This window comes from Gorilla gorilla, chromosome 1 (assembly GCF_029281585.2).
Source record: "Gorilla gorilla gorilla isolate KB3781 chromosome 1, NHGRI_mGorGor1-v2.1_pri, whole genome shotgun sequence".
Classification (NCBI taxonomy): domain Eukaryota; kingdom Metazoa; phylum Chordata; class Mammalia; order Primates; family Hominidae; genus Gorilla; species Gorilla gorilla.
In genome coordinates, this window is record NC_073224.2 from 191,775,846 (window position 1) to 191,920,024 (window position 144,179).

The 144,179-nt window shown below is 41.7% G+C and overlaps 1 protein-coding gene across 1 annotated transcript; it reads left to right on the top strand.

Moving 5' to 3' along the window:
- The first annotated feature begins 9,982 nt into the window (after positions 1–9,982).
- Positions 9,983–84,480, top strand: LOC101145121 (selection and upkeep of intraepithelial T-cells protein 1-like). The gene is given in 9 exon segments (XM_063709000.1): positions 9,983–10,075; positions 22,267–22,614; positions 24,185–24,466; positions 27,171–27,281; positions 29,422–29,529; positions 67,257–67,338; positions 67,478–67,599; positions 81,618–81,738; positions 84,291–84,480. Coding segments are annotated over 9 exon segments (1,440 nt in total). The 5' UTR covers positions 9,983–9,999.
- The last annotated feature ends 59,699 nt before the right edge of the window (positions 84,481–144,179 follow it).

Genomic DNA, 144,179 nt, shown 5'->3' on the forward strand with positions numbered 1-144,179 from the left:
AGGGAAAATGCAAGAACAAGAGGCAGGCTCAACTATTGGCTGCTCTACAAGCCCTGCAGCCTCCCCCCAGGTTGTCGTCAGAATATACTCCCAGGTTCCTGCCATCAGTGTGGGAAGCCAGGGGCACTGGAAGGCAAACTGTCCCAACAGGATAAATGGGAAAAAGCCCTGCACAGCTTGCTTCCTCTGTCACAAGCTTGGCCACTGGTAGTGGGACTTCCCTGGGTTCCAAAGGGCCCCTGGGACAGAATCCCAACCCATCATGGTGGTCTTGAGCTGAAGAGGCTCACTACTCTGATTGGCTTACAACTGAGACATCATCATCAACAAGATGAAGCCAAGGGCAACTCTGGAGTTGAAAGGTAAAATTATAAATTTCCCTCTTAGGTCCAAGAGCTGCCTACTTCACTAATCTCCTTCTCTGAACAACGCTCCCACAAATCCTGTTGGGTAATGGGGGCAAATGACACCTCCTGTCTCCAAAAGAAAAGATCCACACCCCTTTATATAACTTAAGGGACCAATTACAATTCTTCCACCAGTCCCTGGTAATGTCTAAATACTCAATACCTCTTTGGGGCAAAAATATACTTTCCAAAATGAGTGCCTGCTTAATATTTACTCAACCTCTAAATTCACCTTTCTTTCTAATAGCCCTATTTCTCCTAGGGTAAGCTACAAAAATATTTAACCAATAAGTTCAACCTGGACAGTCTTACCTTTGTGGTTTAGAATAGTCCATACTTATTTGGAGAAGCCCTAGGAAAATCTAACCAAGCAATCTCTTGAGGGAGGATAACTTATACAGTACATAGATAACCTCTTTATCTACTCCCCTGTCACAAGACTCACACAGCAACACATAGTACAAACATAACTTCCCAATAAAGGGAAAATGACTTTTGTCTAATTCAGAAGTTATAAAGAGGTATTTTTCTTGGTAAGGAAGGTTATAAAGAAAATATTTTGTCTAAAAAAGGATATTGTATGGTAAATTCTTGTCCTTAAGTAAAATGACTAGTCATTTAAAAAGAGGGATGTTTAGGATACGTCAGAAAGCTTAAGCATGTTGTAGATGGTCTATGTAAGTCATGAAAAGAATTGTGAAAAGAAATTTATAAAAATGCACAATTTTACAGGCTATTAGGCCTAATAAATCCTTCATAAACTGCTACTGTGACTCTTAACTGTACAATTTGCCTCTTTTAAAGCCATTAAATTATATGTAAGGACTGGGGACAAAAGGAGTTAGCCATGCCCCTTACCTATGCTGGAACAAGTCAAACTTCTATTCTGTTTTGACATTTCTACTTGGTTTAAAACCCAAGGAGCCTTCTCTATTTTTGGCCAATCCTTTCACCAATGCCTCCTCACTAACTGGTCTAGGACTTGTATCACAGGCTATCTATCCCCTGACATCTACATAGCCCCTGGCAATCTCTCTCTTCCAGTACCAGTCTATGGCCATTCCATCTTTCCTGGGGTGAGGAGCATTATTCAATTAATCCCCCTTCTTGTGGGACTTGGCATGATAGCTGGTACAGAAAGTGGAATTGCTGGAATCACAAAAGCCTCCTTAATCTATAGCCAACTCTCAAAGGAAATAGCCAACAATATTGATGCTGTGGCTAAAACCTTAATTATGCAAGGATAAATAGGTTCTTTAGCAGCTATAGTCTTCTAGAATTATCAAGGACTAGATATGTTAATGGTGGCACAGGAAGGAATTTTGTTTAGCCTTAGATGAAAAAATGTTGCTTTTGGGTAAATCAATTTAGAAAAGTATAAGGCAACATCAGACAACTCCTAAAACGAGCCTCCAATTTATAGGAACAAACCTCTTTGGGTTGGTTAAATTGGGAAGGAAACTTGAAATGGTTCTTCTGTGTTCTTTCTTTTATAGGCTCACTTGTTAGTCTCCTACATTTGATCCTTTGTGGTCCATGTCTTCTAAATCTAATAACTGATTTGTCTCCTCTTGCCTTCAGCCCATCAAGCTCCAGATGATTCTCAGTGAGGGATACCATCATGTCAATATTCAAAAGTCACCCTTCCACCAAGGACTCTTTGACCAGCCATCAGAGGGACACAGCAGAAGTGAAATCCCACCCCTGTCTCCCTTGGCCCTGACTGGATACCACTTTCACTAACTCACAGAGCCACACTGTTCTGAGAGCTAGCAAGAAGCCAAGGCCCACAGAACAAGCACCACCACCTCCTCATCAGTAGGAAACAGTTTCAGAAGACTGACCTTTGTCCATTTTCCCAAAGAATTGGGTCTTGAATTCTTGAGGCGGAAAATGTTAGAGTAGGTAGTTAGGCAGGTGTGAGCAAGGAAAGAGAGGTCCCCCTCCCCAGGAATGTCAGGCAACCATCAGGTGATGGTCATGTGGTTGTTCAACTGTCTCTCTAAGATAATAATTGATCATGGCTGGTGACATGAAAAGAGAGTCTCCCAATAAATAGGAAACACCTAAAGCTGGTGATGAGCAGCTTCCTGATAAGATTTAAGGAGTTTGGCATGTGCTTAAGCATGTGCACTGAGGCAAAATGATGGAGTTCAATTGGTGTATGACCACCCTCTAAAAATACTAGAAGAATGCTAGAGGGAAAAATGCCTCAAATGAGCATGCACATAACTTCAGTAAACACACAGTGCATGCAACCCCTCCCAATTGCTGGCAAGCCACTGCACATATAGACAGTCCCTCCTGCCAGGGGAAGAATTGGGGAGAAGATTAAAAAATGCCAGAAGCATGCCAACATATAAAATTCCAAGTCAAAGGTCAAACAGTGCACTTGCATCTTTCACATCACCCACTTGGCCCTCTTCCAAATGTACTTTACTTCCTTTTGTTCCTGCTCTAATAATTTTTAGTAAACTTTCACTACTGCTCTAAAACTTGCCTTGGCCTTTCATTCTGCTTTATGCCCCTCAGACATACAGTTTTTCACCATTAAGAATAATGTTATATGTAGATTTTTGTAGATGCACTTTCTCAGCTTGAAGTTCTCCTTAACTCTAAGCTTCCTAGGAGATTTTTTAAACCATCAATTTATTTTTAATTTTGAAAAATACTTTTTCCTACATCTCTTGATATTATCATAGTTTTTCATCTTTCATTCAATAGTGGAGTACATATTGATTGGCTTGTAATGTTGAACCAACCTTGGGCTCCTAGGATTCACCTCACTTGGTTGCGATGTATTATCCTTTCTACACGTTGTTAGATTCACTAATATTTTGTTGATAAGTTTCGCATCTATGTTCATAAGGTACCTTGATCTGTAGTGTTTCTTTTGGTAACGAATTTGTCTGATATTTTAATATCAGAACAATTCTGGTCTCATAAAAATTATTAAGTATTCATTTTTATATTATGGAAGAGATTGTATAAAATTGATGTAATTTCTTTCTTAAATGCTTGAAAGGATTTGCCAGTGAAGCCATTTGGACCGTGGCCTATTTTTATTTCCTGGAAAGTTTTTAGCTACAGATTATTTTGTTTAGTAGATATATATGACTATTCACATTATCTCTTTTCTTTTAAGTGAGCCTTGTTAGTTTGTGTCTTGGAAAGAATTGTTCTATGCCATATAAGCTGTTAAAGCTATGGGCATAGAGTTGTTTGTAATATTCCCTTATCTTCCTGTGAAAAGTCTGTGGGGGTCTCTCATAATGTTCCATCTTTTCTTTCTAATATTTGTAATTTGTGTTTTTACTCCATTTTTCTTCATCAGTCTCGGTAGAGATCTATTAATTTTATTGATCTTTTACAAGAGACTTGTTTTAGTTTCTTTTTAATATGGTTTTTCACTTTCATTGAATTCTGCTCCTATCTTTGTCGTGTACTTTAGATTTCTATTGGATAGAACTGCACTGGAATGTGCCTTGCATACAATAACACTCCATAGATAAGTGCTTCATGAATGAATATTTGAGTTAAGATATGAAAGGTACCTTTTTTTAGACCTTAAGTCTTGAGATCAGTCCCAACTCCTTAACCATCTAATATTTCCAGGCTTCCCTCATCAAAGGTACTGCATTTCTGTGGTGCACTATTCTAAGCCTTACAAACTTACAGTCTTACCTGCTATGTTTTACTGTTGCTTCTGGCCAATATCCAAAACTAAAACACTCTAATGTTTCCCTTAGAAAAATATTTTACTATTTATCCTTTGTGTCTTTCTCACTCACACCTTGGGATTTGGCTTTGGCAATTGTTAAGGAAATTATCAAGTAGTATAGAGACATGTAAACATTTCCAAGGAAAAATAATAGAGTGCGAGATGGAAAATTCTCCATTCTGGTTATCAACTAATTTCTCATTTTGCTTTTTCTATTTACCCACATTTAAAACAATGAGGTAACCAGTGGAATCTTTTTTTGTTTATAATCAAGGTATAATTTAATACAGTGAAATAAATTAAGTGTACAGTGCAATGAATTGTATATACCTGTGTAACCCATGTACCTAACTACACTTCAATTATTCCAGAGAGTTCTCTCTTGCCCCTTACTAATCAATCCCCGCTCCTTCAGTGATAGCCCTTCTGAGGTTTTCCAACTTATTTTGTCTTTGCCTGTTTCAGATGCTCATATACATGAAATCATATAGTACATATTTTGTCTTGCTTCTTTTATTTAGTATAATATTTTGAGATTCATCCATGCTGTTGCATGTTTCATTAGTTTTTTTTTAATTGCTGAGTAGTATTTTTATGGTTAAAATACAATTTAGTTTATCCATTTTCTTGTTGATGGGCATCTGGGCTATTTCTACTTTTGGGCTAGTATGAATAAGATTGCTATGAACATTCTTATACAAGGAGTTTTGCAGATATGCTTTCATTTCTCTTGGATACATGTCAGAGTGGAATTGTTAGGTCATGGAGCAGATGCATGCTTAACTGTATAAGAAACTGCCAGTCTTAGGCACAACTTTAAATGTATGAGAGTTCCAGTTATCCACATCCTTGCCAACATTTAGTGTTGTCAGTTTTTAAATTTCAGCTATTTTAGTGGTTCTGAAGTGAAATCTCATTATAGTTTTACCTTGTATTTCTCTAATAGTGAGTGTGTTGAGCACTTGTATTTATTGGCTCTATCTTCTTTCTTAAAGTGTCTAAGTCTTTTGCCCTTTTAAAATTGGGTTGTTTTCAAAATCAATATTGAGGTGTAGGAGTTCTTTATATATTCTGGATATAAGCCCTTTGTTGGATGTCTAAGATGCCCACATATTTCCATGGTCTGTCTTGCCTTATTATATTCTTAATGGTGCTTTTAATAAGACGTCTTTAATTTTGATGAAATTTGAATCTTTTTTTATTGTTACTGCTTTTTGTATCTTGCCCCAATTTTTGCCTACCCCATGTTTTCATAATATTCTTCTATGGTTTATACATTATATTTTAATTTTTACATTTAAATTTCCATCTCATATTAAATTTTGTTTAAGATGTGAGGTTAAGGTTGAGATACATCATGACATGCAGTTTATGTATATAACAAACCTGCACATATATCGCTGAACCTGAAATAAAACTTAAAGAAATACAAAAAAATAAAAACAATACAACAAAAATAATACAAATAAAAAATAATAAAGCATAGCAAGTATTTACATAGTATTTTATATCAATTTAGCTATTACAAGTAATCTAGAGATGATTTAACATACATAGGAGGATGTGTGCAGGTTCTGTGCAAACATTAAGTTGAGTGTCCTCGAATTTTGTTATCCTCATGGATCCTGGAACGAATCACTTGAGCATACCAAAGGATGACTGTACATACATACATGGATCACCATTTACACATGTGCTGTATGAATATATATACTTGTGTACATATAAACTCATGCATATTAACATATATGTAAACATGCATAAATATGCGTAATCATTTATAATATGTACATGTACATGTGTACATTGTATACATATTTTACACATGTATACCTGTACATGTTATACATGTACTTATATATGTACCTATATGTTATATGTACTTATGCATTTATATAACCTATATTATCTATAAATAGTTACTTTCATATATGAGACTTAAGAAATAACATATATATCATATATTTATTGAAATTACACTCTTCATAATTTTACTTTTGTTTCTCTCTTCAGCTCACCTCTCATCCTTCCCTCCCATCCGAACTCCCATTCCAGCCACAGTAAACTGCTTGAAAATTTCTGAGTTGCCCATCTTCTCCTGTGTCTTTCAAAGTATTGCTTCCTTAGCCTGGAAAGACTACTCAGTTAAGACTTTCTTAACTGGGCTTAGCGGGTAATTTTATTTCAAGACTCCTCTCAGCCATTATCAGCTTCCTAAACCTTCCTTGAATGCTTAGTCTGAATTTAGTGCCTTTTATTTGTGCTTCCACAGCTTCCCTCCTTTCCTTTCTAGGTACAGGTTCAGCATTCAAAATAAACTCATCGCAGCCATTTTGTTCAGCACCAATTACATGAAATATGTACATCAGGTTACATCTTGCTTTCCTTCAGAGTGAGGTGTGTCATGTTAGTACTTTCATACTGCCAGCTGTGATCACTGAAGCTGAACAAAGAGTTCTACCCACAGGTTGAAGCAGCCAGTCCCCTGGGAATTTCCCTTGGACTGGAACATAAGAATCAGGCTGGCAGAATCAGATTCCCTGAGTTTGACAGCAGAGGAAAGGGCTTTGCTAGGCAGTTTGCCTGATCCCCGTTTCACTCTGGCACATCCTGCCTTAGCTACGAGAAAACTGCTGAAGCACTGTCGAAATTCATGTGACTCAATTGAGACTCATTCTGTAGGGACAACAGAGAACTGATTTGGATCACCTGGCTCAAGTAGGTGAGTAGATTTAGTAAGATTTACGGACATAGTCCTTGCTTCATTGATGGTCTTCATTTTTATTCCTCTCTCTTCTTTGTGCCTTCTAGGGGGAACTCCATTCCACATTTCCACGGACTTGACAGTCCTGTAGTTAGCCACTAGTTTAAGGCATGTCCCACATGTCCTACCTGAGCCTATTACAGGCTTTATGAAGTCAGCTGTATCTGAGTTGTGGGAATGTGGTGAGACTAGAGAATGTCATGGTGTTAAGCCCATTGCTGTGCTTCATTTGCTGTAAAATGATTCTGTTTGTGAGAGACAATGTTGTATAGCAGGGGTCCCCACCCCTGGGCCACAGACTGTTGCTGCTCCATGGCCTGTTGTTAGAAATCAGGCCAACAGCAGGAAGTGAGTGCAGGGCCAGCAAGCGAAGCTCCATCTGTATTTATAGGTCATCCCCAGTGCTCACATTACCTCCTGAGCTCCGTCTCCTGTCAGATCAGCAGCGGCATTAGATTAATATAGGAGTGCGAAACCTATTGTAAACTGTGCATGTGAGGGATCTAAATTGCATGCTCCTTATGCCTGATGATCTGTCACTGTCTCCCACTGTCACGCCCAGGTGGGACCATCTAGTTGCAGGAAAACCAGGTCAGGCCTCCCACTGATTCTACATCATGGTGAGTTGCATAATTATTTCATTACATATTACAATGTTATAATAGTAGAAATAAACTGCCCAATAGATTTAAGGCACTTGATACATCACCAAACTAATCCTCCCTTCCCCCAGTCCATGGAAAAACTGTTTTCCATGAAATCTGTCCTTGGTATCAAAAAGGTTGGGGACTGCTGTTGTATGGGATATCATGGAATGAAAGGGCATTCTGTATGTATATGAGTTGTGCATTAAGAAGTGCTGCTGGCAGGGACATCAGATCCAATAACAGAGTATCTGTCCCTTCAAAGTGAATGAGTGTCCCTTTAATTATAGATGTGCCCATCTAACCTATTAGGTTCCTGAAAACTAAAAGTCCTCTACTGCATGTCTTTTGGCTAGGGAGAAGATGAGGGACTCCTTCAGAGCTGAAATGGAGACCTCTGGGTTTTTCGAACATGTTCTCAGTTGTCTATTTAGAACTTTAAATTGCCCCTTTTCCTTAAGTCCGTCTTCCAGGGTAGTCTGAAGAAGGTAGAGGACTGCACAGTCTTTACAATTACTATTTTTTGCCATAGCAAACAAGTCATTTTGTTTTCTTCTCTGTACCTTACTCCTCACTTGCAGTTAATCTTTGTACCTCAAATATTGGCAAATTGCATCCATACATTAGCTGTGCCCTCCTCGAATACATAAGCAAACCAATTTCAGAATCATATTTGGAGGATTTCTTTCTGGGAGACACTTTAAGTACCAGTTCCTCATCAGTCATGGTTCTTATAAAAAAAAAAAGTTGAAACGCTCAAATTTTGGGGCATTCAAATAAAAGATCATTTACAAATGTGTGAACAAGGTGTAGGGAAATCCTAGTGCAATATCCTGGAGCTAAAATAAAAGGATTGTGACCAGGCCTGGGCTTGAGGGAGCAGGAGCAGGAGCAGGAAGCAGTAACTAAAACTTGAGGACAATGAGGACTTTTTTGTTTTAATGAAAATTATGAGTTGAGATTTGAATCTGGTTCCAAAGCCCCTGCTTTTTATCCCTCTTAAACAATAAAATTCAATATACTAAAAATGATGAGTGAACAAATACTTTATCATTCTTAATTTTCTTGTAGTACTTATACTTTATAATATAGTACCTATTAGGCACCATTATGACCACTTTATATATAATAATTCAATCAATTCCAACAATAAATGTAATGGGGAAAAATTATTATTCCTTACTTACAGCTGAATAAACAGAGTCACAGAGTGTTTTTATAGTAACTTGCCTAAATTCATACAACTAAATAGTAAAAACAGGATTTCTACTTAGCAGTACCATTTTAGGACCTCGCTTTTAATCACTATGCATACTACCTCTTAGCCTCTTAGTAGTTCCTATCCTAGAGGATAAAGCTTAAATTCATTACCCTAGCATATGAAGCCCTTCACAGTGTGCTCTCTGCCTCATTCCTTAATCTTGATAGACAAATATATTCCTCAATTTCCCTTGCTCAGTAGGGTTTCTGCATATTGAATCTGGTGTATGTCCCCATCCCCTTTATACTCTATGAGATAACCACCTCATTCTTCAAAATGTTGACAGCACCTCACTAGTAAAGTCTTCACTTTGCGGATCTTCTCCCTGCCATGATGCTGCAGAGTGAGTTGCTCTCCAAGGTTGCAAGAACTGCCCATGTACATAAGATGGCAGTTTTACATTATTGTTACTATCCAAGTGTCTGTTCACTTGTCTATGACCCTAGAATCAACATTTTTTTGTTGAGGGATAAATAGATAACCATCACATTTGTCTGCTGAATCAAAAGCCAAAACATTATAGAACTGATGAAAAACCTTCACATTAGACTAAAATATGCAATTGTATTTCACCCTTTGTTCTCCATGGCCATATAGGCTCATTCATCTGTCTCTATTTGTGAGTTCTTCAGAAGCAGGAAATTCTGAGGGATTGCCACAACTAAAGAAAAGAAAGTCATATTCTCTTATAAAGTGGTTACTTATTCATTCCATAAGAATAATAGATCTAAAGATGTCTTTAAATTTTTCTTTGAACCTAAATGTAACTAAATGTGGCAGATGCTTAGGCTACTAAGGTTTTGGAGAACAAGACCTACTCCCTAGATCTGCTGCCACTTTCTCTGGAAAAGCAGGTTCACCTGATGAAATTTACAACACCAGAAGACAAATGACATCTAGCCTGGGAGGAAGAAATCCTTTAATGAGAAAGAAGCCTCTGGCTGGACTTGGTCATTATATTGAACATCTTAAAAGTAGAGTTACCAGATTTAGAAAATAAAAATTATATGATGCACAAGAAATATTTATACCAAAAAACTTGCACTGCCGATCTGAAATTCAAATCTAACTGGGGGTTCTACGTTTCATCTGGTAACTCTATTTGAGAGTTAATTACTGCAGGAAGATGTGGAGATATGTGATTTCTGTGACATATTAATCCTGTTCTCACTGAACCTGCCTAATTTCTTATCACAGGTATAATGGAAAGTACAGGGCTATCTTTCTCCAGATACTTTGTTGTTATGAATCTCCTCCAGATGACAATATCAAGTTCAGGTGTGACTCTCTCTCTTACCCTTACGGGCCTTGGCAATATGAAGTGTGCCAGAAAAAGCAAGGACCAAACAAAAGGGACAAACTCTTGAGCATTGTTCCTTAGGTTTAATACATAGTTATGTAATGAGGATATGTACTATAAGAACTGTCTTATGGTTAGGAAAAATTACTTCTAATCAGCAAGTCTTTATCATGTATTAGGTTCCAGGGAGAAAAAAAAAAACATATGAAGAAGACCTAATATTTGCCCTCAAGAACTCAATATTTGTATTGAGGTGACATGATTTACTTATATCTTATACAATGAAGAAGCTGTCCAAATTGTGGTCCATATTGGAATCCATGTGAGTTATCTGTACAGTAAGATAAGCAAAGACACAATAGGCTGGTGGGACCTTGATAGGTGATGAAAATTTGCAGTGGAAGGGGATCAGTGCAAAGCAGACATAAATATAGTTTATTTAGAGCCATAAACATTAAAATCCTGAACCAATAAGTGGCATACAAGATTTAAAATTTCTGGCAAAAGCTACTTGTTACATGGTACAAATCTTACCAATGTGTAGTTGGGTAGTGTCCAGTCTTTGGCTAATAAAACGAAAGCTGCCACAAACACCCTTGTACATATGTTTTGAGCATATCTGTGAGTAAGAATGTAGGAAATATTTCTATGAATAGAACTATTTTGTCAAACGCTATGTGCTGTTTTTATTATGATATTAAAAATATTCTGAAATAGTTACCAGTGTACATGTCCACCAACGGCATATATGAGTTTGTCAGGTGGGTGTTACAGGTTTCAGGGTTTTTTATATTTTCCAAATTTACAGATGAAAAATAGAAACTCACAGTGATAATATTTTACTTGTTTATTGAGTTAGAGTGGCCTTCTTTCCTCTCAAAAAATTGTATTCATTTTCTCTAAACTGCCTACTTAATGCCTTACTCCACATTTCCTTTGCATTAAACTTGCACAAATCTCTTTTTGATCTGTTATAACTGTTGCATGTCTTTCTGACCAGTTTATAATTCAATGGACTTGTTAATTATATTTTCGATGTGAAGAATTGTTTGGTTTTGACTTTTGATTTTATTTTGTGAATTACAAAATTTCCCCCAAGTTTCCATTTATTTCGCTCTCCTTTTTCTCCTCATTGACTTTTAACATTTTTGTAGACTTTATTTTCTATAGAAGTTTTAGGTTCACAGAAAAATTGTGCAGAAGGTATATAAAGTTCCCACATAGCCCCACTCCCTCTTCCCTACCTGCCCCCCTCCCACAGAGTTTCCCCTTTTGTTAACCTCTTGCATTTGTGTAGTACATTTATTGAAATTAATGAACCAATATTGATAGATTATTATTAACTAAAGTCCAAGTTTACATTAGACACTCTGTGTTGTACCATTCTCTAGGATTTAACAAATTGTTATATAAATGAGCCAGAGATGGCCTTTGCATATTGGCCCTTTGTTGCTTACTTCTTAAATCAGGCTGAGACTCATTAGCTCAAAAGCCCACAAGTGCGAAACTGAAATGTTTTCACATCCAGTTGTTGTAAATATATCTCCAACAGGCAGATTTTTTTTGCCATTTTATGTCTTCCTGCTTTGTACACCTTGTGAAACTGCACCCAACATCTGCTGGCCATAGATAAGAAAAATCTTGTAGTTACATAAACTGCAGGCTGCTGCCCTTCAGAGCCCTCTGACCCAGCAGCTTCCTACCATGCTGTGAAGTGATGTTATCTAGACATGCAGCATCTCCCTTCCCATCCTTGGGAGCTCCTTTGTCCTCCTGCATTCTGGATGGTGGTCCCCTGTGCTTCTATAAGGCCTTATGCTGTGAGGACTGTTCTTTTTGCAACCCTGTCCAAGTAGCGTCCAAGTAGAAGCTTTGTGTGCTACTGCCACCTGTGGTCTTATCTTTTTCCTTGATAAGCCTCTGAAATTCTCAAATTCATTATATAAATGTACTATGCTATGTATCCACTGTTATAGTATCATAGGATATAATTTCACCATCATAAAAATGTCCTGTGCTTCACCTGTTCATCCCTCCCTTCCCCTGAAGCCTGGCCAATTACTGCTCTTTTTACTGTCTCTATAGGTCTGACTCAGAATTTCATACGGTTGGATTCATACAGTCTGTGCCCTTTTCAAACTGACTTATTTCACTTAGTAATATGTATTTAATCTTCCTACATGTCTTTTAATGGCTTCATAACTCATTTCTTTCTATCACTGAGTAATAGTTCCTTGTATGGACTTATCATAGTTTGTTTATTCATTCACTTACTGAAGCACATCTTGACTGCTTCCAATTTTAACAAGTATTAGAAAAGACTCTTTAAGCATTTGTATCAAGTTTTCAACTAATTTGGGTTATACTTAGAAGCACAATTTCTAGATTATATAGTAAGCTTATATTCAGCTTTGCAAGAATGTCAAACTGTCTTCCAAAGTTCCTATACCATTTTGCACTCCCACCAGCAATGAATGAGAGTTCCTGTTCTTCACGTCCTTGTTTGTATTTTTGATTTCAGCCATGCTTATAATAGGTTTAGGGTAGTATCTTGTTGTTTGAATTTGCAATTCCTAAATGATATATGATTTTGAGCATTTTAACATCTTTATTTGTCATCTATCTTCTTTAATAGAGTATCTGTTCAGATATTTTGTCTATTTTTAATTGTGCGGTTTGTTTTTACACTGTTAATTTGTATATTCTGCATAGAATCCTTCATCAGCTATCTTTTGCAATTTTTTTTAGTCTGTGGCTTGTCTTTTTTTCTCTTAACAAAAGCTTTTGCAGAGCAGACATTTTTAATTTTAATGAACCAAAATTTGAACATAATGAATTAGTGTTTGATCTGTTATACCTTTTCTATACATTCTTGACCAGTTTGAAATTCAATTTAGTGACTTATTTTTATGTTGTGCAATTCAACAGTTTCTTCTTTTCACAGTGTCCAAGTCCTACGTTTTCTTAGTAAGAGTTTTCCAGACCACATTTCAAGATTATAACAATGACTCTTTCATTTATTTTAAATTTTGAAACTAACCCATGCAAAATGATTTCTTATATAATAATTGAGATTAAAATCTGACATTATTTTTTCAAAAAATACCTAGTTGATTTTTTATTTATTAAGTAATCCATCTTTCTTCAGATATCCGAGATGTTATTTTTGTCATAAACCAAATTCCCCTAAGGATTTGCATTTCCAAACTCTGTCCCATTGAACTCTCTTCTCATGGGCCAATTACAGAACTTTTTAAAAAATGTAGTATTTATATAATTAATTTAATATCTTGTAGAAATATTCTCTGCTCAGTGTTTTTTATAATATAGTTTTTCTATTTAAAGTTTATTAGCATATTTTCTTTTTTGAAGTACTTTAAAGATATTTTTATTTTCAGGATCTCAAATGGTTCCATCAAGTTATGTGTGCTGTATTGTTGATTTTAACATAAAATATTCTGATATTTTCCATTAAGCCTTTCAAATTTTTTTCTTTCTCTTTATTTTCTCTAAGATTGTTGTAAACTGGAAAACATGATAAAATATGTATTATACAACCTTAAGAATATATCAAATTATATATCTAGTTAGATATAAAAACTAGTATAGAATAACAATGAAATGATTTTACCTTGCATTATTATTATTATTTTAGAATAGACATAAAGGTAAATATGACAACTAGCTTGTAATCACTCTATATGTGATATTTTGCTGTTACATAAGCATTTAAAACACATTCAAAATAATCAATATTTTAAATATATAATTGGAGTTTAATTGATTAAGGCACTAAAATTTGCAGAGTCTGCAAAATATCTCAAGCACTGATCTTAGGAGCAGTTTAGGGAGGGTAAGAATCTTGTAGCCTCAAGCTGCAATGCCCTTTAGCCATGATTTCTAATCTTGTAGCTAATGTTAGTCCTACAGAGGCAATCTAGTCCCCAGGCAAGAAGGAGGCCTGCTTTGGGAAAGGGCTGTTATCATCTTAGTTTTTTTTTTGTTTTTTTTTTTTAATTTTTTTAGTATTTATTGATCATTCTTGGGTGTTTCTCAGAGAGAGGGATTTGGCAGGGTCATAGGACAATAGTGGAGGGAAGGTCAGCAGATAAACAAGTGAACAAAGGTCTCTGGTTTTCCTAGGCAGAGGGCCCTGCCGCCTTCGGCAGTGTTTGCATCCCTGGGTACTTGAGATTAGGGAGTGGTGATGACTCTTAACGAGTATGCTGCCTTCAAGCATCTGTTTAACAAAGCATATCTTGCACTGCCCTTAATCCATTTAACCCTTAGTGGACACAGCACATGTTTCAGAGGGCACGGGGTTGGGGGTAAGGTTATAGATTAACAGCATCCCAAGGCAGAAGAATTTTTCTTAGTACAGAACAAAATGGAGTCTCCCATTTCCACCTCTTTCCACACAGACACAGCAACAATCCGATCTCTCTGTCTTCTCCCCACATTTCCCCCCTTTCTACTCGACAAAACCACCATTGTCATCATGGCCCATTCTCAATGAGCTGCTGGGTACACCTCCCAGACGGGGTGGCGGCCGGGCAGAGGGGCTCCCCACTTCCCAGATGGGGTGGCCTGGCAGAGGCACCCCCCACCTCCGGGACGGGGCGGCGGCCGGGCGGGGGCTGCCCCCCACCTCATCATCTTAGTTTTAAACTATAAACTATAAATAAGTTTCTCCCAAAGTTAGTTCAGCCTATGCCCAGGAATGAACAAGGACAGTTTGGGTTTTAGAAGCAAGATGGAGGCAGTTACGTTAGATCTCTTTCACTGACTCAGCCTTAATTTTGCAAAATCGATTTCACTTTCCTCAATGAGTGGGGCAAGGGACCAACATGGAGAGTTTGAAATGTCCCCTCTTCCCACATCTTATTATAGTCAGGGACTAAATATCAACTTTGAGAGTTTCTGAGCCTCAACACTGAAAGAACATCTGTTACAGCCAAGCTGTATCACAAGCAGAAAACGATAAATGAAACATCCTAACCTGTGTACATTTGTAGGGGCAGGTGGTGATAGTTTAAGACATCTTGTTGGTAACATCGAAGAAAACAGAGAGACGCAATGTGTTAAGCATAGTACTTCCATAATAACAGACTGTGAAGAATAAGGAGGTCAAACTAAACATAGAATGTGTGAGAATTTTCCAGAATTTAAAAAAGACAAGAATCATCCAATTCAAGAAGCACTATGAAAGAGCCAGAAAAAGACAAATGCATTCATACATGGATTCATTATAGTTAAAATGGAGTAAATTTTAAGAACTGCCTGAAAGTATGTTTAGAGTAAATGAAATAATGGAATGAAGATGGGCATGTGTGGCTGGCAAGATGACTGAATAGGAACAGCTCGTCTGCACCTTCCATCAAAATCATTGCAGAGGGTGGGTGATTTCTGCATTTCCAACTGAGGTACCCAGCTCATGTCATTGAGACTGGTTAGACAGAGGGTGCACAGAGGGCAAGCTGAAGCAGGGTGGGGCATCACCTCACCCAGGAAGTGCAAGGGGTTGGGGAACTCCCTCCCCTAGCCAAGGGAAGCCATGAGGGACTGTGCCATGAGCAGCGGTGCTTTCCAGCCGAGATACTACGTTTTTACCATGGTCTTCACAACCCATAGACCAGGAGATTCCCTCAGGTGCCTACGCCACCAGGGCCCTGGGTTTCAAGCACAAAACTGGGTGGCTGTTTGGGCAGACACCAAGCTAGCTGCAGGAGTTTTTGTTCATAACCCAGTGGCGCCTGGAATGCCAGGGAGAGAGAACCATTCACTTGCCTGGAAATGGGGCTGATGCCAGGGAGCCAAGTGGTCTAGCTCAGTGGATCCCATCTCCATGGAGCCCAGCAAGCTAAGATCCACTGGCTTGAAATTCTCGCTGCCAGCACAGCAGTCGGAAGTCATCCTGGGATGCTCGAGCTTGGTGCAGAGAAGGGCATCCACCATTACTGAGGCTTGAGTAGACGGTTTTCCCCTCACGGTGTAAAGAAAGCGGCCTGAAATTTCAAACTGGGCAGAGCCCACTGCAGCTCCACAAAGCCGCTGTAGCCAGACTGCCTCTCTAGATTCTTCTTCTCTGGGCAGGACATCTCTGAAAGAAAGGCAGCAGCCCCTGTCAGGGGCTTATAGATAAAACTCTCATCTCCCTGGAACAGAGCACCTGGGGGAAGGTTGGCTGTGGGCACAGCTTCAGCAGACTTAAACATTCCTGACTCCTGGCTCTGAGGAGAGAAGTGGATCTCCAAGCACAGCACTTGAGCTCTGCTAAGGGACAGACTGCCTCCTCAAGTGGGTACCTGACCCCTGTGCCTCCTGATGGGGAGACACCTCCCAGAAGGGGTTGACAGACACCTCATATGGGAGAGCTCTGGCTGGCATCTGGTGGGTGCCCATCTGAGACAAAACTTCCAGAGGAAGGAAAGGGCAGCAATCTTGGCTGTTCTGTAGCTTCCGCTGGTGATATCCAAGCAAACAGGGTCTGAAGTGGACCGACAGCAAACTCCAGCAGACCTGCAGCAGAGGGGCCTGAGTGTTAGAAGGGAAACTAATAAACAGAAAGGAATAGCATCAGCATCAACAAAAAGGACTTCCTCACCAAAACCCCAACTGAAGGTCAGCAATATCAAAACCAAAGGTAGATAAATCCATGAAGATAAGGAAAAAACAGGGCGAAAAGGCTGAAAATTCCGAAAACCAGAAAACTTCTTAATAACAAACTCCTCCGAGCTAATGGAGCATGTTCCAACCCAATGCAAGGAAGCTCACAACCTTTAAAAAAAGTTAAAGGAATTGCTAAATAGAATAGCCAGTGTAGAGAAGAACAGAAATAACCTAATGGAGCTGAAAAACACAGCACGAGAATTTTGTGAAGCATACACAAGTATCAATAGCTGAATTGATCAAGAGGAAGAAATTATATCAGAGACTGAAGATCAACTTAATGAAATAAAGCATGAAGACAAGATTAGAGACAAAAGAATGAAAAGGAATGAACAAAGCTGCCAAGAAATATGGGACTATGTGAAAAGAACAAACCTATGTTTGATTGGTGTACCTGAAAGTGAAGGGGAAAATGGAACCAAGTTGGAAAACACTCTTCAGGATATTATCCCAACCTAGCAAGACAGGCCGACATTCAAATTCAGGAAATACAGAGAACACCACAAAGATACTTCTCGAGAAGAACAACCCAAGACACGTAATTGTCAGATTCACCAAGGTTGAAATGAAGGAAAAAATGTTAAGTGCAGCCAGAGAGAAAGGTCAGGTTACCCACAAAGGGAAGCCCATCAGACCAATAGTGGATGTCCGTGCAGAAACCCTACAAGCTAGAAGAGAGTGTGGGCCAATATTCAACATTCTTAAAGAAAAGAATCTTCAACCCAGAATTTCATATCCAGTTTCATATCCAGCCAAACTAAGCTTCGTAAGTGAATGAGAAATAAAATCCTTTACAGGCAAGCAAATGCTGAGAGATTTTGTCACCACCAGGCCTGCCTTACAAGAACTCCTGAAGGAAGCACTAAATATGGAAAGGAAAAACTGGTACCAGCCACTGCAAAAACATACCAAATTGTAAAGACCATCAACACTATGAAGAAACTGCATCAACTAATGGGCAAAATAACCAGTTAGAATCATAATGGCAGGATCAAATTCACACGTAACAATATTAACCTTAAATGTAAATGCGCTAAATGCCCCAGTTAAAAGACACAGACTGGCAAATTGGATAAAGAGTCAAGACCCTCATTGTGCTGTATTCAGGAGACCCATCTCATGTGCAAAGACATACATAGACTCAAAATAAAGGGATGGAGGAATATTTACCAAGCAAATGGAAAGCAAAAAAAGCAGGGGTTGCAATCTTAGTCTCTGATAAAACAGACTTTAAACCAACAAAGATCAAAAAAGAAAAAGAAGGGCATTACATAATGGTAAAGGGATCAATGCAACAAGAAAAGCCAAATATCCTAAATATATATGCACCCAAAACAGGAGCACCCAGATTCATAAAGCAAGTTCTTAGAGAACTACAAAGAGATGTAGACTTTGACTTAATGATAATGGGAGACTTTAACACCCCACTGTCAATATTAGACATATCAACAAGACATAAAATTAACAAGATATTCAGTTCTTGAACTCAGCTCTGGACAAAATGGACCTAACAGACATCTACAGAACTCTCTACCCCAAATTAACAGAATATACATTCTTCTCAGCACCACATCACATTTATTCTAAAATCGACCACATAATTGGAGGTAAAGCACTCCTCAGCAAAAGCAAAAGAATGGAAATGATAACAAACAATCTGTCAGACCACAGTGCAATCAAATTAGAACTCAGGATAAAGAAACTCACTGAAAACTGCACAACTACATGGAAACTGAACAATCTGCTCCTGAATGACTACTGGATAAATAACAAAATTAAGGCAGAAATAAGTAAGTTCTTTGAAACCGATGAGTACAAAGACATAATGTACCAGAATCTCTGGGGCACAGCTAAAGCAGTGTTTAGAGGGAAATTTATAGCACTAAATGCCCACAGGAGAAAGTGGGAAAGATACCCTAACATCACAATTAAAAGAACTAGAGAAGCAAGAGCAAACAAATTCAAAAGCAAGCAGAAGAAAATAAATAACTAAGATCAGGGCAGAAGTGAAGAAGACACAAAAAGCCCTTCCAAAAATCAATGAATCCAGAAGCTAGTTTTTTGAAAAAAATTAACAAAAGAGATAAATGGCTAGCCAGACTAATGAAGAAAAAAGAGAAGAATCAAATTGACACAACAAAAAATGTTAAAGTGGCTATCACCACTAATCCCACAGAAATACAAACTACCGTCAGAATACTACAAACACCTCTATGCAAATAAACCAGAAAATCTAGAAGAAATGGATAAATTTCTGGACACATACACCCTCCTTAGACTAAACCAGGAAGAAGTCGAATCCCTGAATAGACCAATAACAAGTTCTGAAATTGAGGCAGTAATTCATAGCCTACCAACCAACAAAAGCCCAGGACCAGATGGATTCACAGCCAAATTCTACCAGAAGTACAAAGAGGAGCTGGTAGCATTCCTTCTGAAATTATTTCAAACAATAGAAAAAGAGGGAGTCTTCCCTGACTAATGTTATGAGGGCAGCGTCATCCTGATTCCAAAACCTGGCAAAGACACAACAACAACAAAAAAGAAAATTTCAGGCCAATATCCCTGATGAACATCAATGTGAAAATTCTCAATAAAATACTGGCAAAATGAATCCAGCAGCACATCAAAAAGCTTATCCACCATGATCAAGTTGGCTCCATCCCTGAGAAGCAAGGCTGGTTCAACCTATACAAATCAATAAACCTAATCCATCACATAAACAGAACCAATGATAAAAACCACATGATTATCTCAATAGATGCAGAAAAGGCCTTCAATAAAATTCAACATTCCTTCATGCTAAAAACTCTCAATAAACTAGGTATTGATGGAATGTATCTCAAAATAATAAGAGCTATTTATGACAAACCCACAGCCAACATCATACTGAATGGGCAAAAGCTGGAAGCATTCCCATAGAAAATCGGCACAAGACAAGGATGCCCTCTCTCACCACTCCTATTCAACATAGTATTGAAAGTTCTGGCCAGGGCAATCAGGCAACAGAAAGAAATAAAGGGTGTTCACATAGGAAGAGAGGAATTCAAATTGTCTCTGTTTGCCAATGACACGATTGTACATTTAGAAAACCCCATGGTCTCAGCCCAAAAACTCCTTAAGCTGATAAGCAAATTCAGCAATGTCTCAGGATGCAAAATCAGTGTGCAAAAATTACAAGCATTCCCATACACCAATAATAGACAAACAGAGAGCCAAATAATGAGTGAACTCCCATTGACAATTGCTACAAAGAGAATCAAATACCTAGAAATACAACTTACAAGGGATGTGAAGGGCCTCTTCAAGGAGAACTACAAACCACTGCTCAAGGAATTAAGAGAGGACAAAAACAAATGGAAAAACATTCCATGCTAATGGATACGAAGAATCAACATCGTGAAAATGGCCATACTGCTTAAAGTAATTTATAGATTCAATGCTATCCCCATCAAGCTACCATTGACTTTCTTCACAGAATTAGAAAAAACTACTTTAAATTTCATATGGAACCAAAAAAGAGCCTATATAGCGAAGGCAATCCTAAGCAAAAAGAACAAACCTGGAGGCATCATTCAACCTGACTTCAAACTACACTACAAGGCTACAGTAACCCAAACAGCATGGTACTGATAACCAAACAGATATATTGACCAATGGAACAGAACACAGGCCTCAGAAATAACTCCACACATCTACAACCATCTGATCTTTGGCAAACCTGACAAAAACATGCAATAGGGAAAGGATTCCCTATTTAATAAATGGTGTTGGGAAAACTGGCTAGCCATATACAGAACACTGAAACTGGACCCCTTCCTTATACCTTACACAAAAATTAACTCAAGATGGATTGAAAACTTAAATGTAAGACCTAAAACCATGAAAACCCCAGAAGAAAACCTAGGCAATACCATTCAGGACATAGGCACGGGCAAAGACTTCATGACTAAAACACCGAAAGCAATGGCAACAAATCCAAAACTGACAAATGGGATCTAATTAAACTAAAGAGCTTCTGCACACCAAAAGAAACTATCATCCAAGTGAACAGGCAACCTACAGAATGGGAGAACATTTTTGCAATGTGTGCATCTGACAAAGGGCTAATATCCAGAATCTACAAAGAACTTAAACAAATTTACAAGAACAAACAACCCCATCAAAAAGTGGGGAAAAGATATGAACAGACATTTCTCAAAAGAAGACATTTATGTGGCCAACACACATATGAAAAAAAGCTCATTATCACTGGTCACTAGAGAAATGCAAATCAAAACCACAATGAGATACCATCTTATGCCAGCTAGAATGGTGATCATTAAAAAATCAGAAAACAACAGATGCTGGTGAGGTTGTGGAGAAATAGGAATGCGTTTACTGGGTATATACCAAAAGGATTATAAATCATTCTACTACAAAGACACATGCACACGTGTGTTTATTGCAGCACTGTTCACATTAGCAAAGACTTTGAACCAAGTCAAATGCTCATCAATGATAGACTGGTTAAAGAAAATGTGGCTCATAAACACCATGGAATACTATGCAGCCATAAAAAAAGATGTGTTCATGTCCTTTGCAGGGACATGGATGAAGCTGGAAACCACCATTCTCAGCAAACTAACACAGGAACAGAAACCAAACACTGCATGTTCTCATTCATAAGCGAGAGTTGAACAATGAGGGCACGTGGGCACAGGGAGGGGAACATCACACACCAGGGCCTGTCGGGTGGTAGGGGGATAGAGGAGGGATACCATTAGGAGAAATACCTAATGTAGATGATGGGTTGATGGGTGCAGCAAACCACCATGGCACGTGTATACCTATGTAACAAACCTGCACATGCTACACATGTATCCTAGAACTTAAAGTATAATAATAATAATAATAAGTTGTTTTAACTAGGGTGAGAAAAAAGAATGAAGAGGGGCAATTGTTATACTGGTAGTAGTACTTTTTCTTTATTTTAACAGAAATGAAAACCATACAGCAACAATGGAAATCATTTTTTATATTTCTTTCTTTCTTTTTTTTTTTGTTTTCAGATGGAGTCTCGCTCTGTCTCCCAGGCTGGAGTGCAGTGGCGTGATCTCAGCTCACTGCAACCTCCGCCTCCTGGGTTCAAGTGATTCTCCTGTCTCAGCCTCCCAAGTAGCTGGGATTACAGGTGCACACCACCATGCCCGGCTAATTTTTTTTTGTATTTTTAGTAGAGACAGAGTTTCACCATATTAGTCAGGCCAGTCTCGAACCCCTGACTTCAGGTGATCCACCCACCTCGGCCTCCCCATATTTCTTAAAGTAATTTGATGAATTTCCATTCAAGCAAAGTGCAAAGTAAAGGTGTTTTCAAGGAAAAGAGAAAACAAAAGAATGTACTCTCAATAAAGTGTGTGTGTGTGTGTGTGTCTATGGGTGTTTGTGATATAATAATTCAAATAAAAATTTTGTCTTGGTCCACTTCTCACCCTTTGGTTGCTGTCTCCCTTCACAGAACAATTCATAGTGAATAGCTTATAGAGGCCAATCTTGGCTCCACTGGGTGGAAAAGTTGAGCTCAGTTGCCAGCTGTCTCCACCACAAAGCGCAGAACACATGGAAATACGCTAGTTCCGGAGTCAGTACACACGACCTGTTTACCTGTATAAGGATGGTAAAGACCTGTATGGAGAAACTATCTCCAAGTATGTGGAGCGGACAGAGCTCCTGAAAGAAGCCATTGGAGAAGGTAAAGTGACCCTCAGGATCCTTAATGTCAGTGCTGATGATGACGGGCAGTACCACTGCTTCTTCAAAGACGGAAATGTCTATGAAGAGGCCATCACAGAAGTGAAGGTCACAGGTAAGGATGGATCCCTGTGAGTTTTCTATGCATCCAAGATTCTCAACCTGTATGAGGCTGAGTATTAGGAAAATTCTCACTATTTCTATTTTTATATTATATGGTCTGGTTAACAAGGTCAAATTTATGAGTTTAGAGTTTGATTTGGAAAGAGTGGAGGATCGAGAATGAGAATTATATCTGTTCAGACATCAAAACTATCAGTAAATACTGTCTGCTTTTTTACATCTACATATATTGCTAGATTGCTAAAAAATTAACAGAATCCTTTTAGAATTTGTTACAATCCTTCTAATTATTTCTGGCAACACTTTAGTAAAACTTGACTTTTAAAAGTACCTGAATCTTTACAATAGACTCTTTAATGATAATTTTATTCTCATTTCTCCCTGAATCAAATTACTGACTACTTAGTTACAGATTCACCTTTCTAAATGTATTTCAGAAAGCCTTCACCTACTATCTTCAAAATTCTACAATCTATATACTATATGGGTGCTATTTGCAAATACGTAGCATTTAAGCCAATCACCCTTGAAGTATTCTGAATGAAAGGTGAATACTCACCCTTGAAGTATTCTGAATGGCAGAGAAATGGAGCGGAGATGGAGGACTTGAAGCAAACTAAGGTCTTCACAAATGTGAGGACACATGTGGAGGGATCCAGGGCACTCACACTTAACATCTTTACTGGATATTATATGACACCCAACTCCATAGTCTACAGCTGAGCTATCCAATATGATATATATTAGCCACATGTGGCCATTTAAATTCATATGAAAATTAAATAAAATTAAGCATTCAGTTTTTCAGTCTCAATGGCCACATTTCAGGTGCTTAGTTGTCTCATGTGGCAAGCAGCTACTGCATTAGAGGGCACACATATAGAATATTTCCATAATTGCAGAAAATTTTATTAGACAGGGCTGCTTTAGGGTCACACTTTAAATCTCTGTTCATTCTTTCTCTGCCTACATATTAGGCAAGACTTATGTCCTAGGTAATATCCTAAAATTTTTCAAAGACTTCTTTATTTTCTCTAAAGTGATATGCACCATATTTTGAAAACAGTAATGTATTTCCTTTTTTTTGTAAAACATATTGCATGTAAAAATACCTATTGTATGCAAAATACAAATTTGTAATTTGTTATGGTGGCTCAGAAGTGGCTAATGGTGAAGATTAAAGAAAAAAACATTAAGCCATAAATTCTATGAGGACTGAGATCTTGATTTTTTTGTTTATCATAATCCAAGGACCTAGCCAAGTTACTTAAATTTAGTAAATAGCCCATATTTTGAGTGAATGAATAAATGTAAAAAACAGGCATTTCCTCACCTCACTTACTTTGGACTATGTTGTTAATATGATTATCATAACACTTCAGTACGGCTTATCCCTGTTCCTTTTTGAATGGCTTGTCATGACAATCAGCCTCATAGCTTAGTTAGCTATCAATATCTAAGGACACAGGGATTAAAGAGGGCAGGAAGGCTTTTCCCCCATCTCTTCTGTGTTTCCTTGTCTTCCTCTAAAAACAGTTTCTCCCTTTTTGTATTCCAACCAGCTACAAGTTTAGAAATACAAATTCTTATTCATCCTCCGAATAGCAAAGGTCTTTTAGTGGAGTGTAATTCAGAAGGTTGGTTCCCACAGCCTCAAATGGAATGGAGAGAGAGCAGAGGAGAGATCATTCCGCCTGCATCAAAATCCTATTCCCAGGATAGAAACAAATTGTTCAACATGAAGATGAGCCTTCTCCTTAGAGACAGCTCCCATGACAACATCACTTGCTACCTTCAAAACCCTGTAACTGGTCAAGAGGAAAGGACAAGCATTGTCTTACCAGGTGCGATCTGAGTGTTTGTTCTTCAAATGATGGCCATTGACATAAAATTTGTAAATTAAAGAGAAAAAATCATATACATACTTTCTTCACTTGGTTTCCAAGACATTACTTTCTCTTGGTTTTATTCATTGTCTTCTTGCTTGTTTTCTTTCTTATTCTTTTTGTTATAGTCTCTTTTTCACTCTGCCTTCTTGCTATTCAGATTCCCAGGACATAGTTTTTGTTTTGCTTTGTTTTTTAGCTTTTATTTTTAACTTTTATTTTAACTTTTATGTTAACTTTTATTTTAAGTTTATTTATTTTAAACACATGTGCAGGTTTGTTTGTTATATAGGTAAACTTATGCCATGGGGGTTTGTTGTACAGATTACTTTGTCACCCAAGTATTAAACCTGGTACCCATTAGTTATTTTTCCAGATTCTTTCCCTCTTCCCACCCTCCACCCTCCAAAAGGCCCCAGTGTGTGTTGTTCCCCTCTATGTGTCCATGTGTTCTCATAATTTAGCTCCCACTCATATGTGAGAACATGCAGTATTTGGTTTTCTGTTTCCCAGGATGTAGTTTTTTGAGCCTTTCCTCTGTTGTGAGTTCATTCTGTCTCAAGACTTCGGATATCATCAGTGTGGCTATGGCTCCTCCAGTAGTATCTCCTGCCCTGTCCTCTCTTCAAACTCAGTTTTCATCTTCAAACTCAACCTCTCAACATAGAAGTCTAATAAATATCCTGAACCAAACACATCATAAAGTAAACTCCTGATTACCTCCAAATTTGCTTAATTAATGTCTTTCCAATCACACTTTATATTTTCAGTTTCTCAAAACAAAATAATTGAATTCATCATTGACAACAATTTTTCTCTCATATTCTGCAACACATCTATCAAGAAATTGTGTTAGCTCTACCTTTAAAATATACTCAGCATCTCATCACTTGTCACCAACTTACTACTGCTATCCAAGTCTGAGACACTATCACCCATGGTCTCAACTTTGGCAATAGCATCCTAAATATCCTCTTATTTTTCTTCTTGTCCACTATGGTACATTCTCAACATATAAATAGGACCCCTCTGTTCAAGACCCTGCAATTTTTCCCCATTGTTTTTCAGAGTAAAATGCCCTTCAATATCCTGCATTATCTCTGCCCCCGTTACCTATCTGACCTCATATCCTAACACCCTCCTTTGTGCACTCTACTCTAGTCACACAGACTTCCTTGCTGTTCCTAAACCTGCAAGACATGCTCCTACCTTGGAGGCTTAGCTCTAGTTGGTCCCTCTTCCTAGAATGCTCTAACTTCCCCTATGTCCTTCCAGTCTCTTCTCAACTCAACCTCCCTAATAAAGAGTACCTTGACAAACCAGCTTGAAAAAAATGCCACCTGCCCCCAAATTACTTGATTCCCTCTCCTTACTTTCCTTAATTTTTCTTTCTTCCATGTTATTTTCACCATTTAGCCCACCATACAACCTATTTATTATGTTTATTTTCACTTATCTGTTTCCCTGTCTGAAACATGAAGATATAAATCTTTGTCAGTTTTATACACTAATACACTCCAACTGCTTCAAACATTGCATGGCACATAGCAGGAATGCAATAAATCATTGATACTTGAATGACAGAAATACACCCTAGTAAGTGTCTTATAAACTGTCAAGGAAATACGAATGTGTTAGTGTTTGTGTATTCCATGAAATTAATATTAGAGTCACATGCTGAAAGGGATATTATCACTTACAGGAATGACTCCCCTAACAATTTTAGCAATTTACTACATTCAAACATTTTTGCATTTATTTTCTCATTTGATTTTCCAGAAAAAAAAAGCTTCATATTATGGTTGTGTCAGAAACAGCAATACAAACAGTTACAGGGGATAAAGGAGGACTAAACTACATACCTTCCTTCCCCCAAGTTCATAGTAGGATATATATGAATAAAACAAACAAAGAAAAAGGCAGGGCTGGGGGAAGCCCTGCTGATTTATTTACAACTTTAGTGAAAAATGCTTTTTAAAAGTATATGCACTTTAAAAAATGATGATTTAACAGAATTATAATTAGCACAAACTTTGAGCATGAGTTACAGTCCTGGGAATAGAGACATCTCAGGGAGATCTTATCTGTATTCACTGAATGTCAAAAAACATGGAAAAGGCCAGGTATAATGGCTTATGCCTGTAATCACAGCACTTTGAAAGGCCTAGTGGCCAGGATGCCTTGAGCTCAGGAGTTTGAAACCAGCCTAGGCAACATAGCAAGACCTTGTCTCTATGAAAAATTAAAAAATAAAAAATTAGTTGGGCATGATGGCATGTGCCTGTGGTCTCAGATACTCAGGAAGCTGATGTGAGAGGATCATTTGAACCAGGGAGGTTGAGGATGCAGTGAGCAGTGATTACGACACTGCAATCCAGCCTTAAGATATAGCGAGATTCTGTCACAAACAAACAGAAAACATGGGAGAGCAGCCTTCATTCACCTTTGCTCCATCTTCAAACTAACTCACATTCAGCTCTTCCCTACTCCAGATCCTATCCCATTTTTCACGTGCACAATTATAATTAATTTCCCAAATTGGCCTTGGTTTACATTTGAAGGTGACAGGTATTAAGCAGAAACATGCTTTGGATGAATCATCATTCCTAGTTTGGTGGGTTCAAGTTTCCTAAGTGGTAAAATTTGTGACTCCCTATTTCAGATAAACTGTTTCCATGGAATTCTATCTGGATACTGATTCTGGTTGCAATCTTGGCTGTTCTGCTATTCTTCATTATGTTGCCAAGTGTTGAACTACAGCAAAAAGAGCAACGTAAGTTGGCTTGAAGGATGAGAGATGCTAATGGGAGTGGGGAAGCTAAAGCTGCATGACCCATAATTCTCAAGTCTGTCTGTCTCAGGAAGTTCTGAACTTTTCCATGTATGTTAAACATATGCTCTCCACGCATTCCTTAATCCTACATACTGTTCTCTTTTGCTGCTGGAGCTGTTGACAATGCTGTTATCTGAAATTGTGACCTTTTTGTATCTCAACCAAGTTGAAACCCATTGTCCTTATGGTGACAGATTTTCAAACAACCTGGGAAAGCTTTTTAACATTTAACACCTAACAAAATTTACACATATTTCTCACTTGAATTCTTAAAGGGACCACTGACCCTTCAGGGCATAAAATTAAGTTTTAATTGCACAGCATCAGGAAAATACACCACATAGGGAGAGTTACACTAGCTGCAACACCAGGTGGTTTACTTTTCCTTAAACAAAAAGTTTTCATTCATTCTCAACTATGGTGTTGGGGGCGGGGATCGGGGTAACTTGCACAATATGCAAGAAAATTTAAGACACCAAAAAATAGCTGTTCATGATTTGGGGTTGTGCTCAATTTAAGAAGCTTCAGACTCACAGATCTCTTCTGGCAGAGCTCTGTGTTTCAAGAGTAGTGTCCTGTGCTCTCCCCCTGCTTTTCACCAGGCTCCTGCGCCACCTCCCACCACGTGTAGCTCTGCTGTCAGCGAAGGATTCGGGTCTTGGTCTTCCTAAATATCTCTCCACTTCTTGGATTTTCCATTTACATTTGCAGCTGCTCCTCTGGCCTGAACTCTGTTGTCTGACCCTCAGAACTGCCGTTTTCCACCACTGTGGTTGTGGGGTTTGGGGAAGACACCACTCCACCAGAAAGCCACCAGTTCACAACATTCACCTCTGCTAGCTGCTGTTTTGCAAAACAAACTGTACTGTAGCTTCTATCGGCTTATTCACACTATCCAAGTTTTTAGAGATTTGTTTTTTTCTAATGTTCCTGCTTCAATACATCTTTTAATGCTTGTCCTTATTTAATACTGACCTGCTTGTCTGTATCTTACACTTAATTGAACATCCAAAGGTCACATGTGTAACAACTGACATTTCCCAGATAGCTCTTCAGAGATTAGCAGTCAGGAACATTTCAAACTTGACCTTTGCCAAGCTGAGTGTGCCCAGTTATTCAACTGTTTCTCATGGGCATAATTTGAGTTTCTGAAAATCTCTTCAACTTTATCTAAAAGGTATTGTTGAATCAGTTGGAATAAATAATTTTTAAGGATGCAGAGTTAGTTTTATAATAGTAATTATTACATCATCATTAGAGGCTAACATTTATTGTATTTTTACTACTGAAAAACTCCACACCAACAGATTTACAGAAATTAGTGCATTTAACCTCCATAATACACTTTGAGTTAAATATTATTACCACTCCAAGTTCTATATTATGAAAATAAACCCACCAACGTTAACTATTGCACCTAAAATCACACAGCTAGTAATGGTAGGAAACAAGATCGATTATAAGCCATATGGACACTGTATCCCATATTTTAACCACTAAGTTACACTGTGCCTATGCTACTCCAGTGGTGGAATGGCATCACTTGTGGTAGTAAGCCCCACACCATCGGCTATTTTATGGACAGACTAGATAGCCAAATGATGTTGCTATGATGCGTGCTAAAGAATATTTTTAATACTATGTTGTTGAAAACCCTTTCACTCATGAGAGTCGTATATCCAAAGCTTATATGATCTTTTAGGCAGTTCAGAGGTCTCCAGAACTATTGTACTCCCAGACTCTTTCAAGCCCAGGTGAAATGATAACAATCGGAGCATAACTCCATCTAGTGCTCTAATGAGGCCCATTTACTGATGGGCTAGATGGAGAGAAAGAAGGATGCGTTGTTTTTCTCCAGACTTGTTTAGCCTCAACCCAAACCTATCCCATCCTAGAAACAGCCGTTCTTCTTGTCTCTGTCACCCACAGCTCTCTGATCTTTAGACCTAAGCCTTAGCCCAAATCTAAATGAATTCAGTGGGATGGCATCAAAACATACCTCTTGATTTCTTGACACATTGTGCCCCAATCAAAAGTGCCTCCACACCAATAACTAACAATTACAATATCTCTTCTTCAGGTAACTGGTGTGACTAGAATTCTCCCTGCCTGATAGGCATTGGGATAGTCTTCTTTTCAATGTGTGTAATTGTTGGACTCATTATTGGTTTGCATCGCAGAAACAGAGGTATGTGGATTAAAAGGATGGGAACGTCCTGAAAATATCTCATTTCCTAAATGCCCATTCTCTGGTAAGACGTTTAGCCAAACAGCAGTAATGCTGGTTTGAACTACAGGAATAATACCTACTTGGACCTCATGTCCTAGAGTTTGGAATCCAACTTCCTAAAATTTGTGGGCTTAATGCTACAAACTGCTGATATTTCTGTTCCTAGGAAAAGAAAATATTTCTTTTAGTTGATAGCTTTATTTTTGCCAAACATTGGCCGTCACATCATCAAATAAATTATGTTAATTTTTACTGTACTTTTAGCCTAGAAGGGGTAATAATTCAGTATATCTTAAACTTTTTAGGTCATAGGTATTTTTTCAGATATCAGTGTAAATCACAGGACACTCCTCTCAAAATTATTCACATGTTCACACACATTTTGCTAAATTTCATGGTCTGCCTGGACACCTGAAACTGATTCTTTTCCTTTTTGGTAAAATGGGAATGGTAATTGTGAAAATGTTGGGATAGCTGAACCCGACATGTTTGACATGTGCGCTCAGCTTTATCTTTGAGGTCCCTATGGAAATGACATATGCAAGGCAATAATCAGCCAGATAAAATAATTCTTCTTCTTCTTCATAAGCTGGAGCTATAGCCAGAAATCACAATTAGAAGTTATAAAGTAGGCCTGGACTCTTCAGAGTGTTTTGTTCAATAGTTTTCTCCTGTGAAATGAAGACACAAGTGGCCTTAAACCAAATTAGGGTTAAAGTGCTTTTTATATTTTACTCCAAAAATGTCCATACCTGAGCCAGTGAATATTTACTGTGTTAGCAGACTAAATTGCACATTCACCTTTACCAGAAGAAAAGGAGCAAAGTGATTTGATATTATTAATATACATTACATGCTTATTATATGCTCTAAGAGTTGTATACAGATTAATATATTCAATCTTTAGTGAAAGAGATGTTACAGTTGACAAATTCTGGTACAAAAGGAAGCTAAATATCTTATCTAAGATGACATAGCTAAATAATGGCAGAGCCAGGATCCCAACTCAGGCACTTACATGCCTTTACCGTGTGTTTCAACAATCTTAGTATATGGTTTTAAGAGAAAATAGAAAAAAAAGTATAAATGCATCATGAAATTGAGACATAATGCATTCTAAATTCAAGTTCTTGTCAATATATGTTTTACAGATATTTTCTTCCACTCTGTGGGATACATTCTCCCACAAAGTATTCTCAAAAGCAGAAAATTTTATTTTTGTGGTAAAATCTATGTAACATAAAATGTACTGTTGTAGCCATTTTTAAGTGGACATTTTGGACACACAGACTACATTCACATTGTTGTGCACCCATCACCACCATTCACCTGATCTTTTCATCTTCCAAAACCGAAACTGTACACATCAAACAATAATTCCCTATTTGCCCCTCTCTCCAAGCCCTGGCAACCCACATTCTACTTTTGGTCTCTATGATTTTCAGTACTCTAAGTTACTCATATAAGTGGAATTATAGAAATATTTGCCTTTTTATAACAGACTTATTTCACTCAGCATAACGTCCTCAATGCTCATCCACACTATAGCACATTGCAGAATTCCATTCCTTTTTAGACTAATGTTCCATTTTACAAATATAGTACATTTTGCTTCTCCATTCATCCATCGATTGGGATTTGTGTTGCTTCCATATCTCAGCTATTATGTATAATGCTACTATAAATAAGAGTGTACAAATATCTCCTCAAGATTTTGCTTTTAATTCCTTTTGGGTATATACCCAGAGTGGAACTGATGGCTCATATGGTAATTCTATTCTGAATTTTTTGAGGAACCACCATATGGTTTTCCCCAGTGGCTGTACCCTTTTACATTCCTACTAAAAGTGCACAGGAGTTTTCATTTCTTTATATATATGCCAACGCTTGCAGCTATGTATGTATGTGTGTATGTATATATATAATATTGTATAGAGATAATATATTTATGAAATATATATATACACACATACACTATCCAAATACTTCCATTTGCATAGCATATGTGTGTATATATATATATAAACTATATATAAAATGTGTATTTATATAATACACATACATATATATTATGTATGTGTAATATATTAATTATATATATATTATCCCAATGCATGTGGTTTCTCATTATAGTTTTTATTTGCATTTGCCTAATGATTGGCATATTGGGCATCTTTTCATGTACCTATTGGCTGCTTACATATATTCTTTGGAGAAATGTCTATTCAATTCATTGCTCATTTTTGAAAAGGGTTGTGTGTCTTTTGTTGTTGACTTTTCAGATTTCTCAACATATTCTGGATATTAATTCCTTACCAGATGTAAGATTTTCAAATAATTTCTCCTATTGTGTGGTTGCATTTTTACTTGGTGAATGATGACTTTTTGAGGCACAGTTTAAAGAATTTTTCAAGCAGTCCAATGTCTGAATGTTTATTATTTCTTTCATTGTTGTGCTTTTGGTTTTATGTTAAAGAAATCATCACTAAATCCAAGTCAAGAAGATTTTACCCTATGTTTTCTTTTAAGAATTGTCTTACTGTATGCTTTTGATCTACTTTCTGTTAATTTTTGAATATGGTATTATATAAGAGTCCAACTTCATTCTTCATGTGGATATCCAGTTTTTCCAGAATCATTTATTGAAATGACTCTCCTTTTCCCAGTGAATGCTCTTAGCACCCATGTCAAAGATTCTTTAACCATTTTGTAAAGGTTTATTTCTGGGCTCTATTATATTCCAATGGTCTGTGTTTCTTTTTCTATGTCAGTATCACACTGTTTTGATTACTGTAGCTTTTTAGTAGGTCTAGAATAGAAAGTGTGAGTCTTCTGGCTTTGTTCTTCTTTCACTTTTTAAAAATTGAATCCAATATATTACATTTTATGGGGTACATGTGGTATTTTGTGTGTAATAATCAAGTCAGGGTTTGTGACAGGTCCATCACTTTGAGTATTTATCATTTGTATCAGTTGAGAACAATTTATCTCTTCTAGCTACTTTAAAACATATAATACATTGTTATTGACCCTACTCTGTGGTTGAGCAATAGAACTTATACCTTTTATTTACGAGCACCTGCATGCCCATTAAGCTACCTCTCTTAATTCCCCCTTGAATCCCCTCATCCCAGCCTCTAGTATCTATCATTCTTCTCTCTACGTTTATAAGCAAACATTTTTAGCTCCCACATATAAGTGAAAACATGCAATATTTGTCTTTCTGTGCCTGAGTTATTTCACTTAACATAATAACCTCCAGTTCCATACAACTTTCTGCAAATAACATGATTTTCTTCTTTTTAATTGCCAAATGCTATTCCATTGTGTATCTGTACCACATTTTCTTTATCCATTCACCCACTGATGGACACTTAGGTTGACTGTATATCTTTGCTATTGTGAATTGTGCTACAATAAATATACATGTATAGTTATTCCTTTGATATGCTGATTTCTATGCTTTTGTATAGATACCACATAGTGAGGTTGATGAATTTATTTTTAGTTTTTTGAAAAATCTCCATACTGTTTTCCACAATGGTCATACTAATTTACATTCCCACCAACAGTGTATGAGTTCTCTTTTCTCCACATCCTTATAAGCATCTGTTATTTATTTATTTATTTATTTATTTATTTTACTTTTTAATAGTAGTCATTTTAACTTGGGTAAGATGATCTCTCACTGTGGTTTTGATGTGCATGTCCTTGATGATTAGTGACATTGAGCACTACTGATGAAAGACAAATAAATGGAAAGAAATCTCATGCTCATGGACTAGAAGAATTAATCTTGTTAAAATGACCATACTGCCCAAAGCAATGTATGAATTTGGTGCAATTCCTATCAAAATACCATTAACATTTTTCACAAGAATGGAAGAAATAATTCTAAAATTTTCATGGAACCAAAAAAGAGCCAGCATAACTAAAGCAATTGTGAGCAAAACAAACAAAACTGGAGGTATCATACTGCCTGACTTCAAAATATATTACAAGGATATAATAACCAAAACAGCGTGGTACTGGGATAAAAATATACACATTGACCAATGGAACAGAACAGAAAACTCAGAAATAAGTCTACTTACATACAGCCAATTGATTTTTGACAAAAGCACCAAGAACATACACTGGCAAAAGGACACTCTCTTAAAAACCAAATATCAATATGCAGAGGAATGAAACTGGACTGTTATCTCTTAACATGTACACAAATCAACTGAAGATTAAATCAAAGATGTAAATGTAAGATCTTAAATATATTCTACAAGAAAACATAGGGGAAACACTTCACAACATTAGTCTAGGCAAATATTTTATGACTATGATCTCAAAAGCACAGACAATTAAAATAAAAATAGGCAAATGGGACTATATTAAACTAAAAATCTCCCATGCCACAAAACAAACAATCAACAGAAGAAAGAAACAACATGTTGAATGGGAGAAAATACTTGCAAACCATTAATCCAACAAGAGACTAATCTCCAGGATATACAATGAACTCAAGCAATTCTCCAATAATAATAACTATTATTACTATTATTTCACTAAAAAAGTGGAAAAAGTCATGGCTAGACAATTCTCTTTTCTTTCTCCCAGGTTAAATTTTATGTTAGGTTTGGGAGTACATGTGAAGGCTTGTTACATGGGTAAACACGTGTCATTAGGGTTTATTGTACATATATCATCACCTGGATATCAAGCCCAGTACCCAGCCATTATCTTTCCTGCTCTTCTTCCTCCTCTCACCCTCCACCCTCAAGTAGACCCCATTATCTGTTGTTTCCTTCTTTGTGTTCATAAGTTCTTATCACTTAGCTCCCATTTATAAATAAAAACATGTGGTATTTGATTTTCTGTTCCTCCATTAGTTTACTAAGTATAATAGCCTCAAGCTTGATCCATGTTCCTGCAAAGGACATGATCTCACTCATTTTTTTGGCTGCACAGTATTCCATGGTGTATATGTACCACATTTTCTTTATCCAATCTGTCATTGATGAGCATTTAGGTTAATTCCATGTCTTTCCTATTGTGAATATCATGGCAGTGAACATTCCTGTGTGTGTGTCTTTATGGTAGAATTATTTATCTTCTTCTGGGTATATACCCAGTAATGGGATTTCTGAGTCTAATGGTAGTTCTTTTTTTTTTTTTTTTTTTTTTTAGCTCTTTGAGGAATTACCATACTGCTTTCCACAATGCTTGAACTAATTTGCACTCCCACCACTCCCACCGACAGTGTGTAAATATTCCCTTTTCTCCACAACCTTGCCAGCATCTATTATTTTTTGACTTTTTTTTTATTATAGCCATTCTCTGACTGGTGTGAGATGGTATCTCATTGTGGTTTTGATTTGCATTTCTCTAAAACCTTGGTGATATTGAGCTTTTTTTCATATGCTTGTTAGCCACATGTATGCTTCTTTTGAGAAGTACATGTCCTTTCCCCACTTTTTAATTGAGTTGGTTGTTTTTCTCTTGTAAATTTGTTTAAGTTCCTTATAGACACTGCATAGTAGACCTTTGTTAGATGCATAGCTTGCAAATATTTTCTCTCATTCTGTAGGTTGTCTCTTCACTCTGTTGATAGTTTCTTTTGCTGAGCGGAAGCTCCTAAGTTTAATTAGATCCTACTTGTAAATTATTGCTTTTGTTGCAATTGCTTTTGGTGTCTTTGTCATGAAATCTGTGCCTTCTCCAGTGTCCAGGATGGTAGTGCCTAGGTTATCTTCTGGGGTTTTTATAATTTTGGATTTTACATTTAAGTCTTTAATCTATCTTGAGTTGAATTTTGTATATGGCATAAAGAAGGAGTCCAGCTTCAATCTTCTGCATATGGCTAGCCAGTTATTCTAGCACCATTTATTGAATAAGGATTCTTTTCCTCATTGCTTGCTTTTACCAGTTTTGTTGAAGATCAGGATGATCACAGATGTGTAACATTACTTCTGGGCTATTTTTTCTGTTCTATTGGTCTATATACCTGTTTTTATAGCAGTACTACGTTGTTTTGGTTACTGTAGCCTTATAGTATAGTTTGAAGTCAGGTAATATAATGCCTCCAGTTTTGTTCTCGTTGCTTAGGATTGCCTTGGCCAATTGGGCTCTTTTTTGAATCCATATGGATTTTAAAATATTTTTTTCTAGCTCTGTGAAGAATAATGATGGTGTTTTGATGAAAATTGCATTGAATCTGTATATTTCATTGGGCAGTATAGCCATTTTAATTATATTGATTCTTCCTATCGCACGGAATTTTTAAAATTTGTTTGTGTCTTCTCTGATTTCTCTGAGCAGTTTTTTTTTTTTTTTGTAATTCTCATTGTAGAGATCTTTCATCTCCCTGGTGAGTTGTATTCCATTCTTTTTGTGGCAATTGTGAATGGGATTACCTTTCTGATTTGGCTCTTGGTTTGGCTGTTGGTGTAGAGGAATACTAGTGACTGTTGTACATTGATTTGGTATCCTGTAACTTTGTCGAAGTTGTTCATCAGCTCAAAAAGCTTTTGGGCCAAGATTGTGGGCTTTTCTAGATATAGAATCATGTCATTTGCGAACAGGGAGAGTTTGGCTTCCTCTCTTTCTATATGGATGTGCTTTAGTTTTTTCTCTTGCCTGATTGCTCTGGCTAGGACTTCCAATACCATGTTGAATAGAAATGGTAAGAGAGAGCATCCTTACCTGTGCCAGTTTTCAAGGGGAATGTTCCTAGCTTTTGCTTATTCAGTATAATGTTGGCTTGGGTTTGTCACAGATGGCTCTTATTATTTTGAGGTATATTTCTTCAATACCTAGTTTATTGAGAGTTTTTTAAATGACGTGTTGAATTTTACTGAAAGCCTTTTCTACATCTATTGAGATAATCATGTGGTTTTTGTCTTTAGTTCTGTTTATGTGATAAATCACATTATTGATTTGTGTATGTTGAACCAATATTACATTCCAGGAGAAAAGCCTACTTGTTCATGGTGGATAAGCTTTTTGATGTGCTGGTGGATCCGATTTGCAGTATTTTCTTGAGGATTTTTGACTCAATGTTAATAAAAGACATTGGCCTGGTATGTTTTGTTGTTGTTGTGTCTCTGCCAGGTTTTAGTATCAAGATGATGCTGTCATTATAAAATGAGTTGGGGAGAGATCCCTCCTCCACAAGTTTTGCAGTTGTTTCTGTAGGAATGGTGCCAGGTCTTTTTTGTACAGCTGGCAGAATTTGCTTGTGAATCCATCAGGCCCTGAGCTTTTTTTTGGTTGATAGGCTATTTATTACTGATTCAATTTTAGAGTTCATTATCGATCTGTTCAGGGAATCAATTTCTTTCTGGCCCAGTCTTGAGTGGGTGTATGTGTCCAGAAATTTATTCATCTCTTCTAGGTTTTTTGTTTGTAGAGGTTCTCATAGTTTCTGATGGTTGTTTTTATTTATGTGGGGTCAGTAGTAACATTCCCTTTATCATTTTTAATTGTATTTGTTTGAATGTTTTCTATTCTCTTCTTTATTAGTCTCTATAGTTAGTGGCCTACTTTATTAATTTTGTTTAAAAAAAACCCTCCTGATTCATTGATGTTTGGAATGTTTTGTGGGTCTCTATTTCCTTCAGTTCAGCTCTGATTTTTGTTACTTCTCATCTTCTGCTAGCTTTGGGGTTGATTTGCTCTCGCTTCTCTAATTCTTTCAGTTGTAAAGTTAGGTTGTGAATTTAGATCTAACTTTTTGATGTGGGCATTTAGTGCTATGAATTTCCTTCTGAACACTGCCTTAGCTGTGTCCCAGAGATTCTGGTATGTTGTATCTCGGGTCTCATTCTCATTCAGGATCATGTTGTTTAATTTCTATGTAATCGCATGGTTTCGAGCAATTTTCAGTCCTGACTTCTCTTTCTATTGTGTTGTGGCCCGAGACTGTTTTTGGTATAATTTTTTTTTTTACATTTGTTGAGGACGGTTTTATGTCCAATTATGTGGTCAATTTTAGAGGATGTGACATGTGGTGATGAGAAAAATGTATATTCTGCTGTTTTGTGGGGGAGAGTTCCATAAAGGTCTATCAGATCCATTTAGTTCAATGTTGAGTTTAGTTCCTGAATATCCTTGTTAATTTTCTGCCTTGATGATCTAATACTTCAGTGAACTATTGAAGTCTACCACTATTATTGTGTGGGAGCCTATGTCATTTTGTAAGTCTCTTAGAACTTCCTTTATGAATCTTAATGCTCCTGTGTTGATTCATATATATTTATGATAGTTAGGTCTTCATGTTGAATTGAACCCTTTACCATTTTTTTAATGCCCTTCTTTGTCTTTTTGGTCTTATTGGTTTGAAATCCATTTTGTCTGAAATTAGGATTGCAATCCCTGCTTTTTTTCTGGTTTTCATTTGCTTGATAGATTTTCCTTCATCCCTTTATTTTTAGCTCATGAGTGTCATTATATGTGAGCTGGGTCTCTTGAAGACACCATAGCATTGGGTCTTGGTTCTTTATTCAGCTTGCTATTCTGTCGCTTTTAAGTGGGGACATTTAGCCTGTTTACATCAAGGTTAGTACTGATATATTGAATTTGATCCTATCATTGTGCTGTTAGCTGATTATTATGTTGGCTTGTTTCTGTGGCTGTTTTACAGTGACTCTGGTCTTTGTGTTAAAGCACGTTTTTGTATTAGCTGGTAGTAGTCTTTTCTTTCCGTATTTAGTTGTCCTTTCAACATCTCTTGTAAAGCAGGGCTGGTGATAATAAATTCTCTTAACATTTGTGTCTCTGAAAAGGATTTTATTTCTCTTTCACTTAGGAAGCTTAGCTGAACTGGACATGACATTCTTGAATGAAGATTTTTTTTTTAAGAATGTTGAATATAGGCCCCCAATCTCTTCTGACTTGTAAGGTTTCAGCTGAGAGTTCTGCATTAGCCTGATAAGATTCCCTTTGTAGGTGACCTGCTCTCTCTCTAGCTGCCTTTAACATTATTTCTTTGATTTCAACCCTGAAAAATCTGATGATTATGTGTCTTAGTTATGATCTTCCTGTGTAGAATCTTAAAGGAGTTCTCTGTATTTCCTGATTTTGACTATTGGCTTCTCTAGCAAGGATGGGGAAGTTTTCACAAATGATATTCTAAAATATGTTTTCCAAGTTGTTTGCTTTCTCCTTCTCTTTTTCAGGATGCCAGTGATTCTCAGATTTGGTCTCTAAATAATCCCATATTTCTTAGATATTTTGCTTATTTCTTTTTATTGCTTTTCTTTATTTTTGTGTGTCTTATTTCAGATAACCAGTCTGCAAGTTCTGAGATTCCTTCCTCACTTTGGTTTATTCTACTGTTAATACTTGTGATTGCATTGTCAAATTCTTATATTGTGTTATTAAGCTCTGTCAGACCTGTTAGCTTCTTTTTTATACTGGCTAGTTCATCCTTCAACTCCGGTATCACTTTATTTTGACACTTTTTTTTTTTAGATTGGGCTTTACCATCCTTCTGAATCTCAATTATCTTTATTCCTATCCATATTCTGAATTCTATTTCTGTCATCCCAGTCAGTTCAGCCTGGTGAAGAACTCTTTTTTTCTTTTTCTCTCTTTTTTTTTTTTTTTTTGAGATGGAATCTCACTCTTTCGCCCAGGCCGGACTGCAGTGGCGCTATCTCGGCTCACTGCAAGCTCCGCCTCCCGGGGTGAAGAACTCTTGTTGGAGACCTGGTGTTGGAGGGCATACAACGCTCTGGCCATTTGAGTTACTGGAGTTCTTGTGTTGGTTCTTTCTCACTCTGAGTGTGGGTGTTCCTTTGACTGCAATATAGATTGAGTACAGTCAAGACTTCTTTTCTGGATGTTTTCACTGGACCAGGTCTTTTTGTAGGGTCTTTATTTGAAGCTGACTTATTGCCTCTTGTTTCAGAGTTGGGGAATGTTAGCCAGGTATTTCTGATGTTGAAGCTTTGGGGTGTGATCCAGCAGGTGGCATGTAGGCTTATTGATCAGTTGGTAGACTCTTTCTCGGCTGTGTGTCTCCCCTACGTTTCCTCACAGTTGCATCCTGAATGTCACCTCAGATGGAAAGGGAGGGTGTTGCAACAGCAGAGGAGATGCAACAACAATGGTTTCCCTTTCGGCGCCTGCACCTTTTGATTAGAAGCAGCGATGAGTGATCGGGCAACAGATCACCAATATTTAGAGGAACGAGTTCTTTTTGCCTGCTGTGGCTGTTGCAATCTATGTGTGGGCTGCTCCAGGAGCATACACACAACTGTCTACCAAGAAGATAGGGATAGGGAATGGGTTGCTGCTGTGCTAAAAGCTGAAATTGGCTGTAATTAACTACAGTTTAGTATCCAAGACTTCCCCTGGTAGTTGCAAACTTTCAATACACTCCAGAGATTCCAAGTTTACATCACACAGATTCTGCTGATGTAATTTTCATTTACATGAGAAGGTTCCTTCTACTCTTTCATCTTTCCAGAATCTCCTCTATTGGCTTTTAATATGTTCTTTGCACTGCAGTCAGAATAAGCCTCTATGTGTCTATAGGATCTTGGCACTTTGTTCAAAATACTTCAGTGAACTTCTGTTGTTCACACAGTGAGCTCATTGCTCATTGCTTAAGCTGGTTTTCAAAGCCCTAAATGGTCTGATCCTGATTATTTCTTACTGCTACATTGGATAAATACTTCTGACTATAAATTCTTTTGAAAATACAAACCTTAGACAAATTAAACAGAGTTTAATTGAGTAAAGAACAATTAATCAGGCAACCTTCTAAACCATAATAAGTTCAGAGAGACTCCAGTGCTGCTGTTACTGGTGGAGGGTCTTGACTATGAGTCGTCCAGGTTCTTGACTTATTGAACAAGGAATTGGACAAAACACAGAAACAAAGCAATGAAAGAACAAAGACATGAATGCACAGATTTACTGAAGCAAAAGTACATGCCACAGAGTGGGAGCAGGCTTGAGCAAGAGGCTCAAGAGCCCCAGTTGCAATGTTCCTTGGGTTTTTATTAAGCTAGAAGAATTTGGTAACACCCCCTAGGTACTTTTTAGAGGCTTTCAGTTGATTACACCTTATGCAAATGAAGGATTCACCCACAGCCAACCAGAGGCTGAAATGGGGGCTTGGCCCATGGCCAGTAAGAGGCTGAAGTTTTTCTTCAGTTTAATTCAAAGAAGCCAGCCATGGGTTGGCCTTAGGCTCCCTGTCTCCAGACTTTATTCTATCTCATTTCCCCCTGAGAGATGTGAGCCCCATACATTTTTATGGGAGGCAGAGAGACCAATGGTCTTTCTTCTGTAACTGCTTCATGCTGATTTGTATGCAGTCCCTACCTATTGAGGATCACAAAACGCTCTCCCTTCTCTGTCTAATGAAGACAGTGTGACCTCTCAATGACCAGGGCCATTATCTGAAACTGGCTGGTAGCTCTTCTGCATGATCACTTGAAGCTTAATGGTCTCTAGGTGAGAAGAAATAAATCTGGTTAAAAGATTTACAAACATGGTCTATAAATCATTGCAACTATAATTATTAATAATGGGCCAACTAAGGGAAGGAGCCCCATAACTCAGATATAGCTGTCAACATATTTTAGAGACCTGGTCAGCTAATTTTTGGGTTGCATCTCTTACTAATCCTGATAGGTTGACATAAAAACAGCATTCTTCCTCTAGGAAAAGACATACGCCACGTTTTTCAGCAGTCAGGAGATCCAGTTCCCTTCTATTTTGTAAAGCAACCACTTAGCCTTTCTCGTTGTATGTAGCAGAACAGAAAAGCATAGTTGTGGGTGTGCTCACTAAAATATTAGGCCTAGAACCCAGGCCAACCACCTACTTCTCAAAGAAATTGGACAGAGTGGCCTTAGGGTGGCCAAGCTGCCTGTGGGCAATAGTAGCCACTGCTATTTTTGTGGAAGAAACCACTAAAATCACCCTGGGTCAACCACTGGATGTGTTAACCCCACGTCAAGTAAGGTCAGTCCTAGAAATAAAAGGACACATCTGGATGAGAGGGGAAAGGTTAATCAAATACCAGCCCATGCTCCTAGACAATCCAGATATGAGAAGGGCTAAGTGAGTTTCAGGATACCAACTGGTGGAACCTGGTTGAGAGCCTGTTTTAACTTGGTGAAGGCTCCCTTCATTTCTGGGGTCCACTCCATTGACTTATTTTCTGCCTCCCTTGTTGCTTCATAAAGTGGTTTTGCTATGAGCCCCAAATTTGGAACTTATAGATTTTATACATCAAAGGAAAAGTTCTAAAACCAACTCAAACCATTGATTCAATTGACTGACCCTGGAAACAAACACTACTCAAACATTTCCACTCTCATCCACCTCTCCAAAAAACAAAATATATAATGTACTTTCTCTGTTTATATCATATAAAACTAAGTCTTTTATTTTTTTTAGCTCTCTATATCACCAGAGGCAAGAAAAACCAACCAAATTCCAAATAGCTGGCAGGCTCCATCAATTTCTGCACACCAAACAAAGATAGCCTAGGAATTCAAGATAAAGGGAAAAAATATTGACTTGCTAGAAATGCACAGGAAATGAAATAACCACTCAGAGAACCAAATGAAAGCCTTCCATCAGAAACTAAAAAAAAAATCAATGATTTTATATAAATATATATGCATACACAAGCAAAACCCCAAACAGAACAAACAGCAAACAAATGAAAATGAGAAGCAAAAACAAATAAACAGAAAACCAACCATCAACCTTTTTCCTACTCTGTCTACTCTGGAGGCTACAGTGTTACTCAGAGCCCCCCACAAAATATGTAGTGAATACTTTATTCCTGTTATACAATTCAATATTATTAAGTCCACTGATATTAGCATACATCCTGTGCAATCAAGAAATTTACTCTAGGCACATGACCAGTAAGTACTCTAGTGCCAGCACTATCCATGCAAAACAGCAGACATAATGTGAAGCAATGTAAGCATGTACATTAAGGCCGGCTTCATGCTTAACTATATTAAAAAAGAATTGTCAAACTGCCAATGTATTTCTTTACAATATTTCTTATTTTAATTTACTTAAGACTCAGAGCTTTAACTATGAAAATGTTAATTAGCCATACTTCTCCAATTCTCTATCAGGTTTTAGAGAATATTTTATTATCTAAAATGTTTCAACTTTTTAGTTTCTCTGTATGTGCATGAAGATAAACACACAGAAAAACAGAAAAAAAAAACCTATGTATGACATACAGATCATCCACAACATGCCTGAGCTTTCCATTAAGTCCCAGATTTCCTCTACTCCTCCTTCTCCTCCTTCTTCCTTCTTTCTTCTTCTTCTTCCCAGTCATTTTACTCCAGGACAAGAAAATCTACCATGGAAGATCCTTCCTCATACAAAATTATTAACTTTATATCGTTCCTTATAAAAAATACATCTTCATATAATAACTTTCTTCACATCTCTCTCCCTTACTTACAAGCTCCTTATTACTTTGTTTCAAAACCTTTTTAAAGTCCATAATTTTAATTAACTTTTAGATAACTTTGGAGTTACACAAAATTATTATTTTTTACCAATAACATAAATTTGGGCACATTTTATATACAGAATTATGTGTTAACTATAATTCGTATCCTTAATAACATTAAATTTTAGTGAAACCTAAAAAGAAATCCTGACCTATCAGATATGATCATTTTTATAGATGAGAACAATTTCACAATTTTTAGAGACATATTTCCTCATATCACAATCCTTTTGAAACTGGAAATAACCCAGATATCCAATAAGCATAAAAATAATTTTAGAATTTTAATTTACACAAAAGTTCACCTAAAACATTTATCCCATTTACACGTACTCAATTTCTTTCATTTTTAACAGTTTATCTAGATTACTTCTGAAAACCGAGATATTAGACACCATCATTTAAGGTTAGTTATTTTCTTGTTAACCATTTTTTTAAAATAGCCAATGAACATCATATGCTCACCTAAATAAAAGCCTCAAAGTTAAATACGTAGGTATTTTTGCTGATAACTCAAAAAATTTAGCTAACAACATTAAACTATTCTCATTTGTCAAAGAAGGCACACAAATCAAGATGATTTTGTTTTGGCTGAGTTAATAGGTTTATTACCTTCTATACCAAACACTGACAACTCAAAATATCTAGCAAAGACATATATAAAACCCAGAAAAAATGTATGTTTACAATTCTGAAGACATTTCTATTTTTATTTTACTGATAATTTTAAAACCAGCTTGTTCAGTAAAGATATACTTTACTGAAGATATACTTAAGATATACTTAAGTCATATGAACTTGAAAATTGCTTGCACTTATTTACTTAGTTTATGAGCGCTCTTCTGCTTACAAGCCAATTTGGTAGCCACAACAATAAGTGTACATACAAATAAACACATCTAGACATGTATACACACACAAAAGTGAAGATCCAGTAGCTTTTGCCTTGGAACTTTAGCCGTAAGATAACAACACAAGCTCACCAGTTTTACATGGTTACACTTTGTTTGCCCCAATAGGTAATCCCACAAAGACTGTGAATCAAAATTTTAGGTAAAGCAGCTTCTATGAAAGTTTGATTTTTAAAGGCCAAACCTCCCTAGACTCCAAAGAACACTGAGGACCAACAGCACCAAAAGAGAGCATCACAGTTGCATAGGGTGTAACTCTATGCACAACCCGACCCTGCTTAGAACAGCAGCACAAAAGTCTGGATATGTGCAACTTCATTCCACTTTCCCATTCAACAGCAAACTCCAGATTCCTAACAATATTGAAGCCAAACAGTACTGCAAAAGAGTATCAAGCATTTCCTGCTTAGATTATCAGGGTCAAACTGATTCCAATGGTTGAGGATGCAGCCAAGTGCAGAATCAGGTAGAATAGATGCAGTGTTTCCCATGATGGTAAGGAATAAAAAAGATTCTAAGAAAAAAAGCCTAAGGAGGGCTTATTTATTGACCCAAAGTTTCTGCCTGGGGTGTACCTCTGGGGAAGTCTTTGGTTTCACATTGGACCCCCAGGTGTACCCTTTTAGGGTCCCATCTTAGATTTTCAGATGTCTCTGACCTTAGATGGGCAACAGCACCACTTTGTATGTTTTCCCTTCAGAGGCAATGGCCAACTATGATCTTTCCTTTGGTTCCTGGATGTCATCTCTGGCCTTTAACATCCCACCAATTTAGATGGGCCACATCTTCTGGCAGTTTTTTGCAGGACTAAGGAGGTTCCCAAACATCACAGAGTTGACAGTACCAAGGTTTGTGGGGTGTCTCCATGAAGGAAGATTCCAGGGGTTATATCAACGATTGGGGTTGAGAATTTATTTGGGGTCCATGGCAAGCAAATTGATGCTGAAGAAATGTCCATCAAGCTTGGGGTCCCATCAATGGAGGTTCAGGATGTAGAACATATTCTAATGCTTGTGGTCCCCAAAGGCCCTCAGCCAGTTGAATAGATCAAGTAGAAGGGAGGTCTAAGAAACATTATCTTTTGCTGTTATGGGCTAACTCTATAAATAATTTAGCATAAGAAAAGAGAATTTAAGTTGCCTGAAACATGTGTGAGTTCACCCTGGATGAGCTGCTACCCCCATTGCCTCACCCAGGAAGCACAAGGGGTTGGGGATTTCCCTTTTCTAGCCAAGGGAAGCCATGACAGACAGTACCTGGAAAATTGGGACACTCCCATCCTAATACTGCACTTTTCCAAAAGTCTTAGCAAATGGCACACCAGGAGATTATATCCCATGTCTGGCTCAGTGGGTCCCATGCACACAGAGCCTTGCTCACTGCTAGGACTGCTAGTGCAGCAGTCTGAGATTGAACTGCGAGGCCGCAGCAAGGCTGGGGGAGGGGTGTCTGCCATTGCTGAGGCTTGAGTAGGTAAACAAAGTGGCTGGGAAGCTCAAACTGGGTGGAGCCCACCACAGCTCAATGAGGCCTGCCTGCCTCTGTAGACTCCACTTCTAGGGGCAGGGCATAGCTGAACAAAAGGCAGCAGAAACTTCTGCAGACTTAAACGTCCCTGTCTGACAGCTTTGAAGAGAGCAGTCGTTCTCCCAGCATGGAGTTTGAGCTCTGAGAATGGACAGACTGCCTCCTCAAGTGGGTCCCTGACCCCCAAGTAGCCTAACTGGGAGGCACCTCCCAGTAGAGGCCGACTGCCACCTCACACGGCTGGGACGAAGCTTCCAGAGGAATGATCAGGCAGCAACATTTGCTGTTTTGCAATATTTGCTGTTCTGCAGCCTCCACTGGTGATACCCAGGCAAGAATTTTCTGCAGCCTCTGCTGGTGATATCAGGCAAGAATTTTCAACCCAGAATTTCATATCCAGCCAAACTAAGCTTCATAAGTGAAGGAGAAATAAAATCCTTTACAGACAAGCAATGCTGAGAGATTTCATCACCAGCAAGCCTGCCTTACAAGAGCTCCTGAAGGAAGCACTAAACATGGAAAGGAACAACTGGTACCAGCCACTGCAAAAACATACCAAATTATAAAGACCATCCATGCTAGGAAGAAGCTGCATCAACTAACGAGCGAAATAACCAGCTAACATCATAATGACAGGATCAAATTCACACATAACAATATTAACCTTAAATGTAAATGGGCTAAATGCCCTAATTAAAAGACACAGACTGGCAAATTGGATAGAGAGTCAAGACCCATCAGTGTGCTGTATTCAGGAGACCCATCTCATGTGCAGAGACACACATAGGCTCAAAATAAAGGGATGGAGGAAGATCTACCAAGCAAATGGAAAACAAAAAAAGGCAGGGGTTGCAATCCTAGTTCTCTGATAAAACAGACTTTAAACCAACAAAGATCAAAAGAGACACAGAAGGCCATTACATAATGGTAAAGGGATGAATTCAACAAGAAGAGCTAACTATCCTAAATATATATGCACCCAATACAGGAGCACCCAGATTCATAAAGCACATCCTTAGAGACCTACAAAGAGACTTAGACTCCCACACAATAATAATGGGAGACTTTAACACCCTACTATCAACATTAGACAGATCAATGAGACAGAAGGTTAACAAGGATATCCAGGACTTGAACTCAGCTGTGCACCAAGAGGACCTAATAGACATCTACAGAACTCTCCACCCCAAATCAACAGAATATACATTCTTCTCAGCACCACATTGAACTTATTCCAAAATTGACCACATAGTTGGAAGCAAAGCACTCCTCAGCAAATGTAAAAGAACAGAAATCACAACAAACTGTCTCTCAGACCATAGTGCAATCAAATTAGAACTCAGGATTAAGAAACTCACTCAAAACTGCACAACTACATGGAAACTGAACAACTTGTTCCTGAATGATCACCGGGTAAATAACAAACTTAAGGCAGAAATAAATAAGTTCTTTGAAACCAATGAAAACAAACACACACAGTACCAGAATCTCTGGGACACAGCTAAAGCAGTGTTTAGAGGGAAATTTATAACACTAAATGCCCACAAGAGAATGCAGGAAAGATCTAAAATCGAAACCCTAACATCACAATTAAAAGTACTAGAGAAGCAAGAGCAAACAAATTCAAAAGTTAGCAGAAGACAAGAAATAACTGCAATCAAAGCAGAACTGAAGGAGATAGAGACATGAAAAACCCTCCAAAAAATCAATGAATCCAGGAGCTGGATTTTTTGAAAAGATCAACAAAATAGATAGACCACTATCCAGAATAATAAAGAAAAGAAAGAAGAATCTAATGGATGCAATAAAAAAATGATAAATGGGATATCACCACTGATCCACAGAAATACAAACTACCATCAGAGAATGCTATAAACGCCTCTATGCATATAAACTAGAAAATCTGAAAAAAATGGATAAATTCCTGGACACATACACCCTCCCCAGTCTAAACCAGGAAGAAGTCAAATCCCTGAAAAGACCAATAACAAGTTCTGAAATTGAGGCAGTAATTAATAGCCTACCAACCCAAAAAATCCAGGACCAGACGGATTCGCAACCAAATTCTACCAGAGGTACAAAGAGGAGCTGGTACCATTCCTTCTGAAACTATTCCAAACAACAGAATAAGAAGGAATCCTCCCTAACTCATTTTATGAGGCCAGCATAATCCTGATACCAAAACCAGGAAGAAACACAACAAAAAAAGGAAATTTCAGGCCAATATCCCTGATGAACATCAATGCAAAAATCCTCAGTAAAATACTGGCAAACCGAATCCAGCAGCCCATCAAAAAGCTTATCCACCACAATCAAGTTGACTTCATCCCTGGGATGCAAGGCTAGATCAATATACACACATCAATAAACCTAATCCATCACGTAAACAGAACCAATGACAAAAATCACAAGAATATCTCAATAGATGCAGAAAAGGCCTTCAACAAAATTCAACATCCCTTCATGCTAAAAGCTCTCAATAAACTAGGTATTGATGGAATGTATCTCAAAATAGTGAGAGCTATTTATGAAAAACCCACAGCCAATATCATACTCAATGGGTAAAAGCTGGAAGCATTCCGTTTGAAAACTGGCACAAGACAAAGATGCCCTCTGTCACTACTCTTATTCAACATAGTATTGGAAGTTCTGACCAGGGCAATCAGGCAAGAGAAATAAATAAACGGTATTCAAGTGAGAAGAGAGAAACTCCAATTGTCTCTGCTTGCAGATGACATGATTACATATTTAGAAAACCCCATTGTCTCAGCTCAAAATCTCCTTCAACAGATAAGCAACTTCAGCAAAGTCTCAGGATACAAAATCAATGTGCAAAAATCACAAGCATTCCTATACATCAATAATAGACAAGCAGAGAGCCAAATCATGAGTGAACTCCCACATTCACAATTGCTACAAAGACAATAAAATACCTAGGAATACAACTTACAAAGGATATGAAGGACCTCTTTAAGGAGAACTGCAAATAACTGCTCAAGGAAATAAGACAGGACACAAACAAATGGAAAAACATTCCATGCTCATGGATAGGAAGAATCAATATCACGAAAATGGCCATACTGCCCAAAGTAATTTATAAATTCGGCATTATCCCCAATAAGCTACCATTGACATTCTTCACAGAATTAGAAAAATCTAATTTAAATTTCATACAGAACTTGAAAAGAGCCCACATAGCCAAGACAATCCTAAGCAAAAAGAAGAAAGCTGGAGGCATCACACTACCTGACTTCAAACTATACTACAAGGCAACAGTAGGCAAAACACCATGGTACTGGTACCAAAACAGATATATAGACCAATGGAACAGATCAGAGGCCTCAGAAATAACACTACATATTTACAACCATCTGATATTTTACAACCTGACAAAAACAAGCAATAGGGAAAGGATTCCCTGTTTAATAAATTATGTTCAGAAAACTGGCTAGCCATATGCAGAAAACTGAAACTGGACCCCTTCCTTACACCTTATACAAAAACTAACTCAAGATGGATTAAAGACTTAAATGTAAGACCTAAAACCATAACAACACTAGAAGAAAACCTAGGCAGTACCATTCAGGACATAGGCATGGGCAAAGACTTCATGAATAAAACACCAAAAGCAATGGCAACAAAAACCAAAATTGACAAATGGGATCTAATTAAACTAAAGAGCTTCTGCACGGCAAAAGAAACTATCATCAGAGTGAACAGGCAACCTACAGAATGAGAGAAAATTTTTGCAATCTATCCATCTGACAAAAGGCTAATATCCAGAATCTACAAAGAACTCAAACAAATTTACAAGAAAAAAAAATAACCCCATCAAAAGATGGACAAAGGATATGAACAAACACTTCTCAAAAGAAGACATCCATGCAGCCAACAAACATATGAAAAAAAGCTCATCATCACTTCTCATTAGAGAAATGCAAATCAAAACCACAGTGAGATACCATCTCATGCCAGTTAGAATGGCAATCATTAAAAAATCAGGAAACAACAGATGCTGGAGGGTTGTGGAGAAATAGGAACGCTTTTACACTGTTGGTGGGAGTGTAAATTAGTTCAAATATTGTGGAAGACAGTGTGGTGATTCCTCAAGGATCTAGAACCAGAAATACCATTTGACCCAGCAATGCCATTACTAGGTATATACCCCAAAGGATTATAAATCATTCTACTCTAAAGACACATGCACACATATGTTTATTGAAGCACTGTTCACAATAGCAAAGACTTGGAACCAACCCAAATGCCCATCACTGATAGACTGGATAAAGAAACTGTGGCACATATACACCATGGAATACCATGCAGCCATAAAAAAGGATGAGTTCATGTCCTTGGAAGCTGGAAACCATCATTCTTAGCAAACTAACACAAGAACAGAAAACTAAACACTGCATGTTCTCACTCATAAGTGGGAGCTGAACAGTGAGAACACATGGACATAGGGAGGGGAACATCACACACTGGGGCCTGTCAGAGGGTGGGCGGCTAGGAGAGTGACAGTATTAGGAGGAATACCTAATGTAGATGACGGGTTGATGGGTGCAGCGAAGAACCATGGCACACGTATACCTATGTGAAAAACCTGCATGTTCTGCACACGTATCCCAGAACTTAAAGTATAATAAAAATAAATTTAAAAAAATGATTTAAGGCCGGGAGCGGTGGCTAATGCCTGTAATCCCAGCACTTTGGGAGGCCGAGGCAGGCGGATCACGAGGTCAGGAGATTGAGACCATCCTGACTAACACGGTGAAACTCCGCCTCTACTAAAAATACAAAAAATTAGCCAGGCGAGGTGGCGGGTGCCTGTAGTCCCAGCTACTCGGGAGGCTAAGGCAGGAGAATGGCGTGAACCCCGGGGGGCAGAGCCTGCAGTGAGCCGAGATCTCGCCACTGCACTCCAACGTGGGGAAACAGCGAGACTCTGTCTCAAAAAAAAAAAGATTTAAAAATCTAAAATTCATATGGAGCCCCCCCAAAAATGCCCAAGTAGCCAAAGCAATTCTAAGCAAAAAGAACAAAGCTGGAGGGATCCCATTTCCGGGCTTCAAATTATATTAAAAGGCTCTAGGAACCAAAAACGCATGGTATTGGTATAAAAATAGACACATAAGTCAATGGAACAGAATAGAGAACACAGAAAAAGAGCTACACATTTACAGCCAATTGGTCTTTGACAAATTTGATGAGAACATACGCTGGGGAAAGGACACATTATTCGATCAATGGTACTTGGAAAATTAGATAGCCATACGCAGAAGAATGAAACTGGACCCCTATCTCTCAACAGTAACACAAATTAACTCAAAATAGATTAAAGACCTAACCATAAAAGGTGAAACAATAAAAATCCTAGAATAATACCTAGAAAAAAACTCTACTAGACATTGGCCTAAGCAACGAATTTTTGAGCAAGTCCTCAAAAGCAAATACAACAAAAACAAAAACAGACAAATGGGACTTTATTAAACTAAAACTCTTCTGCCCAGCAAAAGAAATAATCAACAGAATAAAGACACAATCTGCAGGATGGGTCAAAATATTTGCAAACTATCCATGTGACAAGGGCCTAATATCCAGAATATATAAGGAACTCAAACAACTGAACAACAACTAAAACAATGAATGATATCATTAATAAGTGGCCAAAGGATATGAATAGATATTTTTCAAAAGAAGACACACAAGTATATGAAATAATACTCAGCATCAATAATCATCAGGGAAATGCAAATTAAAATCACAATGTTATATCATCTTGACCCAGTCAGAATAGCGATTACTACGCACTTTGGGAGGCTGAGGCAGGTGGATCACCTGATGTCAGGAGTTTCAGACCAGCCTGCCCAACATGGCAAAACCCCATCTCTACTAAAAAATACAAAAATTAGCCAAGCATGGTAGTGCATGCCTGTTGTCCCAGCTGCTCGGGAGGCTGAGGCAGAAAAATTGCTTGACCCGGGAGGCAGAAGTTACAGTGAGACAAGATCGCCCCACTGCACTCCAGCCTGGGAGACAAAGCGAGACTCTGTCTCAAAAAAATAAAAATAAAAAAATAATAACAGATGTCGGCAAGAATGCAGCAATAAGGGAGCTCATATACTGTTGGCGGGAATGTAAATTACTACAACCTCTTTGGAAAACACTATGGAGAATTCTCAAAGAACTGAAGACAGAATTACTATTTGATCCAGCAATCCCGCTATTGGGTATCTACCCAAAGGAAAAGAAATCTATATATCAAGAAGATACCTGCACTCATATGTTTATTGCTGTTCTATTCACAATAACCAAGGTATGGACTAAACCTAAGTGTCTATCAACAGATGACTGGAGAAATAAAATGTGGCATATATACACAATGGAACACCATTCAGCCATAAAAAATAACGAAATCACATTTTCTGTAGCAACATGGATGACACTGAAGTCTTTAGTGAAACGAGTCAGACACAGAAAGACAAATACCACATATTCTCACTTATAAGTGGGAGCTATTAATAAATAATGTATACCAATGGACATCAGGTATGGAATGATACACAAAGGAGACTCAGAAGGGTGAGGGGGTTGGAGGGAGTGGATGATGATAAATCACTTAATGATTATGATATACTTTATTAGGGTGATACCTTAAAACTCCTGACTTCACCACTATGAAATCTATGCATGTAACAAAATTGTACTTGTACTGAATAAATTTATACAAATAAAAAGAAATGCCTGATAATAAGACACTAATTGACCATAAAAATATACACTAGCCCATTAACATGAGCTGATGTGTTTGTCAGCTGGTCAGAATCTTTGCATAAATCAAGTTGAAAGGTTAGTAAATGAAGTCTGGGAAACATATGTTAATATAACTTTCAGAATGAGCACAAAGTATGATATAGTCGTGAATTATTTACATCATTATACAAAGTTGCCTATTGGAGAGGAAGCTTTCTATGGTCGAATCACAAGGTGCCCCACCTGTGAATGTCAGTCACTCTTTGAGCAACTCTGGTGCTTGTTTAATGGACTCATGTACAAAACAGCCATGGTGATGGGCTAGAGGTTATGCATGAGGTCAACAAAATGGATTTTCTCTTCCCACAGCTTCTCTGCCTGCTGAAACAACTCATTACCCAAATGTCAATGATAGTGATTATACATTAAGTCCCAGATTGGCACGCATTCTCCACTGATTGATTATATTGGACCTCTTCCACCATAGAGAGAGAAGAGCATTTTTTTTTCCACTGGATTAGACAATTATCCTATATATGACTATGCCTTCCTTGGCTGCAGCGCTTCTGCCAGCATCGTCAAGCACAGACATACGACAACATTTGTATTGTCATTATGCTATTCTGTGCAAAATGGTTTCTGATCAAGGAACTAATTTTACCACAAAAAAAAGTACAGTGAAGAGCTCCTACTTAGGGAATTGACCAATATTACTATATATATATATATATATTTCTTTATATAGAAGCAGCTGTTCATCTGGATCATTGGAATATCCTACTAAAAACATGTTGCTAGTTGAAAAGCACCATCTGCAAGGCTGCAAAAACCCCATAAAATGCAGTTCTTTATTTGGATCGATGACTTATATGTGGTGATTTTTAGTTTCGTGACCAAAATGCATAATTTCAAGACTAGAGAGATAAAAGTGGGAGTGGTTTCTTTTACTATCATATTCAACAATCTATTTTTTATATACTCTTGTTTCTCACGCCCACGAGTCTGAGGTCTGTCAGTCTAAAAGGCTTCCCAAGAAAGGAGTGACTTCACATAAGTAGGCAACATCTGTCCTGGTGACATGGAAGTTGAGACTGCCACCTGGCCAAGTTAGGCTCCCAGTGCCACTGAATCAACTGGTCAATAAAAAGGGATTGATTCCAGCTATCAAGTGGAAATAAACACCATCAAGGTAGAGAGAATTATGCCTAAAATCCAAGGAGTTCTCTGAGAAACATGTAATTACTTCAAGTTCAGTAGTAGATATTAATTAAAGACCACAGGGATGCAATGAAGGCAGGGTTGCTAAAGACTCAGATGCTTTAGGAATTCAGATTTGAGTCTTCTTACCAGATAAAAAAATAGTCCCAACATAGAGAGGAATGGCTGAGGGAAAAGGGAATCTGGAGCAGGGAGTACTAAGTGTAACTATTATTTATAGCTTTATAACTAGTTACTGAAAAGAGGACTGTAGCAGCTATGCCTATTCTCCCTCTTGTTGAGGAGGAATTACAAGCATCCTTCACATAACCTTCTCTTGGGGGACCAAGTAAAAATAAAAATGTGTAGCTGAAACACTGGCAATCAGAGCTGACCAGAAATTTTGCTATTCTAAGAAACATGCTCCTTATAATATAGACAGATGTCCCCTAGTAGAGTACAAATGTGTCTTTTCTGTCATAAACTGCCTCCACATCATCATACTGCAGTCCATTGACACTAAGCCTCTGAAGAAGACAGCACTATAAATCTGAGGAAGATCAGTTTAAATGATGCTGATCATAAGGAAAAATCAGGATGAATCGTTGTCTCATTGTCTTAAAGAGAAATTAGTATCCTTTGCTCTTATTCTGAATGTGGACATACTTTCCCTAAGTTCCATTTCTGTTAGTAGCTACAACCAAGCTGCCAAAAGAGAAGGCAAACTTATTTTCTTTATCTGCCTTTCCCAGGATCTATCTGCCTCTAAACTAATTATGAGACTCAAGATGTTTATCTTAATGAACTTTCCTAAAACTAGCCAGTAGCAAACTTCCCTTCTTGACACAAAAGAGGAGTCAATAAAATAGGAAAATAAGATTTTTTTAAATTACGGAATAGAACCTGGGACTGCCACTGCCCAGTTGGAAGAGAAATATTAGACTAATCGCCCAAATATGACTTAATCAATCCAGATTTTTAACATGTCCTTGCTCCCTCCAATTTCTCAGAAACACCACCTTGGTAACCAGTGCTGCGGTGAGGTGAGAAAAGAGCAGGACAGAACTGAAGTAACAACCAGCTCTCTCACAGTGAGTGATTCACATCAGCGTAAGTCAAGCCAAGGCAAGTCACTGCAGCAATAAACCAGTAGCATGAAAATCAAAGTATCAGTGAAACTCCTAAGTGAAGGAAATCTCCTCTCAAAGATAACCTTACGAAATTCAATTTGGTACTGTCTACAGTTTTATTGAGGTATAATTGACAAATAAAACCTGTGTATATTTAAGGTGTACAACTTGACATTCTGGTATACATATATACTATGGAATAATCATCACAATCAAGCTAACTAACATGTAAATCACCTCAATCAATCCCCTCACATAGTTATCTTTTTCTTTTGGGTGAATAAAAACACATAAGAACTACCCTCTCAGCAAATTTCAAGTATACAATACAGCATTGCTAACTATAGTTACATTGTTCTAAATCTTACTCATCTTGCATCACTGAAAATTTGTGCCCTTTGACAAACATCAACCCATTTGCTCCTCTTTCCAGCCCCTGGCAAACACCATTCTACCCTCTGCCTCTGAGACAGCAAGATAGAGCTTAAGTAGCAACCAGCTCACTCACAGTGGGTGAGTCACATCAGCAGCATCAAGACAAGACAAGGTAAGTCACTGCAGCAATAAACAGCAGCATGAACACCAAAGTATCAGTCAAACTCCTAAGTGAAGGAAATCCCCTCTCAAAGATCACCTTACAAAATTCAGTTTGATATGTCAATCTCGAATATTTGAAATTACACATATAAATGTGATTATGCAGTATTTGTCTTTCTCTGACTGGCTTATTTCGCTTAGCGTAATGTCCTCCAGTTTCATCCATGTTGCCACAAATGGCAGGATTTTTTTCTTTTTTAAGGCTGAATAATACTTCATTATATATATACACCATATTTGCTTTTTCCATTCATTCATTGATGGACATTTAGATTTTTTTCCATATCTTGGCCACTGTGAATACTGCTGCAGTGAATGTGGGGGTGCAAATATCTCTTCAACATACCAATATTATTGCCTTTGGATAGATATGTAGTCAGAAGTGCAATTGCTGGATCATAAGGCAACTGTATTGTTAATTTCTTGAGGAACCTCCATACTGTTCCATAATGGCTGTACCAAGGTACATTCCCACCAACAGTATACAAGCATTTTCTTTACATCCTCTCCAACATTTGTTATTTCTTTTTTATGATAGCCGTTAGAACATGTGTAAGATGATATGTTATTGTGGCTTTGATTTGCATTTCCCTGATGATTAGTGGTATTGAGAACTTTTTCATATGCCTCTTAGCCAATTGCATGTCTTCTTTTGAAAAATATAAATTCAGGCTCTTTACTCATTTTTCAATTGAGTGTTTTGGCGTTCTGCTCTTGAGTTGAATGAGTTCCTTATACATTTTGAATATGAATCCCTTATTAGAAATGTGACTTGCAAATATTTTCTTCCATTCCATACATTGACTTTTCATTTGATTATTTCCTTTGCCGCGCAGAAGCTTCTTAATTTGATGTAGCCTTACTTATCTTTGCTTTCGTTGCTTTTGTGTTTGATGTCATATCTAAAAAATCATTGCCCAGACCAATGTCAAAAGGCTTTTTGCCTATAGTATCTTCTAGCGGTATTATGGTTTCGGTTCTTACATTTAAGCCTTTAATCCATTTTTAGTTCATCTTTGTATATGATGAGAGATAAAGGTCCAATTTACTTTTGCTACATGCAAGAATAGTTTTTCCAACATCATTTTTTGAAGAGTCTCTCCATTTCACATTGTTTTTATTGGCATCATTATCAAACATCAGTTGATAGCAAATGTGTAAATTTACTTCTGGGGTCTCTATTCTGTTCCACTGGTCTATATGTTCTGTTTTTATGGTGGTACCATACTGTTTTAATTATTGTATCTTTATATTTTGAAATCAGGGAGTGTGATGTCAGCTTTTATCTTGCTAAATATTGCTTTGGCTACTCAAATCTTCTTTAATTTTTTCACATCAATGCTTTATACTTTTTAAGGTATAAATATTTTACCTCCAAGTCACATTTATTCCTAAGTATTTTATTCCTTTTGATGTTATTTCAAATGGGCTTTTATTTCATAATTTTTTATGTGTCAATTTTTGTCAGTGTATAGAAGCACAAGTGTGTTTTGTATGTAAAATCTGAATCCTGCAACTTTACTAAATTTATTAATTCTAAAAGTTTTTTACTAGTCATTAGAGTTTTTACATATATGATTATGTCACCTACAAACAGATAATTTTACTTCATTCTTCCCAATTTAGGTGTCTTTCATTTCCTTTTCTTATCTAATAGCTCTGGCTGGGACCTTTATTAATATGTTGAAAAAAAGTATGTCATGTGGATATATTGTGTAATGCTAAGGTTCAGAATATGAATTATCTTGTTACCCAGGTAGTGAGCAAAGTATTCAACAATTTTTCAACCTTGCCTTCCTCCCTCCCTCTCCACTTCAGTAGTTCCCAGTGTCTTTTGTTGCCATCCTTATGTCCATGAGTGTCCAATGTTTAGCTCCCCCTTATAAGTGAGAACATGTCATATTTGGTTTTCTGTTCCTACATTAATTTGCTTAGAACACTGGCCTCCAGCTGCATCTATGTTGTTGCAAAGGACATGATTTCATTCTTTTTTATGGTTCTGTAGTATTCCATGGCGTATATGTACCACATTACCTTTATCTGGTCTACCACTGATGGGCACCTAGGTTGATTCCATGTCTTTGCTATTGTGAATAGTGCTGAGATAAATGTGTGCACACATGTGTCTTTATTATAGAATGATTTATATTCCTTTGGGTATATATCCAGTAATAGGATTGCTGGGTTGAATGGTAGCTCCATTTGAAGTTCTTTGACAAATCTCCAAACTGCTTGCCACAGTGGCTGAATTAATTTACATTCCCATCAGTAGTGTATAATCATTCCCTTTTCTCTGCAACCTCATCAGCATCTGTTATTTTTTTACTTTTTTTTCTAACACTACTCCAACATGATGTAGTTTACTTTAGCCTTCTGTACTTGTACGTCTGTAACTTCCGTCTTTCTGAGAGAAACTGGCTTCCAGCACCTGCTATCCATTTACTTGTTTTGGGTTTTTGTGTTTGAGATGGAGTCTTGCTCTGTCACCCAGGCTGGAGTGCAGTGGTGTGATCTTGGCTCACTGCAACCTCCGCCTCCCATGTTCTAGTGATTCTCCTGCCTCAGTCTCCTGAGTAGCTGGGACTACAGGTGCCCAACACCATGCCCAGTTATTTTTTGTATTTTTAGTAGAGAGGGGTTTCATTATGTTGACCAGGCTGGTCTCAAACTCCTGACCTCAAGTGACCCACCCAGCTCGGCATCCCAGTGTTGGGATTACAGGCATGAGCCACCACGCCCGGCCCACTTTTTTACTTTTTAATAATCACCATTCTGACTGGTGGGAGATGGTATCTCATTGTGGTTTTGATTTTCATTTCTCTAATGATTAGTGATGTTGAGCATTTTTTCATATGTTTGTTGGCTGTGTGTATATCTTCTTTTGATAAGTATCTGTCCATCTCCTTTGCCCATTTTTTAGTGGGGTTGTTTAGTTTTTGCTTATTAAGTTTCTTATAGATTCTGGATATTAGACCTTTATTGAATACATGGCTTGCAAGCATTTTCTCCCATTCTGTAGTTTTTCTGTTTCCTCTGTTGATAGTTTCTTTTGCTGTGCAGAAGTTATTTAGTTGAATTAGGTCTCACTTGTGTATTTTTGTTTTTGTTGCACTTGCTTTTGGAGACTTTGTCAAAATAGTCTGATCTTCGACAGTGTTGACAAAAGCAATGGGAAAAGGATTCCCTATTCATTAAATGGTGCTGGGATAACCAGACAGTCATATGCAGAAGATTGAAAATTGACACTTCCCTTTCACCATATATGAAAATCAACTCAAGGTGGATTAAAGACTTAAATATAAGACCTAAAACTGTAAAAACCCTAGAAGAAAACTTATGAAGTACCATTTGGCAAAGATTTCATGACAAATTCTTCAAAAGCAGTTGGAACAAAACTAAAAATAGGCAAGCAATGTTTTTCTTCAATAAGCCATTTTTCTAACTGAAATGTATAAAATGTGTTTGTGGTGAGTGGGTGAAGAGCTTTAAGGAGCATGTGCTCTTCTTAAACTACTGTGTTATAGGACATTGCCATGGTAATGAGTGGCCAAAGGAGTTCAGATGAAGGGTTTTGGAATGAGGGTCAAACAATCTTGAAACTGGGGTGTTGGATTGCTTTTCCTTTGGTCACTAAAGCCTCGTATGATTATATAAGAACCTATACTGAATAGAAACATAATAATTGCTGACTCCTATGTATTGAGTGCCTGCTAATGGTCTCATATTACTAAATATTTTATACACATTGGCTCTAATTCTGACAATTACCCTTCAAGATATATATCACTGTCCCAGATGTATAGGCTGAAGCCAGACATTATCTGGAAAGAATTAGTGGAAGGGATAGGAAAGTTGGTTGCTTTTGTTAAATCAAGAAGCATAAAAGTAGTGTGCACTGTTTTGGTTGGATAGCCTCAGTAACAAAGAAAGGTGGATTTTTACCTGATAAGAAAATAACATGCTTTCTGAGGACATGTAAGGGAGCTTCAAAATGATGACACTGCCCCCTGGCTCTTTGGTCTAGGGTGGGAGAGGAAAAGCAGTAACAATTAGTGACACATACAAGGTAGGTGGTTTCCATGGGGCAGAGTCAAGTTTTCTTTAAGGGAATGTGTTAGTAAAGGTTCCCTGAAGAAAGAAAACCAATAAGATGTGTATATGGAGAGAGAGACTTGTTTGAAAAGACTGCCTCACATGATTGCGGAGTCTGGCAAATCCGAAATCTGCAGGGCAGGCCAGCAATCTGGAAACCCAGGGAAGAGTTGCTGATGTACCCTTGAGTCCAAAGGGGATCTGGACACAGAATTTCTTCTTCCTCAGAAGACTTCAGTTTTTTTTTTTCTGAAGGCCTTCAACCCATTGTATGAGGCTTACTCAGATTATTGAAGGTAATCTGCTTTAGTCAAAGTCTACAAATTTAAATGTTAATCACATCTAAAAAATGTCTTCACAACAACATGTAAACTGCTACTTGATCAACAACTGGACACTATAGCCTAGCCAAATTGGAAAATAAAATTATCACAGGAAGGAAGAAAGAAGACAATTATATAAATAAGGCAGAAATATTGGGTAGAGTAAACTGAAATAGGATGAATGTCCTGGGTCAACAGATAGAATGGGTAGAAAAAATAAATGAAAGACTAAAAGCATAAAAGGATCCACGGAATGAGAGACTACAGGAATTTGCATTTTGGAGTGCTCTATGGTGAGAAAGATAAGAAGCATGGTAAAATGGATGTTTCTTGAAGGGAGGGCCAAAGCTAAGCTAGTAAAGTCCTGTACTATTGGAAGCCTGAGCAGATTAGTACACTGAGTCTTTCTCATTATTGAAATGGAATGTTGTAGGGCACCATTCTAATTTCTTGGAGCAGTTCTTTTAGAAACAGAAAGGGACTAATCACCTTAGCAACAACTCATCAATATCAGTCCCTCTCTTGTGGTCGGAAAGCCCTAAGCTCTGGAAGTAGACCTGAGAAAGAGTAGATTTTTTTTCATATTGCTTCAGTTAAATCTACCAGCTAACTCAGACTTTTCTCAATTCTCCACCCACACCTTTAATATTTCCACTATCTAATTTGAGATATTTATGAAATAGCCAAGTGTGTGTGACACTCCACTTCACTATTTTACATTTTTGAGGCTCACCCAGTCCAATTGTCCCAAGTCAGAACTGGTTTATGGAGTCTGTCCTCCTGCTGGAATTTGGTCTGCTTGCTATCTTTGTATCTTTCTGGTGTCTCATGTGTGGCCACTGCTTCTGCCATGGTCTGTCCTCCTAAATTCCTAAGAATGACTCCTCAGCACTACTCCTTGCCTTGACCCAATGCAACTTGGTTCCAAATAGCCTTTCCTGTAGCGCCATAATAAAGCATACTCAAAGCCCTTTCTGAAAATATTTCTGACAATAGGTTTATCAAGGCTCATACGTAACAAAACAAAAACAAAACAAATAACAATAACAAAGCCTATCTGCCCAATCTACTCTGAGGGGCAATTTTAGCTGATTCTGAGCTCCTATGTCCTGAACCCGGACAGCCTGCTAAATAAGAGTAACTGCCCAAACAATTTGTTTCATTCTATCAGATCCTAGATTCATATCTTACTGACTTCCAAAATCCCCTACTAGAAGGCTCCAAAAAAAAAAAAAAGAAGTAGAAGAAGGGCTCCAAATTTGATATCATCATGGTCCATGTGACAACCCAGATGCACCCTGAGAAAGTAGTGACATAATGGATTGAATCAGACTGCTCTAAATTATAATCTTGCCTGCTATTTGCTGGCTGTGTGATTGCAGCAAGTCAGTATAAAAGATAAATATTAATTATGTGCTCAATATTGTATATTAAATGGAACTAGTCTCATGTTTGTGAAGCCAAACTACCAGACTACTCAGCAAAAGACCAATGTTGAGTCTGTTAAATGTAAATATGAATGAACAGAAATAGGACTTTCATCCTACTTGCATTCTCTGGTACAAGAGAAACTTAAGAACCTTGATTCTGCTCACTAATCAGCCAGAAAACCTTGATTATTATAGTATTTATAGCATCAAATAAAATAATGTAGAACATATAAACATGGAGGGATTATACCATTTACTTTTCAAAAGATTTCTTTAAATGGCAAGTTCTTCCACTTGCAATTATATACTATGAAATATTAAATATATGTCAAAACAGCTGATTCTAAAGCAAGCTGGAGAAATTGAATTTTTATTCTTGTTTACTCCTATTTCCACTCCATTATCTCAGCTGAGTTCTTATTTCTCTGACAGCCAGAAAAGGAAACATTTCCTGAATATCCAAGGAGAAAAGAGAGGAAATAATAAAAGACACATTTCTTCTCACCCACTGTCCAACACGTTTCCTTCTTAGTAGATGCCAATGATAGGCAGACAACCAAAAAACTAGAAGAACAGGAGTTACATTTTCCTCAACAATGGGCAGGTATAATATGTGTAAAATTGTGTATTTTCTTCAGTAAGCCTTTTTCTAGCTGAAATAGCATACAGGATGGGATTGTGAGTAATTTTAATGAGCATTGCAGAAACTTCATTTAGGTGTTGAAGTGGTGTGATGACAAAGATAAGAAGTATGGAGGATGATTTTGAACCAAGCAGTAACCCAGTCCAGAGAAAATGGGATTCCATTTAAGAGGTAGGAGCTTGGATTGGTTAAGAGCTTAGACTGAAGAGAGTACAGAGAACATAGGAAAGGACTCAGGCCATACCTAGATTAAATTCTGGTAACTGAAGGGAAAGTAAAATGAATGATTGACATTAGCATCTACTTTTCCTTGCACCTCCATTGCATTTTTAGATATACTGCTTTATTATTTCAGTTCACATTCCTGCTGGCCCTGCCTGGAATCCCATTTAATACATCCAATATTGAGAACAGAATTAATATTTATCTTTTATACTGACTTGCTGCAACCTTTCCTGAAAAGGATATTTGTGACTTATGCAAAATTTGAGCTGAATTTGGCTAGGTCATATGCAATAAAACTGAAAGTTGATAAGGGGAACCAATTCCTGGGTGAGGCAGCAATGTTGACACAAACAAGGTAAATTGTGCAAGCTCAGACAGGCTGAGTTTAATTTCCAAAATACATGGCAATGACCATTATGCATTATTTCTGGAAGCAGAGGACTGCATACCAGACCATCCTCCCTCTCCAGAAAGTCTACTAGGAATATGTTCATACTATTACTTAGGTCACAGTAACAGGAGGCTGAGAGCTTTGTAGGGTCACAGATAGAGGCAGAAAGAAAGTCAGGCTACAGATTGCTCAGCAAAAGGGACCAGAATGCAAAAACCAAACCATGGACTGCAACAAAACTTGCAAAAACTTGACAAAGCTTTGTGAAAGAATAAGAATTACAGAGGAAACAAGGATAGGATCTCAGACAGAAGGACATATAATTTGACCTTAGTGTGTGTCCTTGATACACAAAAACCACATGATTATCTCAATAGATGCAGAAAAGGCCTTCGACAAAATTCAACAACCCTTCATGCTAAAAACTCTCAATAAATTAGGTATTGATGGGACGTATCTCAAAATAATAAGAGCTATCTATGACAAACCCACAGCCAATATCATACTGAATGGACAAAAACTGGAAGCATTCCTTTTGAAAACTGGCACAAGACAGGGATGCCCTCTCTCACCACTCCTATTCAACATAGTGTTGGACGTTCTGGCCAGGGCAATCAGGCAGGAGAAGGAAATAAAGGGCATTCAATTAGGAAAAGAGAAAGTCAAATTGTCCCTGTTTGCAGATAACATGATTGTATATCTAGAAAACCCCACCGTCTCAGCCCAAAATCTCCTTAAGCTGATAAGCAACTTCAGCAGAGTCTCAGGATACAAAATCAATGTGCAAAAATCACAGGCATTCCTATACACCAATAACAGACAAACAGAGAGCCAAATCATGAGTGAACTCCCATTCACAGTTGCTTCAAAGAGAATAAAATACCTAGGAATCCAACTTACAAGGGATGTGAAGGACCTCTTCAAGGAGAACTACAAACCACTGCTCAAAGAAATAAAAGAGGATACAAACAAATGGAAGAACATTCCATGTTCATGGGTAGGAAGAATCAATATCATGAAAAGGGCCATACTGCCCAAGGTAATTTATAGATTCAATGCCATCCCCATCAAGCTACCAATGACTTTCTTCACAGAATTGGAAAAAACTACTTTAAAGTTCATATGGAAACAAAAAAGTGCCCGCATCTCCAAGTCAATCCTAAGCCAAAAGAACAAAGCTGGAGGCATCACGCTACCTGACTTCAAACTATGCTACAAGGTTACAGTAACCAAAACAGCATGGTACTGGTACCAAAATAGAGATATAGACCAATGGAACAGAACACAGCCCTCAGAAATAATGCCGCATATCTACAACTATCTGATCTTTGACAAACCTGACAAAAACAACCAATGGGGAAAGGATTCCCTATTTAATAAATGTTGCTGGGAAAACTGGCTAGCCATAAGTAGAAAGCTGAAACTGGATCCCTTCCTTACACCTTATACAAAAATTAATTCAAGATGGATTAAAGACTTACATGTTAGACCTAAAACCATAAAAACCCTAGAAGAAAACCTAGGCAATACCATTCAGGACATAGGCATGGGCAAGGACTTCATGTCTAAAACACAAAAAGCAATGGCAACAAAAGCCAAAATTGACCAATGGGATCTAATTAAACTAAAGAGCTTCTGCACAGCAAAAGAAACTACCATCAGAGTGAACAGGAAACCTACAGAATGGAGAAAATTTTTGCAATCTACTCATCTGACAAAGGGCTAATATCCAGAATCTACAATGAGCTCAAACAAATTTACAAGAAAAAAACAAACAACCCCATCAAAAAGTGGGTGGAGGATATGAACAGACACGTCTCAAAAGAAGACATTTATGCAGCCAAAAAACACAAGAAAAAATGCTCATCATCACTGGCCATCAGAGAAATGCAAATCAAAACCACAATGAGATACCATCTCACACCAGTTAGAATGGCGATCATTAAAAAGTCAGGAAACAACAGGTGCTGCAGAGGATGTGGAGAAATAGGAACACTTTTACACTGTTGGTGGGACTGTAAACTAGTTCAACCATTGTGGATGTCAGTGTGGTGATTCCTCAGGGATCTAGAACTAGAAATACCATTTGACCCAGCCATCCCATTACTGGGTATATACCCAAAGGATTATAAATCATGCTGCTATAAAGACACATGCACACGTGTGTTTATTGTGGCAGTATTCACAATAGCAAAGAAGTGGAACCAACCCAAATGTCCAAGAATGATAGATTAGATTAAGAAAATGTGGCACATATACACCATGGAATATTATGCAGCCATAAAAAAAGATGAGTTCATGTCCTTTGTAGGGACATGGATGAAGCTGGAAACCATCATTCTCAGCAAACTATTGCAAGGACAAAAAACCAAACACCGCGTGTTCTCACTCATAGGTGGGAATTGAACAATGAGAACACATGGACACAGGAAGGGGAACATCACACACCGGGGCCTGTTGTGGGGTGGGGGGAGAGGGGAGGGATAGCATTAGGAGATATACCTAATGCTAAATGACGAGTTAATGGGTGCAGCACACCAACATGGCACATGTATACATATGTAACAAACCTGCACGTTGTGCACATGTACCCTAAAACTTAAAGTATAATAATAATTTTTAAAAAACTGATGAAAATTTAACACTGATTGCATAAACAAACATACAAACAAACAAAAAGAGAACTAATACAAACTCTACATTTTAATTTTGTCCCCCCACTCTGTTTGTTGTTACTATTTATATTTTATTGTACTATGTCTTGAAAAGTTGTTATGGTTCTTATTTTTTATAGTCTTTCTACTTAAGATAAAAACATTTTACATACCACAATTACTGTCTTATTACAATAGTCTGTGATTTTTCCATGTGCTATAACCAGTGAGTTTCATACCTTCAGATAATATTTTGTTGCTCATTGATGTCCTTTTCATTCAGATTGAAGGACTCCCTTTAGCATTTCTTGTAGAACAGACCTGGTATTTATGAAGTCCCTCAGCTTTTGTTTGTTTGGGAGAGTCTTTATTTTTCCTTCCTATTTGGAGGATATTTTCACCAGATATTCTATTCTAGGGTGAAAGTATTTTTCCTTCATTACTTTAAATATGTCATGTCACTCCTCCTGGCCTGTAAGATTTTCACTGAAAAGTCTGCTTCAAGACTTATTGGAGGTCCATTGTATGTTATTTGTATCTTTTCTGTTGCTGCTTTTAAGATTTGTTCTTTATCTTTGACCTTTGGGAGTTTGGTTATTAAATGCCTTGAGGGAGTCTTCTTTGGATTAAATCTGCTTAGTGTTCTATAACCTTTTACTTGAATACTGGTATCTTTCTTTAGATTTGGGAAGTTCTCTTATATGATTCCTTTGAATAAACTTTCTATCCTTTTCCCTTTCTCTTCCTCCTCTTTAAGGCGAATAACTCTTAGATTTGCCCTATTGAGGCTATTTTGTAGATTTTGTAGGTGTGCTACATTGGTTTTTATTCTTTTTTCTTTTGCCTCCTCTGACTGCTTATTGTCAAATAGCCTGTCTTCAAGCTCACTAATTATTTCTTCTGTTTGTTCAATTCTGCTACTAAGAGACTCTGATGCATTCTTCAGTATGTCAATTGCATTTTTCAACTCTAGAATTTCTACTTAAATCTTTTTGACAATTTCAATTTCTTTGTTAAAATTATCTGAGAGAATTCTGAATTCCTTTTCTGTGTTATCTTGAATTGTTTTTTTTACTTTTTTCAACACAGCTATTTTCAATTATCTGTCTGAAAGATCAGATACCTGTGTTTCTCCAGGATTGGCCCTAGGTGCCTTATTTAGCTCACTTGGTAAGGTCATATTCTCCTGGATGGTCTTGATGCTTATAGATGTTGGTCTGCGCCTGGGCACTGAGGAGCTAGGCGTTCATTGTAGTCTTCAAGGTCTGGGCTTATTTGTGCCTGTTCTATATGGGGAGGCTTTCCAGGTATTTAAAGGGACTTGAGCCCCACACTCAATAATGCTGTGGTTCTTGCAGGCTCATAGAGCTGCCAACTTGGTGGTCTTAGGTAAGATCTGGAAAATTTTTCTGGATTATTAGGCAGAGACTCTTGTTCTTTTCCATTACTTTCTCCCAAGCAAACGGAATCTCTCTGTGTTCAACCTCCTGGAACTGGGAGTGGTAGGACAGAAGGATACATATGGCCACCACTGCTGGGACTGTGTTGGTTCAAATCTGAAGCCAGCCCAGCACTGGGTCTTCCCCATGGCCCACTGTAACCACTACCTGGCTACCACCTAAGTTTACTCAAGGACCTAGTGTTGCAGTCTCACCAATGCACCACAATGTAGCAGTCTCTTGTTGTGATGTACCACCTGGAGTTCTTTGTCTCATGACCAAGAATATTAGGGAGCATGGAGGCAAAGGGTGAGGTTGGAGTGAAAGTTGAATGAGCAAAAGAAGAAAGCTCTCCACAGCAGAGAGGGGGGCCTGAGTGGGTTGCCATTTTTACAGTTGAATCCAGCAGCTTTTATAAGAAACTCCCCCTCACCAACAGCTTTTATAAGAAACTCCCCCTCATCTCTGTAGCTATTTGTGTCACTTCTCTTGTCTGTGAAACTGTCTGTGCAACTCCCCTCATCTGTGGAGCTGCAGGCATATCTTTAGGCAGCACAAAGTGCAGGTTCTCTTGTTTGTGCAACTGTGGATGTGTTTTGGGTAAGCCACCACCTCCCTGTGCAAGTACCCATGGAAAAGAGGTGGAAACTTTTTCATGGGAGCCCACTAATCACACAAAGAACAAAAGGCTTCTGTGTTGGACTTTGCTTTCTTATCAATGCAGCAGCTGCAGTTTGGTTTTACCCCAGGCTGCTCTATTTGTGCCTGTAACTGTGATTTTTCAGGTGTCTTTCTGTTTAAAAGAATTTTACCAAGGACCAGCTTTAGTTGTCTGCCCAACTAATTTTTCCTTTTTCTCCCCCGCTCACTAGGGCTCTACAATCAGCAGGTGGCAAACCCACTGATGTTTCTGTCCCTCCTTCAGGTTGGCAAGTTCCCCCAGGCCCCGGATAGGTTCAGAGATGCTGTCTGGAAGCCAGGGATTAAAGTCAAAAACCTTAGAAATTTACCTGGTATTCTATTCTACTGCAGCTAAGCTGGCACTCAAACCACAAGACAAATTCCTCCCCACTCTTCCCTCCCCTTTCTACAGGCAGACATTGCCTCTCCCTGTGGCCACCAGCAGCAGCAGCCCATGGGGTGTTTTACTTAAAGTTCAGGGGCTCTTTGATCAGCTTGTGATTAATGCTACCAGGCCTTGGACTCAACCTTCAGGTCAGTGGGTTTCCTCTGGCTCCAGAGAGGTCCAGAAATGCTGACCAAGAGACTAGGCCTAGACTTGGGGACCCCAGGAGCCTATTTGTTGCTCTATCCCAGTGTGGTCAAGCTGGTATGTATGGTGCAAGACAGAGTACTCTTCACTTTCCCCCACTCCCTGCTTTTCTGAAATAGTCTTTCACCATAGCCACCACAGCTGGGAATGCGGTCACATCTGAAACGAGCATGTCTCAGAGCCAAAGGCCCACAGTGTACTACCTGGGTATCACTGTTGGTTATTCATGGCCCACGAGCTCTTTAGTCAGCAAGTGATGAATACTGACAGGTCTCTACTGTGACAGGGCAGCACAGAGTTCAATGTAAAGTCTCACATTTTCTGCACTCTCCCCCTCCCAACAACACAGATTTCTCTGCACCATGCATCTGCTGTCAGATAGTGGGGGAGATGTGGTGCAAGCCCTCCCTTTGCCACCCTGGCTGTTCTCTCAGTAGGTTGCCCTCAGTCCACTGGCTCTGAGCTCAGCTCAGTTCTAGGACTTGCCTAGGAATTGCAATCCTTTGGCACAGACTGTCATTCAAGTTCACTTAGGGCCCCAGAGCACTCCAGGCTGGTGGTGAGGCTTGCTGGAACTCAAGCTCTGACCACTGGGATGGGTGATTTCCCTCTGGCTAGGGCTAGTCCAAATACTCCCTCCATGAGCGGATGTCAGCTGACTACAGCCTGGTTCTGCTTTCCACTATAACAGGGCAGCACTGAGTTCAATGCAAAGCCTCACAATTGCTCTGCTGTCTCTCTCCCAAGCACAGATTGTCCATGCCACGCAGACACTGCCCAGGGGATAGGGGAGGAGTAGTGTTGCCAATTCAAGACTGTCTTTCCTGCCCTCTTCAATGTCTCTTTCAGTGATATGATGTTAAAATCAGGTAGTGTGGTTACTCACTTGAGTTTTGGTTTTTGTGATGGTGCTTTTAATGTGCAGTTAGTTGTTATAATTTAGTGTTCCTGCAGGGAGAGGACAAATGGTGTAGGCTTCTATTCAGCCATTTTGCTCCACCCTAAGAGACTATCTTTAACAAATGGTGTTGGGCACCCACAGTGGTTCATGCCTGTAAGCCCAATACTTAGGGAGGCAGAGGTGGGAGAATTGCTTGAGGCCAGGGGTTTAATACCAGCCTGGACAACACAATAAGACCCCCAACTCTACAAAAAGTAAAAAAAAAAAAATTGGCCAGGTATGATGGAATGTGACTATAGTGCCAGCTACTTGGGAGGCTGAGGCAGAAGGATTACTTTAGCCTAGGATTTCAAGGCTGCAGTGAGCTAGGATGGCACCACCACACTCCAGCCTGGGCAACAGAGTGAAACCTTATCCCTAAAAATAAATATAAATAAATAAATAAATAAATAAATAAATAAATGTGGTGTTGAGAAAATTGACATGTAAAACAATGAAACTGAATCCCTATCTTACCCCATACAAAAAAAATCAATTCAAAATGAATTAAAGACAAGACTTGACACCATAAAATCCTTAGAAGAAAACATCATAAAAAACCTTCATGACATTGATCTCGCCAATGATTTCTTGGATATGACACTAAAAATATAGACAACAAAAGCAAAATAAACAAGTGGGACTACATCCAACTAAAAACCTTCTGCACAGCAAAAGAAACAATCAACAGAGTGAAAAGGCAGTCTTTGGAATGGGATAAAATATTTGCAGATCATACATCTGACAGGAGTTAATATTTAAAATACATAAGAAATTCCTACAACTCAAAAGCCAAAACCCAAATAATTTGATTAAAATGTGGGCAAAGGTCTTGAATAGACATTTCTCCAAAGATATACAAATGGCCAACTGGCATATGAAAAGGTGCTGAACATCACTATAAGTGGGGAAATGAAAATCAAAACCATAATTAAATGTTGCCACACACCTGTTAGAATGGCAATTTAAAAAAATAAAAAACAGAAAATAACAAGAGTTGGAGGGAATATAGAGAAACTGGAATACTTGTGCACTGTTGGTGAGAATGTCAATAGTGCAGCCACTCTGGAAAACAGTGTAGAGGTTCCTCAAAAAATTAAAAGACAGAACTAGCATATGTTCCAGCAGTCCCACTCCTGGTATTTTCAAAAGAATTGAAAATAGGATTTCAAAGAGATATTTGCACTCCCATATTCAATGCAGCATTAATCACAGTAGCCAAAATGTGGAAACAACCTAAATGTTCATTGACCGATGATTAGATAAGGAAAATGTGGTATATTCTTACAGTGGAATGTTATTCATCCTTTAAAAAGAAGGAAATCCTGTCATATGAAACAATATGGATGAATCTTGAAGACATTATCCTAAGTGAAGTAAGCTAGTCACAGAAGAACAGATAGTGTATGATTCCATTACTATGAGGTATCAAATCTAATCAAACTCATAGAAGCAGAAGGTAGAATGATGGTTTTCACAGGCTAGCCACGTGAGGGGATAGGGAGTTGGTGTTCAGTGGATATAGCATTTCAGTTACACAAGATGAAAAAGCTCTAGAGACCTACTGTACAATATTGTGCTATAGTATACACTTAACATTTTGTTAAGAGGATTGATTTCATATTGTTAGTTTTTACCACAATTTTAAAAATGTAAAACAATGAAACTTCTTGAAGAAAACAGGAGAAAACCTTTGTAACTTAGGACGAGGCAAAAAACTTCTTAGATATGAAACCAAAAGTATAATCCAAAAAAGAATATATTTATAATATATTTATAATTTGGACTTCATAAAAACTTCTCTTTAAAATATGCTGTTTTAAAAATGAAAAGACAAACTACAGACTGAGAGGAAATATTTGCCAAGAATATCATTCATAAAGGACAAAATGTGTAAAGAACTCTCAAAACTCAACAATAAGAACACCTAATAAAAAATGTACAAAAGATTTAAACAGACACTTCACCAAAGCAATGCAGATATGCTCAGCATCATTAGTCTTTACAGAAACGTTGACTAAAACCATGAATGAGATACCACTAAAAGCCTATTAAAATGGCTAAAATCAAAAAGACTGACTATACCAAGGTTTGGCAAGAAAGTGGAAGATTCCTGGGCCACTGATGGTAATGTAAAATGGTACAGCTGCTTTGTAAAACAGTTTAGCAGTGTCTTTAAAAGTTAAACTTATACCTACTATATGATCTAGCCCTGCTGCTCCTAGGTTTTTAGCCAAGAGAAAACAAAGGATACATTTATACAAAGATTTGTATAAACAAATATTTATGTTAGTTTTATTTATAATGGACATAAAGCAGAAATAACCCAAAAGTCCATTGATGAGGGAATGATTAAATAAACTATGGGATATACGTACAATGTTATACTACTCAGCAATAAAGAGAAATAAATGGTACACAAACTGACAGAGATGAATCTCAAAATAATCATGCTGGGTGAAGGAAGCCAAACACAAAAAAGTTCATATTGTATGATTCCATTTATATCAAGTATTGGAAAATTCTCAGCCATTATTTCTTCACATATTGCCTCTCCATCATCCCCTGATTTTTCTCCTGCTGTGATTATTATTATACTTACTTTAGCCCCTTTGACACCCTCATGTCTTTTACATTTCTCTATGTGTTTTGCACTCTTTCTCTGTGCTTCAGTTTGGATACTTTTTATTTACTTGTCTTTCTGTTGTTTTGCTGTGCTCAATTGACTTAATTTCAGATTTTGTTTTCAGTTTTTAAGTCCCACTTAATTTTTTTATAAATTCCAATTACCTATTAAACTTTCCATCTATTCATCTGTGTTAGCTTGGGCTGCCATAACAAAACCGTAGACTAGATGGCTTCAACAACAGAAATTTATTTCATTGCAGTTCTGAGGAGGCTGGAAGTCTGAGATCAGGGTGCCAGCATGGTCTGGTTCTGGTTCTGGTGGGGACTCTCTTCCTGCTTGCAGATGACTACCTGCTCACTGTCTGAAGGAGACTTTATCTTCTCAATTTCCTATTAAGTTTTTTATAATCCAAATTTTAATTTCCAGTAATTTGTTGTAATTCCTTAATCTTTATTACTGTGTTGCCTTTTTGATGTTATTGGCAGAGAAGGTGGGTATTTGGGGTTTGTTTCTGTTTGATTATGCTATTCTCTAAATGTATCTTTACTTTTTTCAGTTTTTTTAATATTGAATTTCTTTCCTTAACATTGCACACTTTTCTCGAGTATCTTGGAATCATTTTTACCGATATATATTTAAGACTGAAGAAAAAGAAAGATGAAGTCAGAGTGAGACTTACAGACCATCAAACTTTATCAGCTACCAGGAAACCAGTCATTTCTCTAGAGCACCTCTCCCTTAAAAAAGTGCCAGATTATGGAAAGGTTTACACAGGTAGGCAGTAGCTACACCTGCTCTCCTAGATGGCTTCTTTAATATTTTTTAAAAGGAACTTCCATTTTATTTTATTTTGTTTGTCTGATGTAATCAAAGTTATGGCCTGTTTGGTTTGCTTTTGCCAAGGTATAAATACTGCCTAAAGGCCATTCTGCACATGGGGATAGGATGCAAGTCGACTTCCACGTACAAAGCTTCAACTCATCCTCCTGTCTGGGCCCCCACTTTTAATTCTCATTCTTTGTTATGCATACAGTCTCAAGCCTTTCTAGGATATTACCAGGGGAGTTGACTGCCTTTAACTGTAGTTTCCTTGGAATTGCAAATATCAGTAGAGAGCTGGTTCCTTCTCTTTGTTCAGGTTTCAGCTCCAACATCACCCCAGAAAAGTCTACCATGACTTCTCTATCTAAATAAACCTCATCTCAATCACTCTCTATTATGGTTTTCTATCTTGTCATCCTCATAGCATTTACCATCATCTGAAATGATTTTGTTATTGGATTTTTACTTCCGCTACTAACATGCAAGCTCATGGGAAGAAGTTTTGTTTGCCTCATCCGTAGCTACTTCCTCAATGCCTTTACCCATACCTGAAACATGAGAGGTGCTCATATATTTATTAAATAAAGACATAGTCATAAGATACTGGGCAAGGTCAGAGGAAGGAGAGATGCTTCTGCTCCATCTCAAAATTCAACTAGCCCAGGCTCAGCCCCATTCCCAGAACTTCTCACTCCAAACTCAAATTCATTCTCCCCTGTCCAAGCTTAGAAAACCTGGGATAATATCATTTCTCTTTTACCAACCCTTGCCTTGCCTCCAATTCCTATGTTCCTAGTTTATTGATTGTTACATCTGTCTGGTAATTTCAAATTCACAGTTTCTCATGACTTCCCTAAATACAATGCTTATGACTGTGCCTTACCTCCATCCTGTCTACCTAGATGTGTCTCAGAATAATAGAATAGTTAAGAGCAAACAAAAAGTAATAAATATGGAATTGAAGAAAACAAATTTCCTCCACCTCTCTGCCACTTGAGACAAAACTGGTTCTTTTCCCCAGGGCAGGGCTGTGTCAGAATCTTGTCCCTTCATAGACTCAAAGTCCAAAGGCTGACCCTCTGTGCAAGGATCCAAAGAGAATGAAAGTTGCTCTTGCATCAGAAGGACTGTCTCAAGGGCACCTGTGCTGTCTGCCTCAAATATGTATAATACAGGATGCTAGACTGGTCGTTCAGCCTCAAATTCTTTTTATCCTCAGAGAAGGTACACATGCATGAATTAATAATCAATAAAATAAACGTGTCTGTCCTCTGGCGTTTCATTCACCGTAAATGGACACCATGACCTAGAGAAATACAACAAAAAGAAATTGGGAAAACATTGGACAGAACCAGTGCTATTTCTTTGGAAGCTAAGCAGTAAAAGCTGTAAAAGTACATGAGTGCCATCTAGAGGCAAAACTAGCACTGCAGTGTTGTTAAAGGCTGTTCATACTCAGGAGAAAAGAGAAATTTGCTCCTGGAAACCCCCAAGTGATGGGAAAACTTGTCATGACAACCTGATGGATCCTGCCCTATCGTCAATGACTGGCAGTAAGCAAGTTTTTCATATCCCGAGTCAAAATTTGCCTCTGCCTTTCCTGACCGCTGCAGACCACAGTAACCTCCCCTCCTCTGATAGATCCTAAGGTATTTTCTTTAACATGTAATCAGTCCCAAGTCAGAACACGTTCTCTCTTCAACAAATATCTTTCCCGATATATTCTTTGCATCAGACTCTGAGCTCAGCAATGGGACTGTCTGCTGGTTTACAAGTCACTTCCTGAGCTGGAGGGACATTGTCCATCCCCTCCTTCCCTGTGACAGGAGTTCCCTGCATAACATCTCTGAAATGCACTTCCTAACCTTTTTAGAAATGGATCCTTTGGAAAAGCACATCCCACCTGCTCTAAGACAGGTAAAAATCTGTAGGCATATAACTTCCCGCAGTGAAAATCATGGGTTTGGAAGTCGGTGAGATGTACTATTGAATCCTACCTCTGTGATTTGTGAAATGTGTGAACTACCGAAACTTGGGCAAAGGACTTAACATCTCTGAGACTTGATTTCCTAGTTGTTAAATGGAATAATAATACCTACCTATGGTCTTATGGTAAGGATTAGCAATAGCACTTTTTTTTTTTTTTTTTTTGAGACAGTTTCACTCTTGTTGTCCAGGCTGGAGTTCAATAGCACGATCTTGGCTCACTGCAGCCTCCACCTCCCAGGTTTCAGTGATTCACCCACCTCAGCCTCTTGAGTAACTGGGATTACAGGTATCTGCCACCATGCCCGGTTAATTTTGTATTTTTAGTAGAGATGGGGTTTCACCATGTTGATCAGACTGCTCTTGAACTCCTGACCTCAAGTGATCCGACCTCAAGTGATCCACCCTCCTTGGCCTCCAAAAGTGTGGGGATTACAGGTGTGAGCCACTGCACCCAGCCCAGTATTTATTATTTATATACAACCTGGCACAACCTGGAACAAAGAAAAAGTGGTAAGAAAATATAAACTTTCACTATCATTATGATAATAAAAGTTCTATGAGATTAAGTCATCTACTTTGCAAAGTTGTTGTGAAGACTAAATTATGTACACATGTATCATAGACTGCCAGGCAAAACAGAACTTAGAATTTTTTTCATCAAGAGAACCTACCAGTGGGTTTGGCAGGATATGATGTCTCACACCTGTAGTCCCAACACTTTGGGAGGCTAAGGCAGGCAGATCACGTAAGGTCAGGAGTTCAAGACCAGCCTCGCCAACATGGCAAAACCCCATCTCTACTAAAAATACGAAAATTAGCCAGGTGTAGTAGCACACACCTGTAGTACCAGCTACTTGGGAGGCTGAGGCAGGAGGATCACTTGAACCCAGGAGGCAGAGGTTACAGTGAGCCAAGATCGTGCTACTACACTCCAGTGTGGGTGATAGAGCGAGACTCCGTCTCAAAAAAAAAAAAAAAAAAAAAACAGAACCTGCCAGTGGCTTCTATCTGACAACATTGTAAGTTTTATCACCTTGAAATAGATGTTTTATATTTCTCTGAACACTTCAGTTGCATCTCTGAGTTATTGCAAACAAAAGACCACAAGGTACACACTAAGATATTAATATGGTTTGGCTGTGTCCCCACCCAGATCTCATCTCAAATTGTAATCCCCATGTGTTGAGGGAGAGACCTGGTAGGAGGTGATTGGATTATGAAGGCAGTTTCACCCATGCTGTTCTCGTGATAAGTGAGTCAGTTCTCACGAGAACTGATGGTTTTAAAGTGTGGCACTTCCTGGTTCTCTCGCTGTCTCCTGCCACCTTGCAAAGAAGGTCCTTGTTTCCCCTTTGCCTTCTGTCATGATTCAAAGTTTCCTGAGGCTTCCCCAACCATGTGGAACTGTGAGTCAACTAAACCTCTTTTGTTTATGAATTACCCCATCTCAGGTAGTATCTTCATAGCAATGTGAAAACAGACTAATACAGATGTGGAACAGCTGTAACAGGATTCTTTAAGCCTCACAAAGATTATCCTTTGCAAAATGTCCCAAGATTTGACTACTTGGGAGAGGGAGCTAAATTTGCACAGGGGTGGCCAGGCATGGTGGCTCATGCCTGTAATCCCAACACTTTGGAAGGCCGAGGCAGGCAGATCACCTAGGTCAGGAGTTTAAGACCAGCCTGGCTAACATGGTGGAACCCTGTCTCTACTAAAAATACAAACACTAGCCAGATGTGGTAGCAGGCACCAGTAATCCCAGCTACTCAGGAGGCTGAGACAGGAGAATCGCTTGAACCTGGAAGGTGGAGGTTGGAGTGAGCCAAGATTGCATCACTGCATTGCAGCCTGGGCAACAGAGCAAGACCCTCTCTCAAAAATAAATAAATAAATAAATTTGCACAGAATCAAGCCAATCTCTTCCTCCTAACAATCGAGATTAGATTCTCTCTGATAGATTGAGTACATTTGGAAACATCACCAAATGCTTTACACTACACAATGTTCTTGAAAAAGTCAAGGAAGATGGACATGATTGGCAGACAGGCCTTAAGCAATTAAATGAAAAGCAAAAGTGATATAACCTATTTTTATGCCTTGGGCTGATAAAGAAAATCAGTCCAACTATTCATGTGCAGCATCACATCTGGCATGTGGTAGCACTCAATCAATGGTGGTTCTTATTACTGATATTGTTCCAAGTGGTTTCTTGCTAATCCAACCCAGAGCTTGTGTCATCTGGCAACAGTCTCATCTGGGCCCAGTTAGCAACTTCTCTATGAGCTAGCCGTGTTAACAACCTTTCTAGCTCACACAGTGGTAGGCCAGAGCCTGTTAGGATGGAGGGAGAGATGGCAGGGAAGCGTGGCCAGCCAAGGCTGCCAGCACAGACACAACTCAGAATTCTAAAATATGTTCCCCAGCAAGGAGAGATCTGAGAAATGCCTCAATGTAATGCTTGCCCTTTGGACTTGTCTAATAGGAGCAAGTTGCTCTAAGTGATGTATCTAAAGTGTAGCTACCCATGCTGTAGATTATTTTTCCTTTTTCTTTTCCCCCATCAGTGTTAACCTTCTTGCACAGAATAGAGGAGAACAAACAGAGAAGGGAATGAAGTAATAGTTCTTAGGGATGTGACAAAGTCCAGAGGCCTCAAATCATCTCTTGAGTGTGTTACACTTTCTCTCCCAATGGATTTTCCATGTTTGCTACATGAATAATGCACCGTTAAGCACTGAAGCAATACAATGGTAGCCTTAACAAAATAGCAATTTGAAAGTTAAACTGTCATTACTAGTTTGTATCTCAATAGTGCATCTTTCTTTATAACGCATGCTTAATTACATTAGAGGCATGGGGAATAAATCATATTCCCCTTGCCTATGGTGGGGATCACCTTATGGATGCAAACATCAAGATCTATCTTTAGATTTATTGGTGACAAATATCAGCCCATTGTCCTAATGGTGAAATAACATAGTCTACTAGCACAGGATACAAATTTAATTTAGTGAAATTTCTTTAAAAAAAGAAAAAAAAAAAAGCTCTGAATCACAAGCAGTATGAGCTGGAAGCATTCAGAAAAATAACCCACGCCTGGTTCTTAGCCTCAGAGGCACTCCAGAATCACCTGGGAGCTTTCAAAAAATGCATTGCACAGGCCCCAACTCAGACCTATTAAGTCAGAATCTGTAATTATAGGGCCCAGTTATCATTTTTGAAAACCTCCCAGGTGATTAATAAGTGCAGCCCGGAATGAGCACCACCCATATACATCAACCCCATGATTGTACAAGGGGGCTTTAGCCCCACAGGGGAGATAGCTGGTGCAGGATTCCCAGGGATGGCTGGAGAGCTGGGTCCAGAGCCTGGTATTTTGCCCCACCTGGCACCCTTCCTGATCCGATGCTGTGCCTTAACATCTCTTTGCCTTGGTTCCTTTTTCCCTCAATAGCCTACCCCTGCCTCCAGGTTTCTACTTCATTCACTAATTCATTAGACTTGTGTGGAGTACCTACTATGTGCCAGATAACCCCATTCCTGGAATATCCCCCTATGTCTTAGCTCTGCCAAATCTTTTCAATTGTGGTGATCTTTTTAGCACTCCTAAAAGGCAAGGCTTCCTGCAAGCAACAGCTTCTGACTGCTCTAACCACAGGAGGGAGCCAAGCACCCCACTCTTTTTTCTATAAATCCACAGATTGGACAAATCAAGCAGAGGGCAAGTGGATCGCAGGAGGCAGGGCCTGCAGGGAGTGGGCAAGGGCTGTAAGAAATGAACTCCGAGTGACCTTTCAGGCTTCAGCCACCGTGCTGCCCACCTGAAGAAGGCCATGGGGTACCCCAAATACAACAGGATTGACAGACAGGCACACCTAGGACTTCACTGGCTGATAGTTTGCCTGGACCATCACTTGTAAAGCAACCACAGAAGGTTGTACCAAGATCCAATGTGGCCAAGAATATAAGTGCTGGAACAGAGCAAGTGCCCAACTAGCTGGAGTTCCATCTTCTGAGAGCCCCTCCCCTTCCTTTTCTCCCTGCTTTCTTTCATCCTCATCCTATTCTCTTTCCTTTTCCTGAGAAGCCACATAGAGCAGGGAAGGCCTGAGATGCAGAGCATTCACCCCTCCACCATGGGTAGCAATTCATGACGTAGGTTCTCCTGCAGAAACCAGCCTATAAATGTTAAGTTGTAGCCTTGACATGTCCCAAGGATATGATGAACACTGCCTCAAATGGCCTTGTCTGTCACCAGTCCTTCACTAGATCATCCCTCAGTCAGAGGATCTGAGGCGGGAGCCTGCGGTGACCTGCAGGGTCCTTGCTCTGCCCTCCCCAGCCCTTTATGGCCACCTGGTCCCATTGGTGAGTAGCCGTTGGGCCTCTGTTGACTGTTGACTGAAACTCACTGCCACATAAGGCAGCCACTGTCAGGCTGTCCCTGTTGTAAATGAAAACTTGACACTCCCCCAGCACTTCTGCCTTTGGCCCTTCAGAGATTTGGAGCCAGAGAGATGCCCCTGAGTCTTCTCTCCTTCAGACTTTAACAAAGAAATCTCTGCCCACCCTGGTGAGATCTCCAATTTTTTGTGGTCCTCACTCCTGAAGATACCTGGTTTGGTGTGGTGACCCCGGTGAGGGCAAGGGGAATCTCTAAGGGTTTGTGCTATGCTATGAACCATAATACACTTGTCAACACCAGCCAAGATCACATTAACCTGGGAGCAGCAGGTCAGCCTCCTCTTTCCTGTCCACCTCTGGTTCCCAGATTGGTTTTTTATGAACAAACAAAAGACTGAGCTCCCTAAGGTGAGGTATTCATAGTTGGGGGTTTGGGCCTAAAGGCAGACTGGTTCCACCAGACTCCTGCTCACTGTCTGCGGTTCCCTCTGTCTCTTCTCTGTGGCTATCCCCAACACGCAGATTGGTATCTGTCAGCCAATGCACACAAGGCTCTGCTCTCTCAATCACAAAAGAAAAAAAAAAAAAAAACCACTCCTTGAGACTCCAACTCCTACATTCTTTTCCTAGGAAATGCAAACCCATTCTCAAATGAAAAGTCACATTCCCACTGTCAGCCAGGCACCACCAGAGTTGGTCTTGACCAGTAGGTGGATTGACTGATTCCTCCCAGGGCTGTGAATGAGGATACACCTTCCATGCTGACCCATCTGTCGCTCCCTTTCTTTCTCCCTCCCTCTCAATACACACACACACACACACACAGACACACACCCAGGGACGCACATACAGAGACACACAAATACACACACACAGACACACACACAGAGATACAGGTATACAGAGACACGCAGAGGTAGACACACCCAGAAACAAACAAAATGACACACACATACATAGACACAGATACACACATATAGACACACACAGAGACACATACAGAAACACACATCAAAGACACATACAGGCACACAGAGAACACACACACAGATACACACACAAACACGCAAAGAGAGACCCACAGACACTCACACAGACATACACATAGACACAGAAGCACAGACACAGAGACACACACAGACACAGAGATACATGCAGACACACAGACACACACACAGATGGCCTTAGCATCCAGCTTCAGGGCAATGCCCTCAGGCATGGGCATTGTCCCCATTTCATCCCTGTATCCCCAGCAAAGTGCCTGCACACAGTATGTGCACAATAAATGTTTGCTGAACTCAACAAAGCCACAGGGGAGACAGTCCAGACTGCTTAGAGCAGCCACTTAGAGCCGCAATGAGAAAAATGAGTCCTGTCCAAATTTCCTTCTGATTAAATCCTGCATATAAAGTTCTAACTGGAAGATTTTACATTGTAAAAACATTTCTGAGACCCTCCCCACTTCCTTTCCCACAAAGCCCAGACTCCATCATGAGCCCCCGTGATGTGGCCCCTATTCTCTTGGCTGCAGCCTCTTGGGGAGAGTACAGTATGAGGCAATTCTCTGGGAGGTTCCCAGATCATCTTTGGCCTACTTGTGTGCCCCCAAGAAACCTGGGATCCTGGGAAACCCCATTATCAGACAGTGCCTGCTCACCAAAAGTCCTCCTGCTCAACAGCTTCCTGAGCCATATTGAAACCCAGATTTGCCTGACTCCAAAGCCTGTGCTTGAAACCACTGTGCCCCACAGCCTCCAGCACCGTCAGCAATGAGAATCCCCAGATAAGATGAAAACAGCATTTCCAGCCAGGAGAGCAAGGCCCACGGCTGCAGCAGGAAGAGCCACAGGAGGAACTGGGCCCGGTTTCATGAGGAGGCAATTATGGTTGTCAGAGGCACCTCAGAGGCTGGATGATACATGTGAGAACATTCCTTCATTCATTCCTAGAAATGAGACATTACAGAATATGGTTGAAGCAAAGGGTCTAGCATCAGACAGAGCTGGGTTTAAATCTTGGCTCTGCCACTCAAATGCCAGGTAACCTTAGTCAAGCCATCTGAACTGCCTCACTTTCGCTCAACTGTAAATTGAGAATGATCGTATCCCTATTTTAAAGGTTGTTGTGAAGATTAAATGAGATAATGTATATAACATAGTTATTAGACCCTCACAAAAGTCTTACAAGGTAGATATTTTATTCCCATTTTACATTTGAGAAAACTGAGGCACTAGGAAGGAAAAAAATGTTTCCAAGTTTGCCGGGGCCCAGTGGCTCAGACCTCTAATCCCAACACTTTGGAAGCCCGAGGGGGGCAGTTCAGTTGAGGTCAGGAGTTTGAGACCAGCCTGGCCAACATTACAAAACCCCATCTTTACTAAAAATACAAAAATTAGCCAGGCAGGGTGGCGGGCACCTATAATCCCAGCTACTTGGGAGGCTGAGGCAGGAGAATCACTTGAATCTGAGAGGTGGAGACTGCAGTGAGCCAAGATCACACCACTGCTCTCCAGCCTGGGCAACAGTGCAAGACTCCGTCTCAAAAAAAAAAACAAAACAAAAAAAAAGGTTTCCAAGTTTGCACAGCTTGTCACTGGCAGAGGCAGAGGTGGGACATAGAATACAATTCTGCCTGATTCTTCAGCCTCTGCTGATAGCTCATCTCACTTTCTCTCTCCATCTCAGGATGTGTGGAGTCCCCCTGCCATCTGAGTGACCACTCTTGCAGGACCAGGCATCACCATGGCCTGGAAAAACCAGCCTCAGTGCCCTCAGTATTTTTTGGTTGCTCCTTCCCTGGAGTCCTTCATGGCACCAGAAACTGACTCTTCCTGGCTCCAGTTCTCTTCTAGGTCTGAGAGGACAAAAGCCCCACATCCTCCCAGCAACCTGTGCATCAATAAAGGCTGCCTTGCTCCCTGTCTACAGTGAGCAGTAGGTGCCTCCCAGCCTGAAGCCCTCTTCTGCTTCAAGAAAGGACCTATGCAGTTCTCTTCTGCTTCTGAACCCACTGTTACAAGCCTATGGACAGGGAGTGAGTGGCCTGTGCTCACAACAGGTGCACGGTCCACCACTCTGCCTCTGGCATCCAGAGACACTCACCCCAGTGTGAGCTATTTAGGCCACTCTCAAGGGGTCCTGGCCCATCTCACCTCCCCTCTTCATCCTCTCAGTTCAGGATGTGGGCCTCCTTGATTTCATAGTTCTCTTTTCTTGTTACCTAGAGGACATACTCTCTCCACCCACCTGCAAACACTTGTGTGGGAGTAGCTATCTCAACATCATGAGCAAAAGGTAGGTTTTTTAAAACTATAGCAGATGGTGAGAACATAAGAATCACCTTAGGTATTGTAGTTGCTTAAAATTATCCTCCTGCAAGGGATTTTAATATGGAAGAGCCTGAGGTGAGGCTCAAGAAGCTGTGTTGTTAACTCTGGGGTCTCCTGACACCAGCCCTCAGGGCCTTGCTGCTTTAATGCTCCTGACTCAAGGTCCTGGGGAAGGATACCAGTCATTAAAACCCAGCCAGGACCTCCAAGGTGAAAACTGACAAAGCACAGGCTCCCGTGTCAAACAAATTTGATTCACATCCCAGCTGCACCATTTTCTAGCTATGCAGTTGGGGTCTAATGACTTACCATCTGTGAGCCTCAATTACCTTTCCCTGGGACCCCCTCCCTCATGCCTATTTTTAGAGTTATCATGAGGATTAAGTGAGGAATTATACATTGACTAAATGGCTCAGAACAAGTGAAATCAGCATCCCTTCAGTCTCTGCTTACCTCTCTACCAGGGGATCTCATGCCCATGTCTCCAGCTTAGCATTTGTTGCAACACATTGAGAATATCCGGGTATGTCTCTCTCTCTCCAGTAGGCTGTGAGCTCCTCGAGGACAGGAGCCAGGATTAAACCCTCTTTTTATTTCCATGGCCTAATGCAGAGCCCAGCACACAGTAGGGTCTCCATGAGTTGTGGCTCTATTGAAATAGAGAGGACATTCATTGTGTCCTTCCACCCCTGGAACCTCAGTCAGTTCATGCAAAAATAACAAAACCTACCTGTGTTCACTGAATTACTATTTAGTACCAGGCCCTGGGCTAGGGACATAGCATACCTCACTTCTAATCCTTATTCATCCCTGTGGATATATATTACTAACCCTGACCCCACTACACACATGCACACACATCCTGGGTTTTTGTTTTTTTTGTTTTTTTTTGTTTTTCACTTAGGAGGTTACTATGGTTCAGAAAGATGAGGTATCTTGCCCACAGTCATATAGCTAGAGGATCTAGTTCAACCACTGTGGAAGACAGTGTGGCGATTCCTCAAGGATCTAGAACTAGAAATACCATTTGACCCAGCCTTCCCATTACTGGGTATATACCCAAAGGATTATAAATCATGCTGCTATAAAGACACATGCACACGTATGTTTATTGTGGCACTATTCACAATAGCAAAGACTTGGAACCAATCCAAATGTCCATCAATGATAGACTGGATTAAGAAAATGTGGCACATATACACCATGGAATACTATGCAGCCATAAAAAAGGATGAGTTCATGTCCTTTGTAGGACACAGATGAAGCTGGAAACCATCATTCTCAGCAAACTATGGCAAGAACAAAAAATCAAACACCGCGTGTTCTCACTCATAGGTGGGAATTGAACAATAAGAACACTTGGACACAGGAAGGGAAACATCACACACCGGGGCCTGTTGTGGGGTGGGGGGAGTGGGGAGGGATAGCATTAGGAGATATACCTAAGGTAAATGATGAGTTAATGGGTGCAGCACACCAACATGGCACATGTATACATATGTAACAAACCTGCATGTTGTGCACATGTACTGTAGAACTTAAAGTATAATAAAAAAAAAAATTTTAAAAAAAAGACTGACACCCAAACCATAGCCCCAAAGCCTGTCCCTCCTCACTGCAACAACAGCCTCTGTTCCATAACCAAGGACCAACGCCTTTGCCTGAGGATCCTTCCCCTTTCTCAAGACTTGTTGAGGTCAAGGTGAAGGGCATGAAAGGAGCCAAGCAAACTTCAGTGTCGGCCGCGTGCCTTAATGCCCATCTGATACGTACTCATCTAAAATTCTCCACAGACTGAAGCCATAAAATCATAGCCTTATTTAGTGGTTTCTCCAAGTCTAGCTCTGAGGCAGCTCCACAACTCTTGGCTAGGAATATTAATTCAAATAACTCATGCAGACAGCTGTGTAACCAACATGAGAGATAGATGGAGCCCAGAACACCCCTGTGCTGTAGATCACAACCCCCCATTCCCGTGCCCTCCCCGAAGCTGCCCGGACAGAAAGAGGTCAGTGATTAATTATGCTAAGATAAACAGAGTTAATTTTCTTCCTGGATAAAACTAATTACAACTGTGTTTGTTTTGGTAGGACATGGAATTACTGTCCCCAGTGACAAATCTTCCTAATTGAAAAGAGTGTTTATTTTAAAGGGGTGGGGGTTGGGGTCACTAAACAACAGTTAGCTAGTGTTTTCCCCATTTTTCACTTGAAGAGAGACGGTGATTAGGCGTTGGCCTCAAAGAAACGAGCAAAATCTTTTTGTCCATGTTTCCTTCCTTCAAGCCCGCTCGAGAGCCTTGGCAACAGCATGAGGGAGAAGAAGTTGGCAGTTTGGAGGTTTCCAAGAAGAATTCATGCCCTGTGGTTAATTAGATTTTAGTGGGCGGTGAAATCAGGGTGAACCCCTCTTTGGAAATCCAGTGAGGAGGGAGGAATGAGCATTTTGAATCCCACCACCCAGCAACATCATAAACTGTGGGAGAACATGTGACCCAACTCAGATCAATTCTTGCAGCATTATGCTAGGTCAGCTCAGTGCTAAAGCAACAGGGATAGAGAAGAGGGAAGCAGAGTCCCTGCTCTCAAGGAGGCCAGAACAAGAATTGTTGTTCACATATCTGGTGCCGAAGGAGCAGAAGGAAGAAGTTGTGGAGAAGGTGGGCAAACAGAGAAGAGGAAGAGCCTTCCACCAGAGACCAGTATGAGCAAAGGTGTGCAGGTGCACAGTGTGTTTCAAGAGCTGTACATAATCCAGTGTGCCTGGGATAACAGGGTGAATTGAGGCACATGACTGCAGAGGAGGCTGGAAAGATACCTGGTATTTGGATCATGACAATTTATGTTTATTTACTAGGGCTGCCATAACAAATTACCACAAACTGGGTGGCTTAAAACAACAGAAGTGTATTGTCTCGCAGTTCTGGAGGCTGGAGATCCCAAATCAAGGTATTGGCAAGGGCTTGCTCCCTCCAAAGCCTTTTTGGAAAGAAGAATCCTTTCCTTGCCTCTTCCAGGTTCTGGAAGCAGCACCAGGTGTTCCTTGGCTTGTGGCAGCATAACTCCAGTCTCTGCCTTCACTTCCCATGGCTGTCCTCCCTCTATTCCCATGTCTGTGTCCAAATTTCCCTCTTTTTATACAGATTCCAGTCATACTGGATTAAGAGCCCACCTTACTCCAGCATGACCTCATCTTACTAATTACATTTCAACAACTCCTTTCCCAAATAAGCTCACATTCTGGGGTATGAGGAGTTAGGGCTTGAATGTACATTTCTGGAGGACACAATTCAATCCATAGCACAGGTTGCAGAGGCCACTTACAGGAGTGTGAAGTTTAGGAGCAGAGGGAAGACACTCTAAGAGCTGTAAGTGATGGAGGGGCTTCATTTGTTTGTTTTATTTTATATAAGAAGACTTCTCTGGGTCCAATTTGGAGGACTCATAGGTGAGCATGACTCAAAATAGGAAGACCAGTTGGGTAAAAAGTTGTTACAAAAATGCTGGTGAATCTTGATTGTACCCAGAGATTGACAGTGGCAGAAAAGGTGGGTTGGAGAGAAAGGAATCTGTGACAGGGTTGTTTAGATTTCCAGGATTCTGGGTTTAAAGAACCTCATTATTACTGGGGTGGTGGAGCAGTAAAGAAAAGGGGGGGAGTCAAGGACCACTTCCAGGTTTCTGAGCTCACTGAGGAGAAGCAGATTGGAGGGGAGAGGAGTTCAGTTCTGTACAAGTGACAAGTTATGCAATCAGTGACATTCGGGAAACAGTGGGATGTAAAGGTCTGAGATTCAGAGAAACACTTTCCTCTGGAGATACAGATTTAGAAGCCATCAAGAATTAGATGATCATTGAGGCAGGAAGATGGATGATGCTCCAGAAAGACCACATAGAGTGAGAAGGTCCAGGACAGAAGCCTGCAGAACCAGTCATGAGAGAGGCTAAAGGAGAAGGGGGATCAAGGGTTTACACTGAGAAAGTGCAGGGTCTGACTTCCCAGCCTTCCAGCCCCAAACCAAAGTGACCTCCTGCCACCACGGTGCACACAGCAGTACTTATGTGCACTACAGCTTCTCCTGAATCTGATTATCCACACACGCGCAGAATCCCCTGATCCCAAACTCTGCCAACTCCTTAAGTGCGTTGTGGACCATGTCATTATCTGCTCCCCTTGGGTTCCTCGCGGCCTCCCTAAAAAGGATTTAGCACAAAGCAAGTGCTTATCACTAAATATATGAATAAATGTGAATAATTAAACCACCGTCAAAGATGTATTTAGTACTTACTGTAGGTAAGGCAAGGTTCTCTAACAGAAACCAAGTATAGGGCACAAGATAAAACAGGTGCTCACTAAATGTTGTTGAAAGGAAAGGAGGAAGGGGAAGACACCAGTTAGCATCAGAACTATTCAGAATAATGATAGTAAGAGGCTCCACCGGAGAGGCCCCAGGACTGCGTGATTGTGATACGGAAGAAAGGGCAGAAGGTTGGACATCGGGACACCTACATGCCAATCCTCCTCTCACAGTAACTCCCTGTGTAAATCATTCAGCTTTCTGGACCCAGTTTACTCGAGTATAAAGTTAGGGGTTTCGGTTATAGATTTTCTGAGAATCTTTGCCTCTGCAAAGCTACAGTCCAAATTAAAAGTGTTGAAAGACAGAGTACAGAGGAAAACTAAGCTCTGGTTTTTTTTTTTTTTTTTTGACAGTTACACACAGAAATGCTGAACATTTTCTCAAGTAATCCTCACCCCTGTCTCACAGAGAAGAAATGGAGGCTCAGAGACGTTTTGATATGCCCAAGGACCGTGAGAAGACTGGAGCATGGGGCTGGGGATGCACCAGGGCTGGGAGACAGGGGCGAGCATTCCCACAGTCATGGATGGCAGGGAGGCCGTGCTGCAGAGCCATTAAAACATGGCCTCTGACTTGGCGATGCGGGCTCTTTTTTGGTTCCATATGAACTTTAAAGTAGTTTTTTCCAATTCTGTGAAGAAAGTCATTGGTAGCTTGATGGGGATGGCATTGAATCTATGAATTACCTTGGGCAGTATGGCCATTTTCATGATATTGATTCTTCCTACCCATGAGCATGCAAAGTTCTTCCATTTGTTTGTATCCTCTTTTATTTCATTGAGCAGTGGTTTGTAGTTCTCCTTGAAGAGGTCCTTCACATCCCTTGTAAGTTGGATTCCTAGGTATTTGATTCTCTTTGAAGCAATTGTGAATGGGAGTTCACTCATGATTTGCAAGTCAATCCTAAGCCAAAAGAACAAAGCTGGAGGCATCACACTACCTGACTTCAAACTATACTACAAGGCTACAGTAACCAAAACAGCATGGTACCGGTACCAAAACAGAGATATAGATCAATGGAACAGAACAGAGCCCTCAGAAATAATGCCGCATATCTACAACTATCTGATCTTTGACAAACCTGACAAAAACAAGAAATGGGGAAAGGATTCCCTATTTAATAAATGGTGCTGGGAAAACTGGCTAGCCATATGTAGAAAGCTGAAACTGGATCCCTTCCTTACACCTTATACAAAAATTAATTCAAGATGGATTAAACACTTGAACGTTAGACCTAAAACCATAAAAACCATAGAAGAAAACCTAAGCATTACCATTCAGGACATAGGCATGGGCAAGGACTTCATGTCTAAAACACAAAAAGCAATGGCAACAAAAGCCAAAATTGACCAATGGGATCTAATTAAACTAAAGAGCTTCTGCACAGCAAAAGAAACTACCATCAGAGTGAACAGGCAACCTTCAAAACGGGAGAAAATTTTCGCAACCTACTCATCTGATAAAGGGCTAATATCCAGAATCTACAATGAACTCAAACAAATTTACAAGAAAAAAACAACAACGCCATTAAAAAGTGGGTGAAGGACATGAACAGACACTTCTCAAAAGAAGACATTTATGCAGCCAAAAAACACATGAAAAAATGCTCACCATCACTGGCCATCAGAGAAATGCAAATCAAAACCACAATGAGATACCATCTCACACCAGTTAGAATGGCAATCATTAAAAAGTCAGGAAACAACAGGTGCTGGAAAGGATGTGAAGAAATAGGAACACTTTTACACTGTTGGTGGGACTGTAAACTAGTTCAACCATTGTGGAAGTCGGTGTGGCGATTCCTCAAGGATCTAGAACTAGAAATACCATTTGACCCAGCCATCCCATTACTGGGTATATACCCAAAGGACTATAAATCATGCTGCTGTAAAGACACATGCACACATATGTTTATTGCGGCACTATTCACAATAGCAAAGACTTGGAACCAACCCAAATGTCCAAGAATGATAGACTGGATTAAGAAAATGTGGCACATATACACCATGGAATACTATGCAGCCATAAAAAATGATGAGTTCATGTCCTTTGTAGGGACGTGGATGAAATTGGAAATCATCATTCTCAGTAAACTAAGGCAAGGACAAAAAACCAAACACCGCATGTTCTCACTTATAGGTGGGAATTGAACAATGAGAACACATGGACACAGGAAGGGGAACATCACACTCTGGGGACTGTTGTGGGGTGGGGGGAGGGGGAGGGATAGCATTAGGAGCTATACCTAATGCTAAATGACAAGTTAATGGGTGCAGCACACCAGCATGGCACATGTATACATATGTAACTAACCAGCACATTGTGCACATGTACCCTAAAACTTAAAGTGTAATAATAATAAAATAAAAATAAATAAATAAATAAATACACATGGCCTCTGGACAAAGGCCACCTGGTGTGAACCCTAATTCAGGCAAAAACGTGTTTCACACAGTTTTGAATTATTTGAGGCTTGGAGTTGTTCCAACAGCAGTTAAAGGTACTGACTCAGGGAGGAGGGTCCTTCCCATGGCTTACCAAAAGTATTTTCAGATCCTTGGGCTAGCGGGGAAGTGACAGTATTATAACTACGGAGAGCCGCGGTCAGCAGGGCTGCGGAGGAGGGAGGAGACCTGCACTGTAGCTCAGGCTGTCCGTGGCACGTTCCCTCTGGCCTCAGGCTCCTCGTCGCTAATGCTTCATCAGTGAGCCCCAAGATCCTTTTCAACTCTGACACTCTGTGAAACCTCACCCTGAATTCTAGGAGCCCAGGTTGTTGATTTGTGTTGCACAGTTAAACGCTTCATGCTTGTGTGAGGCTGCCATTCTCTGGAACACTCTGAAGCAGCGGCTTCCAAACTCAGGTCCCTGCACCAAGCTGAATCATAATTACCTGTAGGGCTTTATAAAAACACATATGCCAGGCCGCCACACCAAACCCACGGCGTCAAAATCTCGGGGGCGGAGCCTGGGGATTTGTATTATTAGAAATCTCCCAGGTGAGCCCGGTGCTCAGATCCACCCGTAGAACCAGTTGTGCAGCTGCCGCACCTGCGTTTCCGATGCAGCACCTGCCACCTGGTGCACATAGAAGGTACTGCAGGGATCCTGCAGGTACAGGCAGCTCACTGCAAAGGGTGGAAGAGGACTCTGGGGTGTCTCATCTGGGTAACCAGCTGTCTTAAATCCTCACACTGACACCTCCAGCAATGTAACCACAGGTGTACTTAGAAAAACTAGGTGGAAATCCAGTGTCAAATGTGGGTTCCCTCTTGGAATAGCAAAAAAAAAAAAAAAAAAAAGTCCCATTCTTTCTCTTATGAATGGGAAAAGTGTTTTCCGCTATGCAAAGATCTAATTTCTTGGGGTGGTGATGGAGATAGAGTAATGAAGGAGGGGCAGCGAAAATGTGGAGGAGAAAATAAACGCATATGTTTGGGTTCATTTGGACTTTTTCTTTCAGTGGTGAAGAGAACTTAACTAGTAATAAAGGACAGATAATAACCACGGTTAATCCTCGGATAGAGCAGACCGTGTGCCAGACACTGATTAACAGCTTCATCTGTAATCACACTTCATTTCCAGCGCCAGCCCAGTGAAGTAGGCACTATCATGATGCCCATAAAAACATATAAGGAAACTAAAGTACAAAGAGGTTAAGTGATTTATTTGATGCCTCTCACCTGGATGTAGTTCCGTGCGTTCTGATCCAACATTTCATCTGTGTAAAACAAATATTTTCACGTAGTGTTCCCCTTCCTCATCCACCTCCATTCAGCATTCAAACTGCCCTTGCTTCATCAGGAGATGGACTGACAACACAGCTCAGAGAAATGGAAAACACTCAACATAAGCAAAAATGTTTGGAAAAACATCAAGGATAAGAGCAAAGTGATTAAGGAGAATGACACTTCCTGTGAACTGGAGAGATACATGTGAAATTTCTATAATCTATATTTAGACAAGTTGGTTGTGCCTCGGTTTCTGTCATCTGCCAAATGAGGGAAAAACTAGTGCCTATCCTATAGGTTGAAGAGCAAATGACATAGTGTGTACACAGCAGTCAGCACAGTACCCCTTTCAATGTTTAGCACCTGTTGTTAGCAGATCAGATGTAACCAGTTTATTGAGAAGCCTCAATCCACTGGGGTATAGGTATAAGCAGCTCAACTTGTTTACTCTAGCCACAACTGTTAACCATGATTTGTCCTATCTGTCAGTATCATCTTCTAATGATATTTTCAGGTAGATCCTATTGCTTTCCCATCGATATCAGTTACCAAAAGTCCCATCTGGTCTAGTTCACAACTCCCATCTGATATCCAGTTTCAATAGCATTTCGTCGTCTCGCTTCAATGTTTGCCAGACTTGTACCTCAAGTTACGAGAGTGGGAAGGGGACATGGAGAAACCCTGTCGCTACAAAAAAAATACAAAATTAGCTGGTCATGGTGGTGCATGTCTGTAGTCCCAGCTACTTGGGAGACTGAGGCACAAGAATCACTTGAACCTGGGAGGCGGAGTTTGCAGTGAGCCGAGATCACGCCACTGCACTCCAGCACTTGGGCAACAGAGTGAGAATGTCAAAAAAAAGAAAAAAGAAAAAAAAAAAACACAAAGAGTGGTAAAAGGTTGTGGTCTTGTCTTCTAATTTTCCTCCTTTCTTTTCTGGGTCTAGTGCCTTTCATGTTGAGGGAAGAAGGCAAAATAAGAGGAATAACAGAGATCACTCTAAACAAGTGGCTGTTTGTCATTGGTGGAAAAAGGCTCCTGATCTTACACTGGCTTTATCTGCTTCCCTCTGTTGCTGGTGGCCTCTGACAATATGTTGGTCTCCTATTAGATGATGTGGTGTATGGAGTTATATGGTTTTGGACGCAGATGTTCATCTTTATGCCAGCCCCCTCAATCTCTGATGACCCCACAGAGGGGTAGCTGTGTCTCCCTTCATCCTATTAGCAGTCTGTGGCTCCCAGCTTCCTCTTTGGCCGGATGTCACCTTATCTGGTCCACATCAATCAGAACTCCCACCTTATCCTCCAACTTCTGTTCTCTCCTTAAAATGGAGCCCTGGTGAACATGGAGGTCTTCTACACTCCCCAAGGGCTGAAGGGAAGTTGGTGAGGTAGACAAAGAGCACAACATTTTCTTCTTTTGTGGAAAACTTCACTACAGCACCTGCTCTCCCTTCAGAAGTGTGTTGCTCCACCATGCTTCCAGACATCAGAAATCTATGGTAAGAATTGGATGCCAGGAGATTTGCACTTTTGCCCACAATTAAGTTACCAGGATTGAATTTACCCTCCTGCCTTCAAAATAAAAAAGATAAAATGTCAGAAACACCATTTTCAAGACACTAGACCTAAGACAACAAAGGATAGTTACTCCCTAAGAGACAAGAAACAAACTAGGTAAGCCCTATGACTGCCCCAGCTTGCTGCCTTCAGAGACTATGCAGGCTACGGGACAGAGAAGAAAGTCTGAGAGGAGCCCAGTAGGATCCTTGAACTGAGGTAATAAGGCTGCGAGTTAGGGAAACCAAGTGGACTACAGTTCATGGATGGACAAAGTAATAAAAGGAAAGAGATGTGCAGAGAAAGAGCCCTGACTATCTGCAGAGCATCCCGCTCTGATATTCAACAGAGTCCTGATTAGCACATGCATGTGAAGTAACACTTCAGGATGGAGGAAAAATAATTTGAAAAGATTAAAGAACATTGTCTGATGCTCACACGGGGCTGGGAATATTGCATATTCTCCCCTCTGACAGCTGAACGAAATCATACTTTATGAGCATTGGGTAGAGTACCCGAGAAAACCTTGCTTAGTAGTGGGGCATAATTAGCCCTAGACTGCTCAGATATGCCAAATAAATCATAAAAGCAAGACCCAAGAAGATCAAACAATTTCCAGGCAACTTAACACATCCCAGAACAAAGCTCAAGAAGATTTATAAGAATCAAAAAGATCCACCACCCAATAAGGTAAAAGTGACCATTTCTGGCATCTAATCAAAGATAACCAAGCATGCAAAGAAGCAAGAAAACACAGAGAGAATAATCAAGCAATCAAAACCATCCAAGAACTGAAACAGATTTAAAATTGTCAGGCTAAGATGTCAAAATAATTATTATAATTGTTCTCCATATGTTCAAAAGTTAAGTAGAGGCATGGATGATTTCAAAAATACTCAAATAGAAACTAGAGATGAAAACTACAATGTTTTAGAAGAAAAATACTCTGAGTAGGATTAAGGATATATTAAACATGGCAGAAGGATGGCTAACTTGAAGACATAGCAATTAAAAATAATGGCAAAATAAACAGCAGAAGAAAAAATAATAAAATTCAGTGCAGAAATCAATGGAATAGAAAATAGTACAACAGTAGGGGGAAAAATCAATGAAACCAAGAGATGATTTTTTTAAGATCAATGGAATTGACCAACCTCCAGCCAAGTTGATCAGGGAAAATATGAAAAAAGACACCAATTACAAAATTAGGAATGAGACAGGTGCCATTACCACACATTCCCTTATATTAAAAAATAGGAGAATATTATGAGCAACTTTATACCTATAAATTTGACAACTCAACAATCCAATTATTTAAATAACACAAATTATGAAAGCACAGTCAAAAAGAAATAACCTTAGCATCTCTGTATCTACTTGTTTTTTTCTTTTTTGTTTGTTTGGTTGTTTTTTTGTTGTTGTTTTTTGCAGTCAACACACATTTATTGAGCATCGACTCTGTGCCGGGCCCTGAGTGGGCACAGGGGGCTCAGAGACGAATCACATACAGCCCCTACCATTGAGGCCGTCACAGCCTGGCAAGGCAATTGGTCACGTCAATGGACACTCACGATACAGTGTGGTCAGTGGTGTTAGAGGTAGCACAGGTGACCGAGGAAGCACAGAGGAAGGTCCTCTGACCCGGCTGGGGGTGGCGAGGAGGGCTTCTTGGAGGAGGTGACACCTGAAGAGGGCTTTAGGGAGTGAACGAGAGGGTGTCTCGTCTGAGGAAGTGGCCTGTGCAAGGGTTCAGTGGTAGGGACAATGGTGGCGGCTGGGAGTTGAGCAAGGGCCAGTCCAGGAAGGGCTGTGGAGTCCGCAGGCAACAGGGAGCGCTGAGGGGTGTGAAGCAGGCGGTCGGCAGAGGGCCCGCTAGAAGCCAGCATGAAGGGTGGCCCAGGGGACAAGGCAGGGGAGAAGGGTGGGTCGCCGTGGACAGCAGAGGTGGACGAGCACGGCCCTTGCCCGGGGAGTCTCATCCTGCCTGGAGGCCCCCTCAGCAGCGGGGAGGTGGGGTTGCAGGCTGCCAGCCGCGGGGCCGCAGGGTGCACAGCACTGGGTCCAATGGCTTGAGCGTGGCCTGCTACTGCAGCCCGAAGCACTGCCCGGGCACCAGCTGGAACTCCAGCCTCTGCAGCAGCTTTGCCATGACCACCTTCACCTCCATCTGAGCAAACTGCTGACCGATGCAGGAGTGGTGGCCCAGGGAGAAGGGGAAGTAGGTGAACCGTGGCTTGGGTGCTCCGGGGCCAAAGCGGTAGGGGTTGAAAGTCAGCGGGTCTCTACTAATAAAATAGAACTTACAGACAAAAAAAACTTTCCCACTAATGAAGAAAACTCTAGTTTCTTCACTAATGAATTATCCCAAACATTAAAAGAAGAAATAACACTAATTCTACACAAACTCTTCCAGAAAACTGAAGAAGGAATGCCCGCCAACTCATTATTTGATGCCAGCTTTACCCTGACACTGAACCCGGATAATGACAATACCAGAAAACTACAAGCCAATATCTTTCAAAAACACAGATACAAAGTTCTAAACAAAATTTTAGCAAATCAAATCCATATTAAAATGTAACAAATTAAATCCAACAGATAAAAAGGATAATGTATTATGGCCAAGTGAAGTTTTTCCAAGGAATGCAGGGTTAGTTTAACATATGAAAATCAGTGCCATTTCTGGAGATCTTTTGCACAACAATGTGAACATACTTAATAAACTGTACAGTTAAAAATGTTTAGATAGAAAATGTTTGTTATGCAAGGTTTTTATCACAATTAAATTTTTAAAGAAAAATCAATGTAATTCACCATTTTAACACATTGAAAAGAAAAAAAAAACAACCCACATGATTATATCAACAGAGACAAGAAAAAGCATTTAGCAAAATCCAACAACCTTACAAAATCCAACTAATCTGGATAAAAACTCTCAACCAACTAGGAATAGAAGAAAACTTTCTCATTTTAAAAAGTCAACAAAAATATCTACAGCTAACATTTTATTTAATGGTAAAGACTAAATGTTTTCCCTCTAATATCAAGAATAAGAAAAAGATGTCTACTTTCAGCAATTTTTTCAACATTGTTCTGGATGTTTTAGCCATGTGTGCAATCAGGAAAGAAAAGAATAGAAAGAATCCAGGTTGGAAAGGAGTGAATAAAATCATTTTTTATTCCCAGACGATGTAACTGTCTATGTAGAAAATAATGGCATGTGCAAAAATCTATTAGAACTAATAAGTTTAACAAGATTGCAGGATATAAGGTCAATATATAAAAAGCGATTGTATTTCCATATCAGATACACAAACTATCAGAAATAAAATATTTAAAAATATATTTACAATAGCAGCCACCAAAAAAAATATTAAACAATTAAGGGTAAATCAGACAGAAGGTGTGAAAGACCTATATACTGAGAACTACAAACCATCACTGAGAGCAAGCAAAGAAGATCTAAATAAATGGTGACATTCTTTGTTTGTGGATCAGAAAACTCACCACGGTTAAGATTTTACTTCTCCCCAAATTGATCTATACATTCATGCATTCCACATCAAAATCCCAGCAGGCTTATGGCATAAATTGATAAGTTGATTCTAAAATTCATGTGATCATAAAAAAGACTTAGAATAACTAAAACAGTTCTGAAAAAGAACAATGTTGATAGGATAACTCTACCTGATTTCAAGACTTATTTTAAAGTAATCAAAGTGTGACATTAGAATCAAACTAGACAAACAGATCAATGGAACAGAATACAGAGTCCATAAATGGATCCACACATATATGGACAACTGATGTTTGACAAAGATTTAAAAGCAATTCAAGGAAGGAAGGACAGTGTTTTCAATAAATGTTGTTAACACAGCTGGATGTATGTAAGCAAACAAAACAAAACAGAAAGAGAGGGTCCAATTCATAATTCACACTGTATATAAAAAATTAACTCAAACTAAGTTATAGATCTAAATGTAAATCATACATTTATAACATTTTTTGGAGAAAATCTTTGTGACCACAGGATAGGCAAAGTCTTTTAGATTCAACATCAAAGTACAATCCATAAAAGAAAATTTTGATAAATTGGACATTATCAAAATTTAAAACTTCATACTTCAAAAGACACTATTAAGAAAATGAAAAGACAAGCTACAGAATGGATCAAAATATTTGCAGAGCATATATTTGGCGAAGGACTTGTATTCAAAATCTATAACGAACTCTCAAATTCAATAAAAAGAAAACAAGCAATCCAATAAAAAAATAGACAAAATATTTGAAGAGACATTTTACCAAAGAATATATATGCATGGCAAATAAGCGCATGAAAAGGTGCTCATCATCCTTAGCAATTTTAAAACCACAAAACCACTACACACCTATTAAGATGGCTATAATCTAAAAGACTGATCATGCCAAGTGTTGGCGAGGATCTCAACTTGATACTCTTCTAATGGGAATGTAAAATGATGGAACCACTTCAGAAAAAATAGTTTGGCAGTCTCAAAATCTACAGCTACCATATGATCTAACCATTCCAACTAAAAATACATGAGCACATATGTTCATACAAGACTTGTACATGAATGCGGATAACAGCTTTATTTGTAATAGCCCCAAACTGAAAACAACTCAAAGGTCCATCAGCAGGTGAGTGGATAAATACATGAGTGTATTTACATACCATGGAATGCTACTCTGCAGTAAAAAGGAATGAAGAAACCATACAGCAGCAATATGAGTAAATCTCAAAATATTGATACTAAGTGAGAGAAGTCAGGCAGAAAAGAGTGTGTACTGTATGATTCTATTTATATGAAACTCCAGAAAATGCAAACTAATCTATAACAACAGAAAACAGATCAATGGTTGCCTGGGAAGGGTGGTTGGGGGATGAGATGAGGGAGTAATCACAAAGGGGCAAACTTTTACCAAATAAAAGTGAGGATGATGGGTCTATTCACTATCTTCATTGTGGTGAGGGCTTTAGATGTGTATATACATGTCAATACTTGTAAAACTGCACACTTTGAATATGTGTAATATGTCTATTATACCTCAATAAAGTTGTTTTTTAAAAAAGAAGCAACAGCAAATCTCAATCTCTGGTTCATGTGTACCCTCAAATTCCAGTGAATTTTGAAGAGGCTAAGCTCTTCCTAGAACTTTCCCTCTAAGTTCCACTGTGCCCTAATAGGGATGGGCCTGCAAATTCTGAACATCAGCAAACTTCTAACCAGGAAATGAACCTCTCCCTGTCCCCACTTCCTGTAGGTGCTCCCAATCTCTACAGGGCTCTCTCTTGGAACCACCTCCCCAACTTAGATTAAGTTAGGAGAGAAGTGGGGGGATGGGAGTGAGAAGGGAGTATCCCCTCTACAAACATTGCACTTTCTGAAATGACTATAACAAATTTCTGTCCCTCTCCTGACCTATCTTCTTGTGCAGACTGGTGGGGGGCAGTGAGTGGGTGGTTCTTCAAAGCTTCAGTGAAGATTAGGCATACCTGGGATGTTTATTTGCCTCCAAAGGTGATTTCTGACCCTGATTGTTAGCAGCTGCAGGGCAACCTCCTGCTCAGATAGAAAACTAAGGAGAACAACCTCCTGCTCAGATAGAAAACTCAGGAGAAAGGGAGTCTTGCTCACTGGCTCAGGTTTTGCGAGAGGAGGAGGCTTTCTAAGTGGGAAGTGGGTAGGGGCAGCCATGGGTCCAGAAAGCTTCAAGCTGCCTATCAAGCTAAGACAGTAAATCTTTAATGACTTCTCTTTGGGGAGAATTAAGAGTTGGGGCAGCCAGATAGGGAAGGCAGCAGTGTTTCGTCTCAGGCTTTCCTCCACCACACTCTTTTTCCCTTTTTTGCTCCTCGTTTCAGCACTCAGTGTTGCTGATGAAGGAAACATAGAAAACTCTTTTATGTCTCATATTTTTCTACTATGAATGTAATTTGTAACATACAATTGTTTACTCTTGACCAAAAGTAATTAAATATTTAAATCATGCACACATCATATCAATTAGAGTAGGTTTTAATGATGCCTGCCGTATTCTGGAGGTTCTGAGAGAGATGGGAGAAAAACTATCCTTGTAAGGGTCTCATAGGAAACTCTAGAACACGCTTGTACAACCTAAGGCCCATGGGCTGCATGCAGCCCGGAATGGCTTTGAATGCAGCCCGACACAAATTTGTCAACTTTCTTAAAACACTATGAGATTTTTTTTGAGTTTTTCTTTTTTAGCTCATCGGCTACCATTAGTATTTTATATGTATTTTATATTTGGCCCAAGACAATTATTCATTTTCTGATGTGGCCGAGGGAAGTGAAAAGATTTGACAGTTCAGAGAGAAGGTTCTCTCTCTGAACTGTTATCTAGAGTTTATCCTTTACTCTTCATTCCCATAAACTGACCTCTCACTTCTAACCTGGCATGAAATTCTCTGCCTCGTCTTTGAGGCTCTTGAGCAAGCCTTGCAAGGATGTCCGAGACGCTGACACCCAGCCCAGTTGTGGTTAATGTGAAACTTTACAAGCAGATCTGCCAGTGAGCATTCTCCTGGCCTTCCAACCTTGCCCAAATGGGCTACATCAATCATTGCTCTGACTGCCTTCTGAGGAAGTCAGGATAAGGGTCTAGTTATTTATGACAACCTCCTGAAGGTTTCTCTCTGCAAACTGGTTCCCTAGGAGAGGAGGTGGTCATTAAACCACCCACCTCCACTGTGCCCTTCCCTTACAAACAAGATCTTATTCTTTAAGTGCGTACTGATGCCAAGAAAGAGATTAGTTTGCTGGGGGAGAGGGAAATTCAAGCAACAGAGAAACTTACATTGGATCTTAGAGCTACAGAAAAATCACCTTGCCCACTCTGTAACAAGATCCCTAAGATCCAGGGAAGGAATGTGTCCTAGCCTACATATGACATTCAGAGGCAGGACTGGAACTAGAAGTCAAGTGCCCTTCTACCCCTCAGTCAAGGATTCTTTTCTGTAGCCATTTTTATTTTCAGAGAAAATTTCTGAGTAACTGCAAGATGTCTCAGAATCCTGCAAACATATTCATTTTTCTTTCTTTGAGAACGAGTTTCATGATCAGGATGAAACTTCCTTTTCTGGAATGGGATACCCCAGAGTCTTATTTTGGTTGGAAGAAGGAGGGATCACCTTTAAGAATGCAGATAGAGCAACAGAGCAGGAGAAACCCTCCCAACAATCCCTGGGAGGTCATTTGTATTAACTCTGTGTTGTAGATTAGCAAAGGGAAGACCAAAGAGTGAAAGCAGTTTGCCCTACTCAGTATTTTAATCCATGGGTGATTAAATTTGAATGATTTAAGAAATAAAAGAGAATAGAGATGGAGGCCAAAACAGCACCTTTACAGGTTATAGTTGGAGACAAATGGGTCTTATGGCAGACAATGGATAGATGCTCAGCAAACCTGCTTCCTCTTCTTGCTGGCCATCATTAGACCACAGTTCCCAGCCTTGTTCCTTGTATGTGGTCATGTGACTTAGTTCTGGCCAGTAGAATGTGGGCAGAAGTGTTACACATCACTTACCAGTAAGATCCATAAAATTCTCTGACATATAATTCTCCATTCGCCCCCTTTTTCTTCATCTGCTGGTTGAATGATCCAAGAAGGCCCTAGAACAAGATTTTTCAACTTCAGCACTACTGGCATTTAGGCCAGATAATTCTTTATTAGAGATTGTCCTGTATACTGTAGGATATTTAGCAGCATCTCTGGTGTCTACCTACTAGATGCCAGTAGCATTCCCCACTCTCCAGTTGTGACAACCAAAATGTTTCTAGACATTTCCAAATGCCCCATCTGTGGCAAGATCATCCCCGGTTGAGAACCACTGTTCTAGAAGATGCCAGAGCCACACAATGGAGGGAACTTGGGTCCTGAATGACTGCATGAAGCAGAGCACCCTTTTCACATCTTTCAGTGACATGAGCAAGAAATTAACTTTTAGGCTGGGCATGGTGGTTCATGCCTGTAATCCCAGCACTTTGAGAGGCCAAAACGGGCAGATAGATCACTTGAGCCCAGAAGTTTGAAACCAGCGTGGGCGACATGGTAAAACTCCATCTCTACAAAAAAATACAAAAAATTAACCTGGTGTGGTGGCATGTGCCTATGCTTCCAGCTACTTGGGACGCTGAGGTGGGAGGATCACATGAACCCAAGAGCTCTAGGGTGCAGTAAGCGTGATTCTGCTACTACACTCCAGCCTGGTGACAGAGTAAACCCTGTCTCAAAAAAAAAAAAAAAAAAAAAGAAAAGAAAAAAAAGAAATTAACTTTTACCGCAGTTTGGGAGATGTTGGTTCAAAAGGTATCCTGAATGACATAGTACAGCTAAATCATCCCCCTAAGTAGGCAGACTTTCCCAACCAAGCACAGCAGCACTATAAGAGGCCATCCTTGGCTATCAGGACAAGACCCAAGAGCAAGAGCAGAAAGTGTGCTTCTTGTAGACAGACAGCCCTCAAGATAAAGAAAGTAGCAGAACTGAGCTTTACACGCCCTAAAGTTCTTCCCAAATTCACCAATCAGATGTCACTTCTCATCTACAGGGGCAGAGAAATCTGAAATGTGCATAGTGAAAAAGCCTTCTTCTCAGAAACTCCCTCTTCATGAAACCAGGAGGCTTTGTTCCAGGGGACCCTAGAGCCTGCTGTCTTTCCCCTACACCAGAAGATCTGACTCAGTACAGAAAATGACCTGTATTCTGCTCAGTATGAAATATGGCCTATGTTCTCATTTTCTCATTAAATGCTTTATCTTATTTTGTTATCGAAGTCAAGGCTCAGTCTTCAGCCAAGGCCGAGGGTCCGTCTGTGACTAGACTGAAGCCTCACTTTGGGACTAGCCAGTTCAGCCCATCAAGGACAAGAGTTGCTCTGTGACAGGAAAACAGAACTGGGCTGGAGAAGGGTAAAATTCACAGCCTCATCCTGAATTAACTCATGAATTTTGCCCAGCGCTCCCATCACACAATCCATTTCCTTTCTTCATTGTCCTTTATTTTTCTAAACAGGCCAGTGATATACTAACTGCTTCCCATAAAGCTGTCAAGAGAATGCAATGAGTGACCTCAGTCCAGGAGGAGCAGACCAGTGAAAAGGAAATAACTGGCTGGAAGCCAAGCAACATGGACCCACATCCAGATCTGATCTGTCACTAACTGATTATTCCAAACTGGACATACTACTTTCCTTCTCTGGACCTCCGTTCCCTCTGCATAAGGTAGGAATATTAAGTGGGGCATCTCTTTTAATTTTATTTTAATTGCACTAAGAAGTATTAAATCAAGATCCTGTCTTACATCTATCGTTAATGGTAACCACGTGCTGCTGCTTTTCCCTCCCTCATTGCTCCTCAGGTCCAGCTTAACTTTGGATGTTGTGAAACTCATAAAGCTGCAATAGCCCACAGTAGGTCTTCTTTATCCCAGACTGTCTCCAAACCCCAGCCTATTTCACTGGGAAAAAGACTAGATACATTCCTAGGACCCTTAAGTTATATTATCCTGGAATTCTAGGATTCTAAGATTCTAATCTACATCTTTACTAGTCTAGATTCTAGTCTAAACATCTGGTAGCCTAAAAGGCTTTGAGTCTGAATTCTTTTTTTTTTTTTTTTTTTTTTTTTTGAGACAAGGTCTTGCTCTGTTGCCCAGGCTGGAGTGCAGTGACATGATCATAGCTCACTCCAGCCTCAAACTCCTAGGCTTAAGTGATCCTCCCACCTCAGCCACCAAGTAGCTGGAACTAGAAGCTTGTGCCACCATGCCTGTCTATTTTTTTAGACGGCTAGCACAGGCTGGCCTCAAACTCCTGGGCTCAAGCAATCCACCTCCCTCAGCCTCCCAAAGTGCTGGGATTACAGGCATGAGTCCATTCATGGCTCTTTGAGTCTTAATTCTAAAGCCCTAAAAGTCCACACTTCTAACTAACTTGAGTTAAATGAGGTTACATAATAGTAATAGCTCAAATTTTCACTGGCTCCTGCCCCCAGGATTCCCAAATTCCTCATAGGTATCTTTCATGTCCTTACGAACACATTTGGTCGGTGAGAATGCAGCACCTTCTGTTCCTCTCTGCAGCTTCCACCTTTCCCCACTCTTCAGCCAGGTCTACCTGTCTACTGCCAATCATTACCTGGCCATTTCCCACCCCTACCTCCACCACACACACACCAGTTAGCTACATCTGTTTAGCCTCATCTAAACCCAATGGAGGACAGAGGCCTAGACTCAAACTAAGCTCCTCACTTCTGAAATTCTTATCATTTGATATTTCAGTGCCCCCTATTTCTGTTTCAGATAGTTTAGAATTCCAAGTTTCTCACAATTTATAATCTGACTATCCTTGGACATTAATAATCTCAGCTTGAAAGATGTTTAGATTCTAAAACACCAGGCTTCTAATTCAGTGGGAGATGCCAGAGTATCTCCTGCTCGCTCTCAGAGGCTCTGGAATCAAGGAAGTCAGAGAGGCCTTAGCCAGCTCTGAGAGAGCCTATGAGAGGGAGTAATAGGTCTAAGGTGGGAACAACACCACATGGAAAGAGTGCTGTGGACTCAGGGTGGAAGGAAGAGCAATCAAGCTTCTCTGTAGAATGCCCAGAGTGGTCACACCCCAGCAGGCTTCCCAGGCCCTTGGCAAGCAGTGAGCACCAACTTAACAACCTCCAATCAAGTGTGTTATTTATTTTACAAGTGACTATAAATATCAAAATAAAACTGAGAGTTTATGTACATGAGCTGGCCCCAGAGCTATTAAACTGCTAGTGGCTGTACATTTAGGAAGTTCTCCTCCCAGGGCTAAGGGTGGGACCGCCTGGCCTTTTGCAGGCTTGGTCCTAGCCTCACATCTCCCACGGTTCAGAGTTTTGGAGGTCTGATTCTTCCCAGCTTGGCTGCAGACCCCTCTAGCTCTGGTGAGTGGTGGATACATGGAGTAGGTTTCAGAACAGTGGAAGTGATTTAGGCATGTGTTGGGAAACTGGGGCCTCGTTCAAATGTCTGATTTTGTAAGAAGCCCAGAAGGCTGTCAGAAATTCTTGGCCCAACATATCCCAGAGCCAGGCACATCATCTGCAGCCAGAAGCAAGGAAGTCTCAGCTTGGAGGAAATTGAGGGCAGAAAGAATTTTCTCTGTTGTAGCAGGGCTGGGCCTTCAACAGAAGTGGCTCCAATATACTCCCTGTTGCTATGGAGAAGTTTTGACACATACCTCTATCAGCCAATCAACTCCTCTGTGTGTCAGTCAATATGGGGGTCAGCCAGGTCTGTCATTCATGATCATTATCAATAAAGCATTATCACGGAGACAAAGCCAGCCCTTAGCCTGGTCTTCAAATCTTTTACATCTTGACCTCAAGCCCTTTCCAGTCTCACGTTCTGCCCCTCTCCATTGTAAACCCCACTGGTTCCCCCCAAATCCTGCTTTGCACCAGCATGTCTCAGCCTGCACTCTCTGTTCCCTCCCTCTTCTGGTGGTCATTTACTCAACTCAGAGGCAGATGAAACATTTCCTCCTCTTCTGTGAATCCTATTTTAACTCCCTAGGTGCTGGGTCATGCTTCTCTTTAGTACTTAAAGAACTACTTTGTGATGTTCCATTTAAATGTCAGCCTCCCTATTAGACTGCACCATTTCTCATATCTGCATTCCCAGCCCCTAGCACAGGGCCTGGAACGGTATTTTATTTGGATATTTGCAGACATGGAGGAGTAGGAAGTGTGGTTAAAGCACGTCAGAATAAAATGGAAGAATCTGTTTCGATTCAGTGAAAACAAGGTGACCTCTGAAAGGATAGCAGGAGAAAGGCCAGAGTGAGACATGAGGACAGCTTGTGCTGGGCTTTAACCCCAGAGAGATGTCTAGCCTTTGTGCTGCTGCTCCTCTCTTTACCAATGGGATGATCACAGGCAGATTACTTAACCTCATCTGTAAAACGATGGTGGCTGTGAGGATTAACTGAGTTCATGCGTGTAAAATACTAGGACAGTGCCTGGCACATAATAAGCATTAGAAAGATATGAACTTTTATAGTAGTAATTGAACTGCTGGAAAGGGTAGTGGTGGTAGTAGTGGCACCATTGTGTAGGTTATGAGGAAAACAAAGCCTTGCTAGCCAGGTTGAAATAGGCAATAGAGGTTGGCTTCTAGTGGAAATTGAGGCTTCCCCATTTTTACCAATGCTGTGACCCACATGGATAAAGGTCAAGGGTACTGCTGAGCCCACGGTGAGGGGAGAGTTCTCAGTGTTCTGAAGTAACACTCAGGCTGTCTGTCATGTAACATAGTACGTTTTGGATTTAATTCCTCTTAGGTCCCAGTCCTGAGTCTCTCCGTCTTTCTCTATATCTGTGTCTGTCTGTCTTTCTGACTATCTGTCTCTCTCTCTCAACTTGAGTGGAAATGCTTTCTTTCCCTTCACTTTCCTTTTCTTAGGTTTTTCTGTTTCATAATTCTCTACCCTTCTCTTCTACCTTAAAGACATGACTGACAGCATAACGTAGTATAAAGAACATCAGATGGGGAGTCAGAAGAGCTGGGTTCCAGCCCTAACATCTGGTGGAATCCTGGCCAAGTGTCTTCCCTCTCTGAACCTAAGTGTCTTCCTCTCAACAAAGAAGACCTCAAGTTGCATGTTGTTCAAAAGCCCTTTCTGATTCCGAATGTCTGTATGTCTCTGTAGCGATGTTCTCATATTGAAATTTCTCTGTGCCTATAAATCATACAGAGAATTTGGTTTCATTCGTTATTCAGCCAACATTGATTGAGCACAGATAATATGTCAGGCATTCTACTGGGTGATGGGGATCCTGGGGTGAACAAGCCAGACAAAGTCCCTGCCTCGAAGAAGCTTACATTCAAGAGTCTTGAGGAAGATTAGATGATAAATGAGTTACTTCACAATCACATCTAAAGATAAGAGGAATTGATGTATACTGCACACCTCCCATGGCAGGTGGTATGCTAGACACAGTGGCCTGGGTCATCCCAGTTGATCCTCACAATCACCTTAAGAGTTATTGTCATGCCCATTAAAGACTAAAATGAGGCTAAGAGACATTCAGTAGCTTAGTCAATGTCACCCAGCTAGGTGTGATGGAGATGAGTCCAATACCACACCTGGTGTCCTTTTCACATGAGCACACTCTCTGTTCTCTCTGGATTCTGCATTCTGAGGTCTGGGCACACCAGGAGAGCAAATCTCAGAGCCCCACTTCTCAGGAAATACCCCAAGGCACTTTCTCTGGCCCTTGCTGGAACATCTACGCTTCAGACCACCATAGCTCACTCCCTCTGTCCCAACGTCTCAGCAGGGAGAGCTGTGAGATTTGTAGTTGGATTCTGCCCTCCTGGCCCATATCCCTATAAAATAGCAAGCAGAGAAAAGAGGGCGGAACACAATTTAAAAAAATAAACACTGACGCAGATAAGAAATGACTGGGGAGTCTTGGGGATTTATGCCTCATGAAGTGAGATGGCAAAGGAGGCCAGACAGGGAGCAGACAGCCCTGACGCCTCTGCCTCATGGATAATTTATCCCAGAAAGTAGAAGCCTCTGTTTGCAACTCACACAGGCCAGAGTGGTTTTCTGGGTCTTCCTAGCCCACTGTCTGAGGAGACCCAGGCTGAGTCAGAAGTTTTGTTTTCCCAGACTAAACCCACATGTGTGATACTTTTTGATGTCTTTCTACTTCGATGATTTGTTGGAGGTTCATCTTACACTCCCAGTGAGGCTGACAGGACGGAGACCCTTATCCCTGTTGGTCAGGTGAGAAAGTTGAAGCTAACAGACCCTTATCCAGGCATGCCCAGGGAATTGGGAGTATGAGCCATTGTTGGTTGACATTACAGCTCCCATAGGGACGCATTTCCCTCCTTCTCATTCTCCTTCCCCAACTCTAACCCACCCTTAAATTAACTCTGTTTAGCTAATGAATTAATTCAACTACCCTTTATGGAGTAATAGTATGTACTAAGACTGCTGCAGACACAGAGATGAACAAGATAAAGGCAGATATTACAAACAAATGAACACTTTTTAAATACATGTTGTCGGTGATTATAAAGATTATGTTAATTGAGGGTCTCTCTCCAACATAATAATCAGCAGAACTGAAAAGCAGAAGAAATTAACTAAAAACCGTAGGGATAAAATGAGAGAGGTAATCAATGCTTGGGTCAAGCACAAGAAAGACTTTATTTGCCGGGTTCTTCAAAAGCAATTCAATGGGCATTGGGAAGGTTCTTGTCCTGGATGATGTCCCAGCAAATGAGTTCATGGATAGGAACATGCTTCAAGATTAATAAGGAGCTGACAGTCACACTCGATTGTGATGTGGATGCTTAACTTGGCTGTGTGGCAGGCCCTCAAGCATTTTTATATCCACCAGCTGCTATAGAGGTAAAGCTCAATCTTCATGTAGGATGAAAAGAATTCAGGTTTTGATCTGATTAACTTGGTTTTTAATCCCCACTAGCTGTATGCTTAGAGCTAGTTGCTTAGCCTCTCCCAATCTGTTTTCTCAACCATGAAATACAGGTAGCAATATCTACCTCAGAGTTTTGCCTTGGAAAAAAAATGTAAACTACATTAGTCCACATTTCATGGGAGGCCCCGAGATAATGGACACCACCTCTGCAAGTACAGTGTAGGACCAACCTGTAAGAACTGCAAAAGATTGTATTAAAAACTACTTTTGAGGTTCCTTGCTGATCCTTACTCAACTCTGGCATATAAAAGAGGTGGGAGAGGCCAAGAACAAAGTGGGGGATTAGATAGGGTTTTTCTGGAAAGAGCTGTAAGTACATCGTGTGTCTTTGTCCACTCCCTCTGTTAACTCAAGCCTGGGGAAAGTGACTTTAATGGGATAGTTGGAGAACATGATGTTTTCCCTATATTTGGGGGATACTGTAAACTAGAATCTGATTCCCACTGCTAAATGTAAAAGGTTAGATGCCGGCTGACCAGCTGCCCAACAGAAGAATAAAGGAGGTTGCTGCACTGGGGACAACCTAAATTCTCAGTTTATCAAGGTAGAGAATGCAGATGTGTTTTCTTGAACCAGATCTGGAACACATGAGAGAGGGATGGTCTAAGTCTTCCTAAACCCTGTCAGAGGACCATCTAGTGGGATGAAGGACCTCAGCATAAAGAGGCAGGTGGTGCTGGAAGATGCCTAGGGGCTGGGGAAGGAATCTGAAGGAGCCAGCTGGAATCAAAATGCATTTACCCACATCAGGGATCACCTGCATTGAGTTGGGGGTGGGGATTTTCCAAAGAACCCACAAATATACCAAATGAAAGAAGAAGTAAGGTTAATGCCTGCCAAGCTCAGAGAGACCCTGTATCTTTAATTCTATACTTGTCCAGTAAAAATTCTCCTGTTCCTCTTCCTTCTTTTTCTCTTCCCATTCCTGACAATAGAGGTATATATAAAAAAAAAATCCACAGTGGTTAGCAAGACGTAGACAGAGAAGTAGAAAGAAGAAACAGCCCCTTTCTCACTGCAGGAGATTGAGCCTCTTTCTCACTGCAGGCCAGCAGCAGTTCCAGGTCCAAGCAAATAGTGAGGAAAAAAAATAATCTTGCTTTTAAAGGAAGTTTGAAGTTTATTACTGCTATTATTGTTAATAGGTTAACAGTAGTGCTGTGGTTTAAATGTGTTCCCTGAAAAGCATGTGTTGGAAACTTAATCCCCAATGCAACAGTGTTGGCAGGTGGGGCTTAATGAGAGGTAATTAGGCCATGAGGGCTCCACCCTCATGAATGGATTAATGCCAATTATAAAAGGGCGTGAGGCTGGGAGTTCAATCTCTTGCCCTCTCTTTGCCTTTCCACCATGGGACGATGCAGCAGGAGGGCCCTCGCCAGATGCCAGCTCCTTGATCTTGGACTTCCTATCCTCCAGAACCATAAGAAATAAATTTCTCTTCCTTCTAAATTACCCGGTCTCAGTTATTCTGCTATAGCAGCACAAAATGGACTAAGATGAGTAATAGTAGTATCCTAGACATGTTAATTACCGAGCAGAAACAATATTTTGTGATTTAAGACAGATGGGGAAATTTGTATTACCTAAGAGAAAACAGAAGAGTCATAAAGCAAGTCCCAGATTTCATCAAAAAGAACAAAAGAGACTCAGAAGTGCAGAATAACTGATGAAAGTTGTTTCTTGATTATTCCCCCATGAGTCTGGCTTATTCAATGTAACAGTTACATGAGATAACATTGTCATCCCTTCCTTGAACACAGTTGACCTAAGTATATCTGAGTTTGCATCTACCATGTCTCTCGACTTGGTTGACCAGCAGTGGACAAAGTCAAACAGCTAGGTTGTCTTCGAGCAGCTACTGTGTATCTGGCCTTTTCTCTAACCCAAGGGTAGAGACAGGAGGAGACCCAGTCTTAATCCTTGGCCAACATGCAGGTCACAGGGTTGGAAAGCCCCTTAGAGATGTATGGATGGGGTGGCAGAGACCAAAGAGGGGTTAGTTTCCCAAATCCATTGTACAGCCAGGCATGGAACCTGGTTCTCCTCTATCCCTCTTCCCTAACTATCCTATTACTCCCTCCACACAACCTCCACCTAGAAACCTAAGACAGGGTAGAATCAAGTGCTAGGTTGACCAATCTGATGGTGTCTACCATTTATTGAGCATCTATTATGTGCTAGGATATAAGCTAGCCCTAATTCTAATAATAACCTTCCAAGGTAGTGGTATCAGTAGCTTTTTCATAGATGAGGAAATTGAAGCCCATGAGGTTAAACAACTTGTCCATGGTCATATAGCCATTAAGGGGTAAAGCTGGGATTCAAACCAGTCAGCCTGACTCCAAAGCCAGTGATCTTGTCACACTGCCTTACCATCTCTCCTGAGGGCTGCTGGAACCAGGAAAGAGTGGTGCCAGCAAGGCTACAGGTGGGTCCACAAAGCCCCAAAGGGAGCCCCCAGGCTTCCCACAGTGCCATCTTTGTGGAAAAGAAATGGTGCAGACTGGCCCACATGCTCGCCCAAAGCCAAAATGACCAGAATAGTCTTGCACATTACCAGTCCCTTCCAAGCAACTAAAACTGATGCAAATTTTTGAAATTATAAAGCTGAATAACTTTTAATTAGTTGGCAAATTACATGGCCAGAGGGGCCTTACTCTGTTCTCTGCAGTAGATATTAACTTTATTAACTTTGTTCCTTTTGCAAGTTAAGTTGGTTCTTTGTGAAGGTGGGTGCGTGCGAGTGTGGTAAGTTCTCATTTTATTTGGCAGGAATTTTGGCTGAGATTTACAAGGAAAAGATACTTTTAGATTTTTCTTCTGATGGTGAACTTGGCCTCCCTTACTCCCTACTGAAACTCTACTCTTTGGAGGCGGAAACAGGGGATAAAAAAAGGATAAAGAAAGACAGAAATTAGGGGGCGAAAACAACTGAAGAATAAATAATCCTCTTAAACCAGTCACTGGGAGAGGCAACGGAAAGAGCCCGAGACGGGGGAAGCGGGGGCGGGGAGCAGGCGGGGTGGGTTCTGGTTGGGTGATTCACTTACTAGCTGGCTTTCTGACCTTGGACAAATGACCTAATCTCTCCAGGTCTCTGTTACCCTGTCTGTAACATGGAGATGATAACCCCAGCTCAAAGGCCTCCCTCAGGTCTGCTGAGAGGATCAAGTGGGATATCATCTGATAAAGTGATTTGACTTTTACAAAGGACTGTCCAAATAGAAGGTTGTGGTGTTATCTCTGACATCTGAAGCGAGGTCCTTGGATGTTCCTGGAGTCAAACCTGACAATAAGAAAACTTTCAGCATGACCGAGAAAAGGGTCTCCCTTAGCTCAGCTCCTGGGAGGGCCCCTGAAGGAGATATAAAATGTGAGTCTGTGGGTGGGAGTGATTGTGCTGGGCATATTTAATGTATGTCAGCATTCACTCACACTTTTGAGTGTGCACATCTTATTTCTTGTATATACAAAAGTGATGTGTGTGAATGCCTGTGTCAATATGGTGGGCAGAGAGGGTCATTTATTCATTCATTCCAGGAATGATGTTTGAGGATTTACTCTGCTCTCTAGATGCTGGAGATTCAGTGGAGGACAAGACAGACTAGCATTTGCATGTACATAAGAGTGTTTATAAGAAAACATGAGTTCTTAAGTGTATGGAGTATTAAGTGCATATGTGAGAATATCTGTGTGAAAACACATGTCCTTATGTATTAGGAAGTGTGTACTTGTGTAAGAGTTTGCATGTGAGTGTTTGAGAATCTGTGTATTTGTACCTATGTGTGGTGAGAGAAAAAAAGAAACAATTCTTGGTCACCCTAGAGGGCATCAAATTTTGTTAAAATACCTTAGAGCTGAAAGACCCTGTCTTAGTCCATTTGTGCTGCTATAACAAAGTATCAGAGAACAGAAATTTATTTCTTATAGTTCTGAAGTTTGGGGAGTCCCAGATCAAAACACTGCCATTGGTCTCTGGTAAAGGTTGCTGTCTGCCTCTGAGATGATGCCTTGTTGCTGCGTCTTCCAGAGGGGAGGAACACTGCGTCCTCACATGGTGGAAGGCAGAAGGTGAGACAGTGCTCCCTTCAACCTGAGCTCTTTCATAAGGGGCCAAATCCCATTCATGAGAATAGAACCCTCATGACTTAATCACCTCCCACAGGCCACACCTCTTAGTACTGTTGCATCGGGGATTCTGTTTCAACATGGATTTTGGAGGAAGCACAAACATTCAAACTATAGGAGACTCTGAGCTTTCATCTAGTTCAATCCTTAACATTCCAGATAAGGAACCAGAGAAAGGAAACAGTGTGTATAAGGTGACCAGATGGCCAAACAAGGGCCAGAATATACACCTACGGCCTTTGAACCCAGGCATCTTTTCCTAATGAGGATGTGCGTAAATGTGAATGTAAACTGCGCATCTGCGAGGAAGAATCTGGGAGAGCAAATGGAAAGGTTGGCCTGGCTCGAATATGGAGAACCCTGAATGCCATGCCAGGAGGATTTGAGCAGGAGGGCAGAGTGGTCAGGTTTCTGCCTTCTAGGTGTCCTTCTGCTGTGGGGAAAATCAGCTGGAGCAAGAGACACCACAGGGGAGAGACTGTGAGAGGGCAGGTGGAGCCGTCCAGGTGAGAGGGGATGACACCTGAATTAGGGAGAGGGGAATAAAGGATGAGGTGGGGCCGGGCACGGTGGCTCACACCTGTAATCCCAGCACTTTGGGAGGCCGAGGCGGGTGGATCACGAGGTCAGGAGATCCAGACCATCCTGGCTAACATGGTGAAACCCCGTCTCTACTAAAAAAAAAAAAAAAAAATAGCCAGGCATGGTGGCGGGTGCCTGTAGTCCCAGCTACTCAGGAGGCTGAGGCAGGAGAATGGCGTGAACCCAGGAGGCGGAGCTTGCAGTGGGCCGAGATCGCGCCACTGCACTCCAGCCTGGGTGACAGAGTGAGAATACGTCTCAAAAAAAATAAAAAAAGGATGAGGTGGGCAGGGGAATGCTTCTAGCCTAGAATCAGAGGCTTTTATATCCGTTAGGATGTGGAAAGTCAGCTCACACATTCCAATCGTTTACACGATAAGGCAGTTTCCCCTAAACCTGAGAACCAGGAGGAGCCTGGGAGACTTTACAAGCATCTCATTAAAACTTCTCAATAGCCTTGTGAGGAGGCCATTATCTTCCCCATGTTACTGAAGACAACTGTGGCTCAGAGTGAGAGGCAGCTGCCCAAAGACACATAGTCTGATTTCGGTGGATCTAAAATAAGAGCCCAGGTCTTATTTGCTTAACAAAATATTGCATAAGTCAGCAATCACTTATTAAGCATCTACTTTGTGCCAGGAACTGTACTTGGCACTTTAGGCACATTACTTCATGTAAGCCTTCTGATGACCCTTTCTCCATTTTTCCAGTGAAGAAAATGAGATTCAGGGGTATGACCAAGAGTACACGGTTGGTTCAACCTGTACCTGAACCCAAGCCATCTGATTCCAATGCCCATCGTTTTCAACGATTCTGCATTTCCTTTCAAAATCGGAACAAATGTGCATGCAGTAGTTCAGGAAGAAGTGAATTTAGGAATTCCCATCCCTAGAGAATGTACAGGTTTAGATTATGGGCTGATTCAAAACAGTTTTATCAAATGCCTGGGTGATAAGTCCATGCTGCAGATTGAAGAGTCCTATTCCTAATCATCAAAAACCACATACAGGAAGTCAGATTGGGCCTCCTAAATCCCATTGCCTGCCTTTCTCAGGGGTAGAGCAACTGTGGTCTCTACTGGGTCCCAAGAGCAACCATATGGGGTTGGAGGCTGGAAATCAAGACATATGGGACACAGGGTCCCAAAAATTTCATTGTGAGGCCCAGGCAAGACCTTGTGGGTATGGGTCCTTCCAGCTCCCGCCATTTGGGATTCTACGTCCTCATCCACTCGCAGACACAATGTGCTTTTCCTTCAGTGACAGAAGGCTTGGTCTTTGCATCAATGCCAGCCTGGTTCCCTCACCCTGAACAAGTATAGGAACTGAAGGCCTTCACGTCGCACACTTAGACCCGCTTCCTCAGATCCTGAGCCCACCCTGTCTAATGCAGAGAGGATAATGAGCCCCTCCTTCTGGAGGCTGAGATCTAGAATTTGTCTGATTTTCCTAAGGCCTGTCTCTGGTTCAACTGCACTGAGACTCTCTAGCCCTGCCACTCTTTCAGATGTTTCCTGCTATCTACTCTATTCCCGTTTCCTCAAATCGCTGACTGACGTCCTATTATAAACCAGACAGGACGTGGAGAACCTGCCTTCCAAGACTGCCGTGCATGTCCCTGAGATACCCACTGCCAACCCTAGTCAGAGGCCCTGGATGAGGCATCAGAATGGATGGGGCCTAAATACCACACCCCTTCCTGAACTTTGATCTCCAAAACTGGTCACTCTGATAGCCTGAGGCTATGCCAGCTCCAATACTACCTTTGTCTTCCCCCACCAACTTCTCTGCCAAGACCCCAACATGCCTTTGGTCAAACTTACCCATTTTACCTCAATTGAGTTGATTTCTTCTGACTTTTTTGTTCCGGAGTCTCTAACCTCACCCCACCCTAATCCCTGAAACTAATTCCTGGCCCCACTTGAAAGGCCTTTCAGACTGAGTGAAAGTAATCTTCTACCCCAAGCACGCTGACACATCAAGTCCCCAAGGGTACTTTCTTCCTGACCAGAAATGCCATCAGAGAGTCCAGGAAGGGCTTGGCATACTGCCCTTATCAAGGTCTCATCAACATTCATTCCAAGAAAACACAGTTGTCAGAAGACACACCCAAGAAAGTGGCCAGGAAGCAACCAGTCATCTGAATTATTTACTGTCACCTGGAACCTAGCCAACTAGATGCCGGCTATGCAGATGCTGGGAAAATATTTATGTGGGTCTTGATGGATGCTTGGCCAGGAATGACTGCCCCCTGTCATCTTTCCTTCCTCCTGATAAGGTAAAGCCACACATGTCAGACAGCTCTTAGAAGAGCCCGACAGCTGAGGCCTGGCATCCGATCAGAGCCGGGTGAGCGGCCAGTCCTTGGTTCCAGACCTGTCTCTGCTACCAGAAAGTTCTGCCCCTCCCAGGGCCTCCACTTCTCCATCTAGTAGACTGGATGAACTCAAGGTTTCTGTGATCCTATAAGATTGTGACTCAGACAGAGTCAAATGTATTTTCCAGATCTGCCATCATGATGCCATTGGTTCATCACAGAGCTATTTTTCTTGGCATCGTGGAACGTTCTTAAAATTCCAACATCCTAGGATTTCTGTATTCACTGTTCCAGTTTCTGTAATCAGATGGGAGAACTCCATCTGGAGGAGGAAGATCTGAGCTTAAAATAAAGGGGTAAAATGGAAGAGGGGAAATTGAGTTCAAGGAGTGTTTTTCACGCGTCCACTAATTGCAAAGCACAATGCTGGTAGCGGAGTGCCCCCATGTTTTGTCCTCTAAACCACACGGAGCCCCGGTCCTGTTCTCTATGAGCTTACAATGTCAGTGATGAGGGTGGCCAACAAGGCTCATTTTATTCCCCAATGCTCTTCGTGTTTCTTCTTTCTTGTAAACCCCAGGATCTCTGCCTGCTGCCCTCCTCGGCTCTGGAATTCTGTCCTCATCAATGATCTTCCTGGGCTCCTTTCTGGGAGGAGTTCTGGCCTCCCAACTCTCCATTCCTTGTAGACAACCTGACCTTGCAAGTCCTTCTCCACTTCAGAGTTTATGGCTAGTTCCCTTGAAGACCCACCTGAAGTAACAGTTGTGGATACAGACACAGGACAAAGGTTCGGGAGCCTCCAGAGTTCTCTCAAACATTGTCTCTACTCAGATGCTCCTGATGCCTCCTCTGAGATGCTCAGTGTCATCTCAGGAAACTGCTGCCTACCTCAGTTTCCCTGAGCAGGAAGCTCTTCTGGCCCTTCTCTCTCCTCAGACCTGCACCTCTCTAGGAAGTCTCTGTATCCCAATGTGAAAATGTGATCTGCTGTAGTGGCCACTGAGGTTGGAATTTGAGTCTTCTAGGCTGAGTGAGTGAATTCAATGGGTCTTTCCCCAAGACAGTCATCGGGACAGGCCTGGTTGGTTCGGGCATCATCTCAGTTTATCTGGTCTGAAGAACTATTCCTGTGGACTCTCCTTGTCTCCATTCAGCAGATACTCACTTAACACCTATTCTTTGCTGGACACCATGCAAGGCATGAGTAAGGCAATACGCAAAGACAGACAAAGCTCTGTCCTCTCTACCTCCCCAGGTGCCTGGGATTCTCAAACCATGGCCTAGGACATGACCAGGCAAGTCTCTCAACCTCTTGTCCCTTGTCGTTCCTTGTTCCCTCATCACAATTCTTTCTAGTTACCTGCCTCACTCATGAAATCATGGCATCATGAGAGATCAGAGGCAAAGGGCCTTTACAAACCAGACTACCTAAGAAATCAGTAAGAATGAAGCTGTGTGATGCAGGCCAAGAATGGCCTCTCAGAAAGCCATGGCCTGTATGGCAGAGCTCTGTGACCAAGGATCACAGCTTGAGAAATGTTATCTTGCAGAGATAGTCGGATCATGTTATCTTACAGAGAGCCAGAGAGGCAGAGCTGGGACCCAGATAGCATGACTGATATCCTCAGGATGAGATATTCTACTATTCAGTGTAGATACCTCTTATAATCCTCACAAGAACCCTAAGAAGTAGGCTTTGTTAAATTCCTCTTTGTTCAAATGAGGAAAGAGACTGAGAGAGATAAAATGACATCCAAGGTCACACGGCTTTGAAGAGGTTGAGTCTAATAGATTCATACCTAGATCTCTTAGATTCTAGAGTTATTTTTCCAGAGCCCAGGTACTCGGCTGTTTAAAAAAATCATGCCAAGGAACCAATGACCATAATTAAAATGCCAGTCCCCAGGAAAGTTGCATTTTAATATTATTTATTCATTCAAGAAGAAAAATAGCTAAAACCTAAATACTATACTCTGGTGCCATAATAGTAAGAGCTACGTGTCATGAGAAGCCAGGGGAAGCAACAAATAATTTCACCAGGGTTTTTGATAGGGAACTGGAAAGGCTTTTCAGAAGACAGAACATTTGAAGCAAGTCCTTGAAAGATGAGTAGAAATTCTCTCAGAGAAAAGGGGATGGGAGCTTCAATGCACCAAGCTAACAGCTATAAAAGATCAGTTTGCTGTGTCTCAGGGGGCAGTTGATGGGTGGGGAGAAGCAAGAGATTCAGTTGATGAGGGAGAGAAGGGCCTTGGGTGCAAGGCAAGGGAGTCCTTACTTTATATTTAACCCCCTAGGGGTCATAAAGTGTTCAACCAGAGAAGCCACTCCTTGTAGAAGATGACTCTGGGGATGAAGAAATTAATATATCCCAGGGATAGGAGCTTATAATGTCAAGAATGATAATAGCAACTCACATGTGAATATCATTCTCATAAATCTTGAAATAAAACACTTTTCAAGAAAATTAATTTATTTCTAACATCGATCCTGTGAGGTCAATAACTTCATCCCACTTTTACAGAAGGGGAAGGCAGGGCTTCAAGTCACATGCATCTGTCCACTCTAAGTCCAGCGCCACTCCTCAAGCACACACACTCCGGATAATGAGCTCTTGGACAATGGCGAGTGTACAAACAGAACCTGTACTTCTGCCCTGGGTGGGAGTCTAGACCAGCTGCTCTTTGAGTCTGATCTAACTTTGAGATGGTAAAATTCTGCAAGTCAGTGGCAGGACTGGCTGCCTCGTGGGGCTGACAGGCTGAGCTGTGGGTGGTCAGGAATGTTTCAGGACTTCCTGTGCCCAGTGTTCCAGGTCGGAGTGTCTAGATTAATGATCCATCTCCAAGCAGACCAAGCCGAGGCCCTGACGCCAAGTGTGGGGCATTGATTAGACTTTACACTCTGAGCTTGCTTTCATCTTAAGCCCTCCATGTGGGCTGGGCCCTAATAATTAACATTCTCTGAGCCCCACAATATGAGTGAGCTGGAAGAAGAGAGTGCAAGTCTCTGAGAAGGACCCCATTGGTGGTGGGAGTAGAGCCCCCAAAGCCTCAGCATGGCCACTTGGCAGATGACCACATCTACCCAGCCAACACTCCCACCCTGCCTGGAGTTTGTCCACTGAGTGATTTTGGTCTCACCTTTGAGCTTCACAACATTTCTATGGGGAAATAGCACTAGGATTATTATCCTCACTGTAGAGATGGGGAAACTGAGGTCCAGAGGAGGGCAGGGGATCGCCCAATGGCAGAGAGATCTGGATCAGAACTCAAGTCTCCTGCTTCCCTCTCTGGCATCTTTCCAGGGCAAGAGGCTATCTCTTTCAGGGATGTTAGACTCTCTTGGCATCTTGAGGAAACAGAAGGTAGAAGTGTGATAAGATATTTTATTTCACAAGAGAAATCATTGCAGAAGGGCCCTTTTATTTGTTCACGTACTGTTTCAACAAATACTGAACACCCAGTATGCTCCAGCTGCTGTGCAAAGTGCTGGGAGTGGCAAAAAAATAGTCCCTGGCATCAAGAAGCTTATAATCAGGGAGGAGGGGGAGATGGGTGGTGTGGCAGGGGAGAGATAGGTATGCAAATAGTGAGGTCAATGAGGTGTCATGGTGCTTTAAGTAGTAAGTATATTGAGCATATTTAATAGTAAATACATTTAATAATATAGCACACTTTTGGCTGCAGGTAGGGTTTGAGTAAGAAAGCATGGGAGATGAGGCTGGAGAAATATGCAAGGAACAGGACACTGAGGCCTCCTAAGCTGGGGCAAGGGGACTTAATTTACCCTGAAGGATTCAAGCAAGAAGGCAGCAGGGTCAGAACTGCCTTTTAGGATGTCCCCTCCTCTGCTGTGTTGAAGATGTCTTTGGGGAAATGAAGAAGACACTATCTGGGAGGCAAAAGATGGTAGTAGCCTGCTTTGATCAGGTTTTAGCCACAAAGGACACCAAAAACTTTTATCTAGTCTGGAGAAGCCTCTGTGTGGGGTATTTCCTTATTATAAAAAAGTATGTCCTATGGTTGCCAACTTATGCCAAGGTCCCTGGATCTGACCCATTCCACACTCCTCTGATCTAAGAAGCCACAGCATTCTTTTCTCTCTTCACATTATAGAATTCTCCATACCACTCTACCCACTTCTGCAGGTTCACACTCTCCCGTAGTGGGTTCCCCACTGCCACCAACACATGGCAGCAAAGCACCACAGCTTTACAATCCTCTTCTTTGACCTTAGATGACTCCACGTTATGTGGCCTTCCCCTTTCATTCAACATCAGGTATAGATTAATTGAGCATCTACTATGTGCAGACATTTCTAGGCTTTGTGGATGTGGCCTCTACCCTCACAGCCATGGGCCCCTGTGGTTAAAACCCAAACTCCTCAGCCCAGCATTTCAGGGTCTTCTTAGATAAAGCCCAGCTGACCCCATATTCTCCTTTCCCCCTCCAGAACTCTGTACTTGTCACATTTTTTATTCTCTAAATACACTATACTATTTTTTCAAAATTATAGCATTATTAAAATGCTAATATACACACTCTAATTCAAACAATACCAAAGGCAGAAAATAGAAAGTAAAATTTGTCCTATACCTCCTTGCAGCCACTACCCTGTAAATCCCAGTCCCCAGGGATGAACTTTGTTAACATTTGGATAAATATCCTCTCAGATTCTTTAAAAAACTTTCCCTGCCCTCACACACCACCTTTTGCAAACAACTATTTGTCCTTCAAGAATAATGACACTGCCATATTCTCTCCTCTGAGAAGTTGTATGTGTTCCCACAGAGACACAATGCTCACATCTGACATAGCACCTGCCACTCTCTATTAAAATAATCGGTGCACACGTCATGCCTCCATCAGATTGAGTGTGAGACTGTGACCTGAGATCATCGTCTCTGTGATGATCACAGAGCTGCTGCAGTCTTGGTCATTATTCACTGTGCCTAGCATGTAGTAGGCCCTCAATAAGTATCTATAGAATACATAGGTGGGTGGATGGATGGATGGATGAGTGGATGAGTGGATGGAGGGAAGGAGGGATGGATGGATGGATGGATAGATGGATGGATGGATGGAGAGACGGGCTGACGGATGGACGGATTGATGGACAGACAGCAGGCACATCTGTGGGATGCTCCACAGGACACAGGTACGGTGACAGTACTGGCACTAAGGAGTGGAAAGGACCTCCGCTAAGGGTAAAGGACCTGGATCCTGTCCTGGTTTTGCCTTCTACTTGCTATGTAGCCTTGTATAAATGCCTCACCCTCTCTAAGACCCTATGTCCCTACCTGAAACTGAATAGCGGAGCTGCGGAGTTTCCCAGGACCCTCCCCAGCAGATGCTCCAGAATGCTCAGCTGGCCCTGGCCCAGCACCCTCACTTTACACCTCTGTAATTACCCACCTGCATGCTTTTATTATAGAGATTGGGGTGGGGTGAGGGCTTGTTAAATAAAGGGCAAAAGGAAATTGCTGGCTTGCCTAAATGACATTGTTGGCATTAACTAGATTAACTTCTGAAGTGAAAAGCCCACAAAAGCAAAACCAAAACAGAGAAGGGGCCATGGCTTCTGCTGGGGGCCTTGTGGTCCCCTGCTCAGCCTGCCTGACCTCCAACCCTAGCTCCCAATCTGTCTTCATGAGGGAGGTCACAGAAGCTACTTTCCTGCCTTCACACATGACTTCATCTCAGCAGTCCCAGGAACATAGTCCTAGGCACTGAGCTCCAGACCAGGACTGGGGGACTCCTCATGGAGCCTCCAGACTGTAAGAGGGATGGGCAGGTAAATAGATACACACAGAGCAGTGGAAAGTAGTGACTATTGGAGTCAGACTTTGCACTGAAGCCTTTTCAGCTCCAAATCTGTGTTCTTTTCCCACACATCTCTCCCATCCAGACCCTTGTCCTTGCCCATCAGATGTTCCTGAGCTGAATGATGAGCTGCTCTCCAGACAGAGCTTCTAGGAAAGGCATTCCAGGCAGAGGCAAGAGGAAGAGGAAGACACAGGAACATGAAAGAGGATGGCACGTTCAGGCAGTCAGGGACAGTGCCACCTGGCACTGGAGCATAGAGGGAAGAATAGCACCTTTCCATTTTGTGTCCCTCCTGGTCATGCCTCTCAAGATGAAGGATACAAACTCCGCAGTAGCCTAGGCAGGGAACTGAAATGCCACATCTCCACACCATGCCAGAGGTGCCAATGTGTGAGAGCATCCATCAGGCAGCAGAGGGAGGGAGTTGCTGCCAGACCCATGGTTAATGCGGGCTGGTATCAAGACGCAAAACAGAGGCAGGAGACTGTGACAGACTCTGACCAATGCAGTTGCTCAGTTTGCAATGTTTATAATCATCAGAAGAGGCAAGGAGATACTGAGGGCGATGGACCCAGCCCTGCTCAATGGTTCCAGATGCTTCAACAGGTAGGATAGGATGGAGCCTTGATATCTGGCTAACTGTCCAGTCTCACAGAGAAAGGCCATCCTTGTAAAAATCCCAAAGTACATAAGAAAAATTCTTCTCCCCAGATGAACCAGAGATCTTCTCTTCCTCACTACAAAGGGTCAGCTAAGTCAAATTTAAGAGGAGAGAAAATGAAGGAAGGAACAGCATCTGTGCCTGGCTTAAGTCTGTGCCTCTGTAATAATCAGACACTTTACATATACTTTCTCATTTCATTCTCCGAAGAGTCTAGAGAGAGGTATTATTTTCTCCATTTGGTTGACAAATAAGCTGAGGCTTAGGGAGGTTTGCCCAAGTCCTCACAGCTAGTGACTATCAGAGCTGGACTTTGCAACAAGGCCTTTCCAGCTCCAGATCTGTGTTCTCTCCCTATACATCTCCAGACCCTTGTCTTTGCCCACAAGAAGCTTACAGTCTAATTTCACTGCAGATCCGGTGATATTTCATCAGCTTGCTAACCCGGGATTAAAAGTCATGAATCCTGTAATTCTTCTGAGCTGCTGGACACCAGAACTGCCAAACAACAGCCCAAGGAGTATTTGAAACACAACTTATGTGACTAGCTCCTCTTGCCAGGTACATTTGTGATACCCTACTTCTGAGGAATGACCACCTAAATAACAGAATTTCAGGCACAGGACAGAGAATATATTCTTAGGTAGGAAGCCATTCTAGTACTTGTCAAGCCTCATCCACCTGCATATGAGCCCACACTTGGGCCTGAAGGCCACCAACACTCTCCTGGGTCAGGCCTGGTCAGGTTCACTAGATGCCAGACTAGGTCACTGGGTATTAATCATTGCCAAGGGAGCGGTTAAACTGAAAGCCAGTTCATTAAAGATTAAGCTTCATCTCCATAGCCCTCAGGGAAAGGGAGCTTTGGGTAGGGAGCCAGGTCCTATTCCAGGAGGTCACCTACTGTGAACAGGAGGCATCAGGAGCATCTGAGTAGAGACAATGTTTGAGAGAACTCTGGGGGCTCCTGAACCTTTGTCCTGTGTCTGTATCCATGACTGCTACTTCAGGTGGGTCTTCAAGGGAACTAGCTATAAACTCTGAAGTGGAGAAGGACCTGCAATGTCAGGTTGTCTACAGGGAATGAAGGGTTAGGAGGCCAGTCTCCCTGGAAAGCATATGGTTAGGAGTCAAAAGGCCTGGATTCTGGTCCTGACTCCATTCTCCATCTGCTGGGGGCCTTGCACAGGGCAGTTCCCCACTCTGAGCTCCTGTTTTTTCCTTTGATGAATGGAGAAAACATTTGATAAGTGGATTTGTAGTGATGCTTTAGCATGGGTTGCCCTGCGAATGATCTATACATGTTTGCCTTCCTCAGTCTATATTAGCTCTGCACCCCCAGGCTGCCTGGCCCAAGTTTCACTTCCTGTTCACAATCTCTGTGGCCAAGGAAAGTTGGCAGTAAATCTCAAATTCACCATGAGCCCTGAATTGCAGAGATCAGATCTCTCTTCCTGGCTCCCCACACTGGACAGATTGCATCTGCATACTGGTCTAAGAAAACTCTGGAGGAAACTCCTGTGAGCTCACTAAACCTCAAGAGTAAGAATTCCCCATTTGGTCAATTCTTGGTACTTACATTTAGATTATCCCATCCCAGTGGAATCTGTTAAGCCAAAGTTTTGCAAATTCTGCAAAGATACAGGACCTTCACAATTTTGATCCAGTACTAAAGCAATGATACAATATGTACTGAACCGATCAATAAATGGATACAGAATCATCTCATCTCTTATACAAGGTGCCATGGTGATTTCAGGGCTCCAATGTTGGCCCCCCAAATGGAAATGGCACTATATGCATCCTGGTTTGCAATCAGTGATTTCTGTTAAGGTAAGATGTCTGAAGATAATAGTGGTAAACATGATAGATTTTTAAATAGTAGGGTAATAAGGTGAGGGAGACTTTTGGGGCTGATGACGAAAGCTCTCCTTGCTTTTTCTGCTGCTCTTTAACCTGGCTCTTTATGAAATGAATCTAATTACCTTTCTGTCTGTAGGTGGCAGCACTGGCCCCTTTCACTCTCCAAGGGGGACCTTGATAGTCATTTAGAACAAGTGCTCCTCTCAAGAGCAAATTACAGGACAATGCGAGGATAGAATAAGATAAACTAGCTTCAGAACAAATGTTCTCACACAGTTAAGATGGGATGCATCTGGTGAACTCACAAAACTTCTAAAGCCTCACTCCGCTTACAGAATAGCCCCTTCCAGATTCTAGTAAGAATACAGATCACCAAAAATGTTTTAAGGGACCATTGCAAAGATGAAAGTTGAGGAAGACTCCCCAGAAGCCCATAGGGTCCACAGAACCCAGCTTGAAAACCCTTGAGCAGGGGAACAGCAGACCAACCACCCGAAGACAACACAATTCTCTCCCCAGCCTGTTCTGTAACAACCTGGAGTGTCTCACCTTGGGGTCTATTCTTTCAGATATTGCCCAAAACTTACATATGTTGAGTTCTCACTCTGTGCCAGGCATATTGCTAAGCTGGTTACATGCATGTGTCAATTACACCTCATGACAGGTACTTCCACCATCCCATTTTACCAAGAGGAATCAGTGGATCTGAAAGGTTAACTTCCCAGAATATCCAACCATCACCTTGCACAAATGGGAAAACTGAAGAGAGCAGAAGACTGTTGCTCAGTGTCACATGACAAATCAGTGACAGGGCTAGGACGCTGATTTCTGCTGTCCACGGTGAACACCTTAGAATGAAGGGTTTACGGGAACCTATGATGATGCAGGACTGGGGCCATTGAAATGGGAAGAGGAGGACAGGAATGAGCTCTAGGCTCAGGACACACCCAATATCTCCTTTCAATAGTTTACCCCACCCTCAAACAAAGTCCTGGGGAAGGAGTCAGGAACACCCCTTGAATCTAGTGCCAGCTTTGCCCTGAACAACCTGAACAAGCTGTGTGGCCTCAGGCAAGTCCCTTCACCTTTCTGCGCATCTACACCCTCCCCAAAGCAGTGGTGAGTATCTAATGAGATACTGGCAGGAAAAAAGCTTTTAAAAGTATGAAAGCTCCCTTGAAGCTATTATTATTAATTATTATTATTATTACCATCATCATCTTTCATGGTTATTAATGACCTGTTACCTGTTAGGGATCTGTCATCTAGGAATTTCTTTAAGCCCTTCTTGAACCTGTTTATATTCACAGTCAGCAGCACCTCCCTTGCTTTTGATCCCCAGTCTCTAGCCCAGGTTGCTACAGGCAAGATCACTGGCCTATAGGCCTGTGTTTGAACAACTGTTCTCAGTCTTTTTTGTGGGTTGCATCATGGCCAATTGATACAGTGCAATGCAGCCTCATTTCCTCCTGCCAAACCCCATTTGTATGCCCAGGTCTGTGTTAGGGATCTCAGAAAGAAAGAGAGAAAGATACAGGCTTTGACTTCTCAACCCACCCCTTCCCCAGGCCCAGAAGCCCAGGGTAAGATGGAGATATAAGACTCCCTCTTAACCACCTATGCCAGGGCTGAGAAGAGCATCCAGACCTCACAGCCCCAGAGAACACCAAGGACCAGGGCCCCACCTATTCTCAAAGTCGGTTTTCCTCTTCATACCAGGGACAAAGGACCAGGAGCCCTTTCCTGAAGACACTGTACAAGCCAAACATAAACTAAGCTCAACCAACTTCGACACCTACTCTGCTCTGGGCTGTGCAGATTTCAGGTTGATTAGACACTGTCAGGCCCCTGCCTTTAAGAAGTTCGTTGTCTGGTAGGCGAGACCAAGGCATTAACAGCCATCTTGCAGAGCAAGGTTAGCTAAAGGCTTGAATAGAGGATTCGTGAAAAGCAGAGTTAGGGAAAGGCCTAATTAGCCCTGCCTGGGACAATCTGGAAAGGATTAATAAAGAAGGGACATTTGAATCAGGTGCTAAAGGATGGGTAGGAGTTTGCTAGGCAGAGAAGGTGGTGAGCAGAAGAGAAGAATTTCTAGAGCAGGTAGAGCATGAACCAATATTGATGGCCACATGGTTTTCAGGGAATAGGGATGGACTGGTCAGAGGACAGAGGGGCCCACCCGGGGTTTACTAGCAGGTGAGAACTGCTGGGTGCACAGTTCTACCTGTCACAGAAACTGACAAAAGCCCTCATTTCCTGCTGTTTAGAAAGGAGCCCTGTGGACAATTGAAGTTAAAGCCCCATAGAAGAACTCTCTGACTTCCCCTAGGCAAGTCCTTTAGATCTCTCAGGTTGTGGAGAACCCAGAAGAGCATGGGCATTAAGGTATTTTCATCCTCAGTCCTGTGTTGACTGTTCACCAACAGCATGGGTCTCAGTGTCCCAGCTGAGAAGGGCTACTCAGACATATCGCATCCCTTCCCTTAAGTACTTCTTCATTGTAGGTGACAAGCCAGAAAAAGACCCTTTCCTCATGAATCAGGAGCAGGGGCTGGGAGTGGAGCCCAGGCCCCCTGACCCCTCCCCTCCCTTCTGCTCATGTAATGGGGTAAAGCCCACCTGACGCACTGGAGGAGAGCTCCAGACAAATTCAAGGTGATTGTAACAGTAGCATTTGCAGGCAAATTATACTCCATGAGCTAATTAGGAAAGGATTGGGGCCCTCAGCGTTAATTAATATCTGGTCCCTAACAACTTAATCCTCGGTAAAATCATAGCGGGGATCTCACCCAAATGCTGAAATTCTTTCCTCCAACAAATCACCTATATAAATACATATATTTTAATAGCAGCAATTATAAAGTTCTCTGCCAGCTTATGGGGCTGTTTAACATTCCTGGATTGAGGCCACAGTTTGTTCCCCGGTCTCCCCCCTCCCCACAACCAAGGCCTAATGAATAGTAACTCTTTTGTGGCCCTGCGTTCCATTTAACCAATATCTCCTGCCCAATGGGTCTTCACAGGGAGTTAATAAGCAGCCTGGGAGGACTGCCTGAGGAGGTCCACAAACCTAATCGTTAACTGCAAGGCCTAATCAACATCTGCTTCCCACCCAGAGTCCCCCACAGCTACACAGCCCTGGTCCTCCCAGTAATGGATGGAAAATCGGCAATTTCCTGACAGTTAGCAACCAATTTTCCACCAATTAGGAGAGAGATGGTGGTCTCTGGAGGAAACAAGATGGCTCCTCTGCAAGGAGCTGGTACCAGAAGACAGATGATCCTAGAAGCACCAGGGAACCAAAACCTGTTGGGGTGGGGGGAGGTTGCCGGATCCCTCCCCTGCCTGTTTCTCCCTCCCCTAGGTCTACCTTGGCTTGTATCAGTGGGAGGAAACTTCCAGGGACAGAAACTGCCCTGGAAATTCCACAGGAGCTCTTCTCACTCAGACACCCCATTACACAATAAACTTACCCCTTCCTTCTCTCCTCCAAGGCCAGCCTGACACAGGCTTCTCCTGCTGGGTCTCTCCTCAGTGCCCAGGACTGCCCAAGAACTACCTCCAAGGCAGCTGGTGTGGTGGCTTAATTAGAGCATAAGCTCTGAGTTGGACAGTTGTGCCTTGAAGTTTTCTTTCTCTCCAGTTGTGTGTGACCTTTGGCATAGCACCTAACTTCTCTGGGCCTCAGTTTCCTCATTTGTAAAATAAGGATAGTAAAGCATCTACCTGATAGGATAGTTTACAAGGATTAAACAAAACAGTGTGGATAAAGTACTTTATACCACACGTTATAAGACTCAATAAATAGGCATAAGTATTCTTCTTACTATTGTTTTCATAATGAATATTATTAATTAATATTAACCACGTGTGTGCCAGGCATGGTGCTAGGCTCTATGAGAGCCAATATCTTAGACAATTCTTTGGCTCATTTGCCCCTATTATCTCCCATTTAAATTACTACGATGGTCATCTCCCATCTGGCCTCACACCCCTCCAGTTCATCCCACACCAGATCTTTCTTTCTTTATTTTAGAGATGGGATCTCACTGTATTGCTCAGGCTGAGGTGTGGTGGCACAAGCATAGCTCACTGAAACCTCAAATTCCTGGGCTCAAGTGGTCCTCCCACCCCCGCCTTCTGAGTAGCTGAGACTACAGGCACATGCCATCACACCTGGCTGATTTTTAAATTTTTTGTAGAGACAGAGTCTCACTGTGTTACCCAGGCTGGTCTCAAAACTACTGGGCTCAAGCAATCCTCCTGGCCTCGATCTCTCAAAATTATGGAATTACAGGTGTGAGCCCCTACACTTGGCCCAAAGATCTTTCTGAAATACAGATCTGACTATGCCATGTCACTCCTGGATTAAGACCCTTCCATGGGTTTTGCCCTCGAAGAACAGGACATGCTCCTTTCCTGTGGTTCACAAGCCCTGAGCCATGTGCTCCCTGCAAACTCCCCAGGTTCACCTCTCACCACTCCCAGTCCTATCTCTTATAATCCTAAAACAGAACTGCTCTTTAATGGCCATAGTCCCTTAGCACCAGACCTGCCTCTCTGGCTGAATGTGAGGACTCAATGACAGAAAGAAGAAAGCTTTGTACGCAGTAGGTACACAAGATACGTGGCTCCCTTGCTCAGTGCTCCTGGGCCACAGCACAGTGCAAAGAGGAGGTGGGTAATAAAGTTGCAGTAATGCTTTTCAGTCATGAAAGAGAGACAAAGTTGTCCTCAGCATCACTATGGCATTTATTGGACTTGATTGTACTCTGAATTCTCTCATAATTGGCCATTCTCATCTGGTAATTGTAACTGAATCAGACACAGTCCCTCCCTCAACAAGCTCAGTCTGCTGGAGAGAGAAATAACAAAAGCAAAGATTTAATGAGCACTTACTCTATGCCAGGCACTCTGCTGAGAAACTTTACATGGATTATCTCATGGTATCATCTAATTTGATCTTCATAAGAGCTTTAGGAGTAGAGTGAACATATAATTTATCATACAAACTAAGACACTTCTGTGAGTAAAAGGGCACACTATTAATAATTACACAGAGACAACAGGCAGAAACTGGGACGTCTCAGGCAAGCCAGGACAGATGGACACCCTGTCTACAAGGCCCATATTCAAGAATCTTATTTTAGAAACGAGAAAATGGAGTCATGAGGAAGTTAAGCACCACACCCAAATTTCCACCACTCTTCAGAGCAGGGCTTCAAACCAGCCCATCTGACTCCAATCACACGGACACAAATAATGACAATTCAAGGTGAAACAAGGTTTTCTACAAGAAAAGGGTGAGACCTAGTTCAGGCTGGAAGTTGAAGCAGGAAGAGAGGGCAGCAACAGGGCAAGGGAGGCCGGCCAGGACAGAGGCACCTGAGCTGAGAGCAGGTGGGAAAGGGTGCCCCGGGGACACAGGATGTGCAGCAGGTGGAGGCAGAAGAGGGAGGGAGTTGTTTGGAGAAGAGGGAGGAGCTGGGATCCAGGGGGTGTGGGGAGGAGGAGCTTAAGGTAGAGAAGCGGACACAGAAACAGGAGAGGACTCAACAGAAAGGGTCCTGAATGCCAGGCCACAGGAAATACGGAGGAAAGAACAGTCATTCGGCTTTAGCTCCAGCCTCCTGTGCGCACTGCGTACCCCCTAGTCACTTACAGTACACCTCCACCCCACGGCCCTCTATGGGTGTCAGAGTCTCTCCTTTTCTAAACATGCCTCTTCAAAGCAGGCTAGAAAACCCTCGACATCAGAATCCCCATCAGAAAAACGAAGGGGCTGCAGAGGTGCTTGTACCCCTTCTTTGGGTTGATGTTCTATGAGTTCTCCCAATGGGCAGGATTGGGAGTGGTGACCTGGACACAGTCACCTTGCAGAGCTGGGCTCAAACAGCATCCTCTTGCCCCAGGCTTTCTTATTCTTCAGACCCCAGTGCCCCCCACTGCCTTGCCCTACTGTCTGCTCTCTGTTCTATGTGGCCCCCATCGCCTCCAGCTCCTCCTCCACAGAACCCAAGAGGTGTGACATCACCCCCTGCCTGAAATTGGGGTCAGAGCTGCTGGTTTGACTCAGGTGGTCCCTGGATTCCAAGCTCATGTCCAGCCTGGGAGAGATACCAGGTGCTGCTTCTGACTGGCAGGCTCAGGGTCCAGGCAGGAAATACTGCTGCTGGTGGAGAAGGAGCCCCACACCCGTGAGAGCCAGGCTTGGGGAACACGCACAGTGCCTCTGCATCCATGCAGCCCTGCCTTCTTCAGCCTTCTGAGGGCTCTGCACCAAACTCTGCCCAGGCCTACTCACCCTGCTCAGAGCCATGGTAGCACATGTGGCTGAGGCCACCCTGCTCCCAGCTCAATCCTCTGAGCCATCTCCACACCTTTGCCAGAATGATTGTTACAACAGATCTCATCAGTCACTCAATAGCTCCCTGTCACCAATAAGAGAAACATTTGAGCATCTTCACATAGAGCCCAGGGGACCCTGCAGATCCAGGCCTTGCCCACCTCCCCAGTTTCACCTTTCTCCAGTTCCCCCACGGGCACCCATGTACCTGCATTCAGTCACTTACTCGTGCATCAAGTGGGTGCTAAAGGTCTTCCTCACCCTGAGCCCTGCATGGGAGCTGAGAATCAGCTCCCTACCCTGACACTCCCTACCCTCCAGTGTCACCATGCTGCCTAGGCCTCCCACCCCAGCCCTCCTACCCAATGTCCTCCTGTTGATCCTTCACAGCCTGGAGCTGAGGAGCATCTGGAGACCACCCCTCGACCCCCAGCTCCCACAGCGTTTCCTCATGGTGGGTTGGGTGTCTGTTTCCTGTGTTGGACTAGCGCTCTTACACGAAGGCACTGGGTCTGGGTCAGTCCTGTGCTCTGTCTTCCTGGGGAGGCCTGAAGCATGCAAGCCTTCAGGAAAAGGCCAGATAAATTTCACCCTTCCCAGCTCCTATATTCCTGGGCTTGCATTTTCCCTTATTTTATCACCCACTCCACCCACCTCCTTTTGTGTGCTGCTAGACCTTGGGACACCAGTGTTTGCATTAGAAAAAAGTGCCCCTTCCTCTGGTTGGACATTGCCCCAGGCCAGGGGAGTGTGTCTTATGAGCAGAGCTCTGGCTGGATCTCAGCCCTAACTTGCCCCTCACCAGACACCTTTGTGCAGGACACACCCATACAGCCTTACATATCTTCCCAGTGCTCACCAGGTGCCCAGCAAGCTACATTTGGGAGAAATGCCTTCAACTCACAGTCACACTTGCATCAGGGGTGAATAGGTGTCCCATCTGCAGGCTGTTTGCTTCTTCTGAAAGGAAATAATATGGGGAAATTATGAAACAATAAAATGGGATATTGTAGACGTTCTGCAGACCCGTTGGGGGCTACATAAGACAAAGGCCTTGCTAGCCTGCTGCCCATCTGACCACTTCAGCAGGTGCCCTCATGATGAGGACTGGGCCAGTCTCCACTGGGAGAACTTCAGCCATTGTACTTCCTTCCCTTTCCCTCTAGTCTTGATAGTCTTAAATTCTGAGATTCAGCCTCAAAAATCCCTTTCCAATCTTCTACTCAGAGGCACACATACATAGGCTCACACATATACACATGCATATACACGCATGCTCACTCCTGGAACTATTTGCTGAAATGGGCTCTAGGAGTTGAGCTCCAGGGAAGCTGACTTGCCAGGAAGAGCCTGGTCCTGGACCAGGTTAAGAGATATGGAGGGTGACAGAAATCCCTCTAAGCCCTGCCACAGGCATATTTACCTGGTATTCACACTGGGACAATAGGAGATGAGGCTTGGCCAAGCCAAGGTAGCCCAGCAATGGCACGATGGAAAGCCCAGTTGAGAGGAAACAGCTTAAAGAAGAGCAGGCTTTGGGTGCTGTCTCCATCTCTCCCCAGTTTCTCGTGGGAGGAGGAAGCAGATGTGTTCTGGTGGCCAGAGAGAACTAGGACCAACAGGGGCTGACAAAAGGAGGCAAAACTGGGTTCCATATTCAATAACTTCCCAGGGGCAGCCTTAGGAGGTAATGGGCTGTCAGTCATGGAGATTTTAGAGCAGACCCTGGACAGCTAGCTAGTCTGACCTTTAAGGCCTCAAGATGTGAATATCATTCTCTTTCATAGCCTAAGAGTCCACATTGAAAGTTATTATTTGATTCCATTACTACATAATCTTAAGACTGTCGTAGTTCAGTGATTCAAATAATCTTAAGACTTTCATAGTTTGGTGAGTCAAAAATGCTAAGACTTTATTATTCCCTGACTCTGGAACCTGGGATACTTAGAACTGTAAAATTATCTGAGACATGGTCATCTCTGAACATTTATTTTAAAGATGTGTTAAGCACATGCTTGCATGAGCTACTTTACATATATTACCTCATTTAATCTTCACAGCGTATGTTACATACTATTATTATCCATACTTTTCAGGTGAGGAAACTGAGGCACAGAGAAATTAAGTAACTTACCTAAGATCACACAAGTAGTACATAGTGGTCCTATAACCAAAACTTGCAGTCTATAATCTTAACCACTGTACTAGGCTGCCTCCTTGTGCTATAAAAGGAATATATCCAGGAGCCCTGGCCAGGCCCAGAGCAAAGTTATGGAGCCCTCTGAGATTGTTGCCAGACCTGGACTCCACTGGCCTGTTGCAGTCCCAGCCCTTGGGCTGGAGGAGCTGTGACTCTCCCTTCCCCTTCCCACCTTAACAGGGTGTTCCTTCCATAGTCTCAGGTCCTGAATTCCCCAGGCAAAGCCAGCCACATTCTTCGGGCTAGAGTCCAAGTTTATTTAAGAAGAGGAAAATGTTATTATGGAAATTACAACAGCTTTACAAAATAGAGCGTCGCTGTATCAATCCAGGACCACAAGAATGCTCATCAACTTAATAGCTTCCTGTTGGGAGCCTTTCAAGCTGTGCCTGAAGCTGGCAGGCATCAGGGTGTGGGACTGAGGCCAAGCAACTGGGTGACATTGCCCCCTCCTCTGCCCCCTGCCCTTGGGAATGAGAGCCGACAGAGGGGACCCCTCCCTGACTCCTCATACCCTGCAATCCTAAACAATACAAGCAGCTCAGTTTCCCATTCTCAAAAGTGGAGGGGTGTGTGTGTGTGTGTGCTTGTATGTCTGGGGTAGTGAGCAGAGCAGCGCAGAGGGCTGGGGCTCCCCTTCCCGCCAGCTCCAATCCCATTCCACACCCTCAGCCTAACTCAAGCATAAATGAGGTTGCTGCTCTTCAGACTCTCTTTGCAAACCCAGTGCTTAGCATCTAAATCTAGGTCCTTGATAAGGAGAGGGTAGAAAAAAGTTTAGGAAAAAGATTCCTTTTTTTTTTTTTTTACCTCCTAAGCCTAAGGAGAGAGAAGGCCAGGGTCTTAACTCTTTTTATCTCTTTTTTTAATAAAGGAAGAAGAAAAGAAAACCATTAAAGCAAAATTCCTGGGGCTGGGAGCAGCCAGGAGTCTGGCGCGTGTCTCCTCCTGGGTAATTATCTGGCATTTAGCACCCCTCTTCCCAGCACTTGTAATTAGCAGGGAAATTAAGATGCTGTCATCCTACCTCCCAGCTTCTTGCCACTACACCCAGAGGCCTGGGGAGGGACTTAATGAGATGGGAAGGGGACCTGCACAGCTAGAAGAAGTGAAACTACATATCGGAAAGGACTTTGCACTGTTTACGGGGCCTCTTGACAAGAGGAGAGCAGTGGAGGGTCCTTTGGGGACCACTTCCTGCTGTCTCCAGCTGAAGCCATCTCTTCCCCCCTGAATTCCTGGAGCATGTGCAAGCTGGGCCACACCCCTTCCCACGGGATGCTACCCTAGCTTTGATTAAATGGCTGGGTTTCAGCAGGGTCTTATTGCACTCACCAACATCATTACAGATGTCTCTTGGGTGCCTGCCTCTGTGCTGGACCCTGAGGACAGAGATGAGTCAGACCCACCTGGAATTGCAGGTGTTCACCAGGCAAAAGATACGGCATTTGAGTGGACAAATGTAATACAAGGTCAAAAGTGACAAGACCCAAGGGAGGCAGGGCCAGCTGCAAAATTGGAGGGGCCTAGTGAAAAAAAGGAAAATGTGGGGCCCTTGTTCAAAAATTACTACTAATTTCAAGACAACAACAGCAAAGGATTAAACCAAGTGCAGGGTCCTATGTGAGGACACAAGCTGCATGCCCATGAAGCCAGGCCTGGAGGGAGGGCTACGTAGGTCTTGCCAATTTGGGAAGAATCCTTGGAAGAAGCAACATTTGAATTGATCTGGTTAAAGAGATCAGTACTGTTTAATAGATAAGGTTCCTTTGCCTGTCTGGCCAGTTTTCTCATCCTTTGAGGCCTCACTGTATGCTCTCTCCTCCAGAAAACCTTCCCCACCAAACCCAGGCTGGGTTAGGGCTCTCACAGCCCCTTCCCCAATCCCTCTAACCCTAGACTTCTCTAAAAACCCTTTTCACACCACTGCAATTGAATCTGCATCTCCCACAAATCCACATGCTGCCTAAGGACAAGGTCTACACCTAATCCCTGTCTATTCTTAGTGCCCCATGGAGGCACTGGACAAGGTAGGTGCTCAGCAGTGGTTGGCAGAATGAATGAATACACCTGAGGGAGTGGATTGGGCAAAGGCCTCCTTTGACTGATGCCTAGGGAACACGAAGGTGAGTTTTTACCTGTAAGGCTGGAAAGTTAAGCTGGAATTCCATCAGAAAGACCCCTAAATGGCAGGCCAAGGTAGAAAGGCGTTACTGTCTAGGAAGGTTTGAGCTTTTAAAGATCTATTTAGCCGCTATGTAGAGGACGGATTGGAGTGGATGATGGGGTGCAGGGTAATCAGAAAGAGGCAGCGCAGTTAGGAAGCTGTAATCATGATCCAAGCAGAAGGTCAGGATGGTTTGGACCAGACAACAGCCACAGGAATGGAGAGAGAGAGGAAGAGTTGGATGAGAGCTTTGAAGCTCCAACTACCCTGGTGGCAGCAATACTGGGTCACTAGCCAGCTATTCCAATTATTCACAGAAATCAATTCCATTCCACAGAGGCTCAGATAAAACTTGTGTTGCCAGCCGACAGTAATGGATGGGGAGCTTAGAGTAAGGAGATAAGAGGAGGCCCAGAGTGTGGGGTGATCAGGTGGGGCTTTGCAGGGTTGGGGAGGAGCGGTAAGAGGTTATCAAAACATCCCTTCAAATAGCAAAGGCTCAGAGCTGGCCCGCCCTGTTGTGATCTGTGACGGGACAAGTAGGCTCCTTTCCAGGCCTGGAGCTGTGAGACTCAGGCCTAGTGGTCCTTGGGCTTTATTCCCAAGGGGAATAATGGGGAAGCTAGATCAGTCTTGCTGCCCTGAGGCTTATATTGAGATCTAGTGCCTTCTATTGGGGAGGTGGAGAGACAAGGGCAAGGCCATGGAGTAGGGAGGATGCCCTCTGAGGCCCCTTTCAGCCTGGACTTTCTGGAATTCTGAGTCCATGAATCACCATAATGACATTTTGTCTGCAGGATCAGGAATAGAATGTTCCATTCTCCAGCATGGGACAGAGGGAGTAGGAGGCAGCCTTCATGGTCTCAACTAAGCTGGGCCAGAAAGGCTGTGTCCCCATCAGCCTCAAATTCCTCCACATATGCTGCTAAGGGATCCACAGAGCATCCTTCCTCCTGAGACATAAGAGAGGATGTGAATGTGAGAGAGAAAGTTTGCCCAGGGGAAGAGAAAGAAAGCAAAAGACACTGGGGCTTCAGCAGTCAGAAGGTGGACCACAGACTTATGCTGATAATAAATAACTGATTCTTCCATAGTGTTTGCCACCATGGCAGGCACTATCCTAGATGCTTTATGTGAACTCATCATCACCCTCTCAACAACGCTCATTTTATAAAAGAGGAGACCAAGGCACCAAGTTGAAGTGAACTTCCCCAAAGTCACACAGCTGGAGGTGCAGATGCACTTGGACCTGGACAGTCTGACTTCACTGCATCCCAGCACTGTGAAGATCATCTGCTTGCAAAGGGCGTGCTATGCACCAGACACTAATTTAGGCACTTTTATAAGAATAATATCACTTAGCACCTAGAAGGAGTTATCAGCTCCCTTTTACTGATGAGAAGCTAAGGCTCACAGAAGTAATTTGCCCATCTTCTGCCCATTTCAGAAAAGTAGCAGAACAAGGATGTGAACGCTCATCTCAGATCCTTGCACGCTCACCTCTGGGTCCTCCCTGCTGGGCAGGGGCTGTGCTGAATGGCTGTGCTCGCACAACTCCAGATGGAGGCAGAGTCTGAGGCACCAGCCCCTCCTGCCCTCCTCAGACAGCTTTTCCTCACAGTGTGGGTGGAGGCAGCTGGAGGTTGGCCCTAGCGGCCCCATCTGCTAACACTCAGGGCTGGGAGAAGATAGTGCTTTTTATCTCTGCAGAGAGTTCAAGAGTTTATCCCCACCCGGGGCAGTGGGGAGCCTGGGCCCATTCTTGGAGGGTGTCCCATGACAAGAGAGATGGAAGGCACTTCCTCTCCCCGCGAGCACTCACTCCTCTCCACACCCCAGCATCACCAGAGGCCAGCGGGAAATGTCTTGGACCAAGCCCTTGGACACGGGTGCTGGGTCCAGTGGAGAATATCTGCCTCAGGGTCCAGGGAGGGCTGGGTACCAAGCAGCCAGAGCGGCCTGTAAAAAGGTCACAGCTCTGGAGGTGGGCACCCCATGGGTGGTGGGGATGGGGGTGCACTTCTAGCTCTGCCACCTTCTGACTGTGTAACCTGGGACACAGTACTTCACCATCGAGCCTGTTTCCTCCTATCGAAAGCTGAATTCCCATTCCTGCTTTGGAGCATTGTTGTCAGGGTTAAAACAAGAAAGATCAAGTATTCAGTACCTGCCTCACAGTCTGACTTATAGATGGGGCTCTGAAATGACCCCTTTCCTGTATGCACCACATGAATTTGACTGCAATCAATAAAACAAACTCCACTCCAGTCTCCCATAGATAGAGTGAGCGAGCTCACCCTCCTCCTCCAGCCACCTTCCTTTCCCCAGGTCCTCCACAATTTCCCCGTGCCCTACTGAGGACAGAGCACACCCCTCAGCCATTCAGGACCCCCCATGAGTATCTGGCTACCTGTCTCTAGCCCTCAAGTGACTCATTCTCCCTGAACAAAGCAGGCCCTATCTTTATCCCCCAGTGCATCCTTCAAGGCCCCGATCATCCGCTGCCTCCTCTCTGAAGCCGCCCCCAGATCCCTGAGGGAGAATGAATCACTTGCTCCACTGTGCTCCGACAGTTCTGAGCTCATTCTGCTTTGTGTTATGGGTATGGATTTGTGTATCTGCCTCTCCAGCAGACTGGGATCATGGTCTTCTAAAATGCCTGGCACAAAATTTGTAAATGTTATTTAATTAATTAATCATACAGAATATCCTAGAATTAGAGCATCTCAGAGCTAGAAGATCTTAACAATCATCTGGTCCAAATGCCTTACTCAATAGTTGAAGGGGTCTGGAGCTGGAAAGTGGGGGAGGGTTGACATGAGGGTAGAGAAGGACAGGTCCGAGGTCGCACAGTGAGCTAGCAGCAGAGGATACACTAGAATGCTGTCCTTCACAGCAGAATAAAATCAAGGGTTGTTATTTTTGCTTTATAGTTAGATAGACCAAGACCCAACATGGCTCTCCATTGCCCTCGGAATAAAGTTCAAATTTGTTATCCTGATTCCCTAAGTCGCTTTTTGGTGTGATCCCAGCCAACCTGTCCATCCTCATCTCCTAGTGGACACCCTCACCAGGAGGGGACCCTCATCCTCCTCCATCTCAGGTTGCACTGCACTCCTCCAGTACCTGGAATGGGCCCTTCTTTTTTGCCTCCAGGCCTTCCTTGCTGTGCTCTGTGTCTGGGACCCACCCCTTTGCCTAGGACACTCGCTGTTCCTTTGTCTGGCCAGTCAGATAATCCTTCAGGTGTAAGTTTAGATGCCACGTCCTCTGAAAAGGCTCCCTTGTCGCCCCTTGTGCCACAGGCCCATGTGATCCCATCTATCAACCCAGGCTATAGTTGTCTCTGTTTCCAGTCAGCCTGAGAGTTCACCAAGTCAGAAACTGAGTATCTTGTATTCCCAGTGCCCAGCACAAGGAATTCGTTCTGGAATTCTGAGTCCATGAATCACCATAATGACATTTTGTCTGAAGGATCAGGAATAGAATGTTCCATTCTCCATTCATTCAAAACGAATGAACACGGATGAATGAAGTATAAGGACTAGAACTCCACACCATAGACAGGGATACTAGTGATCCCAAATTAACTCCAAGCCCTGTGCAAGGGGTAAGCCACTGAGTTGAGAGGAGACAGAAGGAAGGTGTGTGTCAGGGCAACTGGGGGTGGAGTGGAGGAAATGCTAGCAGGAGGGAGAGGGAAACGATGTCCAGTTCATTTACTGGATCCTCCCTTCTATTCTGAGGTCCAGTGACCACTCTTGTTTCTGGAAAGCCTTTGAATCACTGGGAAGCATTTGGGAGAAAGAAACCCCTTGGGGAAAAAAATCAGTCAGCACTTCAGCCCAAGTACACCTTCACCATCCTGCCAGCATTCCCACCCTCTGGCCAGCCCTGGGAAGATGCTCTAAAGCTGGCCTTGAAAAATAGCCTGAAGTTGGCCAGAGGAAGAAGTGGGGAGGCCATCCAAGGTGACTGCATACACAAAGCCTTGGAGGGAATGTGGCTTGTTCAGGGAACAAGGAAGAGTTTGGGGACAGGAAGAGATGAGCCTGAGGGTGAGCCAGAGCTTGATGGTAAAAGACTTGGAACGCCATGCTAAAATACCCAGACTTTCCACAAGTTCACACATTCATTGCACTCCTGCCCTGTGCCAGACTCAGTCCCTACCCCAGAGAGCTTACGGTCTAGTTAGGAGAAAAGGAACCAAGACACACTCAAAATTCAGTGTAAGAATGGATGTATAATGGAGACACAGAGAGGCTGCTGCCCAGCCTGCCCTGGAAGGTGCTCTGGGGAAGCAATAGCTGCTAGAAATTAGATGATGAATAGGACCTCTTTCCTTCTTTCTTTCTTCCTTCTATCCTATCTCTTCTTTCTTCCTTTCTTTTCTTTTTCCTTTGTTTTCTTATTCTATCTTTCATTCAATTATTAAATAAGTCATCACTAAAGAACTACCATGTGTCAACCACTCTCCTAGGCCGGGCTACATAAGGTGAATGTAGTCAGTTGTGGCCCACGACTACATGAAGATTGTGGTCTACTGGGGAGGCAGACATAATACACATGACCACACCCTATATGCACAAACACACGAAAAAACCACAAACCTGCGAAGGTCTATCAGAGAGAGAGAGAGAGACATTTAGCACCATCTCACACCAGTTAGAATGGCGATCATTAAAAAGTCAGGAAACAACAGGTGCTGGAGAGGATGTTGAGAAATAGGAACACTTTTACACTGTTGGTGGGACTGTAAACTAGTTCAACCATTGTGGAAGTCGGTGTGGCGATTCTTCAGGGATCTAGAACTAGAAATACCATTTGACCCAGCCATCCCACTACTGGGTATATACCCAAAGGATTATAAATCATGCTGCTATAAAGACACATGCACACGTATGTTTATTGTGGCACTATTCACAATAGCAAAGACTTGGAACCAACCCAAATGTCCAAGAATGATAGACTGGATTAAGAAAATGTGGCACATATACACCATGGAATCCTATGCAGCCATGAAAAATGATGAGTTCATGTCCTTTGTAGGGACATGGATGAAGCTGGAAACCATCATTCTCAGCAAACTATCGTAAGGACAAAAAACCAAACACCACATGGTCTCACTCATAGGTGGGAATTGAACAATGAGAACACATGGACACAGAAAGGGGAACATCACACACCGGGTACTGTTGTGGGGTGGGGGTATGGGGGTGGGATAGCATTAGGAGATATACCTAATGTTAAATGACGAGTTAATGGGTGCAGCACACCAACATGGCACATGTATACATATGTAACAAACCTGCATGTTGTACACGTGTACCCTAAAACTTAAAGTATAATAATAAAAAAAAAAATGAAAACAGACCTATGATCTGCCGAATAAGCAGGAGTCCCTGGGCAGAGGAGTGTGAAGGATCACATTCAGCAGGAAGGAGTCGTGCATACAAAGGTTCTGCAGTGAGAAGGAGCTTCACATGTTCAAGGAAACAAACAAAAAAAAACAAACAGAAGGCCAGGGCAGGCCAGGCACAGTGGCTCATGCCTGTAATCCTAGCATTTTGGGAGGCCGAGGTGGGAGGATAATTTGAGGTCAGGAGTTTAAGACCAGCCTGAAACCCCGTCTCTACTAAAAATACAAAAATTAGCCAGGCCTCGTAGTGGGTGCCTGTAATCCCAGCTACTTGGGAGGATGAGGCAAGAGAATCGCTGGAATCTGGCAGGCAGACGTTGCAGTGAGCTGAGATTGTGCCACCGCACTCCAGCCTGGGCGACAGAGCAAGACTGCATCTCAAAAAATAATAATAATAATAAAGAAAGAAAAGAAGGCCAGAGCAGCTGGCATGCAGGGAACACCAGGGAGAATAGCACAAGAGGATCCTGGAGAGGCAAGGTGCTGGTCAAGTTTTAATGAGAGAAGCAGAACTGCTAGGGGTGATCAGAATAAGGGCTTTATTCCAGGGATTTGACCTGATGCAGCTGTGGGGGGTGGTTTAACCATCTATCTGAGGCTGTTTTCTTGTATCTGATGCTGAGGCCTGAAGTCACAAGGGCAGACAATTAGAGGAAAGATGGATGGGAAGATGGAATCCCGAAGGTCTCACTAACTCCAAAGTCCCAACTTGGGCTGTGAGGGTAGACTCCACGAGAAGCAGCTTTTCACCGTGGAATTGAACACATCCTTAGGGCAGGAGGAGAAGAGGCCAAGGGAAAATACCGCAGGAGGTGGAGGAACTGCAGGCCCAGCTGCTTTCCCATGCTAACAGGTGTGACTGCACCAATGCTTGGGGTCCTGCACTGCCCTTCCGAGTGTCAAAGAATACTACTGCTGTTCATGTCCTTCCAAATCTCCCACAAAATGTCTCTTGTGCCCCTTGTACACCTGACTCTATGCAGGGAAGGGAACTCTGGAAAACCCAGTTGCAACCTAGCTAACTTGACACACTACAAATCCACTATAGGGGGCAGGGAGCAGATCATACCGGGCCTTGTTACGTTGGATATTAAGAGCCTATGAAGTCTGCATTGTAAGAGGAAGGCTCCATCCATATTCCAGTCCCATTCCAACAGCACTGCTTTCCTCCCTGAGCCTGGGCTGCACAGAGATGCAGAAGATGCTCTCCCTACAAGCTGCCAACACAGAAGCCACACTGGTCCGTGCCGTTCCTTTCCCCTGCCTCCACAGATCAGGAAGCTCAGCCCCACCTGGCTGGGCCCACTCCATGCAGGATGCTGAGAGCCTGCTTCATTTTCTCCACAGACAAGAGGAGGGTCTGAGGCCAGCTCCCCTCACCCAAGGCCCGTTTCCCATCTGCTAGAGCCAGACAGAGCCCCAGCTGGGCCTAGAGCCAGAAAGATAAGAAGATTCAGTCACTCACTTTCAATTTCCCACAAACTTGACACCCAATTCCTGTTGCAGAAAAAAACAAATCACCTTCTACTCTTGAGATACCAGGAAATCACAGTGTCTTAGAGCTGCAGTGACTGATCCTAAGTGAGCACCCACTCAGACCTGCCTAGCCCCTGCTGTGCAGGAGACTGTTGTGCAGACAAACGATGACATAGACACAGGTAGGACATGGTGAGGCACAGACAAAGGTAGGAATTTAGTCAGACCCATAGTGAGTGTTACTAAGACAGCTGGGGCCATAAACCCAGCTCTCCTGTTGCTTGGCTTCATACACTTTCCAACCCACAAGTACCTGAGAATCTTCATCTGCACACCTGGGGCTCCTCTACAACCTCACTCTGCTGGCACACTTTTTTTGACAGGGAGCTCAGCACCTCTAGGCAATCTGGATAATTCTCAGTGTTAGAAAGGGCTTCTCTATCCTGAGTCTGAATCTGGTTCACTGCCCTCGGTGAACTCATCTGGGAATTCAAAGAGCCCGGAACCCTCTTGGGAAGATTAATGTGGAAGGGAAAAAATGGAGAATGTTGTATTCCTTGGAATTTTCTGAGACTGAGGAAAGCAGACTGGTAGTTCTCCCTGCAAGAAAAGCCACAGGTTGGAGTGAGAAAGGAGCTGGTAGATACCCACTGGGCAGTCTATAAAGTTGGCAAAACCTGTGATCCCTCCCCATGACACCCTCAAATCTTCAGTCAAGTGACAAAGCATGGCAAAATCCCCAGGGCAATCAAATTTTTGTGGATAAAGGAGAAAGGCAAAGCTTTATGTCTGATTCTATGGTTTGACGTGGCACAAAGGGTGCTGCAAACCCCCAGGAGCAGGAACAGAGAGGCAAGACAAACACCTGCAGAATAACCAAGCAATCTGAGCTTCACACCAAGGTTGACTCAAATCTCCCAGGGGCATAAAAGTCCCAAAGGGCATAGAGATAACATACAAACATTGTGCCATTCACTTGCCTTATTCCTTCATGTGTCTAGATATTTATTGAATGCTGACTATGCACGAGGCACTGGGGGCACTATTATGAACAGACCAGACAAGAGATCTTGGACTCCCTGTATTTTTATCTAACATCTCTTAAATAGGTATCCCACATCTCCAAAGAGTTTGGAAGTTCCTTGAGGGCTGGAGTATATATTTGCCTCCTCCCTTATCCCTAACACCCACCGCTTCCCCCGTCACCCCCACCACTGCTCCGCAAGAAAGACACACCCTTTACACTGAGTCTCTAGGGATCTGTTCAGGGATTCAGTGGGAGATACAATTTCATCAGTCACATTTACTGACCAGCCGTTTAATCAGTTTTACACAACACACCGGGGCTCAATTCTTATTACAACCTCTCCAGCTGAATCAGGCAGAACCAGAAAGGGTCAACCCAAGGTCATCAAGTCTATCGCCCTGCTTCCAGACCAGGCTAAAACCTAGGCTAGATCAATATGAGGGTCTGGTACAGGGCAAGAACCAAACTCTGGGAGTCAAGAGACCTGAGTTTGAGCTGGATTCTGGGTTGAGCCCACTGCATGGTTGGCAATAACGGTAATGTCCATTGGTAGCAATTTGGAAACCCTTTCCCTCATTTGATCCTCTCAACAACCTGTGAGTTAGGCAAGGCAGTTTCTATTATCCCCATTTGACAGAGGAGGATACTGAGGCTTGCAGAAGTCCAGTTGCTTACCCAAGATCACAGAGCTGGTGAGTGGAGGTGCCAGGATTTGAGCCAGGTCTGTCTGGTCCTGGAGGTGCCTTCTCCTTCCCCACCACAGTGCCCCTGGGGCACCGACTCGAGATGCTGCTGTGCTGTGTTTGACTGACAGGAGCCCCAGAGCTGGGCTGATTCGTGAACTGATGGTCCAAGTCTTCCTGCCTCCCCCGCCTGATGGATTTACTGGCTCTTCCACCCACCACATCACTGGCCAGTAAACAGGGAGAGGACAAGAAGGCAAGATGGAGGTTGGGGGTGTGCAGAAGAGACAGAGCAGAGGCAGATGAGGCAGTCTCAGAGCACCCATTACCATCATAAGGCCCATTCATCCTGGGATCTCAGCTGCTGTCTGATCTGCCCTGAGAGCCAAGTTCCCATCCAAGAGTCTGCTGCCTGACAACCTGTCAGTCACTCCCCCAGGAGAGCTCCTTCCCAGGGTAGCTCCTTCCCAGGCTCCCTTGGCCTCGGGGCCTGCTGGGACCCAAGCAAATGGGCAACATGTACAGGGCTTTGACAAGGAAGGGAGGGAGGCAGCCACTCAGACGCCAACAACAGACAGATGCTCGCTTTTTCAGCCTCCTGCTTTTTAAGCCGATTCTCTGAACACTTAGTCCCAATCCTAAATTCCTTAAGCTCCTTTGCTTACTGCTTTAAGAGATGCAAACTTTTCTTAGGCATTTCTCCTTCCCCTGGACTTCATCCTCACTTCCTAGGTTGGCCTACTTGGTTGGACATGCCTGGCCACTGCGCATCCTGCCCTGCGTATCCTGTTGGCCTGAATGTGGGACCAGGAAGAAAGGAGGGAGGGAAAGACCCAGATCATCTAGGGTGGGGTCATGCTGCTGAGGTCGAATCCAGAGGGAAGGGTGACTGTTGGAATTACGGACTCTGCCCATCACTCCTTTGGGGAGCTGAAGTTGAGGGGAGAGCTGCCCTGTTGTGCTTCTGTACTGGTTCCATTTCAACAAACAGGCATTGATGCCTGCTCTGTGCCAGACCCTATGCTAGGCCCCTGGTCCAGGCATGATTCCAGCTCCTGAAGGGCTTTTAGACTGATAGGGACAAGAGCTCAGCAAACAAATAATGAGGACGCAGATGATCATTGCTCTGAGGGGAGCTGAGGAAGCCCAGGGAAGAAGGACACCTAAGGAAGTGGCAAAGAGCCTTGAGGAAACAGCTGGGAACCTGGACTCAGAGCCGAATGAAGATTGCATCCTGCCATGGTTCACTCACTTCTCTAAGTCTCAGTGTTTTATCTATAAATGAGAGTGATCATATTAAGCACCTCACAGCATTGCTCCAGGGATTGTGATGTCCCTGTTCCTACCTACTATATGGATTGTCCTCATCTGCTTGTCTCTGCCACGAGTCTGTGGGCTGCTCCAAGGGCTGGGTTCCATCTCATTCACCACAGCATCCACACTGCCTGCTGCCAGTGCCACTCAGTGAATGTATACAGCAATAATTAACGATGATTCTGCAGAATGAAAAACAGAAGAAACAGACTAGAAAGGAAAGATGAAACAAAAGGGAACTCATATTTTAAGCTCCCACTGTGTGTCAGGCGTTAGGCTGGTTCCTTATGTGAATGATTAGGTTTAGCTCCCACCACAGACTGCCACGTATGTTATTCTCCCCATATTACAGAAAAGGACATGAAAGCTCCACGACCTGCTGCTGGAAAGCAGCAGCCCTGTGGCTCCACATCCACTCATGGATCCGCACAGCCCTTTCCATCATTCTGGGCCACTTCCAACTGTCCGAAGAAGATCTGGCCAGAGCCTCAGGTCCCAGAGGGCAGCCCCTCCCCACCCACTCCTCTCCCCATCCCCAGCTGTGCAAACATACTCCAGCTGGGCGGTTCAAGGAGTGCTGGGGGAGGGTCTGGGGGTCTGACAGGTCCAGTGAGCCAGGCTTTCCTGAGAACAGCTCCCACCCCAAGGTGGCCTAGAATCCATCCTTGTCAGGCTCAGGAGAGGGGCCGAGAGCCAGGCTGAGACCTCAGCCAGCAGTCGAACTCTAAAAATGAAAATGTGTCCCACCCCAAACCCACACACAAATCCCAACCCCCAACCTCCATCCTCAACCCCCTACCCTCATTCCAAGTGCAGCAGGGTCCCTGTCTGGTTAGCGCTGCACTAAAAACCTTTCAGCAAGTCCTAGGCTTGTGTGACATACACACCTCTCACTGCACTATCATGCTGCTGGGAGGGACAGAAGGTCTGGGAACCCCCACTGGCTTTCTTCATCTGCTTGACTGCACCCTCCCTCTCTGTCCTCTCCCCGCCCCAGAGTCCTACACACAGCGCTAGCTTCCTCTCCCTGTTTCCTCCCTGCAGAGCCCATTTAAAGCCAGAGCCTTTGCAGATATTGTGACCCTAAGGGTCCTGTCACCAGTTCTGTAGCAATCTCAGAAGGGAGTGGATGTTAGGGAAAAGATCTCCCTGCAAAGAGCACGTGCAGGACACCCATGGCCAAATACCCGCAGTCAGAACTTCCCAGCCTGGGTTTCCTCAGCTGAGTGATTTTTTTTTTTTTCCTGAAGGATCAGATAATCCACATCTAGGAGGAAATGGGCATGAAGACTGATTGGTTCACGCTAACACAAACACAAGCTGCTATACGCCCACTCAGCAATGTGAGACACATTCGCTTTTCATCCACACTTGGCTCTCAGACAAGCTGATACAGTCTTGCACATACCACCCAGAGAGCTGGGGATCCACCCTGCCCAAGGGCTGACACAAGCATAAAGGAAAAAAAAACTTTGTCAGGGGATGCCCACCACCTGTCCCCAGAGGCTGCCTGAAAACTTTCCGTTTGGAGATCAGGCCCTGTGAATCAGGGAAGCAGTGCCTGTCTGCAGGCGGGGACTTCCCAATTCAGGAGAGCCCAACCCATCCTTCCTATGGGTCAAGTGCAGGGAGGCAACCACACCAAAGTGGACCCTGGAATTCGTCTAACACACATTTAATGCTCACCTACGCTGTGCAAAACCCTTGGGATGAGGAATGGGGTGGCAGAGGAACCAAAGTTTAGAGTCAGAAAACCTTGGCCTTGTCACTTCATTACTCATGTCAGACTCGTGTCAGACTGAGATTCAACAAACACTTCTTGCACATCAACCGTGTGTTGGCCATGCATACATGAGCAATTTTATATAGTTCATTTCTCTATGTAATGGATGCAAAACCAAGACCCTGAGAACATATGTCATTTGTCCAAGGCTACCTGCATTTTCTTACATGTAAAATAGGTTCATAGCAGTACCTACCTCATAGGATTATTGTGAGGACACATGAGTTACTTCATGTAATGTTATTAAAACAGTGCCTGGCACAAAGTAAGTACTCAATTAATGTTAACTAATATTTAATGACCTTGTTATAAATTCTGTTCATAGGAACAGCAGAAACTGAATTGAAATAACCCAAATCTCAGTTTCCCCCACAATACCAAGCTTATTTTTGCATTTTCTTGGCTTGCAAATATTTCCAACAAA